Genomic DNA, 144,179 nt, shown 5'->3' with positions numbered 1-144,179 from the left:
CCGACTGCAAAACTACTGCATTAGTAGTTACTTGTGCAAGCATCTTTTACGATTTGACTTTATTTAACCTGCCTGGATTTGCATCTCCTTGAGTCCCTAGGCTGTCTTACAGCTCTGGCTTTATCTGAGAAAGGAGGGACAGCAAGACTGAAATATACAGTTCTTGAAGGACAGAGGCTATGGCAAGATGGCAAAGGAGAGTAATTTGCTCATCAAGATAGCATCCAGCGTGGCAAGTATTGCAATAACAATGTTTCATTTGAAGTTTGCAGCACAAAACATAGATAATCTGGTAAGAACTGTTCCCCTTGCTAATGCAGAACAAACTCCCCGGCCTAATAATGTTCTTTTGCCTGCAATTCAAAGCCAAGCAGAAGCATTGCCACAGGCCAACAGATTGAGAGCTGGGAAATAAATCTCAAAACCTACAGAGATACAAAACATAATAGTTTTATTAAGATCAAGTTAAGACAATTAAGTACCAGTGAAACATCAAAAAGCTAAGTAGCCTGGAGAAGTTGATTTTATAAATGAATCAATTCGGTCTATGCCCTCATAAATTGCATTTCATTCCTGCTACACATCTCAAGCCCCAGATCTCTTTGAATACCCATGCCCTGCTACAGAGGTCACCTGTGAGCGAGAGGAGCATTGCCTCTCAGAGGCTCCCTCTTCACCTGTCAGCAACCTTGTATGATTAAGGGGTGAGCTGCAAGTACATGGCTGGGGAAGTTTGTAAAGGCACAGGCAATTCAGCATTTCTGGCTTTCCTTCAGAATCAGATGGAATAAGTGAAGTTTCAAAATGCTTTGCTAACCTGTATTACCATTCTCCACACGTCTCTCCTCGACCCTAGCCTCTCTATGCCTCAGAGCTCCTATCCGTAAACTAGGGAATTATATTACTCCACAGGGATATGATGAAAGAGGCAGGTAATTAAGGCTTGTAAAGGCTCTGGGACTTTGACACAGAAGATGCTATGCAGAGGCAAAAGACTGTCAGCAGAAGCACTGTGTTTGATTAGAGCAAGGGGCAATCCTAGGGGCACAGACACCCCATTTGCCCTAAATACCAGCAAGGGTCTGATCCAGCCCTGGGTAACGCTCATGCTGATGGAGTTTTATATAAGCGTAGAAGAGGAAATTAGGCCTTGCCTTGCTGGGTTGGTGCATTTAATGAGGCTCAGCTATATCCCTCCAGACTTATGTCAGGCAGGAAGCACTTGAGAGACCAGCTAAGCCCACAAGGTTGTGTGCACCAATGTCCAAGCAATCCATCCCACACCTGGGGTTTCCCCACAAGGAGCATGGTGGGGGAGCCTCAGAAGGCACCAAAAGGGCAAGTGGCTGCAAGCCCTCTCCCTCCTGCAACCTGGATTCCTCCAGAACAATCAGCAGGAAAGGCAGCTCTGGTAGCCCTCAACACCCTGCAGTAGCAAGAGGCATTTGTGGTCTAATACGCTGGGGCTAGAGCTGTTCCTAGCAGAAGAAAAAACTTACATGACCAGCATCGCAGACATGAAGCCGAAGTGGATTTAACGACACAGCTCCCTACAAAGGGAAATCCCTGCAACACATACCATAAAGCCAGAGACAACCAGGCAGCTGATCCCCACATATCTCTGCCCTCAGGGTAATGCTATAGCCTTGCAGGTCTCTCACTAAAGCCAGTTCAAGCTAAACCCCAGCCCAGTTCCCCCATGGAGTGGGGACAGAGAAGGGGGAAGCAAGAAGGGAGTCACAGGTCTAAAACCCTATACGCTATCTCCTGATGCTTCTGCTGGGAGACCAGCAAATTTCTTCTGACCCAGTTTATTCTGTTTCACAACTTTTTTTCCTTCCCTCCCATATACCTCAGCATCTCCCCATGGGGTCCTGAGCAACAGGCCAGGGGCCAGAACAGAGAACATCCTCCCACTCACTCCCAGTGGGGAGAAAGCACCTTCTGAAAGGCAAAAATCCTTCGCTTTCCCCTGTCCCTAGGGGATTTCACTTCTCAGACAGTATGAGACTAGACACCTCTCTGGAAGGGTCAAATGCTTCAGAGAGCTTCTGGAGCTCCACAGAGTAAGCTGCGGTCAGGCACAGGGTGGGGAACATGTGGGTTAAGAGCAATTTAAAAAAGCATCTGCTGCCTTCAATTCCAAACTCCTCTGGAAGGGGTCTAGGAGAATAGCACGAGTAACATTAATGGCTCGATATAATTCACCCTCTCAACTTCTCTCTTACCCTCTGCTTCCCTCCCACTGCTCTTCCTTTAATCTCTTCCTATCTGACTACACCCTCCCTTCTCTCCCATTTTTCCAAGTCTTTTTCCATAGTGGCACAATATGGTTTATCTGTGCAGCCTCAGAGACTAAAAGCTCTGACAAGGAGCATCTCTCATCACGATGAGAAAGCGCCTTCATCCAGCCAACAGAATGAAACAGATGAAAAGTAAAGCCATTAAGAGACATTTCAGCTCAGCGCTACACTAAAGGCATTACCTTTCTGAAAGGTGGTTACAAGGGAGAGTCTGGAGTTTCCATGTGCGTCCTTCCCCGGGGCCACACCATCTTCCAACCTGGGCAAACAGTCCACGAGCTGCAGCCAAGGGGTTGGTAGTCAGAAACCACCGGGGATTTCCAGCATGTGCTGGATTTGCTGGGGTTACAGATCCCAGCAGAGGCAACGCTCAAGACAGCCATTGCCTTGGCAAATGCCCAACGGCAGAGTCCCATGCACTCTCAAAGTTTAAGAGCAGACAATGCCTTCAGCAATCTTTCCACCAAACGTCAGCAAATTCTGCATCACTAGCAGCCTCAGCAACACATGATAGTAATCCTCATAAAAATAAAGAGGTTAAAATACCTGAACCAACAACTAGTAAGAAAGGGAAATTTAATTGGAAGTGTTGTCTGCAATTTAAATGTCAAAGGAGAAATCACTTCTGTGCTTCCTGCTGCTCACAGCTATAAGCCGGCAATTTCAGTGGCTGAGGAGCGGAGACGACAAAATGTCAAGGAGGCGCTTTACATTTCAGCTCCCTGCACTTCACCGCTCCCTGCTTCCCAGGGCTGACAGGCTGTGCTCCTTGCACTGCACCCTGCTCACCTGCAGGAAGGACACGTTCACAGAGGGACCTAGGCAGCAGCAGAGCCAGCTCTGAAGCATCTAGGCTGGCAGCCTGCAAGGGCTCGCACAGACACCTCACCAGCCCACTCCAGCTAACCCCCTTTCCCCCAAGAACTGGTGTTTTGTGCTCACGCAAACACACTGGAGCCAGCAAAGCTGAGGGCTGGGACAGCTCCACTAACACAACCATGTTCTGCTCTTTAATGGAGACAGATCAAAACATTAAAGTCCCCTTGAAGAAGTGTCATATCCTGAGTGGTTTTTATTTACTTGCCTGTGAGCTCCTGGCTGTTTAGACAGGCACTCAACCCTTTTTGTTTACAGTGGTACAACCAGAGGCACTTTTTTTGAACACGATGGTAAGGCTAAACCTCTTATTTCTTGGACTTTCTCTTTTGTGTAAAGAGAGTAACACATGCTACATGAATACACACAGTGGACTCAGTTTTATGATCACACAGAAGCATATCCCCCTTCTTCACCCTCTGCACACACTCCCGCGCAGTAACCACAATGACACCAGAATAAGGGCCTGTTGTTCCTGCACGATAAACTTTTCATGAAGAGTTTGTACAGTGGGCCCAATTCAGACAGCAGCTGAACCACGTGCCTGAAAGCATTTATTAAAAAGAATAATACAGGTTGGAGATGAACACCACTGGAAAGGTAGGTTGGATGCTTACTAAGGTCACAGCACTGCATTTATTTTTAAAATCACTGCCACCTGCATTTGTGGTAGTTGCTGAAGCTTAACACATAATTCAGTCCTCTTACCAGGTAGCTTCTCAAGCCCTTTGCTGAATGATCACACATATTTCAAGTTAGAAGTGTGTTTACGTTGCATCAGTTTGGAACACTTCCTGCCCGATCTACTGAAGATAAATATTTTGAGCAAACTGAAGGTTTGGGTGATTACTTTCAGGGAGAAAGGTTTTTCCTTTTAATTCAGTTCTAGAAAACCTGAGTTTCAAGAGTTGGTAACTGAGTTCCACTTGGAACAAAAATCACTCTGCACATGTATCAGTGTTTCCTGTGAAACTCAGGTTCCCACTTTGAGCAGCTTGAATTTAAACGCCTTGCTGGCTTCAGCCATGCATTGCCTGTCTAGCCTTGTGGTCCGCTTGAAAGCTTTCACCCTGAAAGCTAAAGAGGTTAAGGCTGAGATTTCAACAGCTGAGGTACAGTAGTGGGAGTCTGATAAAGGGCCCCAAAACACAAGGAAAAGGCACCCCACAAATACCTGAGCACATTCACTCAACATTTAGAGTAAGCTCTCATTCAGACCAGGAATAAAAAAAAAAAAGTCTTCTTTAAACCACTTCCTACTGGGGAGGAAGAGAGGAAGGGGGGAAAATCCTTTTTCTTCAAGTCATTCAGATCTGACTGCCAGGGAGTCAGCAGTACTGGGGGAGGTCCTGGCTGCCACCTGGCCTCTCCATATGCTGAATTTTCATGGTAACACACACACTTTAGCCTGGCAACTACAGCACAGCACTGACCGAAACCCCTGCCTCCTTCACCTGAGTCACCTGCTGGCTCCCAGTAGCAGAGCAGCCCTTGATCTAGCAGCTGAGACAAGAAGTTCCAGCTCAGCTCATCAGACAGGAGGTCAGGCCCCAGGTCCTCCAGCAGCAAAGCTAGCATCAGAGATAGAATAGCAAAGCACAGAAGTGGCTCTCTTTGCCCTCTTTCTTGTGCATTCCTCTTGAAGCAGAGTCAGACTCCAACAACAGCAACATGATAGCACTATACCTCTGGAGCAACCTTTCCTCTTCTCCTTCTAGAAAAGGTTGCTATTAGCTCTTCCACAGCTGTTAGCCAAGAGCTCACCGCATAAAAGGCTCCACACCACTAAAGGGAAAAGGCACATTGTTTACATGAAAGCCTGGCTCAACACTTTACATTTCAAATGCTTTTGCTCCCCTTAAAAAGGCTACAAAGCTTTTTCCCCCCCTCCTTTAAAACAGTAGCTGCTACAATAGGAGTCACTACAGGCTGGCACAAAACCCCAGGTGACACTGGGCTGAATGAAGCAGGCTAAGCATGTAAAAGTGACTCCCACTGGGCCCCGTTTCATGTGATATCCCATCTCAGACTGGCTGTCCAGCACCACTCACTGTAGCACAGAGCATATGCTGAACTTTACATTTATGCCAAAGTCCCTTACAGCATCCAAGTGTTTTGCAGGAGCCAAGTTTGGGCAGGAGGTGGTGTGCTCAGTCCAGCTCCCAATCACCTCATGCACTGGAGGGGGAAAACACAGACAAGACTTCAGTGCTGCTGCCTGCTTCACCTCAGCGCTGTAAGGAAGGGCTGAGAGCACTCTGAGCATGCAGAACACTTGTGAAGCCCAAAGCATTATTATTACCTAAGCGTCCTGTTCAGCTCACAAGGGTATTTTCATATGTGCTTCTAACCAGTGACAGTACGTTTTCAGACATGCCTCTTACCTTACTAAACAAGGACCTTTAAAAAGCTGTTATTTGCCAAATTCTCAAATAGCACATCATTGCTTTCCAAAGCCTCACTGGAGCCTCTTGGAGCAAAACAAAGGCCCAACCAAGCAGCATATTGAGTTCTACCACAACCAACCTTTCCAGATATTATAATGCAGGTTTCCATTCTGCACATTCAGCAGAAACTCTGCTTGCTGTGAAGGTTAGAGTTATTAAAATGCATACACACCATCTATTTAAAGCCCTGAAAGCTACAGCCCTGACAATTTGATATACACAGCCAGAATCTGATCTCTGCTACACCAGCACTGTGCTGGCGCCATCCTGAATTTTGGTGAAAAACTTCCCAGGTTTGCCTGGGATAATGAAGATCAGACTCTGGTTATGGAGAAAGACAGAACAGAACACAGGTATTTTATTTACCAGGACTCCCACTTTCATCATTACATACCCTGCCAAGTCACCGCACACTAAAAACAGAATTGAGATACAATAAATCATCATAAAAAAAAACTCGTCCTCATAACAACTCTACAGATGACAACAACTGAGTACAGAGGATCCAAACAGGAATAAAGAGAGAAAAGGCTGAGAAGAATGATGGCACCCAGAGAAGCAAAACAGCCTTTTAAGGAACATCCCCAAGCAGAGATTGAGGTACCAGAAGGAAAGGAGGGGCAGGGATCACGTGTCTGAAGGTACGATTCTCACTGGTTTTGGCTGACCTATAACTGCCAAGGGGGATAAAGGAGGAGAAATTAGATCTAGCCAGGCAGCAGAACTTTGTTGCTCCCCACCCCCCGCACCCCCAAAGCAAATAGATGCTTCACCACCAACTTCCCCAGACCCAGGATGAGGCTGCTAGAGCCAGAGAGCCTGGTCAAGGCTCTGGGCCAAGACCCCAGAAAGAGGCTCACTCCTGGTTCTCCTATCAGTCCCCAGCATGGGCTTGAGGCAGATGATTAAGAGAGAGACCAATATAGCTTCTTACAGTGAAAAATACCATGCAATAGTATCTTGGCAAATTAGCAGTCTGCCCAGCATCTTGCTTCCTCTGCAAGATGAAGTTTATACCTATCCCCTCGCTTCTGCCAGTCACATCCACTTTGACTGTAATTCTTCAAACCAAGTGCATCCTTCCCCTTCACAAGGGCAGCAAGTTGCACAGGGGAAACCTGGCCTGACTGAGATCAGAGGTATTACCTGTGCTGGAAACCACACAGCAATTGCAAATATATAAAAAACCCACATTTAAAAACCTCTCTCAAAACCCCCTTGCCCAGCACCACACCACTGGAGCATGAGTGCCCTTGAAGTCTGTGATCCAGCTTGCATTTATGGTGCTCTAGAAGGCTACTCCTCACCCAGGATACATAGCCCTTTGCTCAGCAGGGCATCAGTGTTTACAGATTATTGTTGTTTTATAGAGTAGATGTTCTTAAGAAAAAAATAATTAGCTGCACTCTGAATTTATGAGTATAATTTGTAGTGCTGTTAAAGCATGGGCAACCACGGCTTTTATGCAACAGTAATTGTTGGCATTGCTGTGAAGGAGCCAGAACAGGACTTACCGTGGCTTCTCAGGATTTTTGCTGCAAAAAGGAGATACTGTTGTCCTTCACATGTAGGAGAGCTTCTCCAGCTGAGGAAAGCTTCCATAACCTTCAAAGAGGCACGGGGAAGGTACTGGCACCATTATCACCAGCAGCAATGCAATCTCTCTAGTGCAGAGAAAGAGAAAACCTACAACAGGTTCCAACTTGGACACGCACTGGGACGCTACGAAAAGACAAGATGCCCCCTGCTCCAGCCAGATCCAGAAAGCACAGCCAGCTTCATCCCAGGCTCTGTGCACCCCTCCTTCACTTGGCTGCCCAGTGCCTTCCGTTTCCACAACCTTCACTTGCAATCAAGGACAGCAGTGCAGTGCCCAGCAGATGTGCTCTCTGCACCACATCCACGCCAGGCTGACAGCAACGGGCTGCCTGGCTGCAGGAGGCAGAGGCCTTGAAGATCAGTAAGGCTGCAGGTGGCCAAGGACAACATCAGCAAAATGCCCTTTTCCCTGCCCCAAAGCATGCACAAGCTATACCAGCCAAAGGCAAATCAGAGCATAAGTAAATGCAACTGCAGCCCCATCCCCTCCCTCTACAAAAACATACAGGAGACCCTGGCTCTGATCTCTGCACCAACCTTGCCACGCACATCTGCGCTGGCCAACCGCAGCCTCTGTGGAGTGCTCAGTCCCAGCCCTCCTGGGCAGCTCTCTCCAGTGCCCCCTGTAATGGGAACAAAAGCACGGAGCCTAACAAACTTCTTTGGTTAACAGGGCGGCAAGTGGTCTCAGAGTTCAGAGAACAAGCACAGCTGTATCTACATCCAGAGGCTGAAGATTTGATCTTCAAAGAGAGCAGTGAGAAGGATTTTGTTGCGGGTTTTGGCTACTGTGGTCAGTTTGGGTTACATCAACAAAAGCAGCAACAAGGACAGAGCAAAGGTGGGAACTAAATATTTCAAAGGAGAAATAATTAAAGAGATTGAACATCACTTGGAAATAAAGGAAAAATATTAGGACTGTTGTCTTCCGCCTCCCTTCCAAGCAAATTTCTTATGTAAAAATCACTGGAGTCTCATAAGAAATCATTAGCTTAGAAACGTAGGTGCCTCCAAGGGGAAGACAGGTATTAAGAGAGATGAGCCTTGATGGAGTTAATGGTATTTTCTTACAGCTGAGAGTCCCTAATGAAAATGAACTCATTTACATATCCAACCACACAGCACTAGCCAGTGCCAGCTAGCCAGCAGTCTCCTCCCACAAGAGGTAAAAAGGGCAGGAGCACAGTCATCCCTTTCCATCTTTCTCCCCCTCCCCAGCACCCCTGGGTTTCCCAGCCATCACAGCAGCGAGCCGCTCTGCCCACAACCCAACAGACGAACACATGCCTTTCAGGGTGAACTCCGGGACACTAACAGGTTGGCTGCAGCATTGGCAGGTGAAAGAGGCAGTTTTAAGATCAGCTGGAAAGCTCGTGAAGCCAAAAAGCTTTTTCAAAAAGAAGGGGAAAAAAAGGCTTTCTAGTTCACAGCTGCAAGATTACCTTAATGTTAAATGACAATTGCTTGCAAAACAATATTGCAGAAACTCCCTGGAGGTATTAATGAGAGGTTACATCTCCCACTCTTCTACTGCTAAGCACCAAGAGCGACAGATACATAAAGACAGCGCTGCAAGGCAGGCACTTTCATTCACAGGCTGTGGTTAGCAAAGGCATCTGTAACTCCCATTTGGGTTCCTAAATTGAGAGTTTCAGTGCCTTTGCAGGTCTAGACCTGAAGCCTTTCCTTGGGTTTCTGAGGGCTATGACTAAGGCTCCAAGCACTAGAAAAGAGGTCTGTTATCAAACAAAGCCTTTCTCAGCATTCCCAGGTCTGCCCCCAGGGTCCCCACAAGCACAGACCGCTGCACCAGCGACAGGCACCGCAGATGCTGAACAAATCTGTGTTGCCTGCCAGGCCGCTCATAACTGAGGAAGGGCTTCTGATGCCATGAGGGAAGGAGGTCACCCTTCCCAGCTTCTCCATCTGTGGGGAAAGCACTCTGACTTCACTACAGCTGCCAGGAAAAAGGGATTTTAAGGACTGAGGCAGTGAGGAGGCATTGGGAACAGCAGCATATGGGAGCTGCGACCCTCCTCCCTGGACTCGGCCAGCCCTCCAGCCTGCCAGCAAGCGGCACCAAGAGAAGCAGATGGTCCCTTCAGGTCACAGCTCCTGCAGGCTCATACTGTGCAGCCACAGCTGAGAAGGCAGGAATAAATAGCATGCAATTTAATGAGAAAAGGAATTTTAGATAGAGCAGCTGCATCCCAGTCTGGCCAAAGGAAACACACATGCGCTGGGAAGAGCCAGCAAGTCAGAGAGCACAGCCACGGACAGCAGGCACGAACGTGCCTTTCTGCAAATAGGGTTGAGGTCTCCCCTCAGCATTGCAAGGATAATACCCAATACCTTGGCTCCTTGCTAGTAACAGACTACTCCAGTAGCACCACCAGGTAAAGCCCATAGGGCTTCAGATCAAGCCCTCACACCACAGCCTACCTGGGGACAAAGTGCCCCTGCTGAGCAGCCTCCACTGTCAGCATCAGGCAACTTCTGCTTACATTTTCCCTCCCCCTCCCACTTTCTCTCCCCAAACTTCTCATAACTGATTTACTGTACAACATGTTGTTATATCTCCTTCCCTGGAAAATATACATAAAATAAGTTGTATTGCATTCTATTGAGATGGGGCTTTAAACCCTTCCTCTCCTCATTAGAGGCATCTTATGGCATCATTTTTAAATGCTAGAAGCATGTCCACAGATTTATGCTCATCTTTAAGGTCTAATTTACATAAAAAACAAGCACAGTATTCCTTCTGCCCCAGGGCACAAGAGATACAAAGAGAACACCTAATGAATTAAGAGTGTTTGGAGAAAAACTTATATAAAACTCTTACATATGTTAATAAGATGAAAGACTATAATTATGAGCTGAATTGTGTACCAACAGAAGTGGCTCTGTGCAAAAAGCGATAGAATTTTTCAGTGTCCTTGAAGCCAGAATAACATATTGTGAGACGATACTTTCCCATAAATCCATTTTTGTAAAGCCTTTTCAGCACCTCTGGAGTACAGAAGAAGCTAAGGGATGCAATAATGACTTCTCAGCTGGTATAAATTTCATCTTTATAGGTATCACCCCCTGAGGGCACCTTTCCACTTCCTAAACAGTGCTGATAGAAGGTAATTATAAACCTTACCTCCCATGATTTGGATCATCAGCTGGCATTCATAAGAAAGGCACATCTAAACTAGGTGCGTATGTGCATGGAGGGGGAAATTCTCACCAAGTTTCAATACACTGATCTTTTCATCCAACATAAATTTTTAATACAGGAGGAATTTAATTTTGTAATACAAAGCTTGGAAGCAATAGAGTTTGTGTAAACAGCCAGCCACAGGGAGACTGCACTCCACAAATATGTACTGCCAACAACATCTATTTCTACAGCCACTTAATTCACGAGTTATTGTCAGCTGTGCTGAAAAGCCAATCCTGCACAATATACTACCTGCCCATCCGTGGCACCGAGCAACACCACCCAGGGCACCGCTCAGGGTGGTGCCAATTTAGATCATAATCATTGTACATCACTGTACTGCAACAGTAGTCTCGTGCTATGAAACACATCAGCATGAAGCGAGACTTGCAGAAGGCAGCACTATATTAATGAAAGAAGTCCTGTTCTCCACCGTGCTACCACTTCACCTCACAACCTTGGGCAGGTGTCCCTCTCCACCTGTTATTCAGCTGTGGAATAGGGACAATAACTCATCTCCCAAAGGAGGAATTCATTAGCATCTTTTACGCCCCTACTATTAGGGTGACAAGACGCACAAAAAGCGCAGACCATCTTATTACTGCCAGTGTAAGCCTACAGGAACGCTAACTGAGCCAGTGGAGTTACTCCAGACTTGCTCCAATGAGAAACCAGTCCGGACCTCCAGGAAACTAACGGTTGACCACACAGAGATATTCATTGCTTGCCTTCCACTAACATCTTCAGATTTCAACCTTAGTTCCCCGTGTTAATATTCAGGAGCCAGACAGACTCTTACTCAAGTATTTACAGCCCTTCCAAGCAGGACAGTGATACAGAAGGAAAAGGTGGTGGTGGGGGGGTGGGGGCAGGGAATCATGCAAAGATGAAAGATTATACAAGCACAGTGGGCAAAACAGACCCATAGGTTTCACCCCCAGGGGAGGTCTGCAGCTCGCAGTCTGGCTAGACAACAGCAATATGAGAGCACTTCATCTCCCCTCTTCAGATTCATCTCAGATTCTCAAAACGCAGAAGCCATGTATCTGCTGCCCCCTCCCCCTTCTTTTTAAACTGATTTTTGGGATGCATTGTTCCCTTACAGCTATAATTAGAACTCGGCTGAATACTTTTTACAGTGCTCTAAACTGCAAGGTTATTTAACAATACCAGATCAATTGGCTACCTTAATGCACCACCTGGAGTGTTAACCATAAACCAAACAGAAGTTATTACACAGGAAATATGCAAAGGCTGCAGTCTTTGAGAGTCCTTTCTCCTCCCTCTTAGCCATAGCAATGAAGATAGCACTTTCAGCAGATCAATACCGCATTTGAATGTGACCACCACTCCAATTATTGCCTCAATTACAGAGGCATGAATTTGCTTCTACATCTCTACCCCTTTACTGAAAAAAGCACTATGCATGTTGCCCACTGAAGTGATACCTGCAGGAAATCATTAACCCACTAATTTGAAATCAATTTAAAGTCCATTTGCCTAATGACATGAGCACTGTAAGTTATCTATAAATTGTTAATTTATGAAAAATTACATCAAAATTTGTTTTATTAACTGGCTTTCCAGATGCAAGTTATGTCTAAAGCTTCATAATCCACATCTCTTGGTGAGAAAATATTAAAACCTGCTTAATAAGATGCCTTTTATGGCAAAAAAAGGAGTAAAGCAAAAGTAAACCCACTCTCGCGAACACTTCAATGTGAGGCTTTACGCATTCATCCTGGTAATTAGAGAAGGAGAAGTCATGGCGAGAGGGGAAAAAAGGTTCTTGGAGTGTCTGTTCACTGTCTTACACGAAATTGATTTCAACCACGCTTGCATTTTCAGAGGCAAAACTCCTGAGTGCAGAAACCAGCACCAGCCCAGGTCACCTCTCGCACCTCTTCCTTGCTCCTCCACGGCAAGGACTCAGCCAGGCAGACTTTGAGCTAACACTGCACAAGGAAGAACTTCACCCCCTCAACAAATATTTGAGGAACAGATTCTCACCAGCTAAAGCATTAGAAGGAAATGATTGTCAAAGTCTGTCTGTGGACCAGCTTGTGATTTTTTTGGCTGACAGTGGAGAGGCATTTAAAAATTTTTCCTATCAACCTCAGTAGACCTACTTCTAGTGCTGGAGTGCAGAGACCTGCAGATTATTTTCTTGTAATAGCATGCACCAGATCCACAGAAGAAACATCTAGTCAACTGACTAGATCTAGTCCCTTACTCCAGTTGGATCCGAAGCCTTAATCTCTCATGCAATACTCCAGGTCCTAAATTTCCTTCCTATCCCAGGCACCTGCTTAGGAGTTGCTCTCACGCTCATCTACAACCACCCACAAATCAAACCCATGCGATTTCTCCACCCCATGGTGACTAGGCAGTAATTTTCAAATAGTGGTATCTACCTACAAAATAGAAAATTACAAGTGTAAAGAACTCAGGGTTTGATTGACCCAAAGAGCCAGTGTACCTGAGGAAACTGCAGCCTGCACCCAGAAGCCCTGGGGACTGGTGATAGATGACCACCGAGGACAAATTTATTGCAAATCAGTTTCTTGGCCCGTCTGTTCACCAAATAAAAGCTCCAAGCGCACCATACCCTTGAGAGGGAGAAAAGGGCATAGGATAATTTTATTTTGTCTGCCCTCATAGATGTTCAGCAAATCCTTCAGCATAAGATTCTGACTTTTGGTACCTTTTCAAGGGGAAAGACACCACAGGAGCGAGACAATGAACTCGGCAGAACCAGCTTGGGATAGGGCCAAGGGGCAGGGAACAGCTCTGCACAACAGCACTTCAAAGCCCTGCTTCCTCCCAGAACGGAAGTTGGAGCCACAAGGTCTTCCCTTGGGCCTAGACCAAAAGGCCAGCAGCAATTCTCCACCACCAGGCCAGACTGCTTTCAGCTATATCAGGAGAAGAGCAAGTGAGCCTCAAAGCCTACAACAATACTGCTTGTTTCACCCTAGCACACACACGAGGGAAAGCCATCTCTTTCTGGTCTCTTTAGCACCTAACCCAAAGCCCAGGAAAAAAAAAAACAAAAACAAAAAAAAGGCAGAAAGACTCTCATGAGCCTCTGCACACTGAGACCAGATACACAAGTGAAAGCTCCCCAGTACAGGAACCAACCACCCTTGTGCTCAAGCAGCAGCCAGCATGCATAGAAAAGCCCAGCTTAGGCTGAAATAGAGAGCTGCAATCTCAAGCCTTCCCTCTTCCATTAATGCTCCATTTAAGTCTATCTTTGCATCTGTCTGGGTGACAGCTCCCCCCTTCTCCAGCAAATCCCTTCACCAGGCAGCCCTCCCTTCTTATCTGCTAGATAGATACTAAATACAAATACACACTGGGGAGAACTTGCCAGGAGGAGGAGGGCTGGGATTTTTAAAAGCTTCCCCCTCCTTCATCTACACAACACATACACACCAAAACAGAGCTGTTTTGTCATTTGCTTTCACAGCTCCCAACTGAGGGCTAATCCCCCCACTGCCAGTCATTGCCACAGCTTCTGTAGCAAGATCGCAATGCTGGGAATACTTTTCCCTGAGGAAGCATCCAACCCCTCTGCTGCTCTCCTTCAGCAGATCCCAGCAGTGCCCTGGCAGGTCAGGTGATGAATGCAATTGCACTGAAAGAAAAATTGCCAGCTGAATGCTGGCCCTATTCCCTGCTCCCCTAGTGAAATCAATCCAGTTGGAAGAATTTCTGCCTGCTGATATGCTAATATTTTAAATAAGCTTTAATTGGCTTCCCTACGCTAGCAGCGTCACTCCACATACCCTGTGCCAATCCTCAGTTCTTTTCAGCCCCATCATGCTGCGCCTCATGCCCTGTGCCTCTGCCTGTATAGTCCAAAAAGAAACGGCCACTTCCCAATCTGTTCCGTTTGCCCCACTTACACTACAAGATATATTTATTCTGGTGTGAAATCACAGCACCACCTGTTCTGATCATTTCACAGTTCCCATTTGAAAGAAAACACTCCTGGGGTAGGGGAGAAGAGAAAATCCAGCAGTCTTGTGCTGGCTGCTCTTAGAAACGGTGCGAGGAGAAGAGCGTGTGGGTGAAGGCATGTGTAGGAGACTTGAATCATAGTCTTTAGCCAGCTAGCACTTCTCTACAGCTCCTTTAGGTCTCAATCCAAGAGTCCGTGAATATCTCTGCAGTGACTCCGAGTTGTAGGCAACCTACCTGAACAAGCTGGTGCTTCACTGATGCAGCTGCTCAGAAGCAAAGGCATCTGGGTCAGGCTAGCTGAAACCTAAGCTCAGCTCCTTTGCGTTGCATAGGTTTACTCCAATTCTGCACTGGCATTAAGTGAGCATATAACTCGCTCCAGCCCTGTGCTGAGGGAGGCTATGGCTTAAGAGCCCACCACACAAGTCACTTGAAGCAGCAGGACCATGCACATGGCCCTTAGGAGGACCTTGTCACCCCTCCTTCCCGCTATAACAATAACCTGCTCCATAACACAGCATTATTTCAGGCGGTATCAGAATGATACCATTTAACCCATACTGCCATATAATCAGATTACATGTAATGTTACCCAGGACAGAGCTTTTCAGCATCTTCAGGGAAGCAACAATGCGGCTACACCACTTGTCTTCAGCTCTTGCTGCACCCCTGTACCTTTGACCAGCTGCTGCTACTCCTCCTCTTACTCTCCAGATTTCCTTCCCTCACCCCTGTATCCCTCCCAGAGCATCCATCACAGAGAGAAGGCAGCATATGCACTAGCCTTATGCAAGGGCTCTTGCAATAAAGGCATCAGGGAAACCCAAAGCCATCTCTTCCCAGGTGCAATGCAAGGCCTTGCCTAGATCCTTGGGAACATCTTAGGTTTTATGCTTATTTTTCAATGCAGTCATCAAACAAGACAGCAGAGAGACTTGTCACCATCCATCATGAGCTTCATTGTTTAGTAATAAGATGTATTACCCCCTTGCAGCAAAATAACACTCCAGCCAGAGCTCCCATTTGTTATGATCTGGCTGACTGGGACAGCTGTTCATGTCAACACTGTAAACACTCCATTTGGAGCAGAGATAGCAAATTTTAAGTGCTAATAAATGGGACTGTTGAACCAGCTAGTTGTTACCAGCTGGTCACCATCACCCTTCCGGGGCCAGGTTCCTCAAGAAGACCCAGGAGCTCAGTGGCAGCAGCCACCACAGCAGCCCTCGTCCAGTGTTGCCTGCCCACCTCCTCCCACCAACCCCTGAAAATGCATCAGGGACAAGGCAGGTTGGCCCAGCCTGCTGAGCAGTTGCCACTCCACCCCACAGCCTGCCACGTCCTCTCCAGGCACCCAGTTAACCTTGCTGAGAGCTATCAGGGCACAACTACTGACTGCAAAGCGTCCAAAGAACCAGCTGCTCTGCAGGCAGCAAGGATGCGTTACACGACCCAGCAGGTTAAAGAAGCTTTCTCAGTCGAATGGGAACAAGGTCAGAGTGGTGGTGCTGAAGGAAAAAAAAAGAAAAAAGAAAAAAACACTTACTTGTCTCCAAGCAACAGGAGGGAGCTGTATCCGCTTTTCCGTGGTTAGTTTTATTAGAAACTGCCTCCGTAGATCAAACGGCAATAGAGAAAAACTTTGCAGAAAGCACTGGTGCGCTTCTCCAGGAGTATACGATGCTAACCTAGGGAAGACAGGATTAAATGTTTAGCTAGGTGGCTCTGATCTGGTGCCCCCTGTGCTTTCCCCGGGTTACAAGTATACTCCCGTCTCAGGTTTATTACAAGCTGCACAGACTTCTTAGCCTTAAAGCTTCAAAGGAAGCAAAGGCCCAGCAAAGCTCTGCCACTGGCAGCAGCTAGAAAATGGTAACTGCATAGCCATATGAGTGCATTCGGGGGTGTGTGACAGGTCATCTGTCACTATGCCAGATGCACAAACATGCACCAAGACAGTCCAGAGCATGCTCCCTCTCCCCACATAAGCTTGATAGGTCAGCCTAACGCAGGCTCCACGCAAATACCAGCTTTCTTGTGCTCCCAGCTAGAGCCAAGAGTCCTGCAACAGCAGCCAGGGCACCTGCACACACTGTGCCCTCACCCCAGCTGAGGCACAGCTGGCTCAGCAAGGGCAAAAGAGCCTTCACAGAGCTGCCCGAGATGATGCATGAGAGCTTTTGAGGCAGCATCCATCAGTGGATTTCACTGAGGTCACATCCTCACACATTAAACACGGATGTCACTTCCATTTCCACACCAGAAAAAAAAAAATGAAAACATACAGACAAAGCACTGGCAAGACATCATGATTTATCATTACTGTCATTCTAGGCATTCACAACAGCCAGAGTTTACTCTTCAGTTCCCTTAGGGCAGCTCCTTTGAGAGGTATATGAACACTAGAGGCAGGGGACAGATCCCATGCTCATTTATACCCATGTCTCTGACAAACTAGATAACCCTTGCGGTCTTCCTGAGGTAAGATAAAAAATCAGTCCACCACCCTCTGCAACCAACCTGAGAAACTGTTATCAGGAGTCATTTACCCCCCAAAACCATGGCACCTGGACTGAGCCTCTAGGAACCAATGCCTTTACCTCTTACCGGCGGCTCTAACAGGCCAGGGAGTTGCTAGCTGGCATCAAGATGGCTCTGCATCAGCCCCCCAGCACACTGAGAACAGCACGTGGCTGGAGTACCATGGGCCCTCCAGAACCACGCAGCCAGCTCAACAGCACAAAAAACCTGCCCTAGTCTCTGCAGGGTTCAGCCAGATCCTCAAACCACTTCAGGCAGCAGTGTCACCATGCCTGAGGAGCTTGCCCGAGTCTAAAGATTAAAAACAGATAAAGGCATCAAACATACACAAAGTATCGCCTTGTCACTGCAAGTTCTCAGCATCCCCCCCACAGCCTTGCAGCTCAGGAAGGAGTCACTCTGGCCAGAAGCTTCCCCCACCCAAAAACAAAGAGTTGAGAGAAAAAACCCGGAGGTGGCAGATCCTTTAGCACTTTTGGGCTGCATCTCATTCAAGAGACAACCACAAGCCCAGGCCACATGCAAGGAGATGAACCACTGCTGCTCACTCTCTAGTGACAAGACAATATTGGCCATCAAACAAACTCCCTGAAGCAAAGCAGAGCAGCTGTGGCAGGCAGCAGCAAACTCATCATGCTCTTGAACGCTGCCAAGGGACAACTTGAGCCTTTCATCATTCTCCCACAGCATGGAGCTGTCCTGACAGGCAGTGCTCAACACAGACAGCAAAGCTTGGTCCAAACTCAGCACTCAAGCAAATTGCCGACAAATGTCTGACTGCTTAATCAGTTCATCTGCTTCTTCCTTCTCCTTTGCCAGTCTGCAAACAGCCCAAGTAAAGCCCAGGCTATTACCCTTTGGGAAAGGCTCCCAGCTGAGCGCATGGGAGCAGGTTCAAGAGAAAGGACCCAAGTCCTAACCTCCTCTTAATATGCCAACAGAACACAGCCCTGCACCCACTCGGGATGCTCAGCATGACAGGCCACCAGCTGGAAAGGCTTAACAGTACTAATGCAGCAGTCATGGTAGCCTTCCCTTGCAATCACCCTGCACTTCCTACTCAGTGGGAAGAGATTCAATTGAAAAGGTCATTAGAGTTAAAAAACAAAAAAAAAACACCTAAAAACCACATACACTCCCTGGCTGTTTTAAAAGCAGAGCCTAAGTTTTCCCTATACCAAGCTGTGAAGGGTCACATCCTCTCCATGTTCTCTGGTTCAGTCTGTTCAGGGAAATAACCTCAAACCACCTCAGTTAGCAGTGTAGACATTCTTTATCATCCCATCTCCATTACTTACAGTCCCCTGACAAAGCCACAGAGCTCTCTGGTGAGAGCTAAGCCAGACTTGGCTTAGCACCAGTACCTGTAGCTAAGGCTAATACAACCAGTAAGCTAATAAATGTTAAAATAAAACAGCCATAACACAGCAAGAGCCACTTGCCTCACTAGCAAAGCCACTTGAGCCCCAGTGTTCCCAGTGCCATGTTTCAGCACACTCCTTCAGCAACTGGATGTCCTTACGCTTAATCCTGGAGACTCCTTCCACTGGAAGAGGTGACCCAATCTCCCTGCTCACATGCTGTAGGACCAACTACCCAAAGCAGCAGTCACTATAGGCATCAAAACCCTTCCTCACAAACATATCCCTTGGTGGGCAATTTATATGCAGACACCTGATGTTACTCATCCCTCTTCCATGGCCTTAGTTACCCTCTCAGTAGCCCTCATTATAACCTCATTGCTTTCTTTTACAGAAGCCTTCTTACTTAAGACAGGACATTTCTGCTGTCTGCCTAAATCACAACCTGCCTGTAATTTAATTCAGCCTCCTCCACTTCCCATCATGAGCTGTTGTTTATGGTTGCTGTTTACCAGCTGCTGCCTTTCAGCCCAGAAGCAGCTGCACTTTATTGGCAGATTAATTGATCCCCTGGACTGACACACACACACACCCACCTCCACCCTGCAGAAAGGCTTCTCTGCTTCAAATCCAGCCTTCAAATTTGAGTCTTTGGCAACCTTGGTCATCTCTACCCAACACACATCAGGTCTCATTCTCATCCAAATTCTTCTGCTGCCTTTCTCCCTGCCAAAAGGCCAGCCTAGCTGCTAACGTGTCTGCTGCCAGGCTCCCTGGCCTTTGCTACTGCATGCAGCAGGCTGGAATATGATTTACACCAAGCTTCTGGGGCAATAAACTTACCCGGACTTGGGGTGGGGGGAAGCATCCCGGGCCAGCACTCCGAGAGACAGGGTAACAAATCTTCCAGGCTCCCACCATTCTGGGCTTGCTTTGTTTTCTACACTGGCTTACAGCAGACAAAACCCTGGCACCCAGCCTCTCTGCCTTTTGCTCCTCACCACCCTGCAGCCCTGGAGAGTATGCAACAGCTGAATAAGGAGCATCCCAAAGGCACAGCTCACCACAGGCCTGCCAGACCCCTGTTCACCACTCAAGAGCTGCTGGGGCTGCTAAGGTATGTCACCTGCAAAGGGTGAAATTATCAGGGAAGGGAAGAAAGCAAGCCATCCTCTTCCAGTGACCTTTGTGTCAATCAGAGGGGGAAGACCGCTCCTGAGTGGCTCAAAAACTGACAATGAACCATCTGGGGCTACACAGAAAGCAATGATGGATTTAACTGAGGTCTCTGCTCAACATAAGGCAAAGTCTCCGTCCACATACACACACAGGGACTGTAGCGAGGAGCGCACACAGTGCCACAGCCCCTCACAGACGCCGCTTATTTAAGGAGAGCAGGCGAGAGAGAGAACAGCATGTGGGACAGGAGGGCTGAGGACCAAAGAGCTCGCTCACAGGGAGAAGGGGAAAAAAAAATCCCCCAAAAAGCCCCACACACCCACAGACGAGCCCTGCTTTTCATCCGGAGCCTGTGAGACAGCGAGGCTGAGTCACACGGCAGCCAGCGCGGGATGTCAACGCTATTTCCGCACATGAATCCACCCGCGACAGACGGGAGGGGAAACGGCGTGAAAATAAAACAGCGCGGCCCTCGCCGGCCCCTCAACCCGACCCGGCGTCCCGTTACTCACAAGCCGAGCTCGGGGGGTTTCGCCGGCGGCCGCGGCGGCGCCTCAGCGCCCGGCGACGCTGACGCAGCCTAACGGTCGTGGGCGCGCGCGAGCGGCCGCCGCCGGCCCGCGAGCGCCCCAACGGCCGGCGCGCGAGCGGCCGCCAACGGCCGCGGCCGGCGCGCGAGCGCTCCAACGGCCGCCGCCCGCCCGCTCCCTCAGGGTGTCGCCCGCTCACCCGCGGGCTGAATTCGTAGCCGCGCCAACCCCCCGCCCCCGCTCTGCTCCTCCTTGGTGGGGATCAGCCGCCGGGATCCGGGGGGCTGCAGCGGAGCTGCTGGTGCCTCGCGGCCGCTCGTTCTCACGACGGCGTTTTGCTGCTGCGGGACAGGACGCGGGGGAAAACAGAGAAAAAGCCCTTTAGCAGAAGCTCGCGCCTGGCGCTGCGCGTCAGGCGCAGGCGGGAAGCGAAGCCCCTTGGCGTGGCGGCAGCGCGATCTTCCTGCCCCGGCCGTAGTGTCAGTCTGGGGCAGAGGGGTAGCAGGGCTCCGCAGAGCGCAGAGAAGGCTCCTGAACCAGCCCCCTTCGAGGCCAGGATGGCACCACGAGCTGCCTTTTCCAGTCTGCCGGCTTTTCCAGATGCGGGAAGTTGGCTTCTAGGCAGTGCTTTTGCGTCGACAGACAGCCTGGTGCACCGGGGGGAGCCGGGCCTGGACCCGCAGCCGCGCCGCGTTGCGCTTGCCCAGCGCGCGAGGCGTCAGCGGCCCAGTGCAAACAGGGACGTGGCGGAGAGCGAACGAGTCAAATGAGCGAATGTCAAAATCTTTTATTTACAACAGTCTCCAAAAATCAAGGAACGCTGAAAATAGGGTAGGAGACGACTTACAAAAGTAACACGTGTACGTTACATCGGGGATTGTGCTACATCGCTCTGAGAACCGACCCTCTGCACGCGACATGGGGAAACGGCAGTTCCCTCCCCTCCCTTCATCCTTCCTTCCACTCTTCCTCCCCCCCCCCACTCTCTTCGCACTCCCCACTGCAACCTCTCCGCTCCTCTGCTTGCTGCTCTGCCCCCTGTGGCCTCCCCGTCCTACCTCTGCCCTCCCAGGAACTGCCCAAGGGAGGAGAGATGGGGAGCAAGGACACAAAACAACTGTGTCTTCAGGATGGGGGCAGGCCTTGAAAGACATCTAACTGCAGGACACCTGGTGCTAAGCCAGGGCAGAGGAGTTAGCCGAGGCGAATTACCGAGATGCTGTGAAGTTGCCCTGTGTGGCTGTAAATCAATCAGCAGATCTTCCCAGCTACAGAGCGTGGGAGGATTTATGCATGTCACTGGGTTAAATTACAGGCCTTTCATTACCTTCCAGGAGAGCAGGCTGCTCTGGTAAGAACCTTCAGTGCAGAGCTAAAGAGCTAAAAGAGCTCCAAGAGCTAAAAGAGTTAGATGCTATGACATCAAGCACCAGCCCAGTTCGCCCCAGCAGCAACAAAGCAAGGGATCTCAGGAGACGCCGTGTCAGTGGTCCCAGGGATGCTGTAAGCATGCCACACATCCTCCTCTCTCTGGCAGTTCCCAGGCTGCCTTTGCCCTAGTGTACTTTTGGATCTAGCAGGGATCAAGAACACAGCCCAGCTCAGTCACTGAGCTCTTTCCGGTATCTACAGCCTTTAAAACTACCAGGATAGGTGGCCAACCCTGATGTCCCTGTTGCCAGGACAGACCTAGCATCAGCCCAGCAATTCAAGAGACACTGTAGTGTAGGGACATGAACAGAGCGAGGAGACCTGGGTCTGTTCCTGCCTCTGACACTGTTCCTTCAAATCACTTCAGTTCTGCTCCTCTTTGCTCCAAAGCTGTTATGAGCAGGGTGTCCCTGAGTGTCCCTGGCCATAGCAAGCCTTGAGCTCAGCAGCTCTGTTGAAGACGATGAGCAGCTGCATCAGTTCTGTATGTAGTATCACAGTGCTCCAAAAACAGCGAGCAGAGCCCTTCTGGTGCTGCCCTGGGCTGACTGGGAGAGGGCTTCTGGTCAGGTGAGGACTGGTCCCAGTTTTAGAATGATTCCCCCCACTCTGAAACATCAACTTTTAAGAACGTATCCTTCAAAACAGGATTTCCCAGAATAAAAAGAGCTGGCAGTGAACATAAATAGTTCATTTCAGTGTGCTACAGCGGGTACGTTGTGTACATTTTTTTTTTTTTGAATTGCAGCAAGAAGATTGTTTTGAAATGGAAAATTGGAGCGTTCTCTTCCAAGTAAGGGTAGGATGGAATATTTCCATGACACTGGGCTGCTGTGTTCAATTGTTTAAAAACATCAAAATTGATACCTTTGTATGAAGCGTTTCAGCACAGTAGCATTCTTTGGCTGAGAAATTCTCCCTCAGAAAATTCTCAATTAGTTTTAGTCCAGACTTTGCAAGCACCTTAGTGAGAGCAGTTACCACAGAGAAGGTAAACCTTGCTCAGCAAGGTGACAGGGCCCAAGAGCTGGTCTGGGCAATAGAGGAGTCATTAGAGAAAGAAGATAGGCAGAGGTGTGGGAGGAATTAATTTAGGGAACATCTGCTGCCAGAGCCATGCCAGACAGGTAAGGCCTTGCTTTTTATTGCTATGAGCATCTGCCTCAGAGTGCTGCTTCTCAGCAGGGCTGTCTGCCCCACCTTCACATTTACTCAGATAAACCCATCCCTTTTTCTACCTCTCTAATTTTAGGATTATTTTCTATTGGCAAGGAGAACCCTGCCTACCTGGAGATGGAAGTACATATTTGCTAGTGATTTACTGTCCCAAGTGCTTGGGGAGAACAGGGCACTATATGCATTTTGGGGAGGGTTGGGCCCCAGGTCTTAGTCTGTTCCACTCTAGGGCACAGGGAGAAAATGTCAGCCACCCCAAACTCTGTGCAAATGTCTAGTTAGATCTTCAAGAAAAGACAAATGACATGACTACGTTTAATCAAGTTTTCAGCTCACCAGCGTCCAGCAGGTCTTTGTGGTAAAATGCATTGTCTAGTGGGCAGGAGGCTGGATCACCTCCTGACTCTTCTGCCATCCTACTACGATATGAAGCAAGTTCCTTCTCTCCCCTCAGTTTCCTTGCCTGAGTGGGCATGATCTCTGTATGCCTTTGTGAATCATCTGCTACAGCACTGCACTTCTCTGTCTCTCTTGTTCTTCTTTTTGAATTGCTCCTGCCATTGCTCTCCCAGCACACTCTTAGTGAGACATACAAGGACAAGGTCAGATCCTGCAAGGTCAGATCCTGCTTTTACTATTACCAGCCACCCCTACTGCATTGGCTGGGCCTGGAGAAGAAGAGAAAATGACAACCTGCACTTTCTCCTGCCTGCTCCAGAAAAGGGGACAGAATCTGTCAGATGCTGAGAACTCTATTTTTGTCTACAGCAGCCCAGCAAACTGCTGGCAACTTCTAGCACCCTGCCAGATCAGTGTCAGGAGACATAAAAGGTTTGCCGCTGCTCTGAAGGTAATTTTTGCCTTCTAAGAGCAGCTGAGAATGGTCCCAGCATGGTGTGCCCAGCATCACTCTGGAGGTGAGGGGCTTGTACAGCCTCTTTATAGTGAACAAAATCATAGGACTGCTGGGGCTTGGATGAGCTTTACATTTTGCAGGATTCAAAGCAGATCTATGCCTCGTCTTTGAGATACTTCAAGGCTTCTCCACGCTCACAGAAGGAGGGACTTTCTGCAAGCACGCTCTCCATACCTTCCTCTCCTGTCTGGTGACCTGGAAATAACCATCACCTTTATCACCCTGAGGAGGTGGAAGCATTAGCTGGAATCAGCTCAAGCTGCCAGCCACGGCATCCTCTGCAGCACTGGGGCTCCCTTGCTCTCTCCTAGCAGCACCCACACAGCCACGTAGGTCGCACAGTGATGTAAGCTGTCAGCATGCTGCCCTCTATGCTCACTGCACCATAGGAGGCACCACTAGTAATTAAATTTGGAGAACAGACACTGGGGAAAGCAGTGCTTGCAGATCAAAGCTGGGGCCAAACTGTGCACAGCAGCTTTAAAAGGAGCACAGGCTGGAGTTACAGGTTAGAGCACAGGGTTCATCCTTCAGGAGTTCAGGCAGGTCAGAAGTAGGTGCCTGGGAACACTTTGCAGAAAGGGGTAATTCAGCTGTACCACGGCAGGCTAGTAAGGAAGAAACCAGGTCTGGTCTACTTGTGCTCTCCCCAGTCTCACTGCCTGCAGCAGGATTGCTCTGGGTTTCCCCTGGCATCAGTGAGGCCCAAAAAGAGGCCTGTCCTGGCACTGCCCTCTCCAGCTGAGGCCTAGGAGAGCTGAACACTTGTTTCAGGAATAAATGCTTGAACCGTTTTCTCAGGGAGGATCCCGCTCTTAAGCCAGCGAAGGCATGCATGATGTGAAGACGTAAGAGAGTGGCAAGGATACAGTGAGCCAAGCAGAAGCAGCTGCTGGTCTCAGCAGCCTGGTCTCTACAACACAGCGGGCAATGGGGATTGGCTTCCTGACACTTCCATTTTAAAAAGGGGGTCAATCCAGACAGAGAATGCAAAACCACCAGGGACATGGTATCTGCAAACAAATGAGGAATCGGGCCACGTTCTCACCGCCTCCCTCTGTTGGCATCCCTGTAAATAATGTTTAATGCAGTTCCCATTGGGCCTGACCACTCCTCTTCTGCTGGGGACCAGATGTGCTGCATATCAATGCACACACTTAGTTATTTCAGTTTTAAGAATATGATGGAATCAGCGATGCTTAAAATGTACTTGTTAATGGCGCCAGTTTGCAATTTCATTTTACTTTAATATAAACCATCTGCTCTGAGCAGGCAGTAGCCGTGGGCTGAAGCTCCGCTGCCTTCATGTCTCCACAATGGAGGCTACATTTAAGCTGTCACGGGGGAGGCAGCTTTGTTTATCTGTGCACACCCCCAGCCAGCGGCTCCACCTGGCCCCAGCGGTTATCTCCTACTCAGACTGCCAGCTGACTACCATGACTAAGAGCAGAAGGCTTTACAGGGAGCTGAAGGACTTCCATTCTCTCTCCACCATGAAGAGCAGGCGCAGAGACTGGTGAGGCCACGTGCAGCACAGGAGCAGGGGCTGGGCACTTTTACTACCTTGGTGGGCAGGCTGCTAAGCGCACCAAAGGTGTTTGATGGCTGTTCCCAGATTCGAGAGCTCCAGGGGGATCTCTCCTCTGGGGAAGCAAGAGGTACACTGTCCCTTCAGAAGGAGAGGGAGAGCCATGCATCCTGGCACCCCCTGCTAATGATGCACGCAGGCACCTCTGGGAGGTGCCTTCCAACATCTCCAGTTCAGATCCCCCAAGGACCCCTCAGAAGAGCTGGCTTAGAAACCTATCTCCTGTCCAATGAGCTCACTCCTGGCCTAGCTTGAGCACAAGGCATGGCAAAGGGGTCCAGATAGCAACATGCCCTATGCCTGTTCATCAGCTCACTGCTGTTTTCAAAGGCTCAGGTGGCAAGGCACAGGCCTAGGGTGGAGGCAGGACATCACTTCAAGAGCCATCGCTGCAACACTGACCCTGGCCAAGAGGAAGAGGGTGAAGAAGGGAAGGAGTTTGAAAGGGATCAGATGGCCTACATGACTTCTTCCCTTTACCTTTGTGGTTCCAGAAAACTCTGTTCATTTAAAAAGAAAAGCAAAGCAGAAAGAAAATTAAGAAGAGAAGGATACCTCCTCCCCTGCTATTTTCTGGCTGAGGTATCCCCTGGGCAGCCCTCACTGTCAGTCATCCATCCATCACTACTGAAATAAATACAAGTTTAGAGCAAAACCCATTAGAAAATAAAGTGCATCTGGAGTTGAAAAACTTCTGAAAAAGGATTTTTTTTTCCTCTTTTTTTTTCTTACAAAAGATATCCTTTAAAAAGAAAAAAAAGAAAAAAAAAGAAATCAAAAGTGAGCAAGAGGACAGAGCATGTAGCTCTTGGCATAGGGTCTACAGGGCTGTCCCATTAGGGAAAGGGATCTTAAATCCACTCTTCAGCAGGGCAAAGCAGATGCACAGACCCAGCAGGCCAGCAAGAAGCACCCCTGCCAAGGCCTTGAGGCAGGAAGTCCTGCTCCGGATGAAGGTGCCAGGCCCCATGATGCTTAGCAGGGCTGTGCTCACAGTTAGCGTGTACAGGATGGACACTCCTGTGTTGAGGGCCACAATCTTCCCAAACTTGGCGAAGGGGGCAATGATGCAGAAGAAGAGCGGGACGGTAGCAATCACTGTGGTGACGGCGCTTGAGACAATCGCCACACCCACGTGACGGACCGCTTCGATCGTCCTCCACTGGCGGCATGCTGTAGGGTCCTGGCAGAAGGGGTGGCAGTGTTAAGAGGGAGTAGGGAGGAGCACATAGGGCTGCACTAACGTTTAGCCTTTGAGAGGGCTGTTCTAGCTCATGGCTAGAACAAAGAGGCTGCATGAGTGCAGATCTCATGGCTCATGCATCCCAGAGCGCACTCGGCAAACAGCCATGAGGTTAACATCCAGCAGAAGCAAAATCAGCCCATCAGTTCCTCCTTTCAGCTACATCAGGCTGACTGCTGGGGCCACATAACGGATGCACTAAAGGCAGACGCTATACCTGGGATCAGAGATCTCCAAGCCTTTGTGCTCTCCATCTTCCCAAAAACAGAAAAGATGTTAAAAAGGCAGGAGAGGGCCTGGAGGTCCAGCACAGCAAGGCATACCAGTTTGTGCAGGTTAGGAGAAAGAGCCATCCCAGAGCAGGAGGGCCTCCACTGGGGCATGAAAGGAGGCTCTCTTTGGACACAGCTGTGCCCAGTGGCCAGCAAGAGAGAGAACCACGTGGGGAGAACCCTCGCTGGGTTCCCTGTGCTCAGGCATATCAGCTCACATCCCTCTGACCAGTCAGCTGGGAAAGCAGCAAACAGCCCGGCCATGCTGTGAGGGTAGCAAAATGCATCCCCCCTTGCTTCTTGCTCCCAGAGCTCACCTCCGCCTGGTGCAGCGGCAGGTTTTCCCCTGCCAGCAGGTAGCCCTCCACCAGGTGCGCGCAGTAATCAACAGAGGAGCCAACAAGGATGGAGAGGGAAATAGCTTCTACAGCCCCCATTTCCCAGCCAGACCAGTACATGATGGTCACCACCAAGCAGACCACACCTGCAGGAAGAAGGTAATATTAGACAATTTAAAAGGACTCTGCCTCAAACCCCAGCCCTACAGATCAGCGACAGGGAAGTTTGGAAATGCACCCCTGCAGGTCTGCACCCTAGCCAATCTGGGTAGGAGGGAATGGGTACAAGGTTCAGAGAAGCAAACACCTTCCACTGGCCACAGGGACCACTCAATAAGGTGCTCAGACTGGCCAGCGATAGGGAAGCACCTAACTGAGATATCAAGCAAATCAACAGACTGACGCCAATCCAGATTAACGCTTGCTAAATGAATCCAAGCCCAAGGAAGTGTGCATATGTGCACATGTGCACTGCAGGAAAGACGCTCCTATGTTTTGCTTGCTGGAATCAAGCACAAGCTGAACACATGCACAGCATTTTTTTTTTTTAAGGCAAGAGTGATATTTGTTTGTGAGTCATGGGTGGGAGACTAAGTGGTTTAAAAATGATAGATTTGATTTTTAAACAGGGAAGTTTAGCAACACACTTAGTCCATAATATCGTCAAATCACCAGCCAGGGAGAGGGAGGCTATTTACAAATTTGATTCAAATACTAACAAAACCACTAAAATATTCAGCTTTTAAAATCTCCCACTGCTCGGAAACAGTAGCCATGGTGCAGATCCTTGGGAAGTAGTATAATTGTTATTCAGAGCATGTGGGACTTAATCACATTATTATACATAGCAGGCAGGGATGAAATTTGGGTAGCTAAAACCCATATTTAAACAAATAGAAGGGACTGTGTAGATAAAATGCACTGGGAACTAGATACAAAAATCTATTTTCTCAGCGAGGTCCCCTTACATTCTGAGAGTTTCTCCCACTCACCCACGTAAATCAAGATCGAGTTCAGGAAAGACAAAAGGGTTTACACAGGGTTAAGAGCACTTGAGTTCAAAAAAAAAAATCACCAGAGACTCAGTGCCACAGTCCAGTAATGCCAGACCAAGGGAAAGCTTGACACATTGGGGTTGGCTTTTTTGTTTGTTTGCTTTTTTTACCTAAAATGCTGAGCAGCACTGGTAGCAGGAGGAGGATATGAGTGGTGAATACTGCCACAGCAGCCACACAAATAACCAGCGAGAGGACGAGACCATACAAGGCACTCTGCACTCCTGGAAGAAAAGAGCCAGCTAATTTGCATCCTGCAAGGTGACAGCTGGGACGAGGGGGACACTGTGACCCTGCTGGGGACAAGGCAGACAAGGAATCACACTAGGGCAAATAGGAAGAAGAGGATGAAAAGCAACCTGAGTCCCATTCTTGCCCACCACGTGAGCGGGGCAGAGTTCCTTCCCCTCTCTATTTCTCTGGGCTTTGCCTAGGGCTTCGACACTGTCAGCTGCTTGAGGCAGAGCCAAACAGGCTTAGGAGCTTGCACAGCAATGGTAAGGGCCTAGAGGTATAACACTTGTCCATAAGATGGAGGAGAGCGCAGTGAAGGTACGTCAGAGAGGACGTCAGAGGTTCCTCGGGGAGATAAACACAGCAGTCACTTGCCTATGATCTCCATGAAGATCTGCTTCCAGTGTTCACAGGTCTGGAAGCCATGCCGGAGAGCAGAGCTCTCTGGGAAGAGCTGGAGTTGCTGCTGCAGGAATGTCTCCCATTTCAGGTAGTCGGCATATGTCTGGAAGGAAGATTTCCCTTTGTAGGTTGTCTGTAAGAAGATGAATGGATTATTTCTGTGTCCTGCTCACCTCTCCTGTGTCCTGCTCCCCGGGCAGGGTCTACATGGCAAGGAAGAGGCAGAACAAGCCAGATGGATGGAGTTGCAGCACCAGGCAGAACTGGCAGTGGCAGAGTGGCAAACTGCCACCAGCTCTTCGCCCAAGCTCCCATGGTAAGAGTGAAGTGTAATCACCTGTCTGCAAGAAGGAACAAGCACTAGGAAGCAGCAAATTACAGCTGCAAATGGAAGTGGCCAGTGCAGGGAAAGTACAGCTAAACCCCAAGAAGTCACAATGAACTGTCACAAGGAGATATGGTGATGCCATGTGCTCACCGATTCAAACGCCATGGAGATCCACTGCACCTTTCCATCCTTCACTCCTACTGCCCCATGAGAGAGCTGCCCAGGCAGCAGGTTCGGCTCAGGGATGTTCTTGCACTCAGGGTGCAACATCTGCAGAAAGGAGGAGATGCTATAACCTAGAGAGAAAAAAAGAGCAAGGAGTGGAGGACAGGACAGGGAATGCAAACACATGAGAGCAAGGGGGAAGAAAACAAGAGAAAGCTGCAGGCCACACTTAGCAGCAGCTGCTTCATCCTGCATCTGTGACTTGCCAAAGCACTTGGGGTCTCAGCACCAGAGCCCTTAACTGCTGCTAGCTTGAGAGGGCTGTCAGTGCCATCAGCACCCAACAGGACACAAACACAACTGCTTGTCCCCAGCCTTCAGGAAGCGGTACCAACAGCAAGCACTGACTTATGTCAGCACAGGAGCTGTCTGCCTGGCCTGGCAGGGAATTTCTTCAGGTGTGAAAGTGTGGGGTTGGCTTTTGGCCTAAAGCCCATATTCCCTCCCTAAACCCAGCTCGGTAACTTTGTGACCTCTAGAGTTGGGGGAGAACCACTGGTTGTGGGGGCATGAAGCCACAGGGGCAGAGAGGAGCCTCAGGACACCCAAATCAGGTGTGGTTTGCTGGTTACCCAGGAGCTATTAAGAAGAGATTCGCTTACCCAAGAGCTTGTGAGGATATCACCAGCAATGCCTATGACTGGAAAGAAAGGCTTCAGTTCTGCTCTCCTCTCCATTGGGTTAGGAGAGGTGGCTGCTGAGAAACACCTCTCCTCCCTGCACTGCCTGCATTTACCACTGACTGGCATTTCTCCTTTCCCTACCTCATCAAGATGTGAACTTAAAGTTTAAAACCTCTAGCAGCCACCCTCCTCAGACTGGAGGATCAGAACAAACATCCACCCCCAAGGACCTTGTGACTGGCATTAGTCCTACCTACCAGAGGGCAGGCACTGAGCCCCTCCTGGCTTCACCAGCTCAGTGTTGCTGGCAATGGCTTTGCAGAGGCGGCACAGGTTGCCAATTTCTTTGAAGAGGTCGAAGCTGTCATCGTAGATAACGCTGCCCTTTCACAAGGAGACACAACGACAAGAGCACCACACGTGAGGCACACACACGGCAACTGACACAAGAAGGCAGAAACGGAGTCCTCTCCTGGGCACACAGCCTGGAACCAGCTCTGATGTGCACACCCTGAGGGCTCTCGTACCCACAGGGTCAAGCTCTGTCTGCACAGGAAACCTATCCGCATGTCATCTACAGGCACACCTGCAGCGTGCATTCGCTGCCCTAGGATGGTTGGACTGGACAACATCCTGAAGTCCCTTCTAACCTGAATTATCCTATTATCCAATGAATGTGCTTCTTTTCCTTGAGGGGAAGCAGAAAGCTCAGCCACGTTCATTCACCAATGGACTTTTGAACTGTGCCCACACCAGGACTTGTACCAATGTCACTATTCAGGTTATACAGTAAAAAAAAAAAACCCATCACACGTCTTTGTTTCACCAGATAACCCAGCAAGAAACTATGCCAAAAGCTCAGGCTGGATGAGGGAAGCACTGATGAGTGCATGGCTGTCATGCCATGCCAGAGCCATTAGGGTCTGCCTAAGGAGAAGCTGCGGATCGAGCACTGTCCAGTGCTGAACTCGAGCTTTCTGCCCACTCCACTTCCTGCATTTCCTGCTGTTCCCTCCAGAGGAAATGGGCAAAGGCTGATTCTGCCCAGTTCCCCCAAATCAGAAGGCAGGAAGAACTGCAAGAAGCTGACATGCATTTGTCAGGAGAACAGACAAGCATAGCAGTTAAGCATAATTGTGTTATTTTTACAAATCTGTCAAGGTATCAGATTTGGGGAATAAGCTGTTCCTGGACAAGTCACATTCGGGAACCTTTCCCTGGTACGGTAGTCAATTTTTACTTTTTATGTTAATATCTCACAACAGAATAAACAATAATTACAGAAAGATAGCATTTACTGGGATCTTGAGTTTGTAGTGAGGTTTCCACACTGAGCTCAAGATAGTAGTTTTGCTTCTAAAATCCTCAGGAAAGCCAGTTTTGGACTCAAAATTAGAAGGTGAGATACTGTGCTCAGAAAGGGACTTTCTATCTATAAAGTCTGAAGTAATTTCAGCAGTTGGCTTCTTATCTCCATTATTTGCTAGTTTGCTAAAACAGAAACGTGCTCTTGGCTCATCCCACTGCTGCCATCTCTGCTGTTCCATCTGGCTAGACTGCTGGACCATGCTGCCTGGGCTGTGGGGACTAACTAAACACTATCCAGGGAGATCTTCCTTCACTCATCAACCCCAGGCATGCCTGTTCAGCATGCCAGAAAGTGTGTGTACCATGTCTCCAATGACGTGGTTGTCCGGGCGTCTAGTGCGGTTAACCCCTCGGATACCAAACACCACAAACACCATGGCTCCTGTGTCCACCAGTGGCCTCACTGCTGGCTTCCCACAGCCAGTATTCATGCAAGGATTAAATCCAGAAGTAGCTGAGAGCTTTGCTTTGGGTGCTGCTGTCAAATACAGAAGAAAGGATGGTTACACCAGAAGAAGGCAAAGAACCAACTGACTCTCTGGCCCAGAAAGCAACAGACGTGGCTGAACAGGCCCTCATCAGCTTACCTTTCTCACTGGGAACATAAAGGATGCCTTTGGTGGGTCCATCTGGGCTAGAGCTGAGAAGACAGCCAGGAGGTGCCACACACACTCGGCCATGGTAAGGAGGCCTGTGCGACTGGGCGAAATACAGTTTCCTGTGCAAACAGAGTTCGTTATGGGGGACCAAAGGTGATAAAGATGGTGTGCCCAAAGCACCATATGGAAAGCACTGGAGAGAATCTCAGGGACACAGGGAAGGAAAAGATGAGCAAGTCCAGATCTGGATCCCCAGCCACTGTGTACTGTACGCTGCCTGTTCAGGCCAAGAGTTCAGGCAGGTAAGGGAGAGACCAAAAATCAGCAATTCGTTTCTGCCACCCAAAGAAGCCCTCAGTCACAGCCCTGAGCCTGGATGGCCTTTGCCACATCAATAATGCTATGGGCCTGCAAAATAACCAAAGCCAGGCCTCCAGGGATGTCACCAACTGAGGGCAGGACTGGCACTGGACATCAGGCACCCCTTATCAGCTGTTTGACCGTGCTGTTTTTGCTGCCTGGCCCTCAGTGGGTTTTGGAGGGTTACCGCGTTCGCTGCTGCTCCTTGGTGGCCACGTAGAAACTGAAGTCGAACTTCCAGCCTCTCTTGGTGTCACAGGACAAGGTGGTCATCATCCACTTCCTGGGGCTCGTCTGCTTAAGCAGCCCTACTGTGGACACACAAGCTGTCAGCTTCCTGGTGAAGTTACCGAAAGGCACTCTATACACCTAAGCAATGGATTAATGAAAACAGACACTTAACTCCACAGGGTTGCAGCTTGTCACATGTTAGCATCACACACTCCCCTCCTCCCTGAGCACTGGCACAGCCACACAGAATGAGCACTGCAGGCACAAACCAAGCCGGTCCCCAGCCTGCCTCCTTCCCAGCAATGGCTGCTGTTTAACAGGATCCCTCACCACCCCCATTCTCCACGGCCATAGGCTGGACGGTGGCTCCTGCCCAGGGTGAGGGAGATCTGAAAGCAGGTTCCCCTGTAGGTATGTGTCCAACATGGTCTGTGCACAAGCAGCGTTGCCTGCTCACCAGTTGTCTGTGAATGGACAGGAGGCAGCAGGAATCCAGCTGTTTCAGGAGCAGTTTCTAGCAGAGGGCGAGCTTGGCTGAGGGTGCCAGGCCCCATCTGATCCCCACAGGTATCCACACTCTTGCTCCCATTGCTGACAGTCACACAACAGCAACAGCCCAGTATTGTGGCAGTGCCAGGCCTAATCTCTACCGCTGCCAGGCACAATGCCATCACTCTCAGCAACCTTACTGCAATACCCTGCATATTCCACCCCGTGCTACCCAGAGCCCCGTGAAGAGGCAGGAGGCTCTCGTGCTCACCTGTTGTGTGCTGCACTCTTGGTAGAGGAGTCCAAGATCCCTTGACTCACCTGGAATGAAGGCACCTCCCCATCTCCCGCTGACACCATCTGCCAGGGGGCAGGGACACTGGCGTTGAGCGAGAACCTGTAGATGGCTGGTCTTCCCTTGCCTCTGGACTTCGAGATATACACAGTGCCCTGGAGATCTGCAGAAAACAATACAGTGGGGGCAGGAGAGTTAATGGCACTTCTCCATCAGTAAATCCTACAAACGGGCAGCAGCAGCAAAGGAGAGTCTTTTGGTGTGTTGTCTCCTCTGGGGCAGCAGGCACAGCTTCTGCCTTCTAGCAGCACAGCACATCTTTCAAAGGATTTCACAAATATATCCTAAGCCTGCAGCTCTATTGATTCACACCAACTTAGGATCTGGCCCAATAACTCTTTTATCTTCAAAATCCCCTGAAAAAGCAGGCTGAATTTACTCTCTTCACAGCCTGCCAAAAAGGCTGTGAAATGGGACTGGGATGCAAAAGCTCTGAGCTCCTAACCCTGTGCTCAGACTGGGCAGACCAGAGAGATCTGTCACTAGACTGTGCTGCCACCTCGGTCACAGGGACCTGTTCCACACAGCAGGAGACGTTCAGGGGAAGGAGGCTAGTAATGATGCCCCTTATGTCCAGCATCAAGCCAGGGCTCAGTAGAGGTGTACCTGAATAAAATTATTCCCAACCAGCTATTCAGAGGACATATGATTTGATCTTCACCTGACTGGACCCGTGGGCCCTGGACTCAAATATGGCCAAAGTCATATCCCATCACATCCCACTCACCTTGCTGCCCTGTATCACTTATGCTCCCTTTGCTTGCCCAAGACAACCCTGAGCCCCTCTTCTTTTTTTCCAAGGAGGTTCGGATGTTGTTCTGCAAACTGTGGGGCTTTTCCTGAAACAAACCTGTCCCAAAAGGTTAGTCAGGGATTAAAGGGTGAATGGCATTACAAGAGACCTGCCAGCCATATGCACACAACTCCCCTGAGTAGCAAAAACAGCAGGGACTCTCGTATCCAACACCAAACCCTAAGCAAGAAACACAGAGCCACAGACCCCCAGCTGGTCACTGGGATGGTCTCCTGTGTGTAAAAGGAGCATCCTTCCCTGACTCTGTGTTGCAGTAGAGCTGCCCAGAGAAGTGAGTGGTCGGTTTTCCTAGACTATAAAGGAATTGCTCTAGCAGAAACATGCAGCCAGATCCTCGCTAAAGCAACTTTTCAAAATATGCCATTCCCACAGGGAACTCCACCATTCCACTCCCAGTGGGCTCCTCCCTTCAGTGGGATCTGTGCACTTAGATACTGGAAAGATTCAGGCCTCTACCTCACATTTCAGCACTCCCAGCCTCGGGCCTGGGCCAGACTGCACCCGCTGTAGCCTGGGGACCAGCGCTCTCACCTGAGCAGGTAATGCAGGAAATGCCTTCAGCACTCAGGTTGTATTTGAGGTCTAGCAGCACCTGGATGTTAGTGTCTGGCCGGAACAAGACTGGAGCACGGCTAGCTGGACGGAGGCGACTAGCAAAGAATACGGACAGGAGCAAAACAAGGAGAAAGAGCCCTGCAAGAAGAAGCCCTGATAAGCGTGTGGGACCTTGCATGCACCTTGCACTCAGGACATACCCAGATAGCAGAGGAATGGAGGCAACCTGCTATTTTCAAGAGAAGAAATGAACAACCCCTAAAGTATACTGGCAGCTGGGCTTTCTCTTTATAAGCCCCATGACTAGAAACCCCCCATAAGGACCTGCCATTCCAGATCTGAATGAAAACAGAGGGATGGAAAAGTATCCGAATTCCTTGTGCAGTTCTCTTAGGGACCCTCTGTGCTGGGGACGCTCATCCACTGGGTCAGAAGCCATCTATCACGTCCCTTTACGCAATCTCCTGTCACTAATAATGCAAGCTTAGAGACTGATCAAGATGCTGTCAAACCCTTTAAAATCCATGCAGATGGATTATCTCCCCTCCTTCCTTACCTACAATCACCCATCTGCTCTTCACCGCAGACCACAGCACCCAGTGCTCCAGCAGCTCCTGCAAATGGGCTATCAAGTGTCCCCGGTTGCTCTTCTCTGCCGGAAGCTGCAGATTCTCTGGCATCACAGATACCAAGGGCACATCACCCATTTCCAGGGAGACTAGAAAGAGAAAAATCAAAGGCAGCCTCAGTGGTTAGCATCATGCTAAGGTCACTCGTAGCTTTCTGCTCTCCTTTACAGTATCTTCTTGAGCAAGGTGCTGCACAACTCACTCAAGCTGATGAAGACGGAGCAAGACCCAGGCAGAGGCAGTGGCTTGCAGAGCATAGCTGCGTATCAAAAGCAACTCAGCCTGCTCTGCAGGGAGAGGGCCTGTGCACTGCTGTGGGCTGACGGGGCCCTTGGCCATGGACCCATTTGCCACTGGTTCCAGTTTGCTGCTGGGGCTGAAGGCTGCCCACTGCCCAGAACACTCCCATTGTGGGATTTAAAAGGAAGAGATCCCAGAAAGCTTTAAAAGCCCAGTACAACACACTATGATGCCATAAGTACCTTTATCTTCAGTCAGGGCTAGAAGGAATATCTGCTGCTAACAAGCGATAAGGGCATTTCTGGGCTCTTTTTCCAGATTATATGGTTTCAGGCAAGACATTGCCCTCTTTGCCATGAGGGAGGAGATGCTCTGAGGAGGTGATGTTGGAGAATAACAGTGTTCTCTTGCGAGCTTCCCAAACACAGTGCTCTGAATGGCACTGTGGCAGCACTGTGACAGCACTATCCCCATCTTAAAAGTAGGGAAGCTGAGGCATGAACCAATGACAAGGACAGAAAGACACTCCAGGACGAACAGGACAGCATGGTCCCCCCAAAGGCAGCACACAATAAGCACATACCAGGCTCCTCCTCCACACTGAGCAGAGGGATGTCATCATCCAGATAGGGAAGTGTCTCTTGGCCTGCTCCAGAGTTGGCCTCCGAGGAAATGAAGAGATCTTCAGCTAGGTGCAAGGCACTCTTTCTGGTGCACTTCTGACTGCAGCTGGATTGGGGAAGGAAAGGAGACAAAGGCACGGGCTGTACACCATGTACCCCGCAAACAGCTACCAACAGGATCCTTTAGCAACAAGAAAAGCAGCAACAGCCTGCTCCAATTAACTTGGAAAGACAGCCACGGGCAGTACCATATGCAATTTCCATTGCTAAGTGCTGAGAGGTCAGGGGCTGAGCTGCAATGGCAAAGCAGCAGAGGGCTGGGCTGGATACACAGGGCAGGGCTGAGCCACGATGGCCTGGTGCTGAGTGACAGGAGTTTCAGCAGTTCATCTCCTTGCTAATGAATTAAATCAGGCCAGGTCACCTGCACTGCTAAAGAGCACAGGAAGGGTGCTGACTTCCAGATACAAATCTGCACGCGCTGCTTGTGCTCAGAGGCAGCTCTCCACAGCTTGAGGATCTGGCTGTGCAGTACGTGCTCTAAGGACACAGATAGCTCCAGTGCTCCATGGGACTGGAAAAAGAGACATCACTGACATCGCAGAGACCCTGGCTCCTGGGTGGCACCTACACATACACCAGAGGGAACGAGACTGTAACCTGGCCCTTCTATTCTGGTTTGATCTGGAAGGGCACAAGTTAAACTTCCCTTCCACTACAGACTAACGGGGTATGGCTGAGCTAAGTTGCCTGAAGGGGATGAGGATGGCAGAGATGGGCAGGAATTTGCACGCTGCCTTGGCCACGGGCTCCAAATAACTTCCCACTCACAAAAGAAGGCTCCAGGTCTCACCTGGTTTGACAGGAGCTCTCTAGTGGGGACACATAAAGCGTCCATATTCCAAGAGCAGCTGGCATGGTGAAGAGCACAGCTACCCAGCAGCAGGACACAATCAGTGACATGAAGAGCCCAAAGTCATGCACAGCTGGGATCTACACAAAGAGAGAGAACATGGAGCTGGGATCAGAGGAGTGCTCACGTGAGAGGCCTGGAGAGACGGCATACCAGAGGAAGGAGAGATCTGGAGCAACCTGAGAATAGCTCATGCTGCCCTCAACTACAGTAGTCAGCAACCCTGGCAGGTGCAGAGCTGAACTGGAGCCCAACAGCCACTGGATCTTGCTTGATCAATGGCACAGGAAATATTGCCTTTGCTGCTGATACAGATAGAGTGCTCACTGCTTTACAACGGGTGAGAGAGAGCCCTCCGAGGCAAGCATGGCATGTCCCTGCACTGCAAGAGAGGGCAGAAAGAGCGCTGGTGGCTTCCCCCTCTATCAGAAACAAAGCCCAAAATCCCAAAGCTGCAGTGTACCTGAGAGAAGATGTTGGCAGCATATGCAGCGGCTGTGGTAAGGGAAGTGAAGAAAGTGGCCTTTCCTGCAGTCTGGATAGTGTGGATCATACGCAGTCGCAGGTCCTTGAGGTGGGTGGCTTGGCGGTAGGTGTTGATGAAAACAAAGACATCATCAACCCCTGGCGGAAAAAAAGGAGGGAGACTTTGAAACTTTCCTCACACCAGAGACTTACGTGCTAAGATGGACAAACCTAGATATACAGGGCCAAATCAACCACTAGATAACTCAGCACAGCTCAGAGAAGGTAAAAACTCATTTTCCCTGAGCATCTGACCTGCAAATCATCCACTTACAGGGAATAGGGGGAAAGGGCTTGAAAACTCATTCTGCATGTGCCACTCTCACCTTCCTCTCTACTGCAGGCAGGAGTTATGGCAAGGCCGAACAGGTAGGTTTGTGTAAGGATGTGCTTACCGATCCCCACAATGACAAAGGCAGCCACACCATTGAGTATGCCCAGGTACTGGATCCCAAATACGACGTGGTACAGGAAGAGAGCCACCAGGCAGCTTAGCCCAATGCTGGCAATGCCAAAGAATGACAGGAATACTGCAGGAGGAAAGCAACATGGAAAAACACCACTGCTGGCTGCCCCCAGGAAGAATATCCACCTCCCCCCTGCCCCACTGGGGCACTGGTTCCCAGGAGTGTGCTGGGGGAAGCTTGCAGTGGAGAAAGAACGCCTCAGGAATGCAGGAGTATAGCTTGGAGAACGCTTCCCATACGCCCCATCAGTGAAACAACTTCTGCTTTACACCAGAGTTCGCAAGATGGGATTTTACATCTCACTCCTGTTCTCACATGAGCTTTCCCTCAAGCCCTGCCTGTAAACTCTGTCCTGAAAAAAAATCACAGACTTGGGTGACCTTCTGCATGCTGCTGTACTGTAGAGCCATGCTGGGGTCAGAGCACTGAAGCCTCTCCCAGGGCTTGCACGTGGGCACAGAGTCACAGCACGTTTGGCTTTGTTTGAGAGCTGGGCAGCTCTGACTGTGGCCTACCTGAGCAGGAGGTAAGGATGTAGACTAAGACAGCTATGCAGCTACTGCTGATGAAGGCCAGCAACATGTCATTGTTGAAGGTCCTCCTCACTTCGTAGTCAAACAAATCCGTCCCTCCGTACAGCACCTGGACTTTGCTGGGGTGGGAAGATATGAAGTTAGGAAGGGGAGTAGGCAGAGTTGAGTGTAAAGGGAGAAGAGCCAGGGGATTTAGCAAAGCACGTTGTCTCTTCTTGGGCCAAAGGAGGATCTAATAAACTTGGCAGTTCTCTGCGGAAGCAACTCAGAGCGAGTGGGAGCGAGTTGAACTAGATTGCTGCTGGAGGGATGTTAGGAGGTGAAGTTTGCACAAGAAGGGAAAAAAAAAAGAGCAGGACTAATATTTTTAAAATTCCTCCAGTGCATATTGGGTCCATGGCACTAATAGACTTCTTGCTGTCAGCAAATAGCTCCTGAAGCCGCCAAAGCCAATTCTATCTAGAATCCTAATCATTGCTTATTATATTAAGCACAAAGGTAATAACTAGCGGATGCAGGCAGAGTGAGAGCCTATCAAGAACTGTATGATTTACCAGCCTCCGCTTCTGGAAGCGGGCTCTGAGAGGAAGTTATCCAAGATAATTTAAGTGGGAGTACAATAGCCCTGCGCTATAGGAGCCAACAAGAATCCAGGCTTCCGAACCAAGCCTTGGCCCCGATCCCCTCTCGGCTTCCCAATACTGCAACCCGCTCTGCCTGCCCCTTGCTGAGGATGCTTAGCGGCTGCGTGCTGCAAAGGGCTGACAAGGGCTGGCTGCATTTCACTCTGCTTTTGAAGATCAGTGTCCCTTTGCTCTGGGAGCTATTGAGATTCAGGACAGTAGAGAGCTGGAGACCAAGAAGTTACACTGACATCAGGACTCGCTGCCTTTCCCCAGCTGTCTGCATAGTGAGCTACCCTGTGGTGAACAGGCACATTCTCTATTAGCTCTGTTTCACACTCCCTCCAACAAGCACTGAGCAAAGCCCTATTCAACCAGAGCCATACAGACCAGGGTGAAACAAGCCTGCATTTCCTGAAACTTATTCTGCTCTGACACCCCCCACCCCTCCCTCTGTCTAACGACTGAACACTTAGAAGGATTTACACTGGCATGAGCAAAAACAGAATCAGACCCTCAGAGAGGTGCCTTACCAGAGGGCCATTTCACCCCCTGCATTGGACCAGTTGGAGCCAAATTCAGACCAGGCGTGGGGAGCTCTGCTGGAGCCAGCAACATTGGGCTTGTGAGATGGAAGCAAACAGACCCAGTGCCATACAGGGGTTGAGCAGAAAAGCAGGCACCGGAATAAATCTTTGGCTCCCTTTCATTGTCTCTATTGATGGTTTTGGCACATTGCTGTAGCACTGAAGGGAAGCACGTGAATGGCTTTCTGCCATACGCTGCCCACCCTCATGCATAGCACTGTGCCAGAGTCCAATTTCGAAGAAGATACTTTCTCTCCTTCCACTGGAGCGTAACACCTTGGCTACTGTTCCAGACTGATTGGCAGTTTGAGGTGGCATGCCAAACCCTCTGAGCCTGGCAGCTTCCAGGTGAGACTCAACACTGCAGGGTCTGAGCGGGGCAGATAGGTCTGACCTCCATAAACCTTAGGATAAAGCATGCACACCCTGAGAGGCCTACTCCTGCCACTCCTTTAGTGCAATAGCAAGTACCATCCTCCCCGACCTCTGTCTTTTCCTGCCCTCGCCCTCTTTCAGCGAGGCACCTGCCTCGGCTGTCACAGCCCTCACCTTGTGGACTGCTTGGCCAGCATGGCCACGTAAGTGACGACAAAGCTCTGGAACTTGCGGCGCTGTTCCTCCCAGCGGTCCTCCACTGAGTAGTAGTTTGGCAGCGGTGCCCCAAAGAGGATTTCGCTCCGCAGCAGGGAGCTCTTCATGTTCTCGGCAGACAGCCCCTCGTCCACGTACCAGTAGAACTCAGGGTGGGTCATGGCTAGCTCCAGGGACCCTGCGGGAGAAAGCAGCGCCACTTCTGTTAGCTCCTGCTTAGCTGACTAGGAAAGGCACAAGGTCTAGCTAGGCACAGTTGGGAATGATCCTGTCTTTCAGAGTGCTGCTGACTGCTGATGCCTTCCAGGGAGCAAAGAGAGCTGGGCAAAGCTGTATCGCAAAGACTCACCTTCTTCTGCTGCTTTGTGACTCTGCATGCAATGTGACCTGAATGCAGTTCCCCACCAGCAATGCCTCTTCCACCGCAACTGTGATCTGAGCCACAGCTCCCCAGAACAGCAATGCACAAAACACCCTCCTCAATGCCACCATTGTTGGACGCACTTAGCTCTCTTAAACTGGGCTAACAGTTGCTCCATCATGCCAGGAAGCACAAGGGTTAAACGTCTCCCATGGAAGGTGAGAGATCCTGGCTCTGCCGTGCCCTGGTAGCTTTGCCACCTGTTGGTGTCAGGGATGAGGAGATGGGAGCACACTCCTCAAAGAGGTGCTTGTAAAAATGGTGCCCTCAGCACCATCATGTATCATACAACTTATGATCACCATTGATCTTTGTTATGGCATGGCAGCAAAAAATTTCTCAGCTCCTTTCAGGCAGAACCCTGCATTCCTGTGCATGCTGACAAGCAAAAACACACAGAAATGATTGCAAGTGCAGGGGTTACAGCCAAGAGACAGCCACAGTGATTACCCCAACACTGAAGGAAGGCACACGCGCTGACCTCTCATTCCCAACAGGGAAACAGCATGCACTTGAAGCATTTCCAGGGCTTGTGTGGCAAGCAGCAAGTCACTGAACTATGGTAACATGATCATCTACACATGCAGGAGAAGATCAGGGGGATGAGAGAGAATAAGGAGACTCCATTTCTTCAAGTACCCCATGAAGAACAGGTCCAGCCAATTCGGAGTAAGAGACACTGCACCTCTCTCCCCAAAATCCAGGTTCCCTTGAGGCCAGGCTAGAAAGACCCAGAAACTAGGCTCTTTCTTGTTTCGGTAGCAGAGCTGTTACTCACACTGGAGCAGATGGACTTAATCCCTTGCCTGCTCCCCGTATGGCTCCTGGACAGCTATCATCTGCAGCCTGTGCTTGGGAGACAGATGGAGGTTTCATCCCACAGCCACATCACACCCACAGACTCATCATGATTCACCTCTTCTTCACCATCCAGAGCCTCTGCTCTAGTGGAGGGGCATCGTGCAGGGTGCAGAGCTGGGAGAAGGAGGAGCCAGGGCCTTCCCCCTCTTCCTCTGACAGCAGCCTTTCTAGCTGGTGACTCACAAGCCAGAAGCTCACAAGCTGCCTCTCAAGCTCCAAAGCAGCCCACAGACCTCTCTCATCTGCTCCTTGGGGCAAGGAAGTTCACCCCCATCGTCTGTCCAAGACCTGACATGGCTCTATCCAGTCATGGTCATTCACAGGGGCCAATGGCCAGTGAAGGCATGTGTAACATGCAGCACTCTCCGTCTTTTGTCCCTCTCAAAGCCTGGGTGACCCACCACTAGCGTTGAAGGGGCTTTGCCGAAAAGGTAGAAAGGGGGCTCTAGTGCAGAAGAGCCAATTCCTCAAAGCAAATCATGGCTGCATCTTCCCCTCTGCACAAGGCAGCCCCCATCTTAGCTGCACTCTAGTAAGTGACTGCCTCAACACACAGGAGGTGTGTGCCTAGAACATGTCAGCCCTCGCCCACGGCTTACCTTGGATGTCAGCAAGGTCTTGTCCCATGCCGTCATAGTAAATCTTTCCTCCTCTTTCAGTAGGGAAGAAGTAGGTCATGAGGGAGCTGGGAGGGGAGCAGTAGGAGTAGGAACCCAGGGGCAGGTCCTTCAAGACCTCATGGGGCTTCCAGCAGAACTCCCGGAAGCGAGGGTGGTCCATGATCTTGCGCTCAACCTCATGGATGGTAACTAGGCGCTCAGTGGTGAAGATGTTGTTCTCAGAGTCCCCCCGAGCCAGAAAAATGAGCTCGATGCGCCAGTGGGCATGTGTCTGTGTGTTGGCACTGACATAAGTGCTGGAGTAGTCCCAGCGCGGGGCGCCCCTCACGACTCGGGAAGTCTGGTTTCCCACCTTTAGGTGGGCATGGGGCTTGGGGGAGGTAGTCCTGCCTTCTGGCATGCCACGCTTGGCCCGTGCAGTACCCCCAAGGTGGGAAGCATTGAGGTGAAGCTGCTGGAGCTGCTCAAAGATAAGCCTCTGCAGGGTTTCGGAGGTGAAGTCAGCCAGGTCCCGGCGGTTCCGGCCCCATGACCCAAACTGGGACTTGAGGGCCAAGGCGAGTGCATCGAAGCGCTGAGAGGACTCGTGGTTACGGATCTCAAAGGCGTTGTAGGAGATGTCAATGTCCAGGGCTGGGTAGCGGAGGAACATGACAACAGCAAGCACAGCTGGGATGGTGCAGCCCAGGAAAAGGATGAAGCCCGCACAGTACGGGTTGGTAAATATCCAGCCAACAATATTCCAGAAGCCAGTCACTGGCAGCATAACATGCAGAGGCCTGACTTTCCCTGGGCTTTTCCCACACAACAGGGCACCCTCCTGCTTCTTCTGTGTGCTGAAGGCGACCTCCTCCTCTTCCTCATCTAGCCAGGCATCCTGTAACAAGGGGTCGTCCTCCGTGTCCATGTCCAGTGCCTGCACAAAGTGGGAGAGAAAGGTGGTCAGCAAGGCCTTGGCACCGGGGGTCACCAGGCATGGTCATGCATACACAGCAGTCACAAAAGGGTCTCAGCCACAGAGCCAGGGAGGGAGGCGCGCTCCGGTTCGCAGCCTTGCACTCTTGGCAGCAAAGCCTGGCTCCTTTTGGGCCTTCCAGATTTGCTACAGCCACTGAAAGAAGGGGCTTATCAGGGCACATCCCACACCTTGCCTAGCAGCCTCAGAGAAACTGGAGAGTGGAAAAGTTCAAACCACAGTCCCAGAGCCCGATGCTCTGGCAGGAAAGAGCTTTGTGCAACTCCAGGAATGTCAGGCACAGAGACGGCAGGGGATTTGCAGTTCATCCCGCTCAGTCCTGCCTCGGACCACAGCAGCAAGAACATTTAAATAGCTAACCTGATTCTCATGCCCGGGAGCAGTTCATGCCATCAGAAGAAAAATGCAAGGGACCCTTTCCTCCTCTCACTAAAGCCGAGAGTAGATTTTCTTCCAGATACTTAGAACAGTATTTCTTTCCTACAGAGCTTGCATGTGCACACACATCCAGAACCAGATGTGCAGGCACATACGCCTGCAGAGACACACGTACGCATGCACTTGCACATACCTACTCTCGTGGTGAACTGGCTGTGACCCTGCTCTATTCCCTGAAGGGCTAACCACCGCCAGCGCGGGAAGGGGAAGGGCTGAACATCCCGGCGGTCAGGCAGTGATCTCCCACAAAAGTCCTGTTCATTTCCTGGAGACAGGTGCAGCCCACTGGTGCTCAACACAGCCCAGCTGCGCAGAGCACCTCAGCCCCACTTTCCTCCCACCCTGGCAGGCCATTGTTTATGGAGTGGGTTTTCCCAGTTCGTATGGAACAACCAGGATGTAAAAATAGACGTTGTCACTAAGGAATGAGGAGGAAGGAAACTTTTTCCCTGATCAGCTCATGTTTGGGCAGGAAGGAAAGACTCCCTGGGAGATGCTCTGCTTCGCCAGGGGAGCTGCCAGCACACAGCTATTTGGCCTTTCCCGCGTGCCCCTTCTGGGTGTCACCCAGGAGCCCCCTTCCGGCAAGCCGCAGGTGGTGCTCCCCGAGAGCAAAGCCCAGAAGAGAGCCCAGGCCCCACAAGTGTCACTCCCTGTGCCAACTCTCTGCAGCAAAGCCTGGAGCCCCCCTCCCTGAACGAATGAATTCGGTTCGCTGCTTGACCCTGATGGTTGCAAGCAATTTACACACAGGCCAGAAGCACTTTAAGAGCTTTGCTCCTGAACAGTGTTTCTATTTTAACAGGACTTCTATCACCAGGAAGATGAATTGCCAACACCCCTTAACTCTAGTTCCTCAGAAGACCTACGAGCTGGCAGAGCTGGGGCGGAGGGGACAAGCAATGAGATATAGGTGTTCCCTGGCAGAACAGAGATGTGCACTGGCCCCTGGGTCACAGCAGCCTTCCCTGGCTCTGGTCAACCCAGTGATGCCAGTGGCTTTGTTCACTGGCCACAGCAGCTCCCACGGGACTTATTCTGGTTTTGACAGCATCTGCGTTGGTGTGCTGGGCAGAGCACACAGTGCTGGAGAGCCTGCAGAGCACGTCCTCTGCGCTGGCTTCTTCTGCTTCCAGACCTCCGGCCTCCCTGCTACTCTCCTACCTTGCTGCGGGCAGGAGCAGGGAAGCACCAAAGCTGATCAGGGGCTTTACAGGCTGCAACTGAAATTGTCTCAGAACAGCCCACCCTTCCTGTCAGTGCGAGAGGGGACTCCCACCCCTGGCACCTGGCTTCCCCCTGTCTCCCCAGAGCTGCACAGGAGGGCATAGGAAAGCCTGTGCTGAGTCCTCCTCCTGCTCTGCAGTCTCAGTGCAAAAACAGATGGGCACTACTGATGGCAGATGGCCACAGTCCTGCTTCTGGCAGACCTCTGCATCCCTGAGAGGCTGAGAGATAGGGTCGGGGAAGATGGCTCACAAAATTCTGCTCTGTCATTCCCCCCTTCACATGTGGTACTGTTAGATGGGAAGAACAAGGCAAAGGGGTATCTCTTCAAAGTCTCCAGAAAGGGTAGGAGGAAGCTGTCTGGTTTTAGGCTCCATTAACATGTCTTTAATATTCAGGATGCATAATCCTAGACAGCCAGGGCACATCTGAAAGTTTCCCTGAACAGCCATGTGTCACTGCATGAGCCTTAGCCCTGGGGCAAAGCCAAGGGCACACTGATGATGCTGCCCAGAACTGCTGTGGGTGTGCAGGTTTTCCCCCACCTTGACTGCACAGGCACACATACCTGTGTGCACGGCTGTTGAACCTTACTTGCATCTAGAGGGTGATGAGACCACCAAGCTACAACTTCAGCTCATGCCAACAGTACAGACTGGTGCTGCAAAACACAGATGCAACCCTTGCTCTGTCCCATCTGGGCAGGTTGGTACATACATGCAATTGCCTCCTACTCCACCCAGCTATCTTTTCTCTTATGGGCCTGGGTTCCCCTTCAAGAGGCCAGAGTTATTGCAAGACCCAATCAGGCATATGTATTCCCTTTTTGGAAAGGGGACTAGAAGAGCCATAATCATTTCCCATTTACTGAGCCACTGAGGAGAGGGGAAGAGATTGTAATCTTGAAACAGAAGAGCCTGCACGTGATAAGAAAGGGAAACCGGAGAAAGACTGAGATAGTAATAAGGCAGCAGAAAAAGTATCATGCCATCTTTTTTGTCCAGGACCTAGATCTTCAACTCAAGGAAGGGGATCAGACCTCAGGAATCTCTGACTCTTCCATCCACTCTCTTAGCGGTTGCAAAAGCCATATAACAGCGGGGCACCCACAATGTATGAAGGCCAAGGGATGTTATCCTCTAACCAAAGACTGGTACAAATTCTGATGTTGATATAAACTCCAGCACAGCAGATAACAGAAAAAGCTCAAGATTATATACACCCACAGGGTCAGGGCTCTAGGAGGATCAAGGTTTCGTCCATGCAGAAGAGCAAGGGCAGGAAAAAGTAGGCGAGGAGGAAGTCACCTGGGCTGTGCTGTCCCTGAGAGCGACTGCTTCCCTCTGTTCAGGGAGAGCATGTGCCTGCATCCTGCCCTAGTTCCGCCACTGCTCTGAACTCCCTTCAAAAGAGAGTTTATCACATGATGCGGCTGCAAAGCCAGACACAGCTCACTTAGCATTGCCCTTGGGACTCATCTGGCTTTACCACCTTCGTCAGATCCTGCCTGGGTCAGGATGAAAGCTTATCCCAGCCAAAACATGGCAAACTGAATCGGCAGGGGAGATAAACCCTGAAACCAGCCAGGAGGGGAGTGAAATGCATTTTCTCTGCTTGATTTCTACTTGGGGACTGGTCTGTTTTCCCTCCACCACTTCCCGTATTATCCAGGGACTCCCAGCACTGAAGCATGGCACAGTTACTTCTTCAGTTCCAGAATTTGCACAGTGGATCTAATCCTGCAGCCCTGATCAAAGGTCTGTCTCACTTCTGTGCAAGCTAAGCCTGCTCCAGGTCTGAAGGAGCAAAGCATGAAATCACTCCTAGGAGCTTGCCCTGGATCTGCTGCTTTGGAGAAGAGGCACTGGTTCAGCCTGCCAGGGTAGGTACTCAGATTTCGTGGGCTGTTATCCCCCTGCACTGCCCCGATTCCTAAGCAAAGAGGTTCTCCTGGTCTGAAAACAGCCAGGACCTGATAAGGTGGCAGAACATCCTGCAAAGAGGGCTGCTGGCTGAGACTTAAGGTGCTACTACAGGTTGAGCTCCCATTAAGGGAGGAAAAGGTAGAGGAAACTGGGCAAAGTGGTTAGTAATTGCACACATTGACTGCAAACCTCCACCACCCTCTAAGTGGCAGGCTCCGTCTGACAAAGCGCCCCTGCCTCCAGAGTCATATGCTTGGCCATACAAAGCTGGAGCTGCCAGGACCCTCAGACACCTCATTACAGACAGCTCCAATCCAGACTGAAAGCAGGAAGCAAAAACCACAGTTGCAGTGACGGGGTAGGGTGCCCCATGTCAGGGACCTGCTCCCACTCTCCTGAGGCTCTTATGGGTTTCCACCAGGAATGCACGAGCGCTGAGTAGCTGTGTGGTGGGAATGGGCCAGGCTGCCACTGTGATCCCCGGGAAAGACAGAACCTGAACCAGCTGCTTGGACTAAAAGAGCGCAGTGGCTGCACCGGAAGTCAGGCAGCAGCTGAACAACTGCTGATTTAACCCGCAAAAGAGGAGTCTCAAGGAGACCTTTCAGCAATGAAATGCAGCCACAGCCCTGAGCTGCCTCTCAGCTGCTCAGCCTGCAGCTCCCTCTCTCCTCCAGCCCAACCCTGCACCCCATAGTCTGCTTTGGAGCTGCGGAAAATCTGCACGGCTTCTCCATCACGATCCCTCCCCTCCTCTCCCTTCCTCAAGCCTACTCACCGCCTGTAGCGGCTCCTGCCCACCCAGGCAAAGGCAGGCTGTATGGGCAGATTGCACGCACTGGACGGCCAGCTCACAGAGCAAAGCCAGGGCAAAGCGAGGGGCTGGTCTCCCCTGGGTTCCTGACCCAAGGAAGATGTGGGGTTATCTGAGCAGGGATATTGAGCACCCCTTCCCTTCCCCTTGCCACCAGTGCATGGATGAAGTTTACTATGAGGCTCTGCAAAGCTGCCTACACAGAGCATGCTACAAAGGGAGGGAAGGACACAGACAGACCCCTGGCAGAGCTGAGCCTGCACGGCTCACATTCATCCAAGCTCATCCACCCCCTGGCCTGGTGTTGGTGTGCGTTCACCCACGCTGCCTTGCTCGTTCAGCCAGCAAAGAACCACCAGAGGATGGGGAGGGAAAGGGAAGGAAGGAGAAGCAAGCAAGCCGCTGATTCAGCAGCACAGCTCAGCTCTGCGAGACCTTGTAGAAAACTGACTGAGCTAGAAAGGGAGGGTAGGAGGGGGGATTCAAGGAGAAAAGGAAGGAGGAGTCTGCAGTACAGTACATAGAAAAAAGCCTCCTCCCTTAGCATTCGGTTTTCTGGGCTTGGGACTCCTGAGCCGTTTTAGCATCCTCCCAGAACACCTACAAAGCCTGGTCAGAAGATACAAGTTCAGACAATCCATCGTAGCAAAGAGGCATGTGGCAATGAAGAGACTCACATCTTCCAGCCCTGTGTTTGTACAAACACACACAGCCTTACAGAAAGGGCCAATAACTCCAGGATCCACCAGGATCCGGATGACAACCTGGTTTGCTTCTTCAAGGCCACAGCAGCGGTGTGGAGACGTGACTAGTAGGAGGATGAGGGAGGTCTCCTAGCCAAGACTATATATCAGTGCTAGTGGGCACTCCTGTTTAGAAGAGCATAGTGCATCAGATCTGAACCCCTCCCTGCCCTGAGCACCAGGCAGCTGCACTGCAGCACCACAGCCACGAGCACCACTGGGGCCTGATGGAGGAGGCTCCACCCATCCCTCCTTGGGCAGCTGTCAGAGAGAAACCAGTGGCAGACTGGGCCTCTAAGCCCCTAAATCTTTGCACCCCCTCTTCTATACAACCGCCAATCAGCCTAAGCATCCCCGATGCCTTGTTGCAATGTGCCCAGCTGACTGGAGTAATAAGTTAAGCGTTTAAGGTACAGCAGGGCTAGGGAGCATAGGGCAGGAGTAACTATGCCTACTCTGGGCCTGACACAACAGAATAGACAAAGCCAAACATGGGATGTCTTGAAAGCAGCAAGAATTTTGCCCCTGCCTTCAGCAGGCGGGATCCAGCTTGGACCCCAGGAGCCCTGCAGGCATTGTCACTCACTCATACCCCAACAGGCTAACATCCATGCAGCTCCCACATGACAAAGTCCTTCCTTTTTGGTGAATGCTAGGAGAGAAGAAAGTCATTGATAAGTTGAGGAGAGGCAGTGACAGATGAGGAAGCTAATTACACCCAACTTGGCTAATTAATGCAGACTTTCAGATTAAAAATCCTCACTAGTGTTCCATTTCAATTACTCAGTTGTTCCTTCTTACAGGAAAAAGGAAGCCTTATGCACCAGCAAGCTAGAAACAGAAAAGGGAAGAAAGCACAAGGGTAGAAGAGGAGGGAAAGACAATTTCTGTAATATGTGAGATTCCCATTGACAAAATAATTAAACTTCACATTCGTTTCTTCCACAGGCAAAGCTTTCAGAGCACAGCTAGCAATTCTGCGATCCTATTTGTATTCCTGAAAACTCTTGGAGTCTCTACTGAAGGCAACTTTCAGCCCCTTTGTTAACTAAAGTTTCTCCAAAAGAAAAAGAAATGGGATTTTTGCTTGCAAAAAAATCAACCTACAAGCTTTCAGCTCCAGTGAACAGCCACCTCTCCATAATGATGTACAGCTGAGGCCCGTGCTGATCAAGGGGATGGGCACAGTGCCTGCCAGGCCCCATTGCACTGAAAAATGCTGTACATAGCTCTGGCTGTGCAAAAGCGCTGGAGAGCATCATTAATTTACACCCACTCTAGAGCTGTGTTCCACAGCAGCACTGAGACTCAGAACCCAGAATTTTGCTCTGCAGTTCGATCACTAAGGTTAGTCTGGAAAGATCATTTTCCAAAACAAGCAGAAAGGGCTTTCTCAGGTCCCTGCTTTCCCTTCATCAACACAGCTGTAACTGAGTGCATGGAGTAAACCTTGTGCTGCCCTCTGCCAAAGCAGATAGTCTTACTGCCATCCATGAGTGGGGAAAACGAAGCAGACCGGAGGTATTAGGCACAGTTTCTGGGCCGCTAATTGGAGGTCTGACTTTCAGAGGTGCTGCACTCCCACTGGATTTCTCCAGGAAAGCAAAGAAGGCCCAGGACACAGATCACAGAATCGTTGAGGTTGGAAGGGACCTCTGGAGATCATCTAGTCCAACCTCCCTGCTCAAGCAGGGTCCTCTAGAGCACAGTGCCCAGGACCGCGTCCAGGCGGGTTTTGAATATCTCCAGCGAAGGAGACTCCACTACCTCTCTGGGCAACCTGTGCCAGTACTCTGTCACCCTCACAGTCAAGGAGTTTTTCCTCCTGGTCAGATGGAACTTCCTGTGGTTCAGTTTCTGCCCGTTGCCTCTTGTCCTGTTGCTGGGCACCACGGAGAAGAGGCTGGCCTCATCCTCTTCACACCCTCCCTTCAGATACTTGTACACATGGATGAGATCGCCTCTCAGTCTTCTCTTCTCCAGGCTAAACAGGCCCAGCTCTCGCAGCCTTTCTTCAGAGCAGAGATGCTTCAGTCCCCTCATCCTCTTTGAAGCCCTCTGCTGCACTCTCTTCAGTAGGGCCATGTCTCTCTTGGACTGGGGAGCCCAGAACTGGACACAGTACTCCAGATGTGGCCTCCCCAGGGCTGAGGAGAGGGGCAGGATCACCTCCCTCAACCTGCTGGCAACACTCTTCCTCATGCAACCCAGGATACCATTGGCCTTCTTGGCCACAAGGGCACACTGCTGGCTCATGGTTAACTTGTTGTCCACCAGCACTCCCAGGTCCTTCTCTGCAGAGCTGCTTTCCAGCACCTCAGACTGGGCACTGAAACCTGAACCTCCCGAGATACTTCTGAAAATACTGGCTAGATTCAGCCACCGGCCAGAACCTGGGCCTGAGGAGACAAAGCAAAACCTGTCTCAGTGGGACACAAGCCCAGAGTTGCACATGCTTGAAAGCACTGGTTTAAGCTGTGGCTGGGCTGGCTCTACCATTATTAGCCAGGCACATCATCTTTTCCTTTTCCTGCTTAACAAAACAATGCAGCAACGAGGCCTTAATTAATTTTCTTTCTGGGCTCTTTGCATTTCCCTTCCCATTGCTTCAAATCCTTTGGAAAGATGCACAAAAACACTGCAAGACCCCAGGCACTTTGCAGATGAGAACAACATCAAAACGCTCCAGCAGCATGGTGCTGTTGGAACTGCAGTGCAATGATGTAAATATGTGTTTGCTAGGAAAATTTCAACAAAATGAGTTTTTTAATTTAAAACTCTATCCTCTGCAATTTCATTTGCCCATAGGAGGCAAGACAGTATTTGGGCCGCACACAGGATGGAGGATTGGCTGAGCTCCCAAGCTTTATGCAAGAAATCAAGTACAGGCAGGCATGCTCACTCCTAACTGAGGCATTGTTTTTCAAAGGGCTGTCTGTCCTAGCCCTCCTTTTCCCTCACAGGCACTTTCACCCTGGCTAAGATAAGAGCAGCTAGAAATGGAAGGAGCCCATCATATCTATCGATCTGTTTTCAACAGGCACAAAGACTGGCTGGAATATCTTCAGCCTGTGACACTGAGGATCTCCTCACTGCATCTGCTTGCTATTCCAGGTGTCTGACACAGGCTGATTAGAAGTACTCATAATTACATGCCAAAAGCGGTATGGAAAGATTAATTGCAAAGTCAAGTACTCACCATTCAGGAAACGCCAAATTCAGGGCTGACACAGCATCCTTAATTTGCCCCCCTTCTGTAAATGCTTCACAGTGCAGTTTTTCTTCCAAGCCCAGTGTCCAGGCGCAAGGACTCCGGCCTTCGCCAGTGCATGCAACGAATGATGCTCCCTGAACCAGCAGCTATTCGCTACCTCGTTCTCTCCTTATTGTTCAACGTGTGGTCTCATGCCTCATTTCCTGCACGCTGCTCAAGCCTGGCTCAGAGGCAGAATTATTAATTTCCTCATGAGCTTTTCAACGCTGCTTGTTGTCACGACAGTGTCTGAGGGCTGAACAAACAGGACTGAATTGAATCTCTTCTCCTAGCATCTCTGAGAAGGAGGGGGTGGTACAGTTCCCATCTGACAGATGCAGGGGCTCAGGAGATGGCAAGGAAAAAAAATAGATACTTATTTTGGGTGCCTGGTTTGAGGCATACAAGATACCTAACTTCTTAGAGCGCACAGAACAGCAGATGGGGGTATGTGCAACAAACTGCAAACTCCGCTTTGTTCCGCGAGCATAATTTGAGCTGTAACATCAAGTGTAACCATAGCTGTGCATTACAACCTCTGTTGGACAAAGACATCCAACCTCAGCAATGAAAGCCAGATTCACGCAATCTGTGCTGACTAGTGACATACATGCGAGTACCTGGGACACCTCAGAAAGGCCTTACGGTGACAGAGTTACTAAGGATCATCAGCTCCCCCATCTCTCTTTACCACCAACCAAGCCACACAAACAATGAACAGGTTGGAGAAAGGGACTGCAGGTATGCAAGATGGGCACACGGGGAAAGTGAGAGACGCTGCTTTAAAAGCTGTTTGCTTTATTATCTGAGAACAGAACAGGCTAAGAACAACTAGGTAACCCTACAGTTGTGATCTACCCAAGAGTGCACAGCAAAATTGAGATCTTGGATGCTTTCAGAAATCAGTAGCTCTACTGTGCTTTGCGAGGAGTAAAATGCCTGCAAATAAGAACTAGCTCTGTCATCCGAGTTTCCTATTTTAAAAACTCATTTCCCCTGAATGGTTTAATTCAAAAAGGAGAGATACCATAATCTTGTAGCTGTGGGGGCCCTGTTCAAACAGCTGAGAACTTCAGATGGCACTGGCACTCGTTTGGGGACCTGAGGCAGCCCCATCAGCAGGGCTTATTCCAGTGGGTACCAGCTGCAAGGGCTGCCCTAGATGCTCGTTCCTCAGCAACTCCAGGAAGTAGCAGCATCCAGACAGATTTTCAACAAATTCCAAAATGACATAACAAATCCCCCAAATTGCTTGCTCCAAAGTACTGAGACACTCGCACTTTTTAAAGAAAAAGGTCAGCAGGTTTGTTTGCATCAAATCGTGCAATGTTTGGTGTCCTTCTGCTCCCAGGACTACGGCAGAGGTTAACCTACAGAAGAACTTGGCTAACACGCATGTCATTTCCCAAGAAAATTCAACTCCTGATAAAATAATTTGCTCCTGGTTATCGTTACTAACGATTGTGGGTGTTGGAAAACAGCTCCTTGGTTATAATCTCATAAAACGTGCCTTGGAGCTCTCTGCCATGTTTACCATTTGAGCTACTTGTTTGTGTGTTAATGATAAGGCCCTGCTGTCACTCAGCTTTGTGGCACTTAAAGGTTTCTGCACACCAGCTCCAAGCAAGCCGAAACTCTGATATGCTTTAGAAATGACTTACCTAACTCCACTACAAAAGTTACTCTGTGCCCCAGCCACTTGCTGTTGCTAAGAAAATGGATGGCTTCTAGCTCAGCTGCAAGTCTTTGGGTGCTTTGACATTGACTTCAAAAACACCCTGGATCCCACCTACCAGAGGCCCAAGATAACAAGCTTGTCAATGGCGTGCCGATTTCCGTGCTCCAGAGTCTACCTCTGAGCAGCTGCGTTCACAGCAAAGCCTTTGTACATCATTAAGGACAGACGGTTGCCACAAACCACTGCCTTGCATTATTATCCCAAGGAGTGTCACACACTCCAGGAAGAAATCTCACACCATAGAAAGCACTCATCCGACTCCCAGGCCCCTGGAATCAAACGCCACCCCCAAAGCCTGTGCTCTCCCTTTATAAATAATCTTAAGCTTCCCACATTGCTGTCACCCTGAAAAGGAAAGCAGTGTGCTGTTGTCAGCCCCTGCCAGTCATTTATTATTCCACCCCATGCTCAGCCTCCCCAGTTTACGTCACTGTGGGCACTAACACCACTCTGTGCTCAGCTGCAGGATTCCCTGCTCTGACCTTGCTCCCGGCACCTGCTCCTTGGAGGAGGAGGAAGTATGAACACAAGGGCTGGCTGTGCACTCTCCTCCACCTGCAAGTCCCCAGCAATAACATGCTTGTGTGCACACTGTGTTTCTGGGACTGATCAAAACACCCTCGCCTAAATGTCCCTCTCCAGAGTCTTCCCATAAGCTGCTGGTTCTTTCCTGAGAAGGCGGAAGGCAATTTCTTTCTCACCCTTCATGTGAGCCACTTTCTCACCAGCAGCCTAAGCTGCAGTTTGCGCAGAGGGGACCTTGCTGGTGGTGGTTCTGTGGATAGCAACATGAAGGGTAATTTGGGGATGCCAATCTATGCTGCCAGTCACTCCCGACAATCACAGCGCAGGCAGCTCTTTCATCTCGACCCCTTGCCACTCCAGCACCAAAAGCACAAATAAGGTTGAAAGCAAATGGTGCAAGAAGCAGTACTTTCCTCCATCTGAAGTGTCTGTGTTCAGCCAGCTCTGCTCACTATCCACTGGCTTTCCAAGAAAAGGAGGGGTAGGCAGAAAGTCTGCTCTGCAAATGTGCCTGAGTCACCCAAGTGCCTCACTCCACACACAACCTAGCTGCCACTCTGATGGATCTCCTGGTCTTCCCTTTTTGCTGCTACGATTTACTGACATCAGAAATGCCAGATTCACAGCAGGAAGGCTGCAAGGACTGCCATCTGTGGTGCAGGCAGCTCCCACGGCATTTCAGTGATGCACAGCTCTTCAGCAGGGCTTTCCACACACCAGCATCAAAGAGGGAAGGGTGACGTTATAGTCACCTTGTAAGTAGGGGAGCAGAAGACGTACTCAAGGTCATTCATGTACCATTCCAGCTCCATGCACTAAGCTGTGCTGAGGTACAGACATGGCCTCTCATTTCTGTCAGTGGGAGGGCCTGGATCGTGGGGAGAATTCATCCTGACAGTCATTACAGTTGGATGGGGACAACTGTGGCAAACCATGATCTACTGTCACCAACAGAAGAGTTACTACCAGATCAGGGGGACTCATAAAGTAGCTTGTAGCTGGCTCTCAGCAGCCTATAAAGTTGGATCTCAGCAGGTATAAATCTTTCTTACCTCTCTCATTTCTCTCTCCCTGAAGTGTACGCAGCTAGCTGCTCTCCTCCCATGGAAGTGTGGTGCTTCTAGAATTAGGTTAATTAATTAGCACTGATTTTTCATCTTTGCAGGATCAGTGAGAAATCTGGAAGCAGACGTGTAAAACCCAGGGACTAGAAAGCCTCTACTGCCACAGTTGACAGCTCCCGAGCAGGACTTGGGTGAACACAAGGCTTTTCAGAACAAAGGGAAAACTTCCTGAGGGGAAGAGGAGGATGGGGAGACAAGACGCCTCACGGCCTAAACAGCATGGCAGCAGATCCCCTGCCAGTATGAGGACTTAAAGCTTGCTGCCAGCTGCACCAACCATGCAGAAACTCACATTAAATATCACCACAGCTCAATGATCACAGCCCTGCAGACCCGTTAGCAGAGGAGGGGCAGGCTCTCAAAATAAGCAAACAGCCTTTAAAGGCATTAATCTCGGAGAGTCCAGGATGCTTCCTAATGCAGAGAGCAGCCACAGCTAAGAGCTGGTTGCTGTTAGTCCCTGAGTAAGGGGGGTAGGTGTTGCTGGCAGCAGCTGCCAGAAGCAGCCAGTGAAGCTGTGACCATGGGATACAGATTCAGGCCACCAGGACTGGCTTGAGAAAGCAGCAGCACCCCTTCTCGCTCCTTCTCCTTCCTCCCAGCACAGACCACAGGAGCGTGCTCTAAGCCTAGCACAAGAGCAGTTCAATAGGAAGCAGACGCCACCTTTATCCCTATTACTTCTCTACCAGAGATTCAGAAGATCCCAGATGTGTGAGCTACACGAGCCCAAAAGCCCAAAAGCTTGTGAAAGGGCAATCACCCAACCCAACGGATACCAGAGACTCTGCCACGTGGCACACGACCAATGCATCTCAGGAGACTTCTCCCATTTCCTCACTGCATCCCACCCTTCCAATTCAGCACTCACACACAGGCTGACATGCTGCTTGTGCTACCTGAAGGACAGAGTCCTGCAGTTAAGGCAGAGAAACAGAAATAAAGGAAGGATTCCTAGCTTTGCTATTGATTTTTCTAGCTATCCTGGGGTAAATCACACCAACTGTTTCTGAACGGCTCTCATCTTCCGGAGTCTAAGAGTTCAAATCTTTCATCCCTTCACAATATGCCTTGTCCTTATGCTGTCCCAGAGCTTCCTGGGATCCTCCTCCCCAAACAACCACAGGCTAGCTTCGCCCACATATTTGTGATCTGACTTTCAGAGGGAATCAGCTACACTGCCCTATGCTGAAGTTGAGCTGTGCCCGGCCCTCTGGAAAACAGGTTTAGTTGGCTTCCTAAGGGAACAACTCACTGGAGCCAGGCACCAAATGAGGCCAAGGAATGGAACTGCAAACACTACCCAGATCTGCAATGTAACTGAGTAGACAGGACATAGGCAGGTGGCATATACGCAAGAATGAATTTGGCCTCATGTGTGCCAAGATCTGGATCCAAAAGGAATGTTCTCCTCCACAGCACATCACTATATGCTACAGGAGAAATACCAGAAATAGCAAGGGATCTGTAAAGGCAGTGTCAGTCTTAAGTTACTCTATTGCTACTACTAACAATGTAGCTCTCTGTTATTAGGATCTAAATAAGGTCAAGCATTTGACTGTATCACTTGCACAGAAACCTGTGCTATGAACTCCCCAGTTAATGCGTGGCAGCTTTCACCAAGAAATTGGTTCCATGTAGCAGATTTACAAGAATGAAGCTCCTCATCTGCAGTTTAAGCAGTTCCACAAGAAAAACCTTTACCTGCTGATGAATCTTGTCCCAGTTGTCATAGACTGGTGTTTTATAGCTCCCTATGACGCTGCAGCATTTCTGCTATGCTCTACACACAGGTATAATGACATCAGTGACAGAAAAGAGAAAGAGACCAAGAGCACCAAAGACCACAGCTTAGTTGCCCAGTTGCCGCCAGTCTCAGAGACCCACGTGAACTGGTGGGGCTAAGATTTAGGAGTTAGGATGGGGAGGAGGAAAAGAGGTGCTCCTGGAAATTGAATTTTCTCCAGATGTGGAAACAGTGGCTCAAAGCATACACACCAGGTTCTGAGACACTCCGTCTGAAAGTATGTCTATACAGATTTGACACTCCAAGGCACTGACAAGTGCTCGGTGGGTCCTGAAGAACCACAGCTTGCACTGGCCTGATGCTTGAGAGTTTGGAAGCTGCAACTGTTGGCAGGGAGCACCGGAAAAAGCAGCTTTCCACATGGTTTGAGCACTAGCCCAAGCTTTCCAGCAAAATAGATTTAGCTTTCAAAACAAGCTTTTGTCTGTATTGTCCAGACTCACAGGCCTCAGTTTAAATGGAGCCCGCTGTTTGATTGAGTCACTTTCATGCTCTTGTGGGCCTGTCTGCCTTTCCATTTCAACTCAGCCATAAAAACTGGCTTGAAGATTAAACTTGGCGCATGAGTTGTCGGAGAGCAAATGGGAGGATGTGCTGGGAGGGAGGAGGAAAGGGCAGAGGAAGTTTCAAGGCAGTACTTGGCCAGGTTTTGATTTACAAGCAGGAGGAAGGGTAGCTCTGGGCTTCTCTCAGACACCTTTAGAATACCCCTTTGGGCTCCAGTTCAAATCCGAGTTTGCAGCCCAGGAATCCATTTGCCTTGTTAAAAAGAGGAACAAAAAGACAAATGATTTGATTCAGCGAATCCAATGTGCTGCATGTTCAGCAGTACCTCATGCAGGAGAGAGGATTTTCCTTTAAACTAGCCCCACAGACTTTAATACAGCACTCAGAAGCAATTCATTCCCAGTCCCTGTGTGTAAAACAGACAAAACCAAGGCAACATAAAGCACATCCCCCTAGGAGCAAAGAGCACTTTGCGTTTGTGCCTCATATTGGTTTATATCAGAGACTGCATAAACCCTTTGCAAACACCTATCAGACTCAATTTCCTTCTTCCTCTAGGGAAATAGGTCAGATAACATGCAAGCTTACAAATGAATTAAGCAAGGCTCCACAGTCTAGCTTCAGCTCTCCTGGATTCAGCCATAACTTTTCCTGACTTGAACAGAAGCTAAATACAGACCAAGAAAGTTAAAACTAACATCGCTAAGTGGCCTCTCGTTTTGGTTGCCTTTTGGGGAGTAGCAATGGTACCTACAACTCCAAACAGTAACACCTGTAGTGTGCCCAAAGACTGAAGCATCAAAACACAGTCATTTTTGCCACAGTGACCTTCTAGATTTGCTCCAAGTCACAAGATTTGTGGCAGAGCCACAGTAGGACCCAGCTCTCTCCAACCCCCTGCTTCAACTCCCAAATGCTCCAGCTCCTCCCATGCCCAGCATCAAGAGTAAAGGAGTCGACACCCAGCAGAGGCCTATTAGGCCTATACATGCATTTCCCTCTTTGCTGTTGGTCTGCAAACACACAGATCTTTTAAGAATATGAGGGTGGGGCGACAAACAAGGCTCCTATGACACATTTTTGCAGTTACACTGTGAAAGAAAATGTACTGGGCCAAATGATCCTGGAATTGAAAGAGCCAATGTAATGCAGGGCATTATTACTGTTCATTAAATATACATCCCCCACTTACAGAGACTCAGTGACTTACTGGCCCAAGATCAGTCAGCCAAGGGAGGCCAGAGTAAAAACAGAGGTTTCCTGGAGCACTGCTCTGTGTTCAAATCAAAGGAAGAAAATGGGTGGCAGCATCTGACAGGTTGATCTGAAAGCCGTACAAGCTCTTCTGTGTAGTGGTCTTAGCAGATAGATCCTGGACTTAGGCATCCCAGTAACAAATCCAAAGTGACTTCACTGAGGTGGCTGCATTCACATGGAGTGAGCGAGATCAGAGCCTCAGGACCAGGCCCCAGAAGCAATAACATCCACACCCTGAAGCCCAGGCAGAGAAAATAAGTGATTCTCACCTCTGACTTGCCCCCTCAAAGAAAGGCATATTCAAGGCTAGCAGCACTTTAAAACCAGACGACTGCTAGTATGTGTCTTTCTCCCCCCTCAAACACACTGGCCTCTTCACCCTCACCAACATTTATGTAAGGTGAGCTGCCTTCCATTCAGGAGGAGCGGTCCTCTATTAACAGGGCTTGGCAAAGATCGGGAATTCCCTGTGCCAACTTGCAAGCCTTAAGGCAGATGGCAGGGAAAGTATCCCAGCCTTGTCCCCTAAACCTTTTCTCCCAGCAAGCAGAGAGAACTCAAAACAGGAATAAAAGGGTCAGGTGTTCAAGGCTGCAGCCACCTGTGAAGCCCTAATTTCAGGGCAGGAGACACTATACCTAAGGGCAATGGGCACGCTTGCCTCCCCACCAACCAGAAAAGCTTGCCACACTGCCAGGGTCTGCAGGCTGAGAGCACAGGGGATTCATTGGAAGTTTCATACATCCAGACTTGGAGAAGGAAAGAGGAGATGCTCTGATCCTCTAAAGGATGAGAGCAAGGTAGTGATGCTACTACTTTCAAAGAAAAAAAAAAATCAGTACTGCTCCTCACTAGGGACTAATTATACCTTTACGGGAAAGAAAAATCACTCTGGGGCAGCTGGAAGGACAGGATTCCCACAGTCACTGCAGAGCCGAAGGCTGGGTCTGCCAGAAGTGGTTCTAGGACCCAGCGGGTTTGATTCTGTCCCCCGTGATGGCAGCTCGTGCTCAGCCACTGACAGGAACAGATACAAGCAGACTCCTATGCTGTGAAGTGCTGAGCATCCAGTTCTGATGAAATTAAGACAGGATGCAAGTGCTTGGTTCTTGCACAGGGAGGACATCATTCCCACCCCAGCCCATCCTGCCTCCACTGAGATCAGCTTCAGCAACAGCAGAGTAGCCAGGAAGTATCACATTTCTTAGCCAAAGAGCCAGGCAGAACTAGCTCTGCAGTATGAATAGGTGTAACTACTAGATAATGCAGTGGAAACTTATTAACCTACTACAGATACTGTTGATCAAACAGTGCTGATTTATGCCCTTGGGGGTTTGCTGGTCTTTTTGAGATAGGATACAAAACTTACTGATTCTGAAGCAGATCTAGTTCTTCCAGTCAGGTCAAAGAAGGCTGCAAAAAAAGCAACCCAGACTCGCTATGCTGTCTTCATCTCTGCATGCAGGAGGTTGAAAACAGAAACCAGTATATTCTTTGGTGGTCTTAGTCAAAGACTGTTAGGCTCAATCTAAACACTGAATTCAATGATTCATTTTCAAGTTCCCAGCCAAAAGTAAAGTCCCACTGAGCCAGATACTATACAAACATAGCAGGAGGTCCCAGGCTTCCCCAGCTGGCCATGTGCTTATGTCCTCTCTATGGATGTGCCTAAGTTCTGGGCAACTGCCTCATTTAAGCACAAGCTTAGGGTGTAGCACAAGCTTAAGGTGTAGCACAAGCTTAAGGTGTAGCACAAGCTTAAGGTGTAGCACAAGCCCAGGACCTTAGCTTCCAATGGCAGAAGACAGAATGACTGAAAAAAGTTCAGTTTTACAGGTCATAACTGAAGCTTCTTGAAAGCAGTCCAAAAACATCCCCTTCTTTCAGGTCACTGATACACTTACCCCAAATGCCTGGAACAGAAACTAAGTCTCTTTTCTCCTCCACATGCATTAGCCCTCCGAAGGATGCTCCCAGGGATTAGCATTGGCCTGACTTTCATCATTTGTTTATCACATTTGTTTATTTATTTTTGAAGAAAGCCCTGCAGATCCTAGCCAAACAAAACTACACCTTCCTAGCTTGTTTTGACAAACATTTTTGTCTCTGTATTTTTCTCCCATTAACGGTGAAGCACTCCAGTCATTTCTCTTTTCTGGCTTTTAATACTACAAAAATATGACTCAGTCGCAGTGCTGAGACCTCAGAAAAATTTCCCTCCTGGTGTTGCAGAGGACAGCTAATGACAGCACGACAGGCAACAGGGTCATAAATAATCTTACACTGGATGCTAATCCAGATAGGCGTCGTAGCTCATGCCTGAAGCACACTGCCATCAACGTGACAACTTAGGAGCTCAAAGTTAAGCACATGCCAAAATATATTCTGGTCTGGAGTCAATGGGAAGTCTCTTGCTGATTTCACCTGGACCTGGATTAAGCCCTTAATTCTTACACAGTTTCTTCCATATTCCTGAATTATTCATTAAGGGCCAGACACTGCAATCCATACTCACGCTGCACCTAATCTGTCCTTTCTATTGACTTGCATTAGTCTGAGTCACAAGCATCACAGCATCTTACTCTCGAAACAGCCTCACTGAATGCAGCATAACTGTTCATGAAATAAGGTGCCTCTCTGCCAGAGAGAGGGAGTCAGGATCAAGCCTGTAGAAAAGACATCAGTAAGGCTAGACTTCAGAGAAAATTCACCCTGGTAAAGCTGCATCAAGATCAATGGACTTGAGTAAATCTGTGTGAAATCAATCATTTAAAGAGATAGCCTGTTCTGTGGTATCACAGGGGAGACATAAGGGAGCGCTAGAAACTAATATTTCGTTGTTCAGCTTCATCGCAAGTTCCACAAGCACCTTCCCCTGCCCCTAGCCACACTTTCGCAGAGCCAAACGGCAGCTTGCACACGTACCCCTCGTGACAACTGCGCTGCCTCTCAGCATAGGGTAAAGGGGTGGGGGGGAGTAGGAGGAGGAAAGCAGTGCACAGATCCTGCTCCTCTTGCCTGGCACAAAAGGAACAAAAAGTAAACGAGACTGTTCCTCACCAAGGAGGTAACAAGTAGCCGCTTTCCAGCGATTCCTTCCTCTGTCAAGCTAGCAACTTCCAATAACTGAGCCTCCCAGATCACATTGCTGGCTTCAGTCCTGAAATCCCTTGAGGCTACTTAAACAAATAGCAGATAAACTCGTGTCACAGCAGAGCCCATTACTGAGTACTTTTACCACTCATCCTGAATCTATAGTCAGATACTTTCAAACAAACAATGGATAAAAAAAATAAGCCTACCAGGTAAATGAAAGAAGAAATCTTATGTACTACACGGAGAAATATAATGGGGCTTGATTTTTCAGAGTGAATTAATCTGTTCAGTTCTCGTTTATGTCAGCGCTTGATAAGATTAGAGGATTAAACCAACTATATGCTAAATGCTCCGTGTTAGAGAGCGTCTTGCCAGGATTTACTGCATGCTGGCACGCACAGGGACTACAGCATCATCACCCAGAGACCCAGGGACTCACAGTAGGACCTGCTCAAACTTCAGAAACAAAAATCACAGCTTATCCAGATTTTCCATATGCCACCAGGCTATGAACTCCTATCCCTCTCCAGTTTCAGTCAAGCTTACTTATTGAGTACTTGTACCCAACAGGCAAGACTTTGTAGAAGCAGCACTTATCTCAGAGCACTGGCATCAGAAGAGGATTTCAGATGTGCTGCGTTTTTTTGGATGCAAAATGTTAGCACCATATTCATATCCTCCCCCAGCACTATACAAAAATGCACACATCCTATCACACTCTCACACTATACAGTTACATACAGCTATATACAGGCATACAGCTCTCCTCATGCACTCTTGCACAATACAGCGTGTTACAAACATCTCTTTTCTCTTTGACAGTTCGCAAGTGATAGATACAGAAGCGTTAAAAGTTCTCCTGTAACTTGCCACCTTTTCCTTCCGGTCTAACAAGGGCGTTTGTGATGTTTAACTCATTAGCGCTCAGAAAGCACAAGATTGTGGAAGGACTGGCCATGGAAACACTAAGAGAATTTGTGGCACCTAGCAAAGGCAGTTTCCCCAAACACCTCAAAACTCAGATTTTACCCAGGTGAAATCCCTCATTTCTAAGCCCCCAAACTAGACAGAGCCAGTCAGATATTGTCACCTTTACCTCCCAAAACAGTGCATTACTCCACTACAGTAAAGAGACAGTATGCAGAATAAGGGTGAATGTCACTATATCTAAGAATACTAGAAAACATCCAGTAAGGTAAATCTACCTAAAGTGTCAGTGGCTTCAGTTTTTGTTACACCTGAGGATGAATTTGGCCCTGTACACTGCAGAAACTGAATCATAATCTTCATCACAGAGGGTGGCTGGAACAACGCTGATGCTATTTTCCAAATGCCAGTCAGGTTCTCACATACTGTACCATTATATATTGCTCTGGGCCGTTTGTCCCTTAGCTTTTCCCAGTGTGTATCTAGGTGAAACAGTCACAAATGCTGATGGCTAGTTTCCTCTCCAATAAATTTTTTATTAGATATGAATTCTCCCTCCCTAGTGGGATATTCTCCCCATGGGAATATAGCAGATATTTGCAGGGGAGCAGCAAGAAAGAAGGATTGATCTTTCATCATATTAAACATTTCCATTCCATCTTTGTTGGTTTTTTTTCACTAACCCATGTCTGGTTTATTCCAGGCTCAGAGCCCATCACACCGTAAACCTCCAAAGGTGCTAAAGAGTCTGGCTTGATGATCCTAACCTCTGAAGATGCATCCAATATGATGAAAGAAGTGTAGCTATTGAAACGTCTCCCGTCAATACAGTTATTGTGTTGCTAGGTTTCCATCCAGACACGCAGCCTAAAAGAGCAATCAAAGGAAGCCGACGCTGTGGATAATATCTTTATCAACACTTCACAAGGTTGTTGGGGAGGGAGAGGGGAAATCTGGTTTCTGAGCACAGTTTCACTGATGAGAATGGAAGTCAGTTTCAAAAGCTCACCCAAATTTTCATGGGGAAATTGTTTTTTTTTTTAAAATTAATTTTTAAGGTGGCATATTTTTATGTGTATGTACACGTGACTTTGTGAGCAAAGTCTCAGTGTTTATTTTGTCATTTGAAATGTAATAGTACTTTCCTTCCAATACACAACTCCTGATCCCACTTAACTGGAGTCACGCCTTGCAGCAGCAAGAGAGGGCATGCATCAGCCTTCTTTTAAAGGAACTTATTTGCTTGCATAATACATTAAATCCTAACAGACTCAGCACAACTGTCAAAACACTATCCCAATAATTGTATAAGCTAAGGCTGCTAACCAGCATGCTGCTGTGTCTGTGCACAAAACAGAAGTGCAAGCAGCACAGACAGGATGCGGAGGCAGGACAGATGAAAGGTCCTGCACATGCTTGAGGGACCTGCCGCTTTCATCTCTTACTCCCTCTGTCCCCGAGATTTTCAGTATTACTCAGCTCCCAGCAGCTCCCGCCCTTCTCCAGTGCTAAAGTGCTTTTGAATATCTGAGCAGTGGTACCCAGTCCCACTCTTTTGGTTTGATTATCACATCACAGAAGCAGAAAGGACATAAAATAGTTACGTTCTCTCTCATATGCAAGCTTTTTTGCCGGCATGGCTTTAGAGATCACCTAGTATAATAAGCAAGGGCCCAGGACTGGGACTTCAAAGGGGACTACTGCTAGCAATAAAATCTCCCTCTTAAGTGACCCAGGGCTTCTAGGCAGCAGAAGCCAATTTCTACAAAAGACAGTATGAAACAGGAAGGTCAAGCTATAGGCATCAGGCACACAATTCTTTTGACACCTTCTGGAGAAATATCTGACGCTAGCCACTGCCAGCGATAAGGATGCTGCCTGGCTGGATCTGCTAACTCCCCAGCGCAGGCAGAGGAGCCTCTGCTGGCTCGCTGCCTCCTCGGGGACGCGGTCCAAACCCCCGCGAAGTCGGGGACACAAAGCCGCTCTGGTGCCCAACTTCTCGCCCAAGAAAGCAGCCCTGCTGCAGGCACAGCTCAGTCAGCTCATTACAGAGGCAGCCTCCCTGGGAAACACGCTCCTTTGTGCATATTCATGAACTCTCCCGAGCTCCCAGGGAGAGTTGGCTAAACACACACAACTAAGGGATTGATCTGGTGTATTCGCAGCAGGAAAAAAAAAAAGGGGGGGGGGGAAGGGGAGCAAACCGAGGAGGGGGAAGGGGACGGGATTGCCGCCTGTCCCAGCGGGCCCCGGAGCCCGGCCTGCCCCACAGCCGGGGGAGACGGTGCGGGACGGCCCCGCCGCCCCCGCCCGCAGCCCCGGCCCCGAGCGCGCACTCACCTCCGCCCGGGCGGGCGGCAGCAGCCGCGGGCCGGGCCGGGTACGGCGATGCGCGGCGATGCGCTTCCCCTGCCCGGCAGCCGGCGCGCACCGGCGACCCCGGCGCCGTGTAGCCGAGCCTCCGCCGCCGCTTTATCGCCGCTCCGCCGTGCTCTGCCTCGGTCCTCCGGGGCGGAGAGGCGGGCGCCGGCCCCCGCTGCTGCGGTGCGGTGCGGTGCGGTGCGGTGCGGTGCGGTGCGGAGCTGCGCGCCCGAGCGCTGCCGCTACTGCCGCTGCTGCTGCCGCTCCGCCGGGCTGCGGGCGGCGCTGCGGCCGCGCTATAAACCCTGCCCCGTGCGCGGCCCCCGCCCCCGGGCCGGGGCGCACGCAGCCTTTCGGCCCGGGGCTCCGCGGGCGCGCAGGGCGATGCCCGGCACCTCGGGAAGCAGCCCTTCGCCGCGGTGCCCCCGGCCCCTGGGTGCTCAGCGCAAGCGAGGGGAGGCCGTGGAGGCTGCTCTCCGACCCCTCAGCCTCTCGTTCAGAGACTGCAATTTGAAGAGCGAAGGACGATTCCCTGTGCCATAAGCTCTGGAGTGTGGGGATGGGAACCCAGCTGTGGCTGAGCAGGCGCTACCACCACCCGGCACCAGGCTGAACAGAAAGTACCAGAAACTTTTGTAGCGACCGGTCCTTGCTGCAGTTCCACCCCGTGTTACGAGCCAGGGCTCTGGGAAGGACTCATCTGCTTTCCTCGCTGGTTACTCTCACCTCTGGATAAACGCTCCTTACGGGAGCCATCTGTACGTATCTGTGCCAGAGCTGTGCAGCAACAATCCCTAAATTAAATGCGGGTCATTAAATGGGAGATAACCAGCTATTAGCCGGTGTGGTGGAGAAAGTCTGGTTCACGTTCCTGCCTACCCCAGTACGGCTTAGGCGTTCTGCACTGCTGGTCCTCTGACTTCACCACGGACCCTTGCCTTGGCTTTCTGGAGTCTACTGAGTCCTGCTTAGAATAAAGACATGCCTGAGGACAGCGGCTTTGCTTAGCGTTGCCAGGAGGTCTCTAATGACAGTGCTGGATACGGCACTGTTGCGTTTTTTGACTGTGCGTGCCTGTGTGACTCATCCTGGTTCTGGAGGCAGGAAGGGAAGAGTAGAGGCTCCGTTTCCCACTCTAGGCCTGTTTTCTGGGGGGATAGGTTAATATGGTGTGGAGTCCTGCAAGAGTGAGATTATGTCGGTAAATCGTTGAACAACTACGTTTTAATCAGGCTACATTAAGAGTGGTGACCTGCGCGTGTTTTGCTCAATATTCTCGCCTATTGGAGTCTTGATGCTACCTAGGAAAAATATCTCTACCCAAGTTTCCAGACATGTTTGTCAACTGAATAACAAATGGGGAATAGCACAGTAAAACTGGCCTGTCACCTGAGTCTGTCTCCAGGCAGGTGGCTCAGGTCAGAGGCACTGTGCTCTTTCGGATGCATCACCCGAAGTGATTAGGAAGCCATGCAGACAAAGCCAGACCATCTTCTTCCTTCTGGAGGCTCCAAGGAATACAAATGTAATGAGGCTCCTGAAATAAAATTGCATTGCACTAGCTTGGCACATTTCTGCCAGTGATGCAAGTTTCTGCAGAGAAGGTGATGCTGAGGAGTTAGCAGTTTTGCTGAAAACTCCGTGTGCACAGTAAAGAGAAAAATCACATTTTCTAACTTTGCCAGGGATGTGAGCCGAGCCTATGTAGACGTGAGGGACAGCGCTCAAATCAATCACACAGCAGAGCCCAGGAAACAGCAGGGAGTTATCAGGCGCACCGCATTCGAAGCGCTCAGGCAATAACACAGTTCTCCTCGGCACCGTTTCCGACAGCTCTCCGGGCACAGACAGGCGCACGTGTGTGAGCCCATGTTCTGCTCTTACCTAGCTTAACACTTCCTTCCATACCCCTCTGTGCTCACACAGTGTCAGTCTCTAGCCACTATCTTTTCTCTCCCTCAGGCCCCACAGAACTGCTTCAGCAAAACAGCATGTGTTGCCAAAATGAATATATAGTTCACTGCTAGTTTAAGTCAGCAACGCTGAATATGTTTTACACAGACACCCATTAAAACTGTCTACATGAGCAACGTCTGTGCATATAAACACAAACTATCAAACTGTAGCTACGTTACTTGCGCATACGCATACACAGAGATTTCAATGCTTTATTGCAGTCTTCACTAACACTGCAAATGCATATACAAAGAATTAGCATTATTTGTGGCTTTTATTAACCCCACCCACGCACAGGTGAACGCTTAGCACATATACCGATGTGTTGCACACAACTGTTATCCTCATTAACCACGCAGATGAACAGACACACGCGTAACACAGAGAGGGATTAGCACCGTGATGCAGTCTTCATTAGCAGGCGACACAGTCACAAATGCCTGGGCGCATGCACAGATGCACCTGGTAGCAAACAGGCAGGAAAAGCACTGCTACTGGACCGAAAACCCTTCCTGGCCAAGCCATTCTCTGTCTTTCAGAGTTGGGAAGCTGAAGGAAAATATCTTCCCCTTTATTCATGCTCTTTAGCCTTTTCCTACCCTCACCATGACTGCCTTCCACGCCAAAATCAGGCACCGTTGGCCATTTCGCGTGCTTATATTTATGGCCCCTCTTTGAAATTCTGACTGCTCATCTATGCAGAATAAAACTACCCAAGCAATCTTTCCTGTTCAGGTGCTCATTACTAAAGCGTTAAATAACGCCAGGCAGGCTCTCCCAGGCCTTGTAAATTTTATCTGGGGGACTTTCAGCTTCCACAAGGTCTATTACTGCCTGATTGCCTAAAAAGCTTTCAAGTTTGTACCCAGACAGGAAGCCATGCAGGAGAGAGAGCTGGGTAACTGCTGAGCGCTGAACTTCTACTAAGACCACTGGCGGTTTGGGAGCCAGGCTCAGCAAGGCGAGATGCCTACACGTGAGCGCATATGTATGAGTACGTGCACACTCTGCCAGCAGGTCCGTGAAGCATACATGAGGCTACAAGCGCTTGCATGAGTGAACGCGTGCGCCAGGCTGCTGGAGAGCGGCGGCTGGGTAAGAGGGTGATACTGCGAGAGTGAGTGAGTGCAAGAGCATGAAAAGGGAGTGGGGGCCCGTGCCTAGGCCCTTGAGGCTGATCTCAGCTACACAAGTCTCACTGCAGAGTCACTGGGGTTTATGGCGGCTCAGCTGAGAACGGATTCAGGCCCCATGAGTTTAGAGCCTTCCTATTTGAATAGCTTTCTCCATCTGCCACTTAGTTGTGCTTATTATTACGTACGACTCGAAGCCAGGGCTCAAAGCAAGGCTGTCTGAATATACCAGTTAGCTTAATAAAGTGGAGATAAAATAACGGATAAACCTAGGAAGAAAGGGCAATAGCCCACAAAGCCAGAGAGATTCTGCTTCATCAGTTGCCAACTAAGTGTCCCAGGAGAATTTGCAGCACCTCGCAGCTCCTGGGGGAAATTCTTAAAAGATATGCATTCAAAACAGCAGCAACTAAAGCACATTTCCAGAGAAAAACAATGGAGGGGAGAAAATGCTCTATTCAGAAACGTTATCGCACCCTAGCCTGTGTGAGGTTGTGCTCTGTGTTTCCTAGCGTCTTCCTGTCAAAGAACCCTGACCTTTCCTCCTCCTCTTTCCCAAACCAAACATCCTGCTTGATGGACCACTAAAAAAAGTGGTATTTCCTCTCTCTCCACAAAATTAATAGAGCCACATCACAAGCTATTTCCATGTGGCTTGTATTTATAAACCTTAGCCCTGACAGCTTCTAGTTACCACAGACTCAGGCCGGGATTCAAACTGCCAGCCTATTATTTCTTATTCAGGCAACAGTAGTGCTCAAAAATTATGTTCAGTGCTTCCCAGACACAGAAACAATCCCTTCCCTAAAGAGCACAGAGGTGAAGGCACACGGCCAGCCGGACCCCTCTTTTATTGGACAACATTTCTCATATATTTCACGAGAGCCAGATGGCACCATCTGAACGGCAGTGAGCCTGGCAGCCTTCGGCCACCTCCGCCAAAGGGACACACGCGTGACCTAGCCCCGCGTGCAGCAGCACAGCCCGTGAGCCCGCTCCGGCTGGCGCAGGGAGCGCCGGCGTGGGCTCGCACCACCCAGGGCAGCTAACCCAGCTCATGCCCAGGGGCAGGCGGCAGCGCAGGAGAGGCAGGCTTTCTCCCGTTGGAGCACCAGCTGCAGCCAGCATCCATTTGCACTTGCAAACCTGAATTGTCACTGCTGACAGGTACAATCCTACACCTTTGATGACAGAAAGAGTTTCCCCAGTCCTAGGGCTGTCTGGGACATGGAGGCCCATCTGCTGACTGCATGCAAAAAAGAAAGATGACACAAGCAAAGGAAAGAGAGACAAAAGCTATTCTAAACCCCAGCTGAGTGTGGGGCCCTTTCTTTGCAATTAAGGGAAGTTAACGGTTTTATGGAAGTTGTTTGTTGAAAAGGCCGTCACTGCACTGCTTAATGGAGTTTCACCAGCACTCCCCAAAGGCTTCCGGCTTCTGCTAGTATCCCACAGCTCACATCCTAAACAAACACGTTTTCTCACCCTGATGTCTCTACCCTCTGCAATGCATAGGAGCATCAGGGCTGCCATGCCCCCTGTGCTCACCTTTCCACTAGAGTCTTAAAGTCCTTGGATGTCATGAATATTCATGGCATAAACATCAACGATAAGTATTGTGCAATTTGAACAAAATTATATTTTAAGCAGAAGAACGGGGAGACAACAAATGAGAGAGAATCTTTACTCCTGAGCTCTGGGAACTACTGAATAGCATTTTCCTGAGCTGTAACTGGTGGTTTTAAAATGCAAATCCGTCCTGGGTTTTTGAGAGACACTGTAAAAAAAAGACCCATGCAGCAAAGCCTTATTGTCTTGTAATGAATGTGAGATTTGCAGAGCTGCTTCGTGTCAGCAAACGCACAGTGGATGCAGGCCAGGGATTCAAGAAGCCCCGAGGCTTGTCCCCAGCCAGCTCTGCCACTGACTCACTGCATGACCTTCAACACAACAGCCTTTCCTCTATTTCAGTATCCCCACCAGAGGATGTAGGGGAGAGGAGAGAGATGAGGCCAATTTCTGTGCCTGCTGGTCACACTATACATTACAGTCCACTCTGAGGTAGAAACCAGCATAACAAATGTAGTAGCTGTCTCCCTGCAGGGACTGATGGACTGGGAGAGCACTGACCCTGTGCTTGGTGGTCTTCCTCTGGCAGATGCTGCTCAACTTTTCCTATTCCTTCCTCACAATTGCTTCAGTTAGGCCATAATCCACCCTTGACCCTTGTGTCTCCTTGGTGTTTTTCTACAGAGATGGCCCCAGAGTCGGTACAAAGCCATTTGCAAGAGTCAAACTATTCTTTTTCACACCCACCTGGAGCATTCAATACCATTTTACCTGCCCTTTAGTTAAAGAGCTGTCTCTAAATAGGCTCCATCACACAAATGCTAATAGGAACTGAACACAGAAGGGAGGACATAACAAATGAACTTTTACGGCCAATGGATTTTCTTCATACTATTCATGATATATACATAAAATCATAAATACTAACAAGCTATAGAGAGACGAGATGGTCTGATGCACAGGGTCATCAGCTGGGTGTCTGAGGACCCCTGCATTCCAGGTGCTGCTCTGCCATTGACCCACTGCCTCGGCTTTCCCCTAGTTTTCTGCTCTCTTCTGCACAGCCCAGGGGTAGGAGAGGCTTGGGCTGCTATTTATTTGGACACACTGCTGCCTCTTCTTATCAGCTGCCTTTACCACATTCAGACTGCAGTGATAGTGCCCTCGCAGCCCTAAAGGGTATACGAGTGACTTCTAAACTTGCCCCTTCAGAGCTGCACCCTGCCACCCACGGCCTGCGTGTGCCTCCTCCCGCTGCGTTTAGCAGTGCTGCCTCTAGTGCACACAGCACTGCAGAAAGGCTGCCGAATCCGGCCTTTAGAAACTCTCCTTTAAGTTTGCTCTAGAAGGTCACATCACAGAGGCCAAAAATCACAGTCAGCTGGCAACTGGCCTTCACTTATTGCTCACCAGAGAGAATATTAACGGGAAATGTGGAGGCAAAGAGCTCCATATCCTATTACTGGTCCCCTGAGCCACCCGTCACCACAGAGGGAGAGCTGTTAACTGAACTCTTCAGCCGCATTTTCACTGACAGAAATGTCCTAGCAGCGGCCTGACCTTCGTGTAGCAGAAGCCTCTGGTCCCTTCAGTTGTCTGTGTCACAGACAGAAATCGCCCGAACCCTTCTGGGTCCTGATGCATTTCAAAAATTCTCTCTCTGATGAAGGCAAAATCCCAAAGGTGCAATACACCACAAGGAGAAGCAGTCACATTGGGGAAAAGTCAGGGCGTTCCAGTAACCAAGAGCCAGTATTTCCAAATCAAGATGCCAAAGGTAAATTTGTGAATCCATATGTAAATCCCTAAGTGTCAGTGGCCTGCAGCTCCCATCACCTGTAACAGAATTTGTGAGTGCTTAAAGCTTTTAAAACTTGGCCATTTGTTTCCACATACCTCAATAGGGATAAGGAGCTTGTAACAAATGTTTAGTGTACCAGCAGAAAATTTCAGTTCTCCGATGGAAACACAAATCCTTAGAAACACTGGCTGGAAAGCATAGTATTTTCGATCAAGCTGAAATATTTGGAGTTTCAGGCATTCCTTTTTGACATAATAAAAATAAAATAAGCTTAAGCAAAGGACCTTTTCTTAATCCTTCCCCATCAGCTATGCAGGGGGGACGATTAGCGTGTTCTGCAGACAGCGAATACTGCCTATCTGGCAGTATACAAGTGTTTCTGAGGATCAGGTGGGAGAACTGCCCACTCCAGGAAGCCAAAACAGAGAAAGAGTCAGAAAAAAGGAGGAGGAGCAGAGATCAAACTAGCATCCACACACTGAAATAGGGTGCATACCCTCTATCACTTTGGAAACACGAGGAAATGTTACCAATCTCTCCTCTATTGGAGAATCAGGAGAGCTTGCAGAAGTGATTATGGGTGTACTCCATAATTCACTGAAGCAGAAAGTCAGGATAGTTCAAACCATTTTCATCACTGACTGTAGCTAAACCAGCTGATTTTGTACAGAAATGGATCGTGCTAGTGATCCCTTACATCAACTGATAAAAAGGATCAGAAGAAGCGGTTTGTGTGGACAGCCCCCCAGCTGTCCACACAAAGAGTTTAGTTAAGCAGACTGAAGTAAGGTGAATTGATACACAGACGAAAACCAGACCTACACATTTCCTTCCCTCTTGCTAGCCTAGCTCATCTCATTGTGAACAGCATCACAGGGAACACCAACACAGGAACAACAGAGGTAACCGGACCCTCAGAGGGACTTAAGCCCTGCAGTGGAAGTGAGGAGCAGCTGCTGCTGTCCGGAAAACTCAGAAAATGAAGCCACTTCCAAGAAGGAGTGGTACTCTCACTGACCCCAAGAAGGGCAACGCAAACACTGCATAAACAGAAGCTTCATCTCTGTCTGTCCCTCACCCAAAACTCCCCTGGCATAAGTCACCAAGAACAACACATGGGAAATGCTGCAAAGGTTCTAGGTCAGAAAATCACTAGAAAGCAAAGAAATTCCTAGAAAGGTTGCAGGTCAGTGAATTCTTAGAACGGTTCTAGCTTGAAAGATTCCTAGAAAGGTTCTAGGTCAAAAATTCCTAGACAGCAACAAGATTGCTGAAAAGTAAAAAATTGCTCTCCTGGTGTAAGTTGCCCTGAACAACACATGGGAAACGTTCCAGTGTGCATATCTAAACCTGGGGCACAGGTTCCTTAATGATTAAAGTAAGAGAAAATGGCATTCAAATTCCCCTCATTTATATCAGACGTTTTTTCTGTTACTGTTACTCCTGTGGAAAAAATTTAAGCGGGGGGTGGCGGGGGGGAACATGGGCCCGATTCATAGCGGTTATAAATCAATCCCATTTTATTTTGAGCTCAGAAAGGTAGGCCATTTCCTAGCAATGGCACATATGACTCACTACCTGTCTATTCAAAGACCCAGTAGTAGGGCATTTTGTATGGAAACCACTTGGCGAATAAATCTTTTGTCCCCCCTCTAAAATAGCAGACACAAGCTATCTCAGCAACAGCTATTTATATACTGTGAGGCTAAGCAGCTAAGTGTTTCTTTCATCTCTAGGTCCTTCCACCTGGCCAAGAAAAGCAGCCTGCCTTAGATGATGAAATAGAATAAATGTTCCTGCTGTTTTCTTACCCCGAGCAAGCAGGGAGCGCAATCAAAACCCTCCACCTATTCACACTGAAGCTTTGTATTTCGCTTTGTGCGAATATTTCTACCTGAACATCCGCCTGCTTGAGCAGGGGGAAAGGCTGCTCCTCCCCACGGGTGAGGGAGGACCGCACTGGTTGTCTCCCAGGGAGCAACAAAAGGGCTAGTGCAGGGATCACGCGAGTGATGGAGCATCTCAGCCCAGGCAGGGGGTCTTTTGCTGAAGGGAGTGGCTTCAGGCTCTGCCAGACTGAGCTGTGGTGGCTCTAGACCTTTCCCTCGAGGTTACTGCCCCAGTGGCAGACTGGGTTTTGTCCTGGTATCTCAGCAGGCCAAGTCATACCAGTGTCAGTGGGTTTGTGCCATAGGCCAGGCTGCCAGCTGGCCCGTGGCAGTGTAGGGACACATCTGGCTGTGCGGTCTCCAGCATGGAAGTGGTGACCTCCAGCGGAGGGTCGGGCACATGGCTGTAGCTGAGAGCTAAAACCTTCACTGCAAAATCCAGAGTCCCTGGTCTCTTAAAATGGAGAAGAGTGTCCTTCGGGATGTGGGGAAGGAGAAATAACTTTAACAGTTGCTTTTGGTGACATGCCCCTATTGACCAACACAATGCTATTAGTGGCATAATGGCAAAGTCACAAGTACATACAGACAGACAGACAAAACATAGTTAGATAGCTAAAGGAAAAAGTTAAACTGTAAATAAGCCCAGATTAGGTAGATTGATAAAATATTCTTAGGCTAGAAACAGACAGCATGACAGACAGAACGATGGAGAGAGAGATTTAGAACTGAACTTCATACTCCTGTGGTTTATTTGCATTAAGCTCAGGCAATATGTGCAGCGTAGGTTTTACTTGTTTATTTTCTTTCCCGGGTTGCTTTTAGGTGCTGGCAGAGAATTACTTCGTTGAAGCTGCAGTCCATAGAAGGTTTTGGAAATTTATTGTCCCTGGGGAAAAATGGGGAGAGTTTCATACAATTCTGGAACATTTTTGCAACTTCTGAAACTCAAAAAAAGTTACTTATGCATGTGAAGTAGCCTGGGTCCCCTGCCCTGCAGCAAAAGCCCAGCTTTGGCTCCTCACAGTCAGAAGACAAGAAACTAACAGTAGCCTTCTGGAAATTATGGAAATTTTGCCCATCCAGCCTTTCTGCAACAGATGGTAAAGCAGTGAGACTGGCCAGAGCTGGTGGGTGGCATGGATGTGTTTACTTTAAAAAGGCTCAGAGACTAAAGTTCCACCAGTGCCCATCAGCAGTCTGTTACATTAATTCATTCATAATTATTTCCCCTTTTTCCTTGCAGTTGCATTTTAGAATTGCTGTCACTTGGATCCCCACAACCATCCAGCCATAGCTTACAGGACCTTGCCCCAAAACAGGGTATCCAGGATCCCCCCCAGGCCTTGCCCTCACCATTGTAATACAAGCCCATGGACTCAATCTGCAAGATCTTGAGCGCCTCTCAGCCCACAGAGGCAGGACTCTGGTCTTGCAGAACCTCTTCTGTTTTGGTCAGGCTGTCCCAAAGCAAAAGTAATATCCTGAGTTAATATCAGGGAACTACCTGTCAGTCTTTGCAGACAACACTGAGAGAGGAAAGGAAAGGGAAAAGGCAAGGGAATATGGGGATAAAGGGAGGAGAACAGCCAGAAGAAAAAAGAGTCAAAGTGGCAGGTGAGGGGATAAAAATTGGTACAACAAAGAGGAAAACTGCAGCATAGGACTGGTACCTATAATCTCTGCTACAGAATTCATGCAAGATGGATATAAAAGTTGCAGAGGAAGGTCTTTCATATGTCTTGCATGAAACTCCAGGGAAAGTTTTACTGGAAAGAAAAAAGGGAAAGGATGAAAATAGGAACAGGAGGTACAGAAAGTCACTGAGACTGTGCAATTAAAAACCCAGCAAGCCCAGGTTTATGGATGCTGGAAAAGGGGGAAGGGAGAGGTGGCTAATAGGGGAGCTTGTTCAAACACCATGAAAAGCTGGTTGCTGCCAGACCTAATGTGCTCCCTGCTCCCTGCAAAATCTTGTTTTGGAGAGCCACACATTTGCTGGGCACTCGGACACTAGGGAGCTGCAGTCTCCCAGGTGCTATTTGCCTTTGATGAATGCTGCTGTGACACAGGCATTAAACCCAGGAAAAGTGAGCTTGATTAGACTCTGAAAACCACGGTCCATCACTGCTCAGATTGCTTCATAAAACAATCAGGTTTGAGAGCAATACCAGCTTTCCCCACGGCATGGAGGGAGGTGCCGCTTATCCCAGCATGAGTCCTCCCACATACACTGTCTGCATCCACTCCAGAGTCTGCCAGGGAGAGCAAACTGGGTACCTGCCACATCTCCTTCCTAGGAATTTTAGTGTTTGCGCTCAAGGAAACCTGGTTTTAGTGGCAAGTTATCATGAAAGCCTTGAGTGGGCTCCAGGAAGTTGCACATGAACCCTAGTCATCCAGTTTAGAGCAGATGCCTGCGGGTGGGGCACAATGCAGTCCAATCGTGGCATTTTTGGCTTACGGGATTAGATCATCACGAGAAGGGCCTTGAGTAAGCCAGACCACGTGACAGTGATGTGGCTTTGGGCTGCTCTGTGCTTCCCTGCACCCACAGACTCGTTAGCTAGCTCCTGTTTCCCCGAGACGAGCGTGAGGGTGAGGGATGGGAGCTCTCCCTCATAGGTACTCCAGGGCTCAGCCAAAGGCTGACAGACATAGTGTCAGTGTCTCCTTCTGGGGCTGTGATTTACAACTACTTTTCAATGCTGTTTGAGCTGAGAATGGTACTAGCCCGGTTGTGACCTTTTCTTTCCCTGAGCCTGGATCCCCAAACACTCTGTGTCTCCAAGCAGCTTTTGCAGAGAATCTCACTCCCTGCTCCTGTAATGAGCCACACAGCACAATATGGAATTAGCAGAATCTAAGTTATTAATTGTCTACAACAATTAGCCAGGACGCCTGGGCCTTCAGGCACCTTAGTTACGTGTGGGAGCCAATTAGAGTCTCATACATATTCATGCCACTTCATCCACACACTGAGAGAGCTACTTCCCCAGCCTTCTCCCCAGCTCTTTTACTCCAACTCACATGCAGCCCACCCTGAGCCAGGAAGGAGAAGTAGTTTCCTTTCCTTTCATGTCTCCCTGAAATCAAATATTTGCTGTGGCCATAACTGATATAATGGAAATGCAGAACTAGCACATTTGACAGCCAAGAACAGAATGGGCCTGGCCAAACCTCACTTATGCCCAACAAGAGGAGATGGAGAGACCATGCTGGACCCCTCTCCCTGCAGTCACCCGACTCAAGCAACATGCCACAGCCTATGACCCAACCCAGCTTGGTGAGAGATGCATCTCACATTCAGCAAGAGACTTAACCCTATCTGAGAGCACAGCCTTCAAAATACCAGCTCAAGGGCTTGCCCCTCTCATGGGGCTCTATATTACCAGTGAAGTCCACGGAGTTAGACCAGTTTATACCCCTTGCAGTAAGTGGTAAGACATTGGGCTGCCTGTCAGAAGGCTTCTCACTTTTATTTTTCTTCCTAGTTTATCTATGATCTTGTTTCCTTGAGGGGAAGCTCTAGAAACACCACTTTCATTATCAGCCACATTCTCAAGGCTAGTGAGAGCTGTGATCTGTGAGTTCCCTTTCATCAGAGCAGTCTCCAAATTAGTCTGTACTATGCATGTTGTTAGCCGCATGGTCCTCTAGTCTGAGCACTGGTTTGGGAGCACCTGCCTCAGGGAGAGAGTGCTCCACAGCAAGCACTGCTACTCTTCTCCTACGCCGTGCTCCTCACAGACAACTGTTAGCTCTGGAAAATACCTCAAAAGGTTCCAGATGAAGGATTTCCTGGGTCAGTTCTAGCTTTAAGAATTCATAGAATCTATAACCTGCTCTCTAGATTTACTCTCCTGAAGGCTGTTACAATTTTTGTAAGCTTTGGAGTGCAAAAGAATGTTAGAAACACATATTATTTATCTGACACACTGGAGTGACTCCTCCTCAGTCTCATCACTATCTGCTGTGGAAATAAATCCTTGTTCTGTGTTTAGAAAACAAAGCTATTTTAGTCACATAGGAACCCAGCTGAAGCTTTTGAAAGCATCTGATTTTAATATTGCTAATGTTTGCTTTTGGTTTTTTGCACCCAAACAGCTCTGTGAAGGGGCACAGTTGATTTTGCCTTTCCAGTCATTTTTAATCATCCTCTTCTCAGCTGGTAAGAGGCTGGCCACAGTTTTCAAAAGTGACTTGTGGTTTGGGCTGCTGCAGTTCCTTTAGGGACACCACCTCAGTAGAAATCAATAAAGAATTAAATCATGCCAGAGAGTGTGAGCAGTGAAACAGTGGCTGTGGGCTGCGAAAGGGAAAGGGTCTTGCCTTTTTTTAAATACAAGAGAAGTTGAAAAAAGATAACTTTCGGGCTTCATCAGAAAAAGCCATGCTGGAAATGTACCTAGTGTATACAGAATGCACTTTAGCATCCTACATCATTCTTAACCTGTGACTAGGACACAGTATTGGCACTGCTGGGAAGTGAACCAGCTGTGTAATAAGCTACACAACATGATTCTCCCCATCACTCCTGATTTATGCCATCTAACACCATTAACTTGAAGAAAGTTCCTTGTGACTTGCACCGATATGAGAGCAAAATCAGATTCCTCATTCTGAGAGAGGGAAAAAGAGAATGTAATACAGCCTTTTGCCCTACTCTCCTACAAACGTTTTCCAGTTCCTCCAAGTCTGTCAGGAAGAGACCTTTCTGCTTTTAATTCACAAGCCTGGGAGCTCCCCCAGGGCAGCGGCATAGACAGCAGGCACAGATTTGGGGGTTGGCCCCATGTACTCATCAGTGTCTGCTTTGTTTCCCTCCATACTCCTCTGTACGTGACAGCACAGTGACTCAAACTGCCTACAACCAGTTCTGGATTCTGCTGACCTCAGTGTCTCAAATTATTGGCTGCTTTTATCCAAAGGTCCTAGTATGTTGCAATCTATGGCTTGGTAAATGCATATATTTGATCTCTCAACAACTTAATTTAACCTCTCAGCTATCTGCTGCTTTCTTTCTTCCCCTTTGTCTACTTCCTAGTTCATATTTTTTCCCCTTTTATTGCTATGATTCTGACTATTACAGGAACTTTGCAGAAGGGAAAACGTATGGATCAGTATTTGATGTTGTGCGTTTGGATTAGAAGTTTGTTTCTCTTTCTTCTTCCATTGCATCAATATCAACATGTTGATTCATAAGCAAAATAAATAAAGTCTACAATACTCCCTTTTCTTCCTTTTAGAGCATGAAACTCAAAGTTATGGTTCCCACAGCAACTGTAACTCAACCTCAATGTGCACATACATTAAAAGCAGGGAAATTTTCACCCAAGGCAGCAATTGAATATGCGTGAGGGGATTATGTTACTGACAGTGGAAGGACATTGCAAGTTTGAAATCCCAGAGACATGAAACATTTCAGCTCTCTCTGTGTCAAGATGCCAAGAAAGAGAAAGAAGATTTCAGAGATCCTGATCTTTATGGGCGCAAATGGGATTCAACCTTGCAGCACGCAGAACTGCTTGACTGAGGTGGTACTGAGCCTACATGTGTGAGCTTCTCTGCTGTACAGAGCTCATGAGGTGTCCCAGAATCACACACATTAGTGGGTCTGAGCCTAAGCCCGCGGCCTACACTCCCAGCCAGCCAGAAGGGCAACAGACCCCTGTGTACCCCACAGCAGGGCATGTACCACATACTGGAGAAATGTTAGAGGATCGACTGTGTTCACATACACAATCTGTCATCCATTCACCCTCTGCCAAGCCTGTATGTCGCCCTCCCTTTCAGCTGCTCTCTAGGAGAGGCACAGTTCTAAAATAGGGCTTCTCAGAAAGGCTTGGAGCCATCGGGGACACAGATAAAAGATTGGTAGCCTGTAAGAGCGAGAGTCCTTGGCCCTTCTGGATCCTCTGTACTCTCTCAAAGTAGCCAGTCACAAGGGAAGTGTTTTAAGCACAAACTGCGTCCCAGGGGACCTTGGCTAAGTTATTTTAATTATTTGTACAATAGGATGAATGAGGAACGTGTTCTCTTTTAATAATGGCTTTAGCAAACAGAGTCCACCAGGTGCTGATGCTCCTTTGCGAGGCTGAGAGCTGAGAACTAATTAGTTCCAAATTATACTCCAGACAAATACACAGCAAGGAAGAAGAAAAGATATACATGTGCCAAACAGCTACACAGAACAGTCCTTTCAAAAGGCAGATCAAAGAGGCATCGCCACTTCAGAGGGCCAAAGATGCCTTGAGCAACCTATTGGTATTTACCTTAAACAGCAAGGAGAGAGGTAAAGGAGACTGGGAGAGAGAAAGAGTAAAAAGAGTCGGTGGAACTGGCTGCCCTGCATCCTTCCTGTGGTAGTCTCAAAGGGAAGGGGTTTCCCCTTCTGTTCAGGCCTTTGGGGTCTGCACAATCGCTTTCAGCACCTTTGGCTGTCATATTCCATTGGGTCTACTTTTAAACAGGCTTCACAGCTAGCTCTTTCAAACAAACAGGAAGGCAGTGGCTTAGAAGAATACAGCTGGAATTTGCAGAGTGTGCTGTTTGATGTGTTGCATGAGGCAGATTGCGTGTGATCCTACAAGTAAAGGCTATGTCACAGCCCAGCTCGGAAGAACTAAAGCACCTCACACAGCTTTTGTTTTCATGTTTCCTGGCTCTGCAGGGCAGTGCTGGGTGCTCCTGCCACCCCTGTACAGCCTTCCCTAAGTCTCCCACCAGTGAGGCAGAGAGGAGACTCTCCTCTCCCCCCCATACTCCTTCCAAGCCTTCAGAAGGGATGAATAACCTGTTGCAGGCCAGAGAGGTATCCTGGCATCTTCATCACTCACTCAGTGGCATGCACAGAACCAGTGTCAATCAGAGCAACACTCGAGAAGAAACACTGGCACGATGCATTAACCAAAGCAATTGCACACTGAGAGTGTCCTGCAAACAATCTGCTCCGCAGAAGAGGAGACTGGGCCTGCTCTTGCAGTGTGAGGAGCGCCTTCCTTGTCAACTCAGAGTCTCATAGGAGCTCACGTCTCATTGGGAATCCACACAAGCACTACTCAGGTATGAGGCTGGCTGGTTTCCGCTTAGAGTCCTGTCACTCCTCACAGGCTGGCTGGCTTCCCCGGCAGGAGGGACTGCCTGGGCACTGCCCGCAGGGGATGCCTTCAGCGCGTGCGTGCAGGCAGCAGGAGCACTCCTGCCCGTGCTGTGAACTGGCCTGGTAGGGGCTGGCCTCAGTGCAGGAGCTGGCGGGATGCACTCACACCCTGCTGCCACCTCCTTAGTCTGCTGGGCTGGAGAAGCTCCCAGCCCTGTGCTGCCCATGACAGACACTGCTAGGGCAGAAGGATAGCTGCAGGAGGAGCAGCCCCTTTCCTCTCACTCCTAAAGGGCAGGGCAGGAGATGCAGAGTGAGGCATGCCTTGCACAGACAAGGGATGGATGGGAATGGATAGCGAAGGGGCGAGGTACCCTCTGAGATAAGGACCAGACTAAGCTGCAGTGCCCAAAAGCTGCCCACCTCCCCCATCCGCACAACCACCAGCCATATCTCACAGCTCCGTCCCTGTCACCTCCTTCTGCTCTGCTCATCTTCTCGAAACCTCCGTTTGCTGCTCCTTCCTGCCTCACCCTGCCTCCCAAAACCTGCCAGTGACTTTTACTGAGGGGTACATTTATGGCATTATAGTAATTATTATTAGCAAAGAGAGTACTTGCAGTATTATAGCAATTGTTATTAGCAAAGCACGCATTTATATGATGAATGCTGTGAAGTGTACATGTTTTATGCTTTCCTCTGTATAACTGTCCTCTTCCAGCAATACAGTCCTGGGCTAGACAGACTATCACTCTGTTACAGCCTGGTAATCCCACATCTGATCTCAGCTAAACTAGTATGCATTCAGAGTAACTCTTTGGCATGTAGCTGAGTGGCTCTAACTTCATACTGGCACGGATGACACCACCTTCAGCTCCCGAATGCAGTGATGGTCCACAGAGAAGTCCTACAGCTTGTTCTGGAGCACTGGGCATCACCAAGACTAAAATCAATCCTGAGTCCAGGCAATTCCATTCTGCAGAAGCTGTACCATACCTGGGCCCAATCCTGACCTGAAGAATCACACAGCAGTCCCCGAGCCAGCACCCAGCTGGCCAGGAGCAGAACCGGGTGCAAGGATCAGCTAAAGTCTCCACACATTCCTGCCCAGCCACTCTTCCTCTCTCCTTTCCTCCTTTTCTTTTCTCTTCCTCACACCTGTGATTCATTAATCATGGCATAATCTGCTGCTCATATCTGTACAATTCTCTGCTACGAGGGAAGGTTTGAGTGTACGGCATAGTATGCTAATAATATCTACATCTCTGTTCACCCTTCCCAAAGTTGCCTGGGGCATTGTACTTTTGGGATATACTTTTGCTCTGAGTTTCAAACTGAGGAGCAGCACCGTGGTACTTAGTGCAGGCAGACACATGGTGCAAATACTAAGGGGCAGAAAAAGAGGCTCCTGCATCCATGAGCCAAAGCTAGAACACAAGTCCAGAGTTACCGTGGGCTGTTGGCATCTGATGGTGCGGACAGTCACACAGCAAGACCGCCATAAGCACCGAGAGAGCTGAGACATCCCTTCATTTTCAAAGTCAGACACCCAAACTGCTTAGGTACTTTGAAAATTTTGCTAGATGTGTATCTCTTTCTATAGATGCCTCCACACCTTTGCACTTTCGCCCCAAACCAGAGTCAGCCAGGAATGCTATAGATTTCCTCACTGGAGGGCAAGTATTAAGTTATTTATTAGCATTATCAAAAAACTATGAGAGGTAAAATTAGGAAAAGCCCAGCTCCATTGCTGGCCCTTCCCCTCAGGATTTAACTAACCCACCTCAGCACAGCTCCCTTCTTCTCCTCAGCCAGCATCTCCTCCCTGGGGAAAGCAAGTTAAATACAAGTTGCTAAATCCCCTAATGTAAAGGGGATTTACATTCCGCTGATGTAAAGCAAAGCCCCCAAGGCTGAATGCCACTGTGACATGAATCATGTTTATCATAAACAAGAAACAAAGAAGGAGGAGAACAAAGGAAAAGGGAAAGAGGAGAGAAAACAAGAAAGGAAAAGAGGAACAGAAGAGTGAAAGGGAAGGATATAGATAGACCCATTAATTTCCCTCTGTTTGCTCTGGGATTTAAACAACAAGCTGCTGTGTCTCTGGTTTATCTTGGTTCCTCAGCTGTGAAACGTGCTGTGCTCCAATGTCTTCCGAGCTTTAGAGATTTGCCAGGGAGCTGGGAATGAAGCAAGAGGCTCAGCAAACAGAGATAGCAGAGGCAGCTTCATACATCACACTCAGAGGAAATTCATTCCTTTCAGCACTGCCCATGGGTGAAATTACATTATATTCTGTTTGGATAATTGGATGTCATATACCACCCGACTTGTTATAGGATGGCATTTCCTTCCCTACAGAGGCTGTTAGCAGCATCCCATGACAGAGAAGACACAGCAAAGGTCCCATGAAGTGTAGAAAAAGAGATAGGACACAGAGCTCTTGGCTCCAAGCAATCCTGGTTACAAACAAGACCTCTCAGGACCAGGTTAGTAAGAGAGAGGGAAAAAACAGGAAGAGGTAAAGCATATGGAACAAGAATGAAATGAAGAAAATGAAAAGGAAAGGAGAAAAATCTAAAAGAGAAAGAGGAGAGAAAAGGAAGAGGAAAAGGTAGCAGAAGCTTGGTTTCAGAATGTGCTTTCTGTTTTTATGAGCATGTCATTTAGTGCGTGAACTGCCCCAGACTGGGCATCTCCTACAGGGTTAGTGGGACTGGTGTGCAGGCCTCGCATGATAGGTATTGGCACTGGTTCTCCAGCTACGGCTTTGGAGAAAAGCCTCTGCATCTAAAGGGAAGGCTGACTAACTGGAGGTTTTTACCAGAGGTGGTCCCAACACAAAGCATTGCCTTCTTTCCTGTTAAATTGAGGATGGGGTGCCAGGGTCTTCCAGCTAGAAATTCACTGGATGAATGACGTGGTGGACAAGCCTGGCCCACTGTAATGGGGCAGTTCACATAATGGCTGCTTGTTAACCCTGCAGAAATACAGCAATTTTTCTTTGATCTCTCTCACGGAGGATCATAGGAGAATTAGGAGTCTGCCAGCAATGTCTCACAGCATTTTATATTCCCCATTACCTACATTTTGTGTGAAATGCCCTCAATTTCCCCCTCATTGTCTCCTTTTTTACAACTCCTCACTCTAGTTTGTTGATAGCTTTTTAATAGCACAGTTAGAGTTGTCAGCACAAGCCAGAGGACAATCTCATGTGTCATATTGTCCCAGTGCATCTTGGGAACTCCATCTAGCTCAGGATAACTTACTTTATTGAAATAATCTCTCCTCCCTGCTAGTTATTGAATTGTCTTGGCTCAATGGCCTCGCTCAATATCAACTTCTCATGCTTAATAATTAGTGCTGGAGAAAAGAGTTTCATTGAATAAGTGTTTAATGTCACACATGATTAGGAGATGCAGAGATGACCTAACTAGGCAATTCAATTTGGGGCTGCAACTGTTCAGATGACGGACAATTAGGAACATGTTCAGGACTATGGATTCATGCTAGTCATTGCCTGCAAAATTATTTATGGGGACTACGCCCTTCTCCCCCATTGCATATGCTTTGATCTTGCTTCAAGGCTTAGAAGCAGATGTTAGCCCTGATTTTTCCATCTGAGTTATGCTATTTCCCCACACAACATGCTTGTTCAAAAATCTATGTTGCTGTCAGTTGATTGCAACAATTGCTGCTGTTGTCCATCTAACTTGAGATACTCGCCAAGTCTGCAAGCAATTTCTAACCAAGCACAAACAGTCAAACGCCTAGTTTCACTGAAGCCTTTAAATGTCAGTGTGCCCAGGACTGGGCCCCAAACCACCGGCTCAATTCCTGACGAGAGCAGAAATTCACAAAGCGACTTGCAGCGGTGAACCCTAGACAAGCTATAGATGCAATCCCTGAATGCTCTGTGTCAATACCCCTATTACATGGATGGGGAAATGAGATGTAGATAAAAAAAGAGACAGACCAACAAATATATTGAAGCGTTAAGATGGGAGACAGGTGCCTAATTATTTTTGGGATCTCCCAAGTGATTTCCCTAGAGGCACTCTTGAAGTGAGTTCTCCCAGTTCTTGGATAAGTGTCCTGACTGATCAACTGTCCTTCCTCTGCGTAATTAACTAGTTACAGGCACTCTGCAAAACAGCCTGTGCTCTCTGTGGTCATAGTGCTTGAAATCCTGTCTTAAAATCATTTCCCGCAAAAGTAATTTTTTCCCACTCAGAATTCACTAACACACCAATCTCCCATATCTTCATAAACATCACACACTGCTCTCAGGAGTGATAATAAGAAAACTTGCTCAGTGAAACCTCCTTTTCTCTGACTCCTGCATGCATCTCTTCACCGAGCCTTCTCCCCCACAGCGTCTTCAGTGCAGCATTTTTAATAGGGTTTGGAAAGCATTTGATAGCAGCTGTCACCCTTTCACACCTGCATTCTGCTTTCCCCATAAATGAGCACATCAATCTACCCCTCTGCAAGGTGCATTTCATTTTCCTGGAACTTCTGATCTGCCTGTTTGTCCCAGAAAAAAGAGTGACTGGATGAGAAATGTGTTCCTTGTTTATAGTGATATTTTATGTGCAGGAGATAGATTGATTTGCTGTGATAGTCACCAACTTTCCTAACTGCAAACCCAGTAGTGCCACTCCTGCACCAGACAGTCTCACATTCCTACCTGAAGGATGTCTGTAAATACAGCGCATCTTTCCTCATGCTGGGGCATAAAGCACTAGAAGACCCTGCGCACCTCTGTGCCTCTTCGCTGGGGAAAACAGGACAGGGTTTTCCTCTGAGCTAAAGGAATAGTAAGGACAAGGAGAGAGGCATAAATGGAATTACAGTATCCCATTCCCGCTCTTCAAAAAACTGCAAGTCAAGCCCTGAGAAGCGAACGTTGCTGCTGCTTTAAGCTGCTGCAAGTCTTGAACCTGCCCAGCCTGATGGAGTCACAGAGGTGTTTCCAGAGATGCTGTGGGAGCAAGGCAAGAAAAGGCTGCCTGAAAAGGCATCACTGAAGTGAGTGGAAGTTTCCCTTGACTTCAGTGAGTGTTGCTTTGTGTGGACGGAAGTACTCTGCTCCCTGCAGTACAGTCACATCTGGGGAGGAACACAACAGCTACTTAAACTGAGCATAATGATGTCACACGCAATGATGTCTGGACTGCCTGAGTCTGTCCCTGCTCCACTGAAACGAGAGAATGTTTTGCCACTGAGAAAAGAGGAGCTGTGCTAAGTTCCCCACTGTAAGAGCAGAGCATGCAGTGGAAAGAATGGGAAAGCGTGGACGGGTAGAACATAATTACATATCCTGTAGTGGGACAATTCAACTGATAAAAAGCAGTGCTGCAACTTTTCAACAACTGGTCATGGGAGAGAAGGTGTCTATCCTGCGTGTATGCATTCTCCATAACAAAATATCATGCTGGGCATTAATTTCAAGCTGGCTTGGATGGAAGAGCGCTACTGAGTCACCTCCATGTCTGATCCATTAAAATAAATACATTATTTCCTGAGGCGCCATGGAGAACTTCCATCTGACAAGCTATCCTGCGTAGCTGTTCCAGGCTAATGTGATAACAGTTCAGGAGAGCCTGCCTGCAAACAAAAGGACGATCAGACTTAACCCTTGCTTCTTGGTTGCAAGAGGCTGTGACCAGCATTCCCAGAGAATATAATCCTTAAACTAAGAGCCAGTGACGTCAATGTAAAATTACGAATCAGAGTCATAGGACGGTGCTCCTTACCCTGGGAGAAATGTGGAGAGACCCAAAGCATACAGTACAATACTTGGAAAGTGAGTGATTGAAGCTTTAGGCCTGGACAGACACTGGGACACGGACATAATTGTTTTCACAGAGCAAGACTGTTCCCAAAGCCCATCTCTGTAGGTCCTAGCTGAATGATTCAGGGGAGAGGGAGAAGAAGGGAAAGGTGATGGTCACATTCTGTTGGAAGAGAAATGGTCTCTCCTGTCACCTGCAGTCCTCCAGTATCAATTACAAAATAATGAGTGTCAGACACCTGGGAGTTTCCCAGGAGAAATCTACAGGCTGTGATGACTTCCCTCAGGGCGCTGTCAACCAGTGGAGACTGCCATAAGCTGACCTTCATCTAATTGGCTGTTCTGGTATTTTTCCTAGGCAACCCTGCTTTCAAAGTGATTGCAACGGGTGTTCCTATCAATAAGCTAGTAGGGGTCTGGACAGTCAGCACCATCCTCCATCACCATTAATATTTAATTTTTAATTAAATAATTGGGAGTCTTTTATTTTGCTAATTTCCTCTCAGTCCCAGTGCTGCAACAGCAGGAGGGAAGTAAGGGCTAGCAGCACACATCAGGACTATCACAGATTATCCAAGTGAGATTCATCTTCATAAGAATCCCAGGCAGTAGGAACTTTTCTAAGAAAAAAAATCTTGATTTCTCAGTTGCTCAAGGTTCCCTGGCCAGAACTTTAGCTAATAAGAATCTAGGCCTTGAATAGGATCATTTCAGGAAGACTTCAGTCAACCATTTCTTCTCCACTTCCCATCTTCCCTCTGTATATTATTCACGCTAGGATGTGTAGAGTGAAGCAAGATTGCTTCTTTTGATTCTTTCTTTCCAAACTGATCTTCAGAGACAGATACAGACAATAATTATGCATGCATGCATGCACTAAAAAAAAATCACTGGGATGAATTAGGGTCTTTATTTCATTATTTATTTGTGAGGTGAGAAACTTCCCCTGGATCAGACTGCATTGCACATGGTAATGAAACACAACTACCTATTCTCCATCTTAGATGAGAAGAAAGAATTTTGAAAGTCCTTAGAAGGTGAAGGAGAGGGAATTAAAATCGTATTCAGAATAAAAGGAGGAAAAGACCTCTGAAAGAAGTTGAGAGGCTTATTTTACTTCTGAGATTTCTATTGAAATCAGACATTATTTCAGAGGCTTCCAGCCCCAGTAGATAATTAACAAAATTAAGGTGAGGATTTGCTCCTAAATATTTGTTCACGCTGCAGGGGAAAGGAACAGTGCCAAAAACACCTGGAATTTTATGGGCAAAGAAATCAAGAAAGAGAGGTGGTGCAATTACTAACAGTCCAGAGGGAAAAAATACCTCTCTTTACAACAGAGAGTTTCCAGTAATGGTAAAAACGCACAGCTTTTCAAAGAAGCCCTCTGCCAGCACCCAGCTTTATAGTGTTAAAAGCAGCAGGATCATCTGTAGGGCACTATTGGTTTGTGAATAATGTAATCAGGAAATAGCCAAAAGGCTGACGTTTTCAGTTACAAGTGGATTTGGATGCTGCAGCTGGGAAGGTGATTCTCTATGGCAACTTTAACCACTCTCCAAACTTCACAGGAGTAACAGGGCTAGACGAAGCCATTGTGACGATAGTTGGTGGGCAGGACTTACTCAGTCTCTCACTCATGATGTGACACGGGGTGTGCTGCACATGGAGCTCCCATATTCCTCTCAACTCCCTGGGATATCCACTCCTCTGAACCTGACTCCTTTCAACTTGTACAAATGATGCCTTGTGGATTTTCCAACTCTGGCAATGTCTAAAGTCAAAATTAGATAAGAGTCAGTCCAAACTGAGGAGAAAGGCTGCCTAGGTTAGAGTTTTCAGCTTGTGTTAAGCAGAAGGCCAGATTGGGTTATCAAAATGTTGCTTCCAGCCTTAATGTTTATGATTATGTGCTTCACTGTGCTACTGGAGGGCAGCACTCACTGAGATAAAGCTCTGCAGAGGCATAAGTGTTTGCCAGCTTAGGCCACTAAGCTGGACACCCAAAAAAACTTGTGATCACAACTGCTAGCACATTTGGAAACTCTAATCCCCAGGATGCTTCCGAATGGACTTACCTAGCCTTTAAAAAGGACTTGAAACCATACTAAGCAAGCTACAGGAGAGATGAGTTCAGGCCTTTTTGTAATACTTTAAGTATAGCGATCATCTAGGGACAGTCCTTTCAGCCTCTGGGGCTTGCCACTTTAGTCAGACTGGGAAATGTCTGTGTTTTCAGCTCTCAGCTATTTGCACAGCGAGCAACTATTAAACCTTTTACTGCCCTAGGCAACCACTTGCCTGACAGAGATGGCCCCAGGGCCTGATATAGCTGCAAATGCCATCCTCAGGAATGGCTTGTGCAATTAAACTAACTGAACTGCAATCAAAATACGAGGGTGATCAGCTCCCACACTGCTGGGCATACACATCATCAGCTGGGGTCAGGGAGAAACGTCCCTCAGACCACCTTTCCTCATGCCATGAGATTCACCGCACAGGTACAGTATGCCTTTTTTGATGCACCCATCACTGGTGTCTGTGACAGAACGGAAGACAAAATAGACTTCTAGTCTAGTTTTCCATGGCAATTCCCAGGTACATGGGGATGAACAACATATAGCAGTAGCAGGTCATCGCATCTGCACTGACAGTGCTAAAAAATGGGGTCAGCAGAGAATCCAGAGGTTTTCCAGGGGTCTTGCACTCAGCAGGCAATTGCAGGTTAGTGTGTGATAGACTGAGAGGCCACATTGAGGGGACAGTTAATAAAAGCAGGACTGGAAGAATCAATGTGTTCTGACACACCAGTGACAGATTGGCGAGAGGGACAGATTTAATATCCTCGCGTTATCCTTTCCAAGCCTAGGGGCCCTGGAATTGATTGAATAAATTAAAGCACTGCTGTGGATGACACTACAGTTAAGGTCATATCATCACTTCCATCTTAACTCCCTATATTTTCTTTTTTATGTCTTGGCACAGAAAGTGTATTTCTGTACTGTAATTTGGCAAAGCACATCTCAGTTCCAGTGAAATTTTACTATTATAATTTTCAAGAAGAGGAGAAAAAAAGTTAAACAAGGAGGGAATTATGTACGGAGGACTAGATAAGTAATTCTACTTGGTTTGCCTTTGAAACCAAAGGATAAACGGGCCATGTCAGACTACTCGTGTGCCCGTTCCATGTTGTGGTCAATGTCTTTTTGTAAATAGTGAGCAGACGTACAGGCTTTGAAAAGATAAACGTACTGAGACCTCACAAAAATTAAAGCAGTAGGCCAAATTCATCTCTGTGTAATTTCACTTGCATGAAAATTATTCTTTCTTTTGTTACTATAACCAGCTAAGGCAATTGCAGATGAACATTTTTCCACTTTTGTTCTTTATTATCTCCTGGCAAGTCTCTCTCAGAGTCAGTCAACAGGATTTTTTGTCCCAACAAATCCAACTGCTTAAATAAAGTCAGATGCTGTGACTGAATCAGGCCCTTCATTGAGTTTGACTGATCATCAGTATTCTGAGGGCAGCTCTCACCTGGAGAGGGAAGAAGTGGATCTTCCACGATGCTCAATATCTTCCTTAAAGCACCAGGCACTTTCAGCTAAGGGGTAAAGCTCTGCACCTCAGAAATGGTGCTGAGTCTCTTACAAAATGATATTGAAAACTGCCCTGTATCATTGCCATTTTTATGGGCTGTGATACTTTCTGCAAGTGCTGTACCAGCCACCACTGGATCGCTAGCATCTGAAATATTACAAAAATGCCACCCAGACATCTGTTTATGGGCAGCTGGTTAACAAATAAGGGGCCAATAGGCCACGCTCCAGAAGTTGCGTATTGCGCATAATAAAGCTTGCGCAGAGCAAATGGCCTCTGCTGTGCAGTTCTTTGCATTAGTGTTTAACATCACACCCTCTAGGAGAACGTCAACTCTAACAACAGCAACAACAAAAAACTTGCTTTCTCTCATTTTTTAACTTCATTAAACCGGCTGTGCACAAAGCTCCAATGCTAAAAGTGTGAGCATTTAGCACATCCCTCATTTTGCCAATTACCCATCTGACTCCATCTCCCTCCTCCTTTTTTAGCAGTCTAAAGGGCATCTGGGAGCAGTTTCAAACTCCTCCCTTTGTGAAGAAGCAGGCACTCAACAACTTTACACAGCCTAACATTTCACCAAACAGCGCAGCAGGGAAATTACCACCCTCCCCTGATTGGCAACTGCCAAAAAGCAGAATGGTTCCTGATAGCTGCATCCCAGGCTGCTCTGGGATGAATTTGCAAATGAAAATGTGGTACGTGACTGCTATTGTCTGTAATGGGAGTCACACGGCCAAAGCCCCAAAGAGCTACTTGGAAAATTTTGAGGCTTGGTGTTTAAAAATAAGCAAAATGTACATGAACCAGTTCAGATCAGCATTCAGCTGAGCTACAAGGCAAAACAAGCTAGGACATTCAAAGCAGGGACATCAGTGTGCACCCCATCTCTATGCTAGCAAAACAACACGGGTTAAAGTCAAAGTATCTGAGTCACCCCTGCACTAATCTGAATTTATAGCATCAATTTATGGGGGTAAACACACCAGTGATTCAGGCCCTCAGTGTCAGCCTCCATGGGGACTTCAGTGACTCTGTCAGCTTGTATCTCAGTCCGCAGACTGTTTGTCCATGAATTTAAATACAGATTGAACGTCAATGCCTCTTTCCACAAATCAAGGCTTCTCATTTAAAACATTGCACTTGCATGTTAAATAGAGACTAATTAGATACTCAAAGGGAGGACAAATCTAATTTGACTAGAAGGATATGGAGAAAATTAATGCAGTGCTGTGGCAGCACGGAAAAATGCCTTTCACAGTGGTTAAAGTGGAAGCAGAATACGACCTGGGGCTTCTGCTCTTGCTCCCAGGACCAGCTTCCTTGGGTGTGCCCTTTACGCCCTCTTGGCTCCTCCGCTCCTTGGGTCATCGTTTACATCAGTACACAAACAGCCAGTCCAGTGCTCCAGCATCCTACACACATTTGTAGGGGGACAAAGATTTCACATCTGCTATGCCTGTATTTGTTGTTTTTTAAATCATCTGCCAGAGTGGTAGGAGTGAGCTTTCCAGCCCTGCTTCCTAAGCAGTGTAAATGATGCATTTAATCTGCTATAACACAGCTATCACCCCCAGAAAGATCACATACATTTTTGTAAATAATGGGAGCCTTCTGATAGGTTTCTCTGAATAAAATGCAGCACAGTTGGCCAAAGTAATCTTTGGAGGCTACTCTTTGAACATCAACTGTTCACAGCACCCTCAGGCAGTGGAAGTTTACGAATCTCTCTTTGGAAGTTAATGCTCTCATTAGTTTTAGGCTGAGGGACCAGATGGCAGCAGACTTGCCTTTCCATGGACACAGGTGGTGGAGTCTGCACTGCCCTTCATTAAAGGCTTTGGAACTATTAAATACCTAGTAACTAATCTAAAGATTCATGTCAAAGGATTTTTCTCCTTCCATGAGGTTTGGGGTTCCCACCACATACAATAATCACTACTAAGTGGCCAGTACAGAATAGAAGCTGAAAGAGAGGAGGAGGGAGGCAGGAGGAAAAAGAAAATTCGGTTTCCTGGCTGTGATTTATAGTAGGACCATGCAAAATGTAAGTAAGTGACATCTTGAAATGTGAAAGCTCACATGCTTTGGGGGTTGGCCTCAGGTTGAAATTCATCCGAGACTGAGCCAGAGGCTTGCCAAGACTTGTGAAATCGTGAAGCAAACCTGGGCCCAGTGCAACATCGTCCAAGGCTCAATTCCGAACAAAAGGTTGCAGATTTTAACCTGGTTTCAGTTCTGATCATACCTCAGGGAATTCATGTTTTCCCTTCAGAACTACTGGAAACAGGCCATTTTAAAGCTGCTATTGCTAAGCTAGGCGGAATTGGCCACTGTGGCTATTTATTTGGTTATACTCAAAGCAAAAATCAGGAGATGCTACACAAAGTGCATCCGGAGGAGAATCGAAGGAGAGGTACCTCTGTACACATGCACTGATCCTAATACTGTTCTCACTCCAGCCCTGAACGAGTCTAACCACACTGACTCCTGCTTTACTGCAGCATAACAGAAAACACCATCTAATCCCCACCTCACTGTTTCCAATCAGGGAGGATCTGATTTGGCCCTAATCCACACCTTCATCTGAAGCCCAGCAAGACAATAAATCCTGACTGCAGATCACAAAAATGCTTTGGCACTACCTGGTTTTCAGGGCAGAATTTGATTGCGTTCACATACCCGTACTATGTCTATGAGAGCAGTAGCTGTTATCAATAGCACTCGGCCTTTTCAACAGCAGCTCTCACCCCACATGAACACAGTTGCTGGAGCAGTGTCTATCTGGGATGCTTGCTCAGGTAGAAACACACGAGGAACGCCTCCTGCCTGCTCCCGCTAACTGTTCTCCTCTCACCTGGTGCATAGCTGTTATCTCAGAGACTTCAGACATCCAGAAAGTAATAGAACAGACTCCTTTTTGACTCAGGATAAATTCAGTCATGTTGAGCCAAAATCCCTTCCAAGCCCAGTCTCTTGATGCCTTTGGAATTATACCAGCAGAAAATCTAACTTTTTACTGGTGTTTCTGCAACAGATTGCCCTATTGTATTGCAAACAATAAAGTGTGACTCAGAATGCCAAAAAGCATCTAAAATGGCAGGCTATCTCTTTGTATCCCAAGAACTTAACTGCAGCTGCACAAACTGATTTGAAAATGTGCCATCCCAGGCTTATGTCTTATAAAAGGTCTATAAAGAGGTTACACTGGAGAGATAGCTTGAAGTATAGCTAAGCAGCAGGCTTGAAACATCAGGCACTTGATACTATCACCAGCTCTGCTACTTTTATTCCAGAGGGTGAGGGCTAAGACTGCAGAGTTATGGTGCTGCCTTGGATCAGGCCCTCAAAACACTGTTGTTTTTCCATCTGTACAACAGAGGTAATGACATCTAAGTTTTGCAAAGTTATTCTAAAGCTAAACTAACTGAATGCTGAGATCTCTGCAAAGGTGTAAGTACAAAGAAATCATGACAGATATTATAAATTGGGCTTCAGGATTTAAAAACTCACCACACTTCAGTCATGGGATGAATATTACCACCATAACCAAGGTCCTTCTCATACTCTGTTTCCAAATCCCATAGCCCAAATAATCAAGAGATCGTTTAGTCTTTCAGCTCTAATATTTCTTGCCTTTTAGGATTCATCCCTGACAATAATTAAGTCTCATAAGGACAAAACTTAAATGAGCAGTAGCCTTTGGGGATGGCATTAGAGTACTAATTCTGTTTGTGATTTAAATACTAATGTCAAAGTGTAATTACCATTCACTAAGTTTCAGGCTAGAATTTGAAAACACATTTAGCTTAGCAGGAAGAATAAGCTGTATCAGTTGGAAGCCTCTGTATGGAAAGGATTAAAACTTAGGGCTGGAGAAATTTCTCAGCCAGCAAAGAGTACGAGGAGACATGTTTGGTGGGTGTTCTTCATTCCAGCCCAGTATGTGGTGGCTAACCGCTGCTGGCTGATTCAAGGCAGAACTGCCAACTTCTTCACACAGCCCAGAGAGGCAGAAATCTCAACAGCAGCAATATCATGATCTCTCTTACCAGTGTGGGTAGTGGATATTGTGTGTCTACCTTGCAGTTGCAGTCCGAGTCACACCTGCTCCCAGGGGGAAAAGCCTCATCAAACTGAATGCTGCTCTCATTCTCTCCTTGTAGCCTCTTTGCTTCTTCCCTGTGATCTGGACAAGGATCCTGTTGAATCTCCAAGATCCCCCTGGGTCTGAGTGATGAAAGAGGTAAATAGTAGTTCACTTACCACATCTGCATTCCCTGCGTAGACCTGTGCACTGCTGGAATTCACAAGGCCCTGACCTATTGACATTGGAGACAAGGTAAACCCAGGAAAGACCTTTTCTCTGGCTGCTCTAACCTCCTGATCAGAGACATCGGGCAGATCTTCCCAGAAACCCAGGAAGGAGGGGGAAGGAAGATTCAGAAATCCAGAACAGATTGACCTACTGCTTCAGGCTTAAAAGGGAAATGCGGTTTCCATGCCCACTGGTGAAAAAGTAAGAACTAGCTCTGTCTGCTTGCAGGAGTGGAGCTAATCCTTCCAGTAACTAAAGTAGGCACTAGATACAGTGAGTAGGTATGTATGTGCAGCACTGGGATTCCTGGAGGGAGACCACACAGCTCCATGTTCCCCTCAAAGAAGTTATGCATTTTTGAAACTTAGCCAAAGCTTGCTGAAGTTGAACAAGTGCTTCCTCTGACTTAGTGGGCTTCAGCTCTCATTCTCTGGAAACGTTTAGCATCTGATGGATTTGAGCCTGTAGAAGAAAAGTGTATGGAGCATAGGGGCAAGAGCAGAAAGGAGGGGGCTGGTTTGTGCAAAATAGGTGTTGAATAGGAGAGAAGGATCCTGTGCATGCTAGCACTTGTTAGGGAAAGATAGCGCATTGCTCTAGAGTCACAAACTGTGATCCAGACATAGTGACACTTAACTCTCCCTCTAGGTCGTGAGCAAGAAACAGGGAGAGGCTCTAATTCATTTCACTTCATCTCTGTTCATTCCAGACAAACAGAGCAGAAAAGCCAGAGGAAGTGGAAAGACGGCATGAAACAGACCTGGCTTTGTAATGGTGCAGTTTGCCTGGCCACTGGTTACAGGCATTAATAACATATAAGCTCTTCCTAATACTCCCAAGCCTTTGGGTGATGGCAGAAGCAAGGATGGGAGGGGAAAGCCAGAAAGTAGAGAGCTAATGCAAACAAATCTTGCACAGTGTTGCCCAGAGTTCACTCCTTTTTTCTACACGCTGCTACCCTGCCCCTCCAGTGCTGGGGTTCATACAAAAAGAGGTCCCCACTCTAGGCAAGGCCAGAACGTCCCTGTCCAGGACCTCCTTCCATCTGAAGCTGTCCTTGTGCCCTGGGTGGGATCAGATGATCTCTGAGGCCTCTCAGCCCTTTGCACAATAGATGAGGGATTAAAGATGATCCCTCTGATGCTGCCCTCTGCCTCTGGGCATAGCAGAGGTCTGAAGTGCCATGCAGGGGACTGGCGGGCAACAGAGAAATCTTTCATTCAACATCTGCTGCAAATCCCAAGGAATTTAATGGGATTTGGCAATTTAATCCAGCCAGGGTTTAGACGATCAAAAGAATTTCTTCGAGTCAGCAGCACTTACAATGAAAGCTAGCCAAACGCTCAAAACACAGTCCCTCAACAGGATGAAGCCTTTATTCGTTCTTCTTGGGTTTATGTGTCTTTATTTTTATCATCTCTCTGAGAGGAGGGGAAGGAAATAAAGGAAAGCAAAGTTTAAGAGCACAGATAAATTCTGCCTTGCTCAGCTTCTGTCCTGAGACACAGCTATCTCCAAGCTCTCAGTGACACATTAGCCTTCAGAGAGATTGATCGATAGCTGGATTGCTGGGAAAGACTCATTGCCAGTGCCCTAATGACCAGAAAAGCCTGCCAGAGGAACTGCAAAATTAATTCTGGCTCTAAATAATTAAGGGTTAGGTGAATATTTTCTTCCACTAACTATTTCTGCTAGCAACCCAGCTGCAGATTCCTCCCTGCCTTTGATGTGGGGGTTGTACCTCCAGCTGCTTTGGGATTTGACATAGCACTTCCCGGGAGAAGAGGCAGAGCCCTGTTCAGGGACTCTGGCCTCCTGGCTTCTGTTTCTGGCTCTCTTCTGGTAACATCTGGGATCTCACACAAACCTCATGCATATTTAAGGAGAAAATGGAGTCATACGAAATGGATAGGCGTACTAGGAAAATGGAGCCTTCCTCTCTCTCTGCCTCTGTTTCCCCTCCTGTAAAATGGCTCTTGGAAGGTGCTAGGGCTTTTTGCTGGTGCCTGGTAAGGGGTCATGGAGCAGGCGTGATAAACGCTAGAGCACGTTCCCTGCCTGTCCCCATTCCCTCACTCTTTTGCAACCCCTGAGCTGTGCCCTTACTGCTGTCTTTCACCGTGTCAGATCCAGCAAGGTATAAAGCATTTCCTGTTCCCATCAAAATCCTGTCTGTAACTGCGGTGTGAGAATAATAAAAGAGTGGTATAAATACTCAGCAAAATCCACCTGCCCTGCAGTCCCTGGGAGCTGAGGGCTTCTTCAAGGGAACTCAGTAAAATGCAAGTTAGGTCCTGTTTGCTTTTCTGTCTCTAATTCTTTCTTCCACTCTTTTTTTCAGCTTTACTAGACTTCCTCCCCGATTACAGGTTCCTTCTGTAACGCCCCTTCTGTTGAAATGCTATACTCCAGCTGAGAGGACACTCCTGGAAAGAGCATCCCATTGCCAAGCAATGGGCACAGAAGTGTGCATTATATCTGCAACACCCCAACTTCATACTTGATCAGGTATTGTTTGTCCTCCTGCAGCCGACATGAAAGCTGACATAAAAGCATAAACTGCCATGAACTCTGAACTATGCACATGGGCTAATCCAACAGAGATGCAGTCATGTATAACAATGCACAAGAATCAAATTTGTTCTGCCAGAGGAGCTGGGAGTATATCAATCTGGTACAATGGCTGTGGAATCATAGCTGCAGATAACTTCTGGGGGTGCTTGCACAGAAGGCAAGGATTGAATCCTTTCCCCTACAGATCATCTTTCCAGGACAGAGCTGAGCCCTGAACCTACCTGCACTGAACTGACTCTGGAGGTGTGCAGAAATGTTTGTTGAAACTTCTGGAGAGCTAAATTCACACACAACATACAGGAACATAAAGGAAAGATAAACTGAGTGAGCTTGTAACAACAAAACAAGAGTGAGCTATGGTCCTGCTCCTTTCCTAGTGATGACACAACTAGACAATCACCAAGGCCCTCCTTGCTGTCACTTCTCTGGTAGAGAAAAAGACATAACAGCATCAACAAAAGACTGATGTCCCAACAACCTGCTCCAGAAATGGGGAAAAAAGAAGGTATCTCACCGCCTGGACTGGCTGATAATGAACAACGCATTTCCAAGGCTGTTTGCTCTTGCCTGTCAGCCAACACACTGAGCAGAACAGGCACATTTTGGCAAGGAGATTTTTGTAACCTTTGTGCAGAACTGAAAGGTTTGATAGAGGCAAGGTGTATATATGACTTCTGAATCAGTGGTTAGCACTGCAGTTTGACCTTTCCTCAGCTCCATGCGGGAAAAAGGAGAAAGAGAAAAAATAATGGATTCTCCAAACTGACAGGACATAATGCTGCTTTCAGTTACCCTGGGGTTACACTAACTTGAGGACGTGTAAGAGTGCTATTCCCATGTTATCTGAGCAACACCTGGTCTTACATGCATTTGTGCTTGTAGAATACTTCCGATTCTACTCAGAGAAGAACAACTCCAGTGAGATCAGGGGAGCTAGAGCCAAATCATGGTTCTGACGAGCTGTAAAAGGCTTTTTGATTTCAGTGGAAACTGCTGAGAGCACCTAACAGAGATCAGAATTTGGACCAACTTCTGACTGATTCAGGAAAACAGGAAAAAGGTAGCACATCATTAAAATAAAATCTTCCATAATAAGCAGAACTCATTTCTCTGTCAACGCAGGTGACAATCCACCTGACTGTCATCTGCCTTGACAGCTGTCACCTCTCTGTAAGATTGACATGTTTAGAGAGTACAGCGTTTCCTGTGCTTCTCTCCCTTGTACTGCTGCTCTCCCATGCTCATGTCCTAGTCTGCACATTTAAAGCCTTTTGTCAGCTCTCATCTGCATTTGATATTCACATTTATCCTTCGTTTAGGTCTTTTCACTTCACCCTTCAACCTGCCTTTTGCTGCCTGTATTCACCTGAGACTGATTTGCTAGACTGACAGATTTTTAATGCAACAATAACCTGGCACAGAGAAGGGATGGTGGGAGTTTCAGGACAGGTTCTCTTTCGATGTGATTTGGAGGAACTCCAGATGCCCATCTACATCACTTAATGCTCTACCCCGGCACTTTAATTTTCCATTGCATTTCTCTTCTCCCTGTCTCATCCAAGTTGCAACCCTCTCTCATCACTGCCACTTCTTTACTCCTTTTCTAGCTTCTTCCTTTCAAATACAAATGCTTCATTACCATTGTCGCCAGCAGCACGTGGCGATACCACACGAGGCACAAAAGATGATGGCTCAGACACAAGTGATGGAGTTACTTCTGCATACACCAGGGCTGAATGCAACCTCAAGAACTCCCATCAGGTAAGAAGTGGCCTTCATCTCTGAAGGGAAAGACATCTACCATTGGCCATGAAATTAGATCCTCAAACCCTGTACTAAAGAAGAGAAGGGCATCCTTAAGCCTACAGAAAGGGAAGCTGCAATGCAAGGCTGTTCTAGTCATTATGACAAAGAAGGCCTTTGACATAAATCAGCCAGATTTTGCCCTGTTTGATATTGGTACAAATCCAAGTTAAACACCATGAATTCACTGGGATTACTTCACATTCATGCTGATGCAAGTATTATTAAAATTTGGCTTCTTACCATTAGGACGAGCACCCTGCAGAAGAACATATACTGTACACCTACTGTTGATGTATTTCCTAACTAGAAATAGGTTTATTGACCAAAAATCAGCACAGCATTCCTTGTTCTCTCTCTGTCTTTCTCCTTCTCTCTTAGGTCTCCTTTGCAGCTGAGAGAAGGGGTAAAAACAGCAACAGCAATTTCTGTCTACAGTGAAATACAAATTCTTCCTCCCAAGCTTCCTCGTGAAGCGGCTGACTGTCCGCTTTCTCCCCTTTTTCATGTGAGTGACAAACACTTTACTGGCCAGCGCGTTAGAGAGAGATGTAAACCCTTTGCTGAAATTGATGAGCTGATGCATCGTCTTGGTGCTCCCAGAACACTGCAGCTTGCGTGACCAACACTCAGCGGCTTCGGTGAGGGATCTGGAGGGAGGCCAGGACCGTCTCTGCATCAGAGCACTTTCCAGGTTCCTGTTAGAACAAATCTATGTACTGCGTACTACAGACAATTACTGTATAAATCACTGGGAGTAAAAACCCAGAACCCCAGGCCTTTTTCTCCAAGAATATAGACCTCTGCCACTTAAGTTAAAACAAAATTCCCTTAACTAACCGCTATAACAATTCCTTTACCTTACTTAATTTGTTAGGGACAGATGGACGACCATTCACGTGCGCATGCGCTCAGACACACACACACATACACACACACACACACACACACATTGTTTTTCAGGTTTCTGCATATGACTCCTGAGCAGGAGGAGGTCTGCTATTGCTTTAGCAGATGGATCAGGGTGAAGACCAAGATTTTCCTTAATTATCAGTTTTATATTATCACCCATTTCTCCTGTAATAGATCACTTGACACTTCTTCCCACTCTGTGGGATTTCCTGATATAATCTACTAAGCACAAACAGCTACAGCATTAATTGGCATTTACGCTGCAAACACTGTGTAACTACATGGTCATTTGCAAGTTCCCGTAGATCAGTGTTAAATATCATTAATGATATTTAACATTGTCAAGTTATTACATCCACAATTGCTACGCGATTCAGAGCGTTTAGATTTCCCAGTGAAAAAGCAGCCCAGAAAACTAAAACTGCCCTGCATAAGCCTTCACATTATTCCAATTGGATGTGGTTATTGTGGAATTCCACCTTCACTTACCCTGTAAAAATGGGGACTATCAACCAATGTATCGTGTTATCTTTACCTGCGGTGCAATTGAAGTCTGCTGGCAGTGTGAATACCTGAGCTAGCTACGAATAAGCCCATATGTGGTAACAGGAGCATAAATTTCAGTGTGGGCTGCACACACCTGCCAGGTGTCCTCAGCACACATGGCTCATTTAGGCTTACGTCCACCCAATTTCATCTTTGCTGCTATTGTTACCTAGAACAATTAAATGAAAGATGCCCGTGCTAGGCATATATTATCAATCCAAGACTTCAGTGTAGACAAACTCTTTATCCTGCCCAAAGTCCTTTGGACAAATAGCAGTTTCAGTAACGTGCTTCTCATTAGTTTAGTTCTATGTGGACATCTGGGGAATAAGAGACTAGGTTTTGCAAACTGTTCCAATGATGGAAGGGAGAACAGCTAATTTTTATGACTACACTGTGCCATGGACAGACAGAAGTACACTACTGCTTCAGCTCCTTGTAGATGACATATTTGGCTGCCAAGATGTTTTTCACAGGATTCTTTAATTGCCTCCCTAATTGTAGCTTGGGAACATCTTCTAAAGAAGTGTCTTCAAGCTGCAGCAGTTGGGGATGGCAGTATTGCATCTTCCCTGCCAACTCCCCCCTGCCAGCTCTCTCCATATTTGTCTCATCTGTAAGAATAAATGAGTATCCGCCTATGCATTCAATCACTTTGTGCCTCTGACTGCTACCATCACTTTAGCGATAATGAGAATATTAGATCCCCAGAAATATGGGGAAGGGGAAACTTTGTTAGAACGAGGCAGAATTGGTTTTGTTTTGTTGCTTCTGAATCTGCTGCATTCTGAGACTACGAAAACGTCTTTGGGGAGTCATTTCTCCATTTTTCAGACCTGCAGCGAATTTATACAGTCACACCAGAGACCTGAATGCCATCGTCAGTAACCAAGAGACACAACTGAATACTTCAGAGAGCTCAGTGCAGTGCATGGAACCAGTCTGGCTTCGGGCCATGGTTCGGAAAGAATGATAATAAAAAAATGTGCTTGCTACAGGACTGCAGACCTAAGGAAATTAAAATGCTATTGATCTCAGCCCATCCTGTTCTCATTGCAATCTGCCCTGCTAGTAGCATTAGGAGTTTTGATGAAATCCATCATCACTAGAAGGGTAAATACATCTTTCAGTGGTGTAAATCAGCAGAACTTGCTATGCAAATTTATGCCAAGTGAGGATATGCACCACTCTGGTATTTGTTATGTACAGAGAAATAGTACATGAGGTCAATACAGAGAGCTCCAATACGGCTGAGGCTGCAGAGCATTTGTTTAACTAATCAGCTATATCATGCAATCAGTGTCTATTTTTCCACTCATAAATAGACATGCATAAGGGGAAAAAATGATTGTTAAATACTCATACAGTGGGTTTTAGCAAATTGCAGATTTTAAAAGGAAAACACAAGTACAGATAAAGCCTCCCAGCTGCTTATGATTTTATTCTTCCGGTTGAATAAATAATGACCTTTGGCTACTTGAGTAAATATAAAACTTTTCAGAAACGGCAACTCGGCAAAACACGAAAGAAACCCAACACTTTCAGAAGGAGGAATTCCCCAAGACACCGCTTAGAGACGAGAGAAGAGCGTGCATGCAGAAGACAACGAATTGAATGTTTCTCTCAGTTCCTCTAGATGTGAGAGGCAACTAAAAACAGAAATGATGAAATAAAGAAATAAATATTTAATTAATAAACTGAAGGAAGAGAAAAGAGCATGGCAGAGGGAATAGTCTCCAGATGCTTCACCCTGGAGTCCTAAGTAAAAGTTAAACAAACTGCCAGACATTACCAATCATCTCCACAGTAGTTCACGTTTTAAAGCAGATCAGCGTGCTACAGAATTACTACACTGAACTGAATCAAATACCAGAAATACCTCGGAGGGGGGATTACCACAAGAGGCAGAAGGAGAATGCAAGCTGACATTGTTTTTTCACACACAGGGAAATAAATGCATGGAAAGATACTGCATGTTTGAAGCTGCAGAGTTGAACTGGTGGCAGTTTTGGCAGCTGGTGCATTCACCATTAAACCACAGTGCCTTCCATTTCCACCTCTATTTCCTGTGTTCCTTAGGAACATCACGCTTGAAACCATTGCCAGACTGCGAGTTGAGCTTGTGAATCGAAAAGGGGAAGGCAGTATAATCTTTTCAACTCATCTTCTTGTAAGGTAGAGTCTATTGGTTTAACATCCCTCCACGGTCTTTATTAGCAAACAAAAATGTTCACACTTCACATGCTCCATGTGAATTCTTACGAAGGAGAAGAACAGCCGATGTGTCAGCTGGGAGGTCTAGGAGATTGACTGTAAGAATTTTAAGGAGCTAATTTCAAGAAAACAGTAATCAAGGGAAGCTGGAAGGGTGGGAGAAGCTCATAAAAAGAAGCAAACTGCTCCTCTCAGCTGAAGGATCTGGGCTGATACGACTCTCTGAGGGTCTCTGATTGGCTGCACCAGTTCTATAAACTTCAGGTATTACAGCAAGCCAGTTACGGGAAGCTGCATCTTTGCAGATTATGATTAGCTCCAGATTAAGTACCCATATAAATCCCGTCAGCTGGAAAACGGTTTGTTTGTTTTAAAAGAAAAGTATATAACCAAGTAAATCAAATCTTTTTCCCTTTCCCCCCTTTTTTTCAGTTGCAACGTTTTGACAATGAAGCTGAGTTTTACTGCGAGTGTAACAGGCAGGCCAAAATACGTGAGATCTGCTAACATTAAAGCTGTAAAGGGATCAAACTATCCCCAAAGACCCACTTCTCCATTACAGTAAAAGCCAGCAAGCCTTCCATACCTCCATCATTCCGGGATGGCAGAGCACTAACACAATGCCTGAGACTCACACGTCCTCTCAAAAGATTTGTCTTCACAGCAAAGTTCACTTGTTTTATATAGCTCCAGTGTACTCATTAACCTGATTCCTGTCCAGACACAAAGTCCCATTGTTTCTATTTTGTGGTGTTAATAGCTCAAATCGATTAACAGAGAAAATGAGCACAGCTTGTTTTAAGTAAAGGTAAGGACATTGACCAATATCATTCAGTTCTGTTGGCCTCTCTGAAAAAGGAAGGAAAATGTGAGGTTTTGGCCAAGAACAGTGAGTCTCTCCAGCATGTTCTGGCATTCCAGCACTAGCAAGAGTTAAGATAGACAGGCACAGTGAGTTTGGGAAGGAAGTAAATTGCGGTGCCCAACTGATGGTGCAATGTGCCGCACATTGCACTTTCAAATCCACTGGCACCAATACCTGAAAATAATGAGGGTGCATTTTGACAAAGAGGAAGAAGGTACGGTCTTCTCGACCGTATTGAGATGTTATCAGCTCCTAAAGTCCTGTAGTCAACTAGTCTACATAGCGCAGTTAGTAGCATTTCAGCCAGACACTGCTGCACGGAATCCAACAGCCTATGTTTAACTTGAAATGTGCCTTTTAGAAAGACTGACAAGGTGAAATCCTTATTCTGTTGAACCTGGTGCCAAAAAGTTCTGTAATTTCAGTGGAAAACTCCCTCTTTAGTCTTGACTTATTGACTCAAAGTAAGAGAATATAGCCTAGTTCTCAACTCTGCTGTCTCTGGGATTCAGTTCTTCATATTGAGATCAGAAAGGACAGCTCATCAGGGTGAGCACTGGAAAGATCAAAGCTCCAGGTTTCTTCATATCCTTGACAAAAAGACCCCTTTGGAAAAGACACGCCTCACTGTGCAGTGTTGCAGGTGCGCAGAGGTAAAATATAGCTCACCCCATTCATTTCCCTGCCTGCATTTTCCTGCAAAAACAGGTAGTTCTCTCTTGTCAGTTATCTGTATGTGTTGTTAAACAAGCCCCACAGGCTCCCCTTAGGTGCCAGCAAAATGCTAAAGGGCCATACTACTCGCATCTGCACTGCTCTGGAATTGGGACGGTGCCCTTAGAAGAAGCAACATTATGTCCATTAACGTAGAAGTGAAAGAGCAGAAAAATATTCTTCTCACCACTTTATTTTCTATGCATCCTCCCCACTCTTCTCCTGTTCATCCATCAATGCCTGTATCTCTCACTGCCTTGCATTACCTTTTTGGTGCATAAGGGCTTTTGCTCAGATGACAAAAACCTGTGTTCCCCTTCCAATCTCTGGAATGAAAGTCAATATAAAACAGCTCCTTATCTCCAGCTTTGGCTTTTTATACCTTCAAGGGTCTTTATTTCATTCCACTGGCAAATTTTAACTGACAATTACAGCCATTGACTTGCATGCAAGGTGCTTAAAACCTGTACTACCGCTGCATTAATTCAGGCAGAGACTGAAGCTAGACAAAAGCTGTCAAAGGAGGCACTTGTCAATGTATTTAAAAAAGAAATGAAGCTGGGATGCCATGAATATAAAATACTAGCCATTCCCTGCAAAATACTTGGCCTTTTTCTTCCTCTTCCCCTATTTCCAGAGCTCTGGAATACCATGGCCACAGGACAGAAGAACCACATACAGGATTTAAAGTAAGAAAGTATAGCTGCAGAGGCTAAACTTGTCACAATAACGACAAGAAATAGTGTGGCCTTCACAAACCGGAAAGCATTTGCAGTCAAACAGCAAGCCTTGTGCGTTAAACTAAAACCCAGCCTTATCTCTTTATGGGCTATTTGAAAACAGATGGCGATGATGGCAAAAGGAGGCTTCTGCTAAAAGGCGGGCAAAACTCTGCTACTTGGAAATGTAGAAAATGAAGGCCTTTATTTTGTCTTGTGACATGGAAGTTAATAAGAGTAGATGAGGGCTGCTGAAGGCAAATTCCTCAAAGGGGAAGAATCACTTATCTCCAAGAATACGTTCTGCTCAGCGTCTTCTGGCAACAGAGATCTTTGGAGCAATGCCAGATGGATTGGGGAACAGCAGTGAAGGGAAAGCCTTTCTCTTCCAGCTAGTGGCACTAGTGGGCCAGTAGTGACCAATGGCCCAAGGTTATTACTGTTTTCTAACTGTCATATCAGACAAATTGGTGTTCTCTGTCTTATTTCATTCCACAAAGCTACAACAAAGCTTCAGAAGACGACAGACAGAGACACACATCCACGATTCCAGAGTCAATCTCTTCAAAAGACACTTCTGGACTTTTAACTCAAAATAAGCTTCTGACAGAGATCTGCACTGCTCCATCCATACCTGAACTGTCTCTGCCTAAGAACTGCCAAGCACTGAAGCACATGGGTGCAAATACTGACACAGCAAACTCCACTGCTTTCAGAAGGCAAAAATGCTGATTGATGTTAGGGTAAAGGACAGCCTGTACCCAGCCCATCCACTTCTGGCAAGTCCCTCACCATGCATATTTTCTTCTGGCCCAACACAAATATTCCAGGCATCTGGGACATGTATACCCCAACATTCTGGATAGGAGCCTATAGGATGCTAAAGAGCAATAAAGAGCATCTGTCTCCCTCTTTGACAGCAGGGGGCTGCAGTGGCACCAGATGAAAGGCTATTCACATACATATGCACTCTGGCAATCAGACTGAGTTGCTGGTTGCTGAACTAACTGGTATCAACATTGTGAGGTTGAATTAGTCACATGCTGCCACCATAATTCTAATTGTTTTCAAATACACATTGTAATAAAAGTCTAATTAGTACATATCTCTAAATGGGAGCTGAGGGCACATAGGACGCTTTTGCATTGTGCATTGTTGACACAAGTAATGAAGTATTACACACATCCACCAGCTACCTCTGGGACACCTTTCCTCACACTGCGTTTTGTTGGCTGTGGTAGAAGTTTTAAATAAACGCATGAAAACGAGAAAGAAAAAGCAGGCTGACAAACTGCATGAGATATAATATGTAGATCAGCCCCTTGGGAATGCATCAAGCAGAGGACATTCAAATAACGCATGACTGCAGAGCTCTAAATCAAACCTGACCCCCATGCGCTAAGAAGTGTGCAGTCGTGTACTCGCCCACTAATATAGCTGAATATCCCCAGCTTGCAGGATGACACAGCCATTCACAGACAGAGGTCTAGCCTGCAGCACGCATAAAGGCATATGATCATGTGTGGACTCACACACCCATCTAAGACTACTTGCAGTGATCCAATAACATACAGACACCCCCAAACCCAGAACACACACTCCCCCAAAGACACACTTAGCCCGGCTGTATGGATCAGTAGTGGGCAGATATGTGACTGGAACCACAGAGTATCACTTAAGAGCTTGTTTGGATGGGAGAGGGAGGCTTAGAAGAAGGATGAGCCAGATAACACCAACCTTCGTTAGGCACAAGAAATATTGTCCCATGGTAGGCAGAGCATGAGCATGAGGAGGGATGCCCGGAATTCAAGATGTGCTGCTCCTCCTTCCAGTCCTGCTATCTGAGTCTGAGACCCAGCAGGCCCATGAACGACTGAGCTTGGGTGGTGACCTCTACAATTGGCAGCAGCCACTGCATACATTATTAATGTAATTATCTGTGCCAAGAACTGACCTTGCTCCCAGCCAGGGTCAAGGTCCATTAATTATGAACTGTGAATTAGTCCAAACTGGGTGAACATGGAAACTGAGTAATTTGCTGCTGGGCCAGCGATTAGATGCCCTGAAGATGGAGTAACCTGTGGAAATAGGAGCACCGGATCACCTCATCACACACAGCCAATGAATAAATGGTAAAGCACTTGCCAGGGTAACCATCTCCATCTCACCCTGGAATCTGATTCATTATCATGAAGGCAAACAGGGCAGAAGCACTGGTGTATGAAAGGAGCCTATGCTCTTCCCAAACATACCTGTCATTCCATTGCCATGTTTGTCTGAGCCAGCCAGATCTACGTAAACAGAAGGGAGCCAATTAGCAGCTCATGTGAATGGTTCAGTGGAAAGTTATTTTTTAAAAGCTGGTTAAGATAATTAGGGGGCAGTGTAATTAAAACATCAACTTAAATACAAAACGAACGCAGGCGCTTTCAAGCCCAGCAGGATACACAGCTAGCAGACTCCCCCCGGAGGTTGTTAATTAGTGTTTGTAGTGACTTCAAATAATAAATAAAAATAATAGTATTCCCATAAGCCTTAGAATTTTTAGGAGCTTGGTTCCCTCCAGTCCAATGCTTGCCCATTGCTCAACCCTTAGGGCATGCCAAGAGAGCTTGAATCGGAGCACCTACGGGATATTGCGGAAGATTAGAAAGCTGCAGGAACTCAGCCTAAGATTTTCAAGGTCTTGTTTCCATTTAGTCTAACTCTCTCTGACAGCAGAGAGGACACGACTGGAATTCCCAAGAACCAAGCCACCCAGCTGTCCAGATTACGGTTTTGCTAGTTTTTTTACTGCTCATCAGTTCTCATAAAAGGAACACTGCCATGAACATCTTGTTTATGATCAGGAATCAAAAGAAAGCCTTGTTTCCTCTTACTCGGAAGTCAGACGTGATATAGGAAAAGTTGTTTCCAGGAACACAGCTGCAGAACCCTGATGCTTCACTAAGCTGTAGAAACATATGCCTAACTCTACTCCACCCCTGATTCTGTGCACCAGAGTTTCCACAGACTGATGTACCAGACTTTGCTCCCTTCATAAAGTTCCGCAAAGCTCTTGCTGAAACATTGCAAAGAACTTGATTCTGATCCCAGTAATACTGGTGTGGACCAGGAGCACCTCTTGTTCTTTCACTCTGCACACTGCTGCAGGCAGTGGTATTACCAGCCACATAGGGAAAAGATATGACAACCACAGCATTAGGGGGAACATGCAGATGACTAATCCATTTAAACAGCTAAAACTAGAATTCTCCAGTAGCTACAGCAGGAGATGCTCCACTTCATGCACAAGATAATTGCCAGGGTTCCCAAAACCAGAAGGGAAGGTCTCTGCAGTAGAAGAGATGATGCCCACAGCAGTATGTGCAGGGCCTCAAGGAATTCAAGTGCCAATGTTTTCACTTCCCTGCCGAACAGAGCCAAGCTGTGTTATCTAATTTCTGAGCTATAGATTCTGAGTTGCCCAAGGGAGGAGAACGCATTAATTACTTATGAATCAATTGATCTGTTGCTATTTCAGGAATATCTATCTAATAGCTCGGTAATAGAGATGACTCACAACCAGCAGCTCCCTCCCTTGAACACAAGTCACCACTCAAAGAAGAGCAGGGCAAGGGCCTGCACACAGGGAACTTTCAGGATGCAGGGTTCACTCCTACCTGTCTAAATTGTGCTTTGTAGAAGCTCAATTGCTGCTCGCTGGGATCACTTTGTATTAGCACCTTGCGTTGTTCTCTTACGTTTTCTGCTGTCTATGTTTCTGTCCCTTGAAACAGAAGCCCCAGAGATGTTTGAGCTATCATTAATGGCAAGGTCTTCTCTCTGATACACATAAGTCATCCAAGTTCTGCCCTCCCTATCCCTGTGGGACATCCCATTTGTACAGGAGCAAAAAGCACCCAGGAAAACTGATCCTGCCAAGGGAGCAGAACATATGAAGCCCCTGGACCTGTTTCTCCATCCCTCTTCACCTGCTCTCACCATTTTGAGCAGGATAAGATGGCTGCGACACATTCTCACTCCTAGCAGTGACAGTTCACAGCTGGTTTGCACTGATATAAATTGGGATACAAGAACAAGGTTTAAGAAGAGACATGGCTCTGTAACTATCCCTTTTCACAGCTGCACAGTAACCAAAGCCACCTTCTGTAAAGTGTTTGTTCATACTCTACTGCAGCCAATGACAGAATTCCTGTTCAATGCCTCTGTGTGGAGAAGTGGGTCTGAAATAACATGAGGAATTGAGAAGTATCTGAGATGTCCTCTTGGAGTACCCTACCCTTGCACCTGCAGGCTGCTGGGAACCGAATCATCAACTAAAACTACGTGAATACAGCCTGGACACCCTACTCTGGAAACTTCAGGTAGAAGTTCACATTTTACTTGGCACTTCTCCTAAGAGATGCTAAAGTATTTTTGTCATTTTATGAATGTATGTCTCCGCCTCTGAAAAAAGTTCAAAGACAATTTAGATTCACAGGAGAAACCTTCTTCTGTAGACATACTTAAGACAACAGGAATCCCACTCATCAAAATCTTCCTATTATTCTGTATAACTGCAGCACAGTTGTCCACCAGCACACCATCCCCATTTTCAGCTTCTTTCCTAAAAAATTAATTTCTTTGTTAGCCATCAATTCTGTCACAGTATAAGAGGGTCAAAAGGTGACCCTTGTTCAAAGAAGAATTGGGGGTTAATTTATAGGTAGGAATTTGCCCATGATGGTCAAAATCTGCAAGGAATATTTTCCAGTGGCTTTCTTGCTAATAACAATCTGTCAGCACTTTTCATATTTGTATCTTTCTGTAGTGTCTTTTATTTTAGCAAAACATCAAACTAGAAGATACTAAAGAAAACATCTAGTCTTGCACAGCTCTATTCAGGAAAGATTTTGAAGCTTTTTATGCAGAAAATGTGTATCATTATAGCCATTTTATAGACAGGAGAATGAAAGCAGAGCAAACAAGCACAGAATCACAGAATGGTTGAGGTTGGAAGGGACCTCTGGAGATCATCTAGTCCAACCTCCCTGCTCCAGCACGGTCCTCTAGAGCACAGTGCCCAGGACCGCGTCCAGGCGGGTTTTGAATATCTCCAGCGAAGGAGACTCCACTACCTCTCTGGGCAACCTGTGCCAGTACTCCGTCACCCTCACAGTCAAGGAGTTTTTCCTCCTGGTCAGATGGAACTTCCTGTGGTTCAGTTTCTGCCCGTTGCCTCTTGTCCTGTTGCTGGGCACCACGGAGAAGAGGCTGGCCTCATCCTCTTCACACTCCCCCTTCAGATACTTGTACACATGGATGGGATCGCCTCTCAGTCTTCTCTTCTCCAGGCTAAACAGGCCCAGCTCTCGCAGCCTTTCTTCAGAGCAGAGATGCTCCAGTCCCCTCATCATTTTTGTAGCCCTCCACTGGACTCTCTCCAGTAGGGCCATGTCTCTCTTGGACTGGGGAGCCCAGAATTGGACACAGTACCGCAGATGTGGCCTCCCCAGGGCTGAGTAGAGGGGGAGGGTCACCTCCCTCGACCTGCTAGCAACACTCTTCCTCATGCAGCCCAGGATATCAAATGTCTTGAGTGTTGCTCCATTGGCCTGGTCACTGGATGACATCAGGTAGGGATCAGCTCACTCACCACCGAACACAACCATTTCTCAGCTGAAATACGATATGTTATGAGCACTATATACCAATGTAACATGGCAATTTAGGACAACAGCCACCTGGACTTTCTTTTTAGTTTCTGTCATCCAGTTCCAATTCATATCTCACAGTAAGTAGGTTGGTAAACAGCTGAATTCAGATCTGACCAGGACAATAACATTATCTGCTCTTGAGCAAAGCCTGTTTGACCAAGTTGCTGGGCGTTTCCATTCATCAGGGCTCCCAACAATGCAGCAGCTCCCACAGAGGACTACATTAACCCAGCCTTGTGCTCAGCAAGCAGCAGTGTTCAGAAAGTCTAGCCTGGAGAGGCAGGCAGGGGCAGCAGCTGCAATAAGGAAGGCAGATCGGCAGGGCAGGCAGCTAGTGCGTACACAGCAGCTGCGGCTTCAGCCTAGGGAAGTGCTGCAGCTGCACACCAGCTAGGCACCAAAAGACAGCAAAGTGCTGATTAGAGGGGCTGCGGCAGAGGCTGAGAGGAGCTATGGTTCAGGGCAAAGACAGAAGCTTCAGAGCCTGGTGGCAAGCAGTGAAAAGAAAGTGCGGGCTTGATCTCTGTGCTGTCCAAAATGCCCCTACAGGGAAGCATCAGGATTAGAAGGTTAATAAAAGCACTGTGCCATGTGGCCTATGCTGCTGGCTGAATTGATCCAGCTTTGCCCATAGTGACTTGCTGTGCAAGCACAAGGCATGCATGAAACATTGGTTCAACACTGACCTAGAAAGCAGCACGCCAACTGCTGTATCTAGTGACAGCCACAGCAGCAGCTCTCTCTCAAGGGGAGAGAGGGCTGAAGGAAAGGCAAAGGAACTCATCACGGGGGGATCTAAATGAAACCAAACTGAATTTGCATTTCATTTAGATTTAATAAGATAGTTATTGTTTGTTAATTACATGCCAATTGATCACTGCAGCAACATATTTACTGAAGAGGAATAATTCAGCTGAAGATGCATATCCTACTCATCTAAATTGAATTAAGCAGATTCAAAACGATGTAGTGTCATGGAGCACACATCTGCAATTTGACACATGCACTTTGGAAAAATTGGTACAATCTGGAAGTAGATCTGCCCTGTTCCATGGGAACCTGTGCCCAGAAGGAAGTATAACCAGTGAAGGCTGTAGATGCTGGAAGCCTGTACGTGAGCCTGCAGGCCCTGAAAACCACAGAGCTATGCTCTGTGAGGACTCCTTGTAGACTCCTCCTTTTATCATGAAGAAATGTAACAGGAATTAAAATAAAAAAATAATTTTTACCCAAGTGACTACTTAATGACTATCTAATAAACAATCTGTGTTATCAGTTACACTCGTATCAGCATGTGTACAGGCAAACTCATACATATGTATGGACATGCCCATATAACTAAGCATGTAAAGTAAAATACACAGAGTAATAGCTGCACATAACCACAAACAACCAGTTGCATGCTACACACAAACATGCAAATGTACAAATAAATGGAAAATGACACACAAACTCACTTAGTGGTATGCTGCATTCACACAGTTCCTGTGGATCTCCATGTAGGAAGTACACACAAATACACAGCCATGCATTCTTGTGTTTTGGCATGAGTGCACACGCACGCCTTACCATAAAGGATCATGTATACAGACATGTAAAGATGTGTAAATATACAGGGAGAGTGAGGTGCGTATGCTCAACCAAAAATGTATGCATTTACATTTGGCACAAAAGAAGTCTGGTTCCAATTCTCCTCCTAAAGCATCCGCTTTAGTAGGAGATCCAACATACATGCAGACATACGAACAAATAGGCAGACGCACAAAACATACGGTCTTGGGGGCAAAACTGGAAGCTGAACTCCAGAGAACCATTGCTCCCAACAGAGCCATCCATCTTTTCAGTAAAAAGGAAGTTCTCCTTTTTGCAAGACTCCACAGTGAGCTGAAAAAGCAGCAGGTCTGGCAAAAGTCACCACCACAAAAGGTGAAGCAGAGTCTGAGAGTTTGCAGCTTGTGTGCCAGCAGCTCTGAAAAGGAGATTCAGGGGATAGGGGGATGGGGGGAAAATAAATCCCTTTTGATGGATATGAGGAACTAAATGATCTTCTTTATGATGGTCTTCACACATAAGCAGCTGCAAATCAGAGGACTGCTCCAGTTGGGAAATGTCAATTGTATGGAAATGTCATCTTCATTGCAGAGCTCTCCTGGGGCTGCTGCAAACTGCAAACTCAACTGCATTAATTTCTATCCCTCTTTCTCTCAGTCTCTCTTTTATTCTTCAATCTTTTAACCTTTAAAAAAAGTTAAAAAATAACCATCTTTTCTGCATTCATTAAAATTTTGTAGCTGTAATTGTGCAGAAAGGTTAAAGAGTTTCAATTAGAAAAGTCACTCCAGGATCATTCTGCAGCTGCATTCATATGCCATCTGCAGCTAAAAAAGCTAAAGATAGCATTGAATAGCTTCCTGTGCCAGTGCTGACACCTCCAGCTTCTCCAGTGCCACCAAAAATAAACTCTCAGTTCTTATTTTTCAAAAAGCCCAAAGGCTCCTAGAACTCAGGAGATATTAATCAGTAAAATTTTTAACTTGAGTTCAAACTGAAGATCAGATCACGAGGAAGAAAGATGCAATGTATATAGCAAAAGACATTCTCCAAAGCGAGGCCACCAGACTCTTAGAGATGAGGGTCTCCAAACCAATGAAACTTTCCATCTGGAACTCACAATATCTCCAAAGCGCACACGTCATGAAACGGCTAGATTTCCCATGGAGGCTTATCTAGCCTTGCTGTCTAGTTCCTGCTTCCCACTTCCTGCCTTCTCCACTTTCTTTCCCGTTACCCTAGCTAAACTCTAACTTGTTTCACAAAAAAATAAACAAATCTACTCCCCTATGTTGAAACGAGGAAGGAACGACAAGGTGCACAGAGTAGACAAGCGTATGACTGGTCAGGAGAGAGGGATTACGTGAATTACAATTGATTTTCCACCGTTAATGAACCGTGAAGTGCTTGTGATTGCATCTTGAAGAGATTTATAATTATTCATCGAATCTCAGAAGACAATTAAACTTCATTAAACACAGACATGACAAGCTTGCATAGTAAGAATAAACCCCAGAGCAAGTTCCTGACAGAAGAGGGAGATAAGGTGTTGGGAGATGATAAAGAGAAAGAGACATAGGGGGATTGGAAGAGGGGTTCTACGCTAAAAATATTTTCTGCCAAACCAGAAACTGCTGCCCTCAGTATGTTTTTTCACCTGTTTTTCTTTCATTTTTAAGGGGTCTTCGCTTTCTCTTTCACACTCCATAATCACACCACTGCCTTTGCCTGACATTAAGAGTGCCTTATATAATATACTTACCTATTGTGCAACAATAGCTGTGTGAAAATGTTCTAGCATTTTAGAGCCAGTGGGGACTAGCCTTTTTGCAGTTTACCAAAGTATCTGTGATATGCTAAGCACAGACTGCGGAAGGGGTTGGGGAGAAGTAAGAGGAGGCAATAGCAGGAAGGTGCAGTTCTTCATCACACGGACCAGAATTCCCAAACAGTTCAGCATTTCAGATATAAAGGGAGTGCTTATCCCTTTTACATAGACCAGCCTTAGCCTGGGACCTTGTGAAAATTTAGTCCATGTTCTAGTCTACATATTCTAGACCTTCATGAAGGCATAACAGGTCACATACTATGGGCTACAGGCTACATTCAATAGTGGTGCAAATTATACCCTACTTGGATACAAGGTGTTCAACACCAGACAAGCAGAATCTAAGGCTATTTAGAAAAGAAACTAATTCATCAAAGAAGGAACCAGCTGGAGAAAGAAAAATATAACAATGAACCAGCCGGAAAAAGAAAAATCTAACAATGACGTGCACCACTGAGCATCAAAGGAGTCTTACCCAGTTGGTAATAGCATGTGAAATCATCAACCAAGGATAGCATTTGTTCACAATTTTTATTCTTGTGCTATTGGGAGCTGTCAGAGAGATCACACTGCCCCATCTCAGGTAAACGTCTGTATTCACAGATGTAGTAAAAAGAACCATTTACAGGAGTACTCCCTCTTATGCTCTTACAAAAGGATGCACTTGGTAATCCAAAAACCCCTGTTGTCTTGGCTTAAGGTGATCTTACTGCTTTTTGCATTTACACTAAATTTCCTGAGATACATAGCATAAAGCACAGGTCTCTCTTATGTTTTCTCCAGCCCCCCTAAATAAGAAACACTGCCTGATCGACCAAGGGTCAGCCAGCATCAAGCTCAGCCTTTGGGACACTGGTAGCTCTGCAGAGCCCAGTGGTAAGTGCTCACAAAGTGAGAAGGAGATGTATTTCTAGGACAGGGTGTCCTGGAGAAAAGGACAGAATCTCAGAGTTGCCCAGTATACTTTTTCTTCCTCTGAAAGGGCTTTTATTTTATTACCCTCCTAAAACTGAACTTCCAAGAGTTTTCAGTCCTGAGGCAACCTGATTTGGTTAAGAATTGGAAATGTTGACATGAAGTAGGAAGGACCCAGAGAAGATACTTCTCCCACTAGTCTGAGCACACACGCTCTGCTGAGCACACTGCATAGAGGATGAGACAACATAGTTTGCACTATATTTCTGGCATGAACATCTCTTTCCTGTGCACTCTGGGGAACAATTGAGCCCTACAGCTACACCTCTCTCATCTCTCCTTCATTTTCTGCTCCTGCCTGACATACCATCTCCTTTTTCCCTTGCCTCAGATAGATTTTAGAAATACAGGCCTCTCCTGGCGCAGTGTAACTGAAATCAAAATGTTGGAGCCAGCATTTCACTAAAATAACATTGCCAGAGATGTCCAGTATATAAAGACTAGCACAATAATAGGCATTAGACAAAGTGAAGGATAAACAGGCAGAAACACAAGTGGAACCAGATTATATGAGAGCAGGAACTCATTTTCTCCCCTAAAGTCCTTGTGCTTGTGCAAAGTCCAGCATCTTCGGTACAAACAGAAAGACTGAGGTCTATCAGCTCGAGTTGCCTATGTGTACTGTTTAACTAGTGAAAATTCCTTCATGTAACTCCTTCAGTTTAATCATGCTGTGAGCCAATTAAGGTAAACTGATTTAATCAAGGAGTAAACCAGACTTCCTGTGTGTAGCCAAAGTAGTTGCTCCAATTTGACTGAATAAATTTCAAATCAGTTTTGGAAAATCTGTGCAAACCTTGTAAAGGGATTTTCAGCACTTGCAGAGAGGAAGAGAATGGGTGATGGGAGACTGCTTCCACCCAAGACCCTTCCAATCTTGTTTTGTAATGAATCACACATCCCAGCTTTACAATGAATGAGGTTTCTGAAAGCAGCGTTTACTCTGGCTCTCAACCCTGTGCTGTAGCACCATGTGTTTTACAGCATTGTCAAACATAATGACTCCTACCCTGGAGAGAAATTGGGTCCCGTTTTATATTTTATTGCCGCAAAAAGGACATTTTTTACTTCTCACGGTCCACAGTTGGCAGCAACAGTCCCATCAATCTTGCCAAATGCTTTTTGTTGATATATTGTCCAGCAAAAAGTCTGTGATGCTGGGGGCCAGCATGGAGTAAACAAGTTAATGGCCATCCAAAGAGGGCCATGTCCAAAGAGGGAGAGCAGCAGGAATAAGGAGTGTTGCAAAGTCACTGCAGACAAAGTCCAGCAGCTGCTGGGTGAGCTAAGAGACCACCAGGAGCTTTTTCCCAGCACTTCATCTAGCATAACATGTAAATAACAACACTTCCTGGCATCTAGGTTATCCACGAAAGGCAGCCTTACACCTGAAAGCTCAGCTAGTAGGGATATATGTAGGCGACATGCGACATGCTGTACTTGTATATCAGCATGTGTATATAGAGATACACACAGCTGTCCTTGAGCCGAGACCTAATTTCTAATAGACTTGTCCTTTGCTGGGTGATGACAGAGCCTCTGCCTGAGAAAAGAGATGTTCAGCTTGATTCCTCTGGGCAGCTAATGAGCCGCTTCCCTCCTCTCAGTCTGTGTCCCTGTGCTCCTCCCTGAGCTCCAACAGCACTTTGAACGTAATGAAGAGATAATGCCATAATGACCTGATATGTTACATTCAGCCCAGTTCTAATGCCTTGGAACAACTAACTGCCCCTGTGCAAGGGCTCTAGCAACTCGGCTGGCAGTGCCAGTTAATGGCAAAGCCCTGTAGCCATCTCTAGGCACAGGGCCCACTCAGTGGAGCTTCACTGGGCGAAAAAGAACCAAACCTTGCAGTGCCAGATGTCCCAAGCTTTACTACCCCACACTCTTCCTCCAGCCATGCGGCCAGAACACAGTCCTACAGATATGACCCACGTGAGTCAGTATGGTTGGCTCCGATTCCTTACGAGCTGAAAACTTCCCTGGGGCCTCAAGAATAAAAACACTGCTAACCCTGACTGGAAGCATAATGAACAGGGAGAAAGATTGATTGCTATGGCTGTAATTAAGTAAGACGCTTTGATAGCCTCAAAAGCCGCAAGAGCCAAACCACAGCCCTGATGTGGAATTACAGTGCCACAGCCTCCCTCCTGGCACCCAGCCACCTCTTCCTGTTAGGGCCAGCACCTTAGGATTCTGAGCACGGAGCTGCCCTGCTCCAGGTTTTATAGGCTACAAGTCATTTTAAGGGGAAATGAAAGAAATGAGCTTCCCAAAGATGAGTGTGACAGGAGGCTGAAGGACTGACTATATGTGGGAAGGAGCAAGAACTGGTGAGCTGATTGCAGGAAAGGCTGCCTCCCACCCCGTGCCTTACCTGATTATAAGGTGTCTCTCCACATTAAGCACACAGTGTTGTATCCATTTATAGACTGTAAATAGTGTCTCATATCCATACTGTGGAGGGCATGGGAGGTGGGGGAGAAAGAAAGAGGGAATAATCATCCACCCAGGACCTGAATCCAATAAGATTTACACCCCTGCTCAGCCATAAAGGTTGTTGAGCACTCTAGAGATAAACACACGTGTGGAAGTAAATGCTGCCTGCCAGCCTACAGCTCCTCACCCTCCCCCACACACCCATTCCCTAAGGATAACCCAGTTCCCAAAGGGGATGCAGCTCTCAGTCCCACTGTTCTCCCATTTGCACACACAAGTGATGTCTTCACTGGATATCTCTTTCACAGTATGAGTGGTGTTTGCAAGGGGCCAAGACACAGCTTTTTTCCCTCAGTGCAGTTAGTTGAGGCAAGTGCTCTGCCTGCCAGCCTGATGCATTCTGAAGCACAGCCAGACCACTATGTTCCCACCTGATGGAAGAGGACCCACCACCACCCCACTCCCTTATTTCCTCCCCTCACCCCAGCTTGCCACATCTAGTGCCTGGCGTGGCTGCAAGTGATAAGAGAAAACCAGGATCCTCACATTCATGGTAGAAGAGGATGCACCTCCAAGCAGCCTTGCAAAGATCCCTCCACCACATCAGTCTCCTTTATGAGCCTCTATGCCCTTTTCCTCAGGTCTGATTTTCTGTGCTTCCAGTAATGCACAACCCTCTCAATAACACCCCCCTTTCATAAGCTGTAACCCATCTTCTCACTGCATTCTCACTGGACTGCACAGGTCTCATGGGAAATACAGTTTGTGCCAGCCCTTGAGCCTGCATTGAACTCAGGATGAGTTAAGGGAAACAGAGTCTTTCCCCTCCCTCCGAGTTTGCACTCAACCTCACACTGCCCATGATGCACCAGTCCTTTCCTCCTCTTCTGCTTGAATCCGACACAGAAATAGAAAACTCCCCAGACCATCGACCCTTAGCTCCTAGCACATGATTCCCTTTCCTCAGATTTGCCCGTAGGTGCTGTTCTCTGGTAGGGTGCTCACCAGCCTGTAAATCTGAGCACACTTTTCCAGCACGCTGGGAGAGAGGGCTGGTTCTTACAGAGACTTTGTCTTTGGTTCTCTTTCTGCAAGGATTCACAGTGCCTATCAACTCTGCAAGGAGCTTTTGAAGTTGAAAATGTTGAACCTAAGAAGTTCCTTTTGGTGCTGAAGAATTCAGAATGATTTAAATTCCATTAGTCACCTCATCTCTTGTACAATCCAGAGCCTTTCACAACTAATAAACAACTACACCAGGCTCACAGCATACACAGCAGCATGATAGGTCACGGCCTTTGACCTTCCCTTCAAGTCATCACCCTTCCCACTTGCTCTGCTGAAACACTTCGAGGAAGATCCCATCTGCTCTGTGATAATTTGAAAGACTAGAAGAACCACAAGCTTTAGAATACTACAATTAATATTCTCCTTAATACATCAATGATAATATGTTTTTGCCTTTGATGATTAACTCTTTGTTCTAGGTGGCTCATTCCACTATAACATTTTTATCTACTATTTTGAGTATGTCCCTGTTAAATATTTTTTCTTCTTAGAAGCGGCTCAAGAGATAACCAGGAATATCCTTCCTACTTTACAAATTCCATGAGAGGTGATAGCTTCTGGCAATGAGGTAGGGGAAGAGAGGAAATCAGAACTTCTTGATCCTGCTCCTAACTCTGGCACTGGCATTTTCTGTATGTCTAGTTCCTTCCTAGGGCTGCCTCAGTTTCCCCTATGCAACTACCTCACAGAGACACTGTGAGACTGAGTCATCTGACATATATAAAAGACTGAGTTCTTCAGATGAAAGGAGCTAGAAAAGGTGTAATCATATTGTGACACGATGCCTTTGCGCTTCCAAGGAATCAGGTAATGGTTTCAACTAGCAAGAGCCTATTGCAATTGATATCTGAGCCAGACTGGAGGATTCTGCTGTATCATCTTTGCACTGTCTCTCCCCAAATACATTCGCAGTACATTCCCTTGAACAGGATGTCTGACCCTTACACAACCCCACTTCAATCTTTGTCCATCACACATTGTTGGCCTTGAAATTCGGAGCACCAGGGATAACAGATACATCCGGAGAGCAACAGACTGTCAGAGTCAGCAGAATGCAGGCTGTTGCCATGGAAATTCAAGCCCCCTTTTCCAGCATCTGTGCAGCTCAGGGGAATGTGGCCGGCTCCCACTGTGAAAAATCTTTGTAAAAAGTCCTGTGGAGAGTTGGTTTTGTATCCCACAATTGCTTTTTGCTTCCCAGCCCAATTATGTGTTCTACCAGGAAATGACGGATCACAGCTTGGCTCAGGATGTATGACGTCAAGGTACATTGTCTAACAGATGAGCCTGCAACCAAAGACACGATTTTCTACTACAAAAACTCTGCATGAAAATTTCAGATTTTTTTTTTTTAAATATTGGAAGTGATCCATTTTCACTGCTATGCCACAGAGCTTCACCAGGAGACACCACTCAAAAATATGCTTTTGGTCTGAGATCTGCTCATATGAATGTACAAGAGAGAGATCTTGGAGGCTTGTTTATTTGTCCACTGCATTGAAAGGCTTTTCGGATGTTGACAAAGTCACTGTAACAGGTATGACACCCAAATAAAGAAGTGAAATAAAACCACGCACTACAACAGAGTGGTGCTGACGGAATAATCCAGCAAACCAACCAACATTTTTTGCTATAGCATGTCTTGTAACTGCAGAAAATGCAAGCAGAGCATGGAAGTTAACTATTTTTCTGTTTAACATTTCCAAACTTCTGTTATGAGTACACATCACCACTTGCACATGTATGGGCAGTCTTATGCAGTATTATGACTGAGAATTTCTCTCTACATGCACAAATGCACGACATCCCACATCAGCTTTGAGTGCTGCATGTACACTGGTAGGTACTAAGATAAACATCTATGATTGCATGTGTGCCTGCCAGTGTATTCATACACATACACGTGCAGTCATCAAGGTATAGACATGGTGCTCATGAAAGGAGATTAAGTTCCTTTCAAAGGTGCAGCCACTTATCAATTATAATTACCCTGCACTGTTTTCCCCATGAAATGATTTTGCATCTCCAAGCTTACCCTCCCAACCACATTGATGCCTTTCATTCTTATGAAATAACAGGTATGTAAGTTAGACTGCTGGTGGTAGAGGAGCCTGCTGCAGGAGCCAGGTAATGCACCGGGAGCACGCTTGGGCTTTCAAAGCTCCAGGCAGCTTCATTCAGCAAACAAGGTCACAAGTCCAGAGCTGTACAAAGAGGTAGGGGGTGTGATGTAGAAGAGCTTGAGTCTGAGACTGAAGGCAACAGTTCTTCATTACATTATATTAATTGTGGCCTTCTGGGAGAGGCCAGTTGTCCAAGAAGATGTGATAAAAGGCTCTCCAAGGATGCTGGATTTGAGGCGTCCAAGGCACAGACATTTGAGAGTGTTGCCGCAACAAAAGCTCATGACAAAACCCTCAGGACTCTTTTGCTTTCAGGCTCCGTTCAGAAACTCTGAAAGAAACCGAGAGTCTAGTTCATCATGTCTGGTTTCTCATGAAGTTCCTTACACTAGAGTTAAGCAACTGTCAAATGCTGCTGTAAGGGACTATTGATGCCTTTTCATCAGCAGCAGCCCACAGCCCTTCCCAGAGGGTGTCTCACCTAAGAGATATGCCACCTATTTGTTTAGGATATCCCTGAAATCTCCAGCTTATGATATACAATTGCCCAGCCCAGCAGTTCCAAAAGTTCCTTCTGAATTTAGCCATGGAAATCTCTCACAATCCAAACAGCCACCCCAGAGAAGGAGGAGATTTACTTCCTGCTTGTCTTTCCTGAAGTCTTTTCCCAGCGGGTTTAAATAATGGTAAATACAGCAGGCACAGTAAAACCCAGCAAATGCTGTTCCTCTTCCCACTGCTGTCAGTATAATTATCACCCTGAGTCCGGAGGGTTAAGAGCCTAGTTAAAAGAATGTTCATTTTGGGGAGCTGGATTTGGAGAGAAGTACTGAAATCTGCTGGTGGGAGGGAGGGAGAGATGAAGGGAGGGAGAAATTTCCAATAACATCAAAGGGAAATATTTTCATACCATATTTCTTACCCCCCTCCCACGGAAGTCAGTGAACGGTTATTTGCGATGTACCCCAGAGGGTCACAATAAAGACAAATCGTCCCCTCTTGAACACCTCTTCAGCTCTCAAGGCTGCATACTGGGGGGAACCTTGCTTGTCCTTCCTTTCCTCACTCCCGCCCCTCTCTGCTGCAGTGCTTTTCTGGGTAAACCCAAGGGAAATAATTCTGGAAAAGAGGCTAGAAATTTAATCAAAAGCTGCATCAACGAGCAATCTGTTTCACTGGGAGCCAGGATGAGACTTGGGCAGATGAGAATGGAGGCAGGGAGCTGAGGGACAGGCAGCACTGAGGGGAGTGCTTAGGATTCACATGCAAGCCTCAGTCTTGCACACACGCAGCTTCTTTGTAGAGTGTCTAGGGCCTGCTCTTGGGTGAGTGAATTGAGCTCTTGGCATCACATCACACAAATACTAGGTTCCTTTAGTGCCTATGAGGAAGGAACATTAGTTTCTCTGCAGCATTCAGTGGCCTCTCTACTCCATAGAGCCCGAGAGAAGACAAGGCATAAAGGAGCAAGATCAAATATAGTGACGGTGAGCACATTGTGTTTGCCCGCTGGAGAGCTTCCCTCAGACAGGAGCAGCTCACCACCAGGTTACCCTGGCCAAGGTGCCTCACTCAGGCAGCAGCCAGACCAACCAGATATAGATGGACAAGACTCAGGCACCTGGCAAAAATAGTCTAAGTGGAAAGCGAGGGCAGAAACTCAGCTGAGTCTCAGCTGAGAGCAAGGCTCTCACTCACCCTGTTGAGCTGTTGGGATAATCACCCCCAAGAAGATATGGCTGGGCAGTAGAAAGCTTTCCCATTGCATCTCTGAGTCCAATCCAAACACAAGCATCTCCACAAAATTCCTTCCAGATTACCAGGAACTCATCTCCACCCTCACTTTCCTTTTCCTCTTTTTCTCCCTGATTGTGAGGCCTTACCCATACGACAGCTTCATTACAGGTGACCTCCAGCACTAGCTTCATCGGGGAAGTGATTTAGAACTAAATTACCAATCTATTTCTTTCACTTCCTCCCTCTTACTGAAGGCAGCGATAGCAGTACAAGAGAGGCCCTCTGAAATACAGTGCAATTTGAACACATTATAGAAGGGGAGACAAAGCAAAAAACTATCGTCCACCACAGTCCAACATGAAAGGCCAAACCGTTCTTGGAGTAATGCCAAAACAATTGCACAGTTCATTCTACAGGTGGAGGTGAGTCTGATCAGGCTAGCTAGGAAACAGCACTTAAGAAATTGGTGACTCTACTGGGAACAGATGGAGACTGCTGGAAAATACAGGGTGCAGGTGGCTACTGGGAAGATCGGATCATTCTGGCACACAGGTAGAGCAGAAGGGAAATGGCAATATGCATCTTGTGATGGGCTAGGTTAAATCTCAGTGGAACCAGTCAGTATAGCAGCTGTCTCATTCAGGGAACAGTTAGATGTCTCTTTGTTTGGTAGAAGCTGAAGCAATAGAGGTCACTGTCCAAAACACAGACATAGACAAGGCTGAGCACAAGCCGTGCCACAGAGCTGTGAGCTTAACTGAAGACTAATGGTGGAGATGCATTTCTCTGTGTGTGTGTGTGTGAAACACAGAGAGTAGACAAAGAGAGAGGAGAAGATAAAGAAGAAGAATGACCATAGCTGGAGCAGATCAACAAGAACAAATAGAACAAGCAAGGGGAACCTGAAAAAAATCACAGAGAGAGAAATGACACTGGAAAAAAAGGGCAGTTATGGAGTCCTCCCCCTGCTGAGTGGCACTACTAGCCAGAGAGAGTTAGAAGCTGAGTAAGAGAGGAAGCAGGAGCAGGGGAGTCCCTGCTCTCACGGGGGAAACTTTTTCTAACCATTACAGCATAACATCTACAGGGTGCACAGGCAGCAGGCCCTTAAATGAGTGTCCCAATCAAATATCTGAAAAAACACGCCCTCATGAGACTCTGATTCTCTTTCTTTTCAGTAGCAACAACTCTGTTAGACAGCCGCTCCTGAGCAAGAGGCAAGCACTTATAGAGGAGCACTGCTGAGATTTTAGTTGCCAGGGTGCAGAACTCCTACTGACTCTCTTGGACACTCAGTCATGTTGGCAAGGGAGCAGCAGTCAGTGACCCCAGAAATAGCTCTGAGGTTTGCAGAACTGAATTCTCAGTCTTGGGACTTACACTGCCTCAAACGATCTCTTGTATGACAAACACATTTAAAAAAATCTATGTGATTCTTAATCCATCTAGGCTTAGGAAGAGAAAGTACAGACACACTGAACCACTCAGGGAACGAAGTTGGTAGCAGCCTGTTTTGCACAACGATTGCAGCACAGCAACTTATCGTTTGAGAAGAATTTCCTTTACAATCAAAAAACATAGGAGGAAGGCCAAGACTGTGAGTAAAGCGATAATGGAAGAGCCCAGTAATGAGAGGCTCACGTAGGAGGTGATTGGGTGATGCATGCGGTAAAGAGCAGCAAGAAGTGGCTACAGGGAAACAGCAGAAGGAGATGTAAGTGCTGACACTGAAGCGCTATTTTCAGCTGACATTTATCTCTGCCTTGGAATTCCCAGCTGGAGAGAAGAGATGACAACAAACAGGAGAAATTTACACTGGCCACTTTATGCAAATCTAACCTTTCTGCACCTGCCAGGTGGGAAGCATTTATTTACTCTCTGGCTGCCTGGCTAAATTGGCAGAAGCAGCGAATCCAAACAGAGTATGGAGAAGGTCAAAGAAGTATGGCTCATGACTGTAATTTCAGGAACTGTTATAGGCATTGCAATTTTAATGTGGCAGTTGAAAGAGATATATTCCACGCAAATGAACTGGCAGAAGCACACGTGCGTGTGCCAGCGTATTCTTCCACATGTGCATGCCACTGCCCTCTGATGGGTAGAACGGGAGCTGCTAATCTGTGTCAGGCCTTACCTGTGTCTTGCTCATACAGTACCTAGGCAAATCCCTTTAACTCAAGAAGCAAGAGCGATTCATTTTGGACCAAGCGCATCTAAGTTCAGTCTCCTTTATCACAATGACATTTCAAGATGCAAAGATGTGAAGCCAAGCAGCAGCTGTGAGATGCCTCAGTTTGCATGTGAATTTGTCACAATTTTAAATAGAAAGATAGCACTTACATACACACTATCAAATTAACCTGATCATATTGCCCTCTAACAAGCGAAAACATAAATTCCTACCATCCCAGAATGAGACTGCCATTTTTTCTGGCATGCTAAATAATATCTCTTGGCATTTACAGTTACATTCAGCTTTTAACATAACAGAGTCTCCTTTCGTCCATGTAAATGAAATGTAGTCACCTCTTAGGTAGAAAACAGCATAAGACCCCCGGCTCATGATAGAAAACAGTAGGAAAAAAATGAAGATTACAATATCTAGCTAAAGGCTAAAAGCATAGGGGAAAACTTTAGATGGGTTGCAGATGCCATTGCACCATACTGAAAAATAGTTGTGACACAAGAAATTAAAAACTGCTCTCTAAAAATAAAAATACTATGAGAGTTCTGATGTCTTCCAGGTCAAGAAGGCAGTTGCACAGTCCTGCTAACAGCGTGCAGCAGCTGCACTAGCTGCCTCCAAGAGCCATTAGGGCACTGCTTCAGTCCAGACACAAAGGAAAACGTTAGATTTTCCAGCTCAGTTCATACTAGCCCACCTGCCACCTCCCTAAATGCCATGGGCACAAGCACTTGTACAGTGAGCCCAAAGCTTCAGTTTTCAAACATGACTAACAATTCAGGATCCTACTGAAAAAGTGCCTTCAAGGGGCTTGTTTCCAGAAAGTACTCAGATCTTCCTGCCTCTTCATGGTTCTAGTGTCTGGGCAACCAAGATCACTAAATATATATGTAGTGCTTGGCATTACTATAGGCAAGTGGGCTGCTGTCAGCCAGCAGCATCTTCTCCACTGTGTTTTTTAGAATTTCTTTAAGTCTCTTGCATTCAACATCATAAGTCAGGCACTTCACAATCATCAGATTGGTTTATCAAACAGGATACTCTTATAAAAAATAAATAAGGGCTCTTTCCCTTGCCCAGTTCTTGGTCTTTAGGTGGCACCTGGGTCACATGTTGAAGCTTTTCGCTGCAACTGTGGAAGAGAGGAACTGATTTCTGAACAAAACAGAATATCTTGTTGCATCTGTGCTTCTAGGAACTCCCAGGTCGAAAAGAGATCAAATAATGTTAAACTCACTGCAAATATAATGAAAACGGGCAACACTTCAGCAAAATCATTGGTTCCACAAGTGATGCACCTACCATCTTGCAACAATAGGACCAAAACATTGGGTGTCAGACTTAAGGGCCTAGTGGGGACAAAACTGACAGGTCCCCAACACTGTCTCCTCCAAACTCCAGGTTTCCTTCAGCATCTCTCATCCAGCTTAATTTTGCTTAGCTTACAAGAACTGACAAGATCATAGCCTGAGGTGAACTGGCTGCAAGGCATACCAGGGGCCATATCTCCGAACCCAGCACGTTCTCATTGCCCCTACCTTGCATTTCTGTCTGGCTGTTTTTGTGTAAGAAGAGAAAAAAGATTTATGAAGGGTCAGAGAAAAAAGGCAAAGAAAGAAAAATCCCACAGGATAAAAGAGATGAGAAATTCAAGGTAGTTTTAAAGCAGTTAGTGAAGTCAAGAGCTCAAGATGACCTGAAGTCACAACAGTGAGAAAGTAAATGGACTTCTGAGGACTTAGGCTGCGATTTTCAAAGCCTTTTCAATAACTTGGATGCTCATTTCCCATTCATTTTACTGGGTGCTTGCCATCAAAATCCTGTGGGCAGCTCTGATTCTGGAGGCCTGAATTCTGAAAAGAGGATCTAGATTTTGCTTTATTTTTTATCACTTTTCATATAGATCTATATAAAGAATCCACTAAACCAGTAATCTTTTCCTTCACCGTGACACAGCCTGAAGGGTCAAGAGTTGTAGGTTTCAGGGGAACCACTGCAGGGGATAAGAGAGAGTTACAAAGAGACTCCAGAACAGCAGAAGGGCTGCTGATATTCATAATCTTATGGCTCTACTGCTTTCCCCAGCTTTTTACCATGCTGGCTCCTTAGAGCAAATTTCTCCTAAGTTACCAGAGTCACCACAGCGTTACACAGAAGAACATGTAGCTTACGCTGTCCTAGGAATTTCCATCCCATCTTTTTCCACATATTTATTTCATTATCTGACAATGCCTCTGTCTGCTCTGCAGTGTGAGGCTCTGAGAGCAGTGGCCAGCTTCACACACTGCACAGGACAGGATGGCAGCTCCACCATGGGACTACATGCTGAGAACTGTCTGTCACAGAAAACCATACCATTTTGTAAAAGGTTTCTCTCATCCCACAGGCCCATGGGCTTCTCCTATCCCAAATCCCGACACCACCAAGAGCCCACCCATATGAGCCACGTGTGAGGTTTCCCTTTCCAGGAGGAAAGAGCAAAACTGGAAAATAGTCTCTTCTGCTTTCTAGCTCCCATGAGCTCCAGGTCAAGAAAATTTGGGGCTTCAGTTCTGTCAGACTATTGAATACCCAGCAGGTAAAGAACGCAATAAGTGGAAGTAATTGATAGCAGCAGTTAGCTCCAATAAGCTCCTTAATCAATACAATTTATAGCAGAGACAACTCCAAACACTGAGGCAGGGAAGCCCAGCTTAATGTTTTTATAACCTTTCTCATTTCTTTGTGTTTATTTTTTCTTCCTTACTTCTTTCAGCAGTGTCCTTTGAGAATTAATTTCTCCATGGACATAACAAGCTCATGTTTCATCCACCATTATCTTACAAACTCCTTGTAAATTGAATTACCTGGATGGCAAAGGGGAACAGCCCAAGTTCTCCGGGACAGAGCGGAGCTCAGACACATGACCTTGTTCTCAGCAGAAAGTAATTTAATTTTTTTGTTACTGGATTTAAACTGCAGATAAATGAGTGGAAAGCAAATCAAAAAGAAATTCCCCTAAAAGGAAGAGAGAGGAAATCGCCATTAAAACAAAGAATTTTCATCAATAACTGGTTCCTTAATCTTATGTTTGTGGAGAAGGGAGGATGACTTCAGAATTTACAAAGTCAGGGGTATATTCATGGATTTTTCATGCATTACCTGTGCAGTTTTTCAGGCCTCAATTTCCCCACTATTAAGATAGGGATAAAACAAATTAACTCTTCACGGGGAGGGAATGATACACCTCATGCACACGGAGATCGTGAGACAGAAAGTACAACTGCAGAAAAAGTACTCATTATTTAAAGATACATTTTCTCTTTTCTAAGAAACACCACTTTAAACTGTTCTGAGGGGTGAGGTAAAACAGGTCCACAATAAATCAGGCAATTAGAAAGGCAATTAAATCAGGCATCAAGAAAGAAGTGAGACCTTCCCCAGTCTCCCTGATGGATCCAAGTTTAAGGAGTTTACTGCTCAGACCTAAATGTTTCAGCTGACTATGCCAAGAACCCTTCAGACAACCTGCCCATCTTTTTATTGCACGGAGATGCACTCATAGTTCTGAACGTCAGTATCTCTTCTGCCATGGTTTTTGTACGTGTGTTCTTTTTAATGAAAACAGTAGGAGGAGCCCTGAGGAGACAGATTTGAAGGGCGGGCAGATTGGCAAGGGCAGCTCGAGATGTTAACATAAGGGATTTTCAATGTTCTTGTACAGACAGATCAGGACGCAGCAAGGAATCTACTGACTTTTTCCCTATGGCACAGCACAAAACAAACTAGCATGCAATCCCCTACGCACAAGTGTTGCGTGCTGGATTCCCTACCGGCAGCCCACTGAAATATGAGCAGGTTCTTTTCCATATCCTTCTCCATCTTCTTCAATGATAGAGGTGCCAAATCTTTCTCTTTCTCAGCAACTTCTGCCTCCCAGTATGATCCCCCTGGAAAAAAATCAGCATCAAATTGGTTACACAGAGAAAGTGGATACTGAGCAATTTTCTCTGTATCAAGAGTATTTTTCTTCTTCCTCGTTACCTGGAATGGGAAACGGAGGAGCTGATTTTTATTTCTTTCAAAACTTTTCATAGAAACATTACCAACACACAACATACAGGTTTAAAAAAAAAAAAAGCATATTTTAACCTGAAAATCTCTGTTTTGGTAAATATAAACAGATGAAAATGACTCAAATAACCAGACTGAGAATGATCAGGCTAGAGAATAATGAGAAGTCTCAATTACCAACACGTTTCAGGAAAACTTTAATTAAATAATGGCCATTTTCCAGTGGGAAAAAACACTTTTCAGCAAAATGCTAAAAACATTGAGAAAAGAGGCTCAAGTGAAATTCTTGGTAGAAAGAGTAAACCTCAGTGGAAAGTCTGTTCCATGGCAGATGTCTAATTCTACTCCAGTAATTCAGGAGCCTCAGATATTCTTCTTAGCTGCTAGATGGTTTTCCAGAATTACTGTATAAACTTTTCCTTCTTAAAGAAACTTTTTACTATATATGATGGTTTAGGGGAAAAAAAAATAGTCAGGGCTTCAGGCAGTTCTGATCAAGGGACCCAAAACAAGGGCATTAGAATTTAAGGTATCCTATTAGAAATTTTCTCTTGTCCTCATCTGTAGCCTGGGAAGCCGCAAGAAGGCAAACTCTAGGAAGCTTGATTCCCTACTCCTGCAGCACAGAGGTATACAGTTGTAGTTAGGAGATTGCTTATCAAGCTGTTTCAGATGGAGTCACCTCAGTCTTTTTCCTCTGAGAACCATGGTAGCAACGGCCTCCTCAAGCTCACTGTGAGGAGGCTTTCTTTGCGGAGAGGTCAAGTTTCATAGGACTGGACTCCCTAATGGGAGAAAAGTTCTCTCATTTCAGTGAGGACCCCACAGAGGAGTTAAAATTCTCCCATATCTGAAGATTCAGCCCAGTAGGGCACAGCAGGGCCTAGGTGCACTAAAAGCCCCCTTGACAAACACTTAGGAGGATCCTGAGAAACATTTGAGCCTGTTCCTGAACCATGAGCAGGGAGATTCAGCTTTTTCCCTGGGAGCGGTGCAGAAGTGCTATGCCCCTAGATGGTCCTGGAGCCCTGCTGGGGAATGTCTATATTTCATGCTGCACAGCAGAACAGGACTCCTCAAGCAGCCCCCAACTACAGCAATGCCAGGCAGAGATACTTTATCAGGAAGACGATTTCCCTTTTTTTTAAAGTCATTTTAAGTGAATGAATAATTCATCCTGAATGACTTTGAGCTGAGGCGATTCTCCATGTTACCACCTGATTATATGTTCCGTAAAAAGAGATGACAGCAATTTATCTCTTTTCTCTTGCCGGGTGGGCTGGTGGGGGGATAAATATGCTGCCACCAAACTGGAGTGATGAATCATCCCTCAGAGCAACCAGTGACACTTTTACTGATTTGGCATTTAGTGCTTCCCACCGGGAGTGATAAGGATAGGGACATCAGTGCAACCCTTCAGGGAAAGACAGAAAAACAGGGGCAGTGGAGGGCTCTGTTCATCCCCATAAGACTACTCATTGGTGAATAACCAGCAAAGACATCTGGGCAGAAGAGCCTTTCTTCTGAAAGCAGTACAGCCTGTGAAGACCAAGTGCCCACACAGCTGTCTCGTGCTAAGGAAAGCAGCTCTTAAGTCTCTATCCTGTTGTATTATTGATTGAACAATGGGGTTAGACTGGAGGAGAGGAGCTCAGTTAGACATTACCCAGAATCATGCTTCCTTCCCCTGGGGCATCTGTATAACAAGCTGCATAGCACATGCCAAGCTAAGACAGTTCAGCTGGGAAATGGGAGCGGGAAATCTGTGCTGGGAGTTAAAGCACAGGCTTGCCTAAAGGAGAGAGAGATCTGCAACTGGGTGCTGCTCTGGCTACAGGGGCAGCCTGCTCTGTTCCCTTACCCATGCCCAGTTAGGCCATTCTAGGCCTCTCCCAAGAGGGAATCGTCAGCTGTGCCAACACAGGGCTTTTTGATGATCTGAAACCACCAAGCGTGAATCAGTTATGCCAAACCTGAAAAGCGATGGCTTGCTTTCCTAAACAACTTGATGCCCTGCCACTGCTGCAGTCCCTCATGGGATATCCCTTATGTTTATGGGCACATAGATGATAGCTGCTGGCAAGCTACACTAAGCCACAGGCAGCCAAGCACCCAATCATCTTGCCCACAGACAACATGTCCTGGCTTCTTCCCCTTGCTGCCATCCCTCTGCGTGTACTCCTACCTCTGCCCTCAAAAGCACAGATGCTTCTTGCTACGCCAGAAGTCCTCTACAGCCCAGACAGATGCACCCACAACCACAGGAGCAAATGAAACATTTCCTCGTGCCCACACTGTGCTGTGCACATCCACATCCCCAGTGTCTTCATCTGCACACTTTGTTCTGCTACCTCTGTCCTCCCCACTGCTTCCAGCCTGCAATGGGCTGATACAGCATGTAAATGTGTTACAAAGACACATCCTCCCCGCCCCCGTGCTGGCTGAGGGGAACATAAAACACAGTGGAGATTGCTGCTATTTTATTATTTATGAAGCTTTGGTTATTTCATGTATAAATAATCCATGACTGCAAAGTGTTGCTGGCACTCTAATTGAATATTCATGAGGTATTTTCGTTGAGAATTTTCACCATCGTTTCAAACCCAGACACAAAACTAAAAATCATCATAATAAAAATTTCATCTGTCATTTCACAGTTTCAACCTCTGAGAAACAAAATCTCTCTCTCCCTCTCCTTGAGGGCTTTCGGCAGGGTGGGGGATCTGACACAAAATGGTAGGGTTAATCTGGGAGGCAGGTCCACACTGCATTGGAAAGAAGCAGGCACATCTTGCATACAGCTTTGCCTGCTGTCTCTTAACATCGTCAGGATGCTTCATCTGTGGATGTTTGCTGTCTGCAAGGAGTACAGGCAAATTCTCCCTCTCCCTCCTAGAAACATTCCTCTTTTCAGGTCTAATCACAGCCAGAACCTTGACAGAGGCACACAAGTGAGCGGGTTCAGCATGGCAAATGGAAGCATGTTGCTGCCACCCTGTGGAAAAGGGTGGTCCCCAGTTTTTGGGGGACCACTCTGGAGTTCACAAAACTACAGCTGGTATGGTGCTTAAGGAGATTTGTGAGGCTGACATTCCCCTGATGAAACCCAGGGGTGTTGAATTGGGGAATATCCTTGAAATAATTGTGGGATTTGAAAGGATGAGGTTCAGAGGCATTACAGGTTAGACTGATGGTGCTCCTGCTATACCCACATTGGGGTGGGGGGTCACGTGCATGGAGGGGACAGAATACTACTGCTGTAAAGGCTCTCAAAGAAAACTGTGGCAAATTCATGGACACCTGCAAAGAACAAGCATCTCTTGCATCCTAGGATAGTTTAATGCCCTTTTTATGGAGTTAGAAATAAAAAATGCTGCACACCACTCTTTTTACTGCCTCACAGGCTTACTGCCAGCACCTGCTAGCCACCACAACTAGCTGAATCCTATTCCTGCAAAAATAACACCAAGCAACCAGACCCCAGACCCTTTTGACACCTCAGATGCCCAGGTTGGAAAAGGCAACTCTCCCTAAAAATGGGGAGAATCAGTAGCATCTCTGAATATTTCAGCCTCCTCACAGTCTCTGCTCCTCCTCGAAGAAGGCTGGCTAGAACTCCAGATGGGGCAACAAGCTGCACTGGGAGCCTGCAGACTTTACAGAAGGGCAGCTTCACCAAGGAGCTGGTGAGTTACTGTAGGCGTAGAGAGAGCTGCAGGGAGAGAAGAGGGAACTCGCTTTGCCCAGGAGTCTGACAGACCAACTGGAATTTCTGCTGAGTGAAAATCTCTTGAATAAATTGAAGCACTCAAGCAGCTGGTCCAACACAAAGAAGGTGATGTCATATGTTGCATTTACCTGCTGTCTGGCGCTGAGGTGCTTTTATTTCAGAAAGTATTTTCTCAAAAGCTGTATTGTACCACCCTCACGGCTGCAAAGTTTTTAAGTCGTTTGCACTCGTGCAACACATTTCTTTGTATTTTTCCTTTTCTGAAGGTGCCTGCAATTTGTTGTGGCTATGTGCTTTCTTTGCAGACACCTTAAGCTCACAGAAGGCAAAGCCAGCTACCAGGGCTTAGTTTGCCTTGCACTCTAGAAGCGCATGATAGGGTAAGGGATTGACAAAGAATCTCCTCGCTCATCACAAGTTAAATCTCTGATGAGGATGAAGCCTGAATCAACAACTTTGCTCTTGCTCCCTACCGCTCTGGCCAAACACTGCTCGGCTAATTTAATCTAATAACAGCTCAGCCTAGATGAAGCAAGGTACAGTCTGCCTGAAACAGGGTAAACAGAAACTGTCTGTCACCCAAAGTCCTGTGCTGAGCTAATGGACTCAGCCTCAGGAAGGTCTGACAGGGCAAGGGAGGCTGCAGGCACAGATCCGTTGCTCTTTCAGAAAGCTTCTCTGTCACCTACTTGTGCTAAGGCTCTGCCAGAAGACAAGAAGGCCTGGGGTGTTTTCTCTTATTTAAGGACAACATTAGGCTTGTGACAAAACCACTCAAAAGCAGGGTCCAGACACAAGGCAGACTTCAGAAATGAGCCCTAGAGGGGACAAGGTCCCCATCACCACCTCAGTGTTGGTCACCCCTGCTGGGAGCATCCATAGCACAGGGCTGAAGTAGTGACGCTGCCCGAGTGTCTCTCCTCCTGCCATGCTGCCTTCCCACACTGCAGCTCCACCTGCCTGCCTTGCTGAGATCTCCTTTTTCTTCTCCTAAGGCTCTTTCTTCACTTTGTCCTTCAGCTCCTTTCATTCTACCTCAAAAAGGAAAGACAAACCAGAGGAAAGCAGCACTATTGCAACTCTTCCCTTCCTCCCCTTTCTACCCTCATCTTCTGGCCCTGCCTGTGAGGAGGCTCTGCAGTTGCATGCATAGTGCCTCCCTTCTGCCTCCTCAGCATCCACTGTCCCAATTCTCCCCTACAAGCTATTTAGATCACAGCTCCTTCTGTGAAGGCTTCTGTGAAGCACTGTGTATACAGGCAGAGAAAGGAAATAGCAATAAGAGAGATGACACATTCCCAACGCCTCTAATCCAGCCTCCTCAAATCCAAAGAGGGGCAGATGAGAGCCTGGCAGCCAGATCTAAGATCTGCATCCACCCCACCCTGTCACTGTCTGCATGCCCCTATGTCGCATCAGCATAATACAGATGGGGCCAGAACTCTCAGAGCGCTTCACCTTCCAGAGTGATTTATGAGCCTTGTCAATCCAGCAGACTGAACCACAGAGGCAGCTGGAGCGTGCAGCAAAGAGAGCAGCGATCCATCACCACTGGGTGGGAGTCACCCAGGAGTCCATCAAGAGCTTCATCATGGTGACATCTTTGCAGAGGCAGAAAGAGAAACAAAGGAAAAAGATGGAGACAGAGAGAGCAAGCCAAGAGTGGAAAATCCACTTGGGATTTCTCAGAGCTTCAGGGTCACGGAAGTAAAACAAGACGACAGACACTGAAAAATATTTCTGTGATTGTAATTACTCAGGTGGACCTGCTTTAAAGCCACAAATTACAATGTCTCATTCAGCAGAGCAAGGCTCTCACCCAGCCATTCCAACAGCAATCAGAAGTCTCTTTCTCTTTTGCCAGCTACAGAGCTTTGTGGTAGCCATTAATCAACTCCAGGCATGACGACTGGATGATTTTGATGGGCAAGGGCATTTATTGTTAGGGAGTTGCTAATGACAGAAGAAACCAGCCCAAGCTGCATTTATTCCAGGCTCTCCACTACAGAGAAGAAATATAATGCCCTGTACTTGAAGAAACATAAAGTGAACCACAATGTTTCACTATATGGCACTGGAGTTTGTATTCTAACTTAATGTCGACTCCTCAGCTGGAGCCAAGCTGCTCCCCTGAAAAGCGCAGGCCCCCCTCCTTTTCCCTTGCCCCCCGTATCCCCAGAGCAGCAAGGATGCAGGCATGTACCAAGTCACAAGACCACACAAGATACTTACACAAGGCCCATATACACCCCCAAGTCCACAAAAAAGCATATACAATAGCTTGCCCCACACAAGCTACAGGGACACACACACAGACATAAGCATATGTGGACTCTACAAGCATGGGAGGAATGCAGAAAGTGTACAGAGACAAACACACCCCTGTGCAGTGCCATGACCAGCACAAGAGTGCACATTGTCTTTCTTTAATCTACAATTCAACAAAAAGATGTGTCAAGTTCCCCAGTAAAAGAGCTTCTCAACATCCCCAAACTCCATAAGAAAACCAGAGAATGTGATTTCTCCCAAACCTACTTTAAATACCAGGAGGAGAGGTAAGGAAAAGAAATGAGCACCCATTCTTGGAGAAAATAAAAGCAATTTACCTTTGAATAGGGAGCAGCAGAACAGAGCACATTATTTCTTCTTGCTCCAGAGACAGATGCTGTTTTCAGTCATGATGATTACAGGTTAAGCATGTGCTCCCAAAGCTGAGGAAGGGTGGAGGATGTGTTCAGACCTCTTGGAAGAGCTGAAAATCTGGCAAAGAAAAATAATCCAGTCAATAAAAGTATTTAGAAGCCAGAAGTAAGGGGAAACATGCAGCTGGGCCTCACAAGGTGGATGGGACACAGGCAGGAATAGGTGCAAGGCAGATGGGTGTGCATGTCTGTGGAAGGAAATTAGAGGAGCACATGAGCTGGAGCAGCAGAAAAGACTGCATGAGAGGCTGAGGGCAGGAACATTCAGACCGGAGAAGAACAAGTATCTGGGACTGTGAATGAGGGGTTAGAGACATTCCAACCCAGTTTTATTTCCAATATGTGTGTCCTTTGGAGTCCTTCACTTGCCTCCAGAAGAGCCTCTCCCCAGCTCAGACATCCATGCTGACAGTATGTATTCACCTGCCTTGAGGTGTCATGAGAGTACGGGGACAATATAGTTTGCAGTGTCACAGGAACTGCTTTTGCAGCACAAGGCAGGGCTGAGCTGTACCTAGCTTACCTTCAGCGGATTCTCTGCTGCCATCTGAGTCACAAGGACTATGCAGAGCCATTCGAGTTTATGATCCTTTTATCTCTCTGACTGAGAGATTATATGCTGCTTCCCCCCAGAAGAATAATGAAACCTCATACATTATATATCCCCCAAAGGACTTAATTCCACTTAATCTAGGGGGAGGATTTGTCTCCAGTCTCCAGCCCTTTTATTATCCATTTGTTGCTCCATCCACAGCACAGATCATAAAGGAATTTTTTATTTTTTAAGTCAACCTTTGCTTGGGCCTCATTAAGGCCTTACACAAAGTCCCAGGCTGCTCACAGCTTTGAGAAATAGAATGACACAGAGGCATTCAAGCCTGGATGGCCTTACAAGGAGCCTTGTCCTCCCTTACAACAGTGCACAGCAAGGGCAGGAGGATGGCTGGCTCATATCCAAAAAAACAAAATGACAGGTCAAAAGAAACTCAGCACTGACACTTACCCTTCCCTCAGAACCATGCTTGCCCTGAAATGTGATATTTTGACAAACAAGAATGGTTCTGGTTTGGTGAATTATTGTTACTCATACTGTGGTAGCAGCAGGGGCCTCAGTCAGTGAGCCAGACTCTTCTGTGCTATGCAAGGTGCAAAAATGTACCAAAGATATCACTCCTGTCCCAGAGAGCGCATGCAGTGTCCTCAGTTTGTTGTACAGATGTGAAGTGTATGTCGCCTAGAACAGTCGTGGGCTGTGGCTACTGAATTCTGCTCCTGGCTCTTTCACTGATCCACAGCCTGGCCTTGAGCATATTTCTTTGCTGGTCTTTGCTTTTGCTTCCTCATCAGAAAATTGGAGCCTTACAGTTCAATATAGTGAATTATTTTAAAGGAGCTAGGTGTGATAATTGTACAATTCAGCATGCAATAGGGATTCTAGAGGGCTGAACAAGATACGGGCAGCTTTCATAACAGCTGTGTGCTAGCCAGAGGGAATATATGTCTGGGTACCATGCATCCCTGGGGTGCAGTTACCCCGACTCTTATATCAGCTGTATGCATATACATATATATGCTGTTGCCCCTAAAGTGCTGCTGCTGCTGATTTTTTCCCCTTGCTGTTCTCCTCACTGGGCTAGAAACTAGCACTGTACTGAAAATAATTTCCTTTCATTTTAAATAAATAATAATTTAACAATGCATGCTGCTGAATTCATTCTTTCATCAAAGGGGAGATGATTACACTTCCCAGTCCAGAAAGACAGAGAGGGGAAGAAGACACAGCTTCATAATTAAATTTGCTTTTCCTCCTTTCATTGTGCATCTCATTTAAAACAACAACAACAACAACTACAACAACATATATACAGCCTTGTGTCTCGGCCCCAGGAGAAAGGAAAAACTCTCTTGTTTGTCTCTCAATGCTACTTCCATGGGACCACAGGGACATCATAAGCAACGGGGCCCTTTCAGTTCTGTGTGGGTGCCCAGCATGGTAGTAAAAAGCAGAGCCCTTTCAATTGCTGTCCAGGGAGAGAGCAGAGAGCTGAAATCCCATGAAGCTGCTAGGTACCTTCTTTGATCTTTCACACACATGAATATGCTATTAGGGGCATCACTCATCTGTGGTAGAGCCCAAGTGCCACAGCAAAGGGCACTGCAGAGATGGTGATCAATATGCTTAGGATTATCAGCAAGTCACCTGCTAGCTGTGTTAACATGGCAGTTGCTTTCCCTGCCTCCTTGCTGTCTGGAGGCTCAGTTTTACATCCCTGGGCTGACAGGAAGCCCACCATGCACAGAACCTTGAGTACAAGTGACTTTGACACTGAACCCCATTGGACTGTGACCTCTCTAAACCCAGGCACTGAGACCCAGGTAAGGTACTAGCAGAGCTGTACAAGCATCCTTGCAGCTCTGACCAACCTCCCCAAGTCCTGACCCAGTATGTGCTGGGGCAGAGATCTTGGAAGCCAGCCTGAGTCCTGCCAGTGTGCCTGAAGGGAATGCCCTCAGGGGCTGGGGATTACTCACCTTTTGAGAGACTTGCAGCACCAGGGAACAGCATGAAACGCTCTCATTCAGTCAGTGCAACCGAGCACAAAGCAATTCTCTCCAGGAATGAGTCTACACTCACAACCATCTTTCTCTGTGGAAAAATAAATGATTCAACATAAGGAGACTTTGCTGAGTTCTCATAGTTTATGAGAATGAAACACTTTATAAAAGAAAAGCTGCTGAAGCTACTGTACTTAGATATCGCCCAGGTAAACCCCTTCAGAACTACCTTTGATCTCCATTTGGGGTGATCTCTTTGCCATTGCCTGAGTTCAGCGTAGACTTACATTCTCTGCACTGCATCCACACTTGCTTTAATCCCATGGATGGCCTCTCATTGAGCTTGAAAGGAGCTCACCTTCAGCAGGGACCTTAGTCCAAGAACTGTCTGAATTCTGTGAATCTCTCTTCCTCTGCCCCTTCTCCCTTCGTACAGGGCATGTTCTTCTCTCTGCACTTTTACTATTTAGTATGGCAGAAGGGGAGGAGGAGATCACCTTCACTCTTTCTCACCATCTGCATCCCGATTGCTCCAGAGGGATTGGACTGCATCCCAAATTGTTCATTGGCAGTGGATCTGGGGCAGAGGGAGGACTTGCTGACCATGACATTTCCCAGTGGATAAGATTCCAGATTAGCTAGTTTCTGGAAACCTTTCTCTTCTGGCTACTGTAGCTACAGCTGTCCAGGGCTGCTTAGCATTCTCCTTCATATAGGCCCACAATTTATCTGCCAATCTGCAGTATGGCCTACTAAAAAAAATCCCCTAAAACCCAAAAAACAACACCCCTCCAACAAAATTAAAGCAGAGGGAAATAATAAAAAAATACAAAAGGGACATTACTGTGTATTATAAAACAATGAAATCATTTTTTCAATTTGTTACTGCCCCAGATAGCGGCAGTGATCAGCACTTTACAGAAGATGCTTCTTCCACATCCTGGCATATGTTATTACCGTTATTAATAGCAAGGCATTCCTGGGGAAAGCACTCTGTGCAAGCACATTTATTTCCTTCACAGCCCTGTCACCCCTTCACTGGTGCTCCAGCTCCCTACAGCACACCCTACTATGAGGCACGGGAGGCAGATGGAAAGTTAGGCATCGCTCTGCCACCCACCAGGCACAGCCCAGTCTCGTTCTGTCACTCAGGATGTGCCTGATGTTACATTTTTATCATCATAATTGCATTATCTGTGCCTCATACCACTGTTATTTCCTGTTCCTTTCTACTGAAACAAGGTTGCCATTAAGAGAGAGAAATACCTGAGCACTATCTCCTCCCCTCTGAGCCAGCAGTAATGGGCATTACCAACAACTTGCTACTCAGCAAGGAGGCAAACTTTCTCCTAGTTTCTTTTTTATTTCCAAATGCGGACTCATACCTTCTGCCTCCTAAAGGGGACTTGACAGTATCCTGGGCATTTCCTGAGATGTCCCTTTCAGGGGACCATGGCTATTTCTCAAGAGGGCTGCAATAAACAGGACATTTTCCTGTTTTAGGAAAAAGTCTTAGGTTCCTGATCACTCCCTCATAGAGAGTTCAGCACCCCTCTGCCTGCTAACCGTGTTTCTCACTGGCACAAGGTAATAACATAGAGCCATTTGATAATGCAGCTCATTACGCTTCTGACAATAGGAGATGATGGAACTAAGGCCTCAAATACAGAGAGCATCATGAGTCTATTTATCTCTGCAATTTCAGGCTGGGTATGTGACACTTCCCAGCACGTGAGGAATGCATGTCTGGCGCAAGATCCAGAGGGAAATCCCCTGGGGAAATCATGTAGGAATACCCCTAAGAGAGCAACATAGAGGTTTTTTTTTTTTTTTTGCTTACTCCAAAGAGCTGTTGACATCTTTCATTCTTTCATTTTATCCCTCATTCTGCATTTCTTATTCTCTTCCTCACTCAAACCAAACTTTGCCCCAAGCAGCTCCCTTCAGATTCCCGCTCTCCTAGATCACTGTTATTCCAACAGAGAGGTTTTGCTCTCTGCCAAAAACATCAGCCAGAGAAAACACTAGGTACAGACTCACTGAGGTCCAGCTGGGCTTCAAGGAAATGAATTGAGGAGCTCAGATAGCTGTGAGGTGTCTGAGACAAAGAGACAGACATAGGAGTTACACTACCGCTGTGAGGGAAAGTAATACTCCAGAGCTCAAAAGAAAACTTGGAAAATAGTTTATGTGAAGCAAGTAGAGATGACCTAGAAGAGACAGTTTCCTTGGCTTCCCAACAGCAAAAAAGCAGACAGAACTCAGTTTTATTGGGAAACTCCAGAGCAACCGCTTCTGACTGGCCTATTCTAAACCACAATCTCTCTCTCCTAGCCCCAGGAACTTGTCTGTAGGCTTCTCTGTTGCTTTGAATGCTGGCATTCAGTGAGAAACAGTCAAAATGAACAGCCAGAGAGAGGTTAGTACACACCCTGCAGTCAGGTCCAGAGAGTCTCACTAGATGCTAGCTTAGAAGTGGTTTTCCCATAGGGAGAAACCAGTCTCTGCACCAGCTAGCAGAACAGGACAAAAGGTGTCAGGAGCAGAGAGGCTTCAAGGTGCAGCTCTCCTGGTGGGATTGTCCTGCTGTGGACAATGGTGGGAAGTTGGAAGGCCACCAGGACCCAGCTCTAACCAGGGCTCCAATAAAACGACAAGGAGTAGATGTGGAAGTCAGAGCAAGATTTCTAGCAATTACGACCAAAAGGAAACATTTTGATCATGAACAACACCCTGCCTCCTACCTAACACAAGCTAGAAGACAGACCCCCTGATTCCTGCAACAAGCCCAGCCACCTAAGCTATCATACACCTTTTGGAAAGACGCCTAGCCCTGATTCAGATTTCTATTAACAGACAATCCACCACAACCCAAGACAAGCTGTTCCAATACTTAATTATTGCATTGATAAAATGTTACATGTTATTTCTAGTTTGAGTCAGACTAGACACATTTCTAGTCATTCACCTTCCAGGCACTGGATCTCACTGTTGCCCCGTCTGCTAGATTGATGAGCCTTCTATTATCAGAAATCTTTCCCTTGTACTTAAAAACTGTGATCAAGTCACCTCTTTAGCTTCTTTTGTATAAACCAGATGCAACTTCTTGGCATTGCCTCATTTCACAGAATTGTATAAGGATAAATACGCTGAAGTTGTGATTATACAATGACAGGAAATAGATTTTTCAGAAGCGTAGTCATTATTCAGAGCTGTTCACTGAAATTAGCTGCACTGGACATAACATTTTGACAGAAAGTCACTGGCTTGAGCAGTTATTCCTTTGCAATTGGCCAGGTGAGTCAGATAGAACAGTTTCAACTGAAAAGCTCAGAAGTGTGTAAATGTTCCTGTTGATTCCTCTGAGTACTTGCGCATGCAACTTCAGACTACTTCTCAGAAACTCTACCAGCAAAATGCACCTGCTTATATATTTGTGGAAAAAAGCACCAGGGATAACCTCATAGTCAAGTTTTCTATAACATTCATCTGAGTCTAACAGGAGGGGCAATGTGATTGCGCCAGAATGTGCAGACAGACTCAGTGCCCACAACAGGCTCCGTATTTTCAAAAAAGCTCAACACCTGGGTGATTCCAGGCTGCTCTTCTGAACACCAGCCCTTCGTGAGTTAGCTGAAATCATGCGGCTTAATCATAGTAATTGTTTGCAATATGCAGCATGATATCCCAGTTCTTTTGTTGGTGCCATAGCATTCATCTTATTATTCACATTTTCCCCTTGACTTCCTTTCAGAATGTGGCTACTTCTCTTCTACCTCCACCCTATGAGAGCTCATAAAGTAGCATTACAGGGAAAAGATCTGAAATTCATTAATAAATATAGCAATGCAACTGAACCAGAAGAATCAGAATTAACTCAGTTTGGTTCTTCCCTGCCCAGTGCTCAGCCCTAGCTTTCTTATTCTCCACACAAGTATATTTCTCTCAGCTTGAAATTAGCATTTCTTTTAAATGTTTTCACGCTCTAAAATTGCTCCTAAATGTGCATATTAGCTGGTGAAACACCTTACTTTAGTTACTCCACGCAAGGTAACATTCATCTCAACAAAGGCCTATTATATTTAATATGCCTTCTCTTCGCTTCTCAGGATTGTAAAACCCAGAGGCACTAATGAAACTAGCACACTGACTCTTCACCTGGAACTAGAGAGCTCAGGGCATCAAAGACTGGAAGAAAGAATACATTTTTATTGTAGGAGCACAGTCACGCAAGAGACCAAAAGCTGTGCAAGTTTAGCAAGACCTCTATGTCCACACTCTTTTCTGTGGCACAAATGGCGCTATAACACTTTGCTAGGAAAAGGTATCCCCTGGTGGAAAGCTGCCGTTTCCATATAGCTTTCCATGCCAAACAACACTTGGAAGGAGAACTGTGAAAACAATATTTGTTTGATCTGAAAAAAGCAAACTGAAAAATACGCAGTGCTTTGTGGAAAACTTTGAATATAACTGCACTGAAAAAATGCCAATCATGCCTATCATGCTGGGCCTCCCCTGAGGACCAGTCTGGAGACTCTTAATAGGCTTTGCTATTAGTCATGGAGTAGAACAGGCCAACACCTCGGGACTCCAGGACACTTTTGATGGTGACAGAGCAGGTCACCCTCAGTATGCCAGGAGGAAGACAGTGCTCCCACCTCTGCCCAGGCCCCTGGAGAGTGCAATGCTTGCTCTGACTACGGGCAGGAATTCAGTGCTGCTACAGTTAAATCACCCACCAAAGCAACACAAGCTGCACTAGAAAAGACTTTTGCAGATGTCACTAATGTCTGTACAGAATAAAAGGAATGGAGTTGGGGAAAGGAAGATCTTCACATAACTATGTCCATTCAGGTGTTTTCACACCCCTCACTGGCGTGACTATCTGGTAAAACATTACCATTAGATCTAGGGTAGAGGATAAACTGCCTTTCAGCTGCACATCTGTCAAGGACACCGGACCACAGTAGACAGGAGTCTGAAACCACTCAGCTGCAAAATAGGAACCGGGTTGGTTTTAGGCATTAGTTTAATCTGAAACAGAATTGGGCCAGACTCCTGGGAAGATGCACACATGGCACTAGCCAGAGAAGAGGGAGCGAGAAGCCCTCGTCTTCCCTCCCCACTTTCCAACACACACACACTTCCAGCAGCAAATAGGCTTTGCTCAAGCTATGTAACGCGTAAGGTCCTACCAGGAAACATCTGGGAAGTTTAAATGTGCTCTTGCATTGCTCTTGGATTGCAGCTGTTAAGCAAGGAACAAAGAGATTTTGGTAGTTTAGCTTAGGAAAGGTAGATGTGCTTGGAACACTTTTGGGAAGTGAGGGATTGGGTTGAGATATATTCCAGGCTGGCTATGCATTTTCTGGGGACTGGAAGCTGCTGGGGGATGCTGCTACTGTAGTGGCAATGAGACTGTCTGAATGGAGGGGGAGCCCACCTGGCAGCCTGAGCTCAGGACAGGCCCCATGGGGGACATACAGAGGGACACACCACACATGTCCTATTCAGATCACTGCTGCTACTCCTCAGGAGAGACGGGGTAAGGGGAAAGCTTCAATTCATGCCTCTGCATTGCAGTAAGTATCCTCCTCACAGAAGGGGAAGGGACTACATGGCTGGCCTTACCCCAGTCCCACCCACCTCCCCCAAAACCACAGCTCTGAAAACCTCCCCCAAAACCACAGCTCTGAAATCCAGTCTGCCTGGCAAGTCCCTCCCTTCCTCCTCTCCTCCTTCCACCTACCTATCTGCCAGGGACAGTGTAATGGGGGCAGAGAATAAATCAGGTGCTATATTCCATCCCTGACTGTGTAAAGAGCAGCTTTTGTGACTTCCTGATGTGATTTACCATACAATGACAACCTTTAACGTCCACTGGTGTTATAATCTACTTTATCTTAATATAATCTTCCCCTGCTGAACCCTCTGGAGTCTTAACAGCTATTTTCAATGGAGGTTTTTTTATTATTATGACTTGATACTGTGATTACTGTCATACTCCTGCTCATTGTGGAAGGGGAAATTAATAAGTTTTTTCTTAAGCACTTTGCACCAGAGCTGAATACCAATCAGCCCGTGAGCTGGGTTCCTGCGCCTGCTGGATTCAATTACCAACCTTTGCTCTGACTTTCCAAGACACAGCAGTTTTCAGATCAACAACATGTCAGTACATCAGGCCCTGTTCCACTTCCCATAGGCCCTCATTTTGAGGAGGAAAGGGGACACTCATCAGAAAATGGAATTAGTACCTCCTGCTGCCCCTTTACGTCTATGCTCTTCTGTTTGACATGGTCTTCTCCCTTCCTGGTCTCCATGGGCTAACAGCAACCCAGTCTGCAGCATTTGTATAAACAAGCAGTGAAAAAAGGGCTTACCCACCAGATGCCATCTCTACTATGAAGATGTCTTATTGCTTCTGCTAAAAGGGGTGCGTTTCATGTATCAATGAAGTATTTTGATGTTGAAGATGTCGGCTGGCACCATTCCCCAGCATCACACGGAAATAATTGAAAGACGGAGAGAGTGACATTGTTTTCATGCTTTGGGGTTGACTGTTCACACTTTGCACTTTATCTTATCACTTGCTACGGTGCAAAATTAGTGTAAAATGATTCCCTTCAGCTAGATAGCATTTCATGCCCTATTTGGACAAGTGTAATTGATTACCTAAGGGTGAAAATGCAAAGGGGAATACACCTGGGCTCTCATTGTCAAATTTATTCTTATAAACATAGGCCTGAGAGGCAGGAGCTGGGTCATTAAACCCAAGCTCTTACAACTGGTGATGCACATCGAACAGATGTGTAACCCAGAGGGCTCCACAGAATATGTACCCAGCCTGCCTAAATACAACCAGCCACAGGCACTTCCCAACTCCTTGTAACAAATACCTATAGTACAAAAGTCTAAATGTCACTAACTGGAAAACACCACAGGAAGAGCTCAGGGCAGAATCTGTGCATTGCCTCTGTCCTAGGCTCCTGGGGATGATGCCATAGCATTTGCTTGTCCCATTTCAAGTTCTTTCAGTACTACTGAGCCCCCAT

At 47.2% G+C, this 144,179-nt stretch overlaps 1 protein-coding gene across 5 annotated transcripts; it reads right to left on the bottom strand.

The window, feature by feature from the left end:
- Positions 1-25,804: 25,804 nt before the first annotated feature.
- DISP3 (dispatched RND transporter family member 3) lies at positions 25,805-137,219 on the bottom strand. Of its 5 annotated transcripts, XM_068915769.1 has the most exons (23): positions 137,104-137,219; positions 134,476-134,629; positions 127,899-128,015; positions 42,225-43,161; positions 40,302-40,521; positions 38,525-38,661; positions 37,938-38,072; positions 37,481-37,641; positions 36,958-37,097; positions 36,065-36,210; positions 35,169-35,330; positions 34,589-34,750; positions 33,971-34,093; positions 33,210-33,346; positions 32,356-32,537; positions 31,797-31,927; positions 31,512-31,687; positions 30,099-30,225; positions 29,144-29,289; positions 28,639-28,798; positions 28,140-28,253; positions 26,954-27,120; positions 25,805-26,304 (listed from the first exon to the last, which is right to left on the bottom strand). In XM_068915769.1, exons 4-23 carry the CDS (start codon positions 43,150-43,152, stop codon positions 25,942-25,944), a joined length of 4,017 nt encoding a protein of 1,338 aa, XP_068771870.1. In that variant the 5' UTR covers positions 43,153-43,161; positions 127,899-128,015; positions 134,476-134,629; positions 137,104-137,219; the 3' UTR covers positions 25,805-25,941. The 5 variants fall into 5 exon arrangements, with proteins under 5 accessions (XP_068771870.1, XP_068771871.1, XP_009669733.2 ...); XM_068915770.1 differs by lacking the exons at positions 127,899-128,015; positions 134,476-134,629; positions 137,104-137,219 and adding an exon at positions 126,933-127,011; XM_009671438.2 differs by lacking the exons at positions 127,899-128,015; positions 134,476-134,629; positions 137,104-137,219 and adding an exon at positions 102,770-102,806.
- Positions 137,220-144,179: the final 6,960 nt, after the last annotated feature.

The sequence above is a fragment of the Struthio camelus genome, chromosome 21, assembly GCF_040807025.1.
Source record: "Struthio camelus isolate bStrCam1 chromosome 21, bStrCam1.hap1, whole genome shotgun sequence".
NCBI lineage: Eukaryota > Metazoa > Chordata > Aves > Struthioniformes > Struthionidae > Struthio > Struthio camelus.
The sequence above is the reverse complement of the archived record's forward strand: the minus strand, read 5'-3'. Positions and strand labels throughout refer to the sequence as shown.

Bases quoted from the DNA above. Each gene is read 5' to 3' on its own strand.
- DISP3 (XM_009671438.2), bottom strand. The intron at 31,928-32,355 runs GTAACCCTCCAA...CTGTTTGCACAG, and splicing joins AAGGAGCAGCAGCGAACGCG to GAAACTGTATTTCGCCCAGT. The intron at 31,688-31,796 runs GTAAGCTGATGA...TGTATTTGACAG, and splicing joins TTATGTTCCCAGTGAGAAAG to CAGCACCCAAAGCAAAGCTC.